The sequence below is a fragment of the Tachyglossus aculeatus genome, chromosome 10 (genome assembly GCF_015852505.1).
Source record: "Tachyglossus aculeatus isolate mTacAcu1 chromosome 10, mTacAcu1.pri, whole genome shotgun sequence".
NCBI classification, from domain to species: domain Eukaryota; kingdom Metazoa; phylum Chordata; class Mammalia; order Monotremata; family Tachyglossidae; genus Tachyglossus; species Tachyglossus aculeatus.
The window spans coordinates 10,883,523-11,027,701 of NC_052075.1; the positions used below are offsets into that span (position 1 = coordinate 10,883,523).

Below are 144,179 nucleotides of genomic sequence, written 5' to 3' on the forward strand. Positions count from 1 at the left end.
AAAAAAACAACACATTTCTGATTCTTGGGAGATTCTCTTATCAATGGATGTTTGTTTTGTTCTGAGCAGGCTCGGTCAATGAACAGAAGGAGTGTGAAGCAGGGAGAAGGGGCAGGACGGGGTCCAGAAGAAAAGAACCCACAGAGCCTTACACGAAAGAACTGAATAATGCAAAGAACAGCCAACTTAAAGTAGCAGCAGCAGAAACTGAACATAAACCGGACACACATTTTTGCCCCTGGACCTTGAACTGTCTTCTCGTAAGTTAACAGTGAGGACCACAAACCGTCTTCCACCCTCAGTCGACACTGTTAAGATTAAGGAAAGTAAATCACTTTACAACTGGTCAACAATATAAAAATAATTTTATTTACTACTGTAAATAAAGTAGTGCAAAGAGAGTAGACTGAACCCAGTATATTGCATTACTGATTAAATTATCCTTCTATGTATCATACAGTATTCACTTTGTTTTCTCTCTCTCTCACAAACACACACACACACCCTCCCTCACACAGTCCTGCACATACACCTTTCAAAACTCAAAATCAAACATGGGGGACTATGTTCTACAAGACTGTTGTCCGCATATTCCATTTTCCTAACTATTCTAATGAGCAATTCAAGGTGAAGCTTACACTTAAATTCTAATCATTTCCTAAATGTTACCTTAAGGTTTACAATGGAAAAAAAAAAAAACCTGTTTCCAACAATATCATTAAATGATTTTTAAACACTAAGAATCCTAGAAAAATATAAGGAGAAAAATGTAAACTGATTTACAATGATATATCCCTTTCCAGATTTCAAACTGCTTCCCACTATAATCAAGGGCTCCTTTTACCACCACCACCACCAGTCTATTGTGCCATTAGAAGCAGGCTTAAAAAAAAAAGAAGAAAAAAAGAGGACTTTTTTGGTCAAAGTCTGCTAAGTGCTGCTTAGTGAGATATGATATACCCTGTTAAGAAACCGCAATTTCACCCTCTTATTGAAAAGAAAATACAAAAGACCAGTCAACCTAAATGACTTTCTGACCTGCGGAAGAGCCGCTAGCTGTTCTTAATATTTCCAGGCTGCTTTCCCCCAAATTTTCCACGTGCGTCATGGTCAGCCAGCCGACGCGAAGTATTTCGGGTCTGAGCATCACAACGTCCGCGTGCCTTGACTTCCTAATGTCTGCTCTGGAATACCAACTGTACCCAGAACTGTCATCATCTGGAACGACGCAGAATCGCTCACCCCCGCTGTTCTACGTTATTAGTCACGGAGGGCTCCTCCAGTTCGGCCGAGTCGGCGTCTGGGTCTGTGGTGGAAGAGGAGGCTTCTGTGGGCAGCTGGGATCCTGCTGCCGGAGAACCACTGTCTACAAACACACAAAAACACAAACTGGATGGAGGAAAACTAAACAAATCCTGGACAGTACCGTAAGCTCGTTGTGGGCGGGGGACATGTCTACCAACTCTGTTTTACTGGACTCAAGACACTAAGCTCGTTATGAGCAGGGAATGTGCCTGTCGTATTGTGGTGTTTGAACTCTCCCAAGCGCTTAGTAGGGTGCTCTGCAAACGGGAAGCGCTCAATAAATACCATTGACTTCTCTCCAGGATTTCTCTTATACAGGGCTCTGCTGGTCCTTCTATATTCACGCAGATTTACCACACATATTCAGATGGCAGTCCTAGGACCAAGGATCCAGTCTGTCTCTGTGTGGAGACTAGTTCTGAATAACCCCAAAAACGTAGGTACCGTCTCTATATGTTGCCAAATTGTGCTTCCCAAGCGCTTAGTACAGTGCTCTGCACACAGTAAGCGCTCAATAAATACGACTGAATGAATAACCAGTATCTGAGGTGAAAAATGGAGCAGGCCCGTAGGTACTCATCCTCTTGCTCACAATGATTCGGCTTTTGTTGAGAAAGAAGCAAAAGCATTTAATTCCATTCATTTTCTTTCTGGCTGCCTTCAAGGAAGAGGTCAGGCAGATCCAAAATAAGTGGTAGATTCTGATCCTTTGTTTTGCCTTAAATCAGTAGTCAGCTTAAAATATTTTTCACTAAGTTTATGATTATTTTTTAAAATATTCATTCTTCATGAAATTTCAGCTTAACTTCGTTGATTCCAAATGCAAGAGAAAGGAAAAGTGATCTTTCAATGACTTGAGCTTGGAGTAGGTAATATTTTCATTACAGAAAAACAGGGTGTCTGGGAGAGAGAGTTCTGTGTGTTTTGGATTCGTCTATGAATATGAAACCCAACATAAACTTCCAAGAAAATAAATCCTGAATTTTCACAAGCAGATGTGTTTTCAAAACTGAAGCATCCCTCAGTTTAAAAGTGCAAAAATCCATAATGTCTTGAAAAAAAAAACTGTTCAGAGAGTAAAGACAAGTTTCCTTTTAATCCGTGTCTACGTACTAACCACCTTCAGTTTGTCTAAAATGTTTTGTAAGTCTGACCATGAAATGGGCTGTTTGGGATTCTATTTTACTTTGTCCAGTCTTAATACAGAGATATGAATTTAATAATGTTAAAGTTTACTTTATTATAGGTTTTTAAAACTCAACTGGATTTAGTATTAGTAAATCTTTACCTGAGACAGATTGAAAATACTGCAGGGCCCACGCAATCAACAGCGATGCCAGAAAGGTTCCCAGGAAACAGACCTGCTGAGCATTTGGAAATCCACATTAAATGACTGAGAAACACTAGGCGGAGGTGGCTGAACGACAGACAGAGATAATACGTACCAGAGTAGAATGCAAAATGCTACTCCAGAGCATTCTTAAGTAAAAATAAAACAGGGCTAATGAGCAGGGGCTGAATGATTCTTCATTACTGTGACTCCAGCATCTACAAATGCAAGCAAAATAGGTTTTTTGTTCACTTTCCTTCATCCAGTGGCGAAGGCGACGCCCCTAAATTCTACCATGGCTTATGCATCTGCACAATCACCCAATAAAAGTGCATTAATGACGAACCTCGCCCCCAGATCCAGAATTCACGATCATTTGGACGGGTCCTCCTTACCCTCTGCTTCCATGCTTTTGGATTTTGGATCTAATTAGGGCAGTTTTTCTTCTACAAGGTGTTAAACAAAGCTGCCAACTCTGAGAGGTATCGGGTGGAGGAGGAAGAGATATCTTTGACAGAGGAGGAAGTGGAAATATAAGGTGAGGGAGACAGGGAAGTACCGTTGGGGGGAAAGGCACAGAACACTTCCTGAAACTCCAGTTGCTCTAGAGAAACCAAGGAGTCAGATCAGAAGAAAGAAGAAGAGCAGGGAAACACAATCACTCTATACCTACATGAAGGCATCCACCTACAGTGACGTAATAGAAGTTCACTTTTGAAAAAATCACTTCTACGATTCAACATTTGCCTTCATTCAGGCTGGCCTCCCCAACTCTCCTTGCTGTCTCAGTCAAATCAGAGCAAGGTTGTTTTTTTTTTTTAATGTATTGTAAATGGTACTTGCTAAGTGCTTCTTATGTGTCAAGCACTGTTCTAAGCATTGTGGCGACACTACTTAATTAGGCCAAATACAATCCCTGCCCCACATAGGGCTCACATTCTATGTAGGAGGGACAGCAGATATTGCACCCCCATTTTGCAGCTGAGGAAACTGAGGCATGGAAAAGTTAATTGACTTGCCACGGTCACATTACATCCAAGTGGAGCAGAGCCATGACTAGAACACAGGTCCTCTGGCCCCCAGACCCATGCTTTATCCACTAGGCCATGCTCAATTTGTACTTCCCAAGCGCTTAGTACAGTGCTCTGCACATAGTAAGCGCTCAATAAATACGATTGATGATGCTGCCTCCCACGCTGTCCTGTCTTTCTGGGCAGGTGAGCAGTTTCGCCATAGGGGAGCAAAGACTCACAGTAAGTTTTAAACTAAAGCCAACAAAAAGAGCATTTTAATGCCCAAAACAGATGACAGAACCTCACCAACGACTAGCACGGAGGGAAGAGATGAATGGCCTCATCTTCTGTACTATTCTTTCTTGTGGGTAAGAATCCTTAGTAGAAAGACTTTATTCAGCAATGTGACTTACAATGGGGACCTCTCCATCTTGGCTTTTTGTCATTATTGTTAATAGTAAAAAAAAATCCATAACAATAATGATAACAATAATAATAATACTATTTATTAAGCACTTACTCTGTATCAAACAGTGGGCTAAGTTTTGGGGTAGATACAATAGACTCAGATCAGAAAGGCCTTTTTCCACATGGGGCTCAAAGCCTAAGGTGAGTGGGGTGGGTCGGAGGGGGGGAGAAGAGTTAATTCCCATTTTAAAGGGGAAGAAACTGAGGCACAGAGAAGTTATGTGACTTTCCCAAGGTCACACAGCAGGCAACTGGCAGTCAGAACTAGAACCCAGATCTCCTGGCTCCTAGACTTGTGCTCTTTCCATTATTCATTCATTCATTCAATCATTCAATCATATTTATTGAGCGCCGTGTGCAGAGCACTGTACTAAGCGCTTGGGATGTACAAGTTGGCAACATATAGAGACAGTCCCTACCCATCAACAGGCTCACAGTCTAGAAGGGGGAGACAGACAACAAAACAAAACGTGTAGACAGGTGAAAGCACTATGCCTTGCTACTTTCTCTTGTTCAAGCAAGTAGTTGTCAGGCTGGTTCCAGTCTGGGATTGAAGCCCAAGATGTCATTGGCTTGTCATTGTGCGAAGCAGTGTGGCTCATTGGACAGAGCATGGGCTTTGGAGTCAGAGGTCATGGGTTCGAATCCCGGCTCCGCCACATGTCTGCTGTTGGGCAAATCACTTAACTTCTCTGGGCCTCAGTTAACTCATCTGTAAAATGGGGATGAAGACTGTGAGCCCCACGTGGGACAACCTGATCACCTTGTATCCCCCCAGTGCTTAGAACAGTGCTTTGCACATAGTAAGCGCTTAACCAATGCCATCATTATTATTATTATTATTGGCTGGCCCTTTTGTTACCTCCTTGTTGTAAGTCTGCCAAGGGAATGGGAACATTTTGCCCATAGACAAAATCCAATCAGCCCATAAATCAAGAGGGTAGCAGTCAACTCACCTTTCATAAAGTTCCTGAAGGATGGAAGTGTTACTGGAGTGGAGGGTCCGGTCGATTTCCAAATAATCCAAAATGTGGGGAGGGATTGATGTCCCCTCCTCAATGAGAAGGGCCAGGTTAAAAAATCCCTAAAAATCCAAACACAAAAACCATCAAATCCTGCCACCTATCACTGACCCATGCTTAGAAGGCTCCTCAGAATATACAGTTTTTCACCCTCCCGTATACTGGGTTTATTTTTTTTTTTAGCTCCTGGACCAGATGTTTTCATCATCTCCACTGATGAATGGCTTCCCTAAACAAATACAGCTGAGAAATGGATTTGCAACAGGACCGGTAGGCTTTTGTATGGAGGCTGAGCTCCATCTGCTCCAAAACTAGACAACCGGAGGGTTAGTCCCATTCGTTCACAGAACTGGCTGGAAGATGTGACCCCCGGAACAGCAGGCAACAGAGAGACGGAAGCAATGGCAAAATACCTTCTTCACAAATTCTTCTTCAAAAAGCCACGAGAAGGCTGGAATTCCCTGTGGTAATGTGCTTCACCTCCCCTCCTTGATGTTTAAAAGTCTAAAAAAGTTCTCTCAGATTTAATAATTACGGTATTTGTTAAGCACTTTTTTAGGATATTTGCTAAGCGCTATGTGCCAAGCACTGTTCTAAATGCTGGGGGTACATACAACTTGCCAACTTGTACTTCCCAAGCGCTTAGTACAGTGCTCTGCACACAGTAAGCGCTCAATAAATATGATGGATTGATTGATATAAGGCAATCAGGTTGTCCTGCATGAGGCTCACAGTCTTAATCCCTGTTTTACAGATGAGGTAATTGAGGCACAGAGCAGTGAAGTGACTCGCCCAAAGTCACACAGCACACAAGTGGCAAAGCCAGAATTAGAACCCATGACCTTCTGGCTCCCAAGCCCTTGCTCCACTACGCCAAGCTGCTTCCTGAGAGTCGACCCATGGACTATGGAAAAATTCTCATCCTGAATCTCAGGGAGGCCTTAAGCTTTATTTGCCTCCTGGGTCTATGTAAACGTGAGGATCGGAGGGGGAAATTTGGAACGTCACTAATCTGCTACACGGTTTAAGGTGAAGGGCTGGACAGATTTACAAATTTAATTAGGTTGCAGCTAATGGCATTGTTTCTTGGGGTGAACCTGGAAGCAAGAACCCCAGACCTCTCACCTGGGATAGAATACAGGATCCTCTCTTCCCCTCACTCCCAAGGCATAGCCATATCTGCCCACAATAACTTAGGGCAGTTAAACAAATTTTGCGGAGCAGAACTGGCAACGTCACCACAATAATCCTCTTGATGCACATCACAGACAGAAGAAACAATTGTAATAATAGTGGTATTTGTTAGGTTCGAATTCTGTGCCAAGCACTGTACTAAGCACTGGGGTGGATATAATATAACCAGGTTGGACATAGTCCCTGCCTCTTAGTACAGTGCTAAGCGCTTAGTACAGTGCTCTGCACCCAGTAAGCTCTCAATAAATACGATTGAATGAATGAAGTAGGAGGGAGAACAGGCACTGAATTCCCATTTTACTGATGAGGCCCAGAGAAGTTAAATGACTTGCGCAAAGTCCCACAGCAGGCAGGTGGTAGAGCCAGGATTAGAACCCCAGTCCTCTGATTCTCAGGTCCAAGCTCTTACTAGGCCATGAAACACCCCAGTTCCGGGTAGGGACTGTCTCTATATGTTGCCAACTTGTACTTCCCAAGCGCTTAGTACAGTGCTCTGCACTCAGTAAGCACTCAATAAATACGATTGATGATGATGATGATGGTATTGACACAGACGTCCAGCTCCATTGGAGTCTGTAAATGCTGCGGGGACTAGTCCCAAATGATCATTTTGGAAATGGATCCTTAAGGCAGAAAGTTCGATACCTGTGAGTCTCCATCCACAGCGGCTTGGGCGTACATCTGCACTGACAACTCAAGGTCTTTGGACTGGTTCTGGTGGCCATAGTAGTAAAGGTCTCCCATCTTCAAATAAGCTTGGGGGCAAGAAAGAGTTTTGTGTTCTCAAATGTATGCATTTCAAACAGACCTAGGAGTTCCTGATGTATTTATTCTGTTAATGACGACAGATTTGCTGTTTCCTCAGAGTACTGGAGTGCCTGCTTCTTCACTCTTTACATGTGCTTGCTGTAAGAACCAGATCATGAGAGTGTTGCTCCTCTGACCCTCACTGCATTAGCACTGAGCCACTACCCAAAACCCTCAGGTTGATTTGGGGTGTGCAGTTTGTTGCCTCAGACTAGAAATCTTGCCACTTTGGCTGTTTTTTAAAACCATGCTTTTTTCATACTGCTTAGCTACTCTTTTCTCCTCCTAGAGAAGATTTCAGGCCAAGAGTTTAACAAAAAAAAAAAAAATGACATAATAACCTACATCCTTTAAAGTCTACTCTGATACCAGTGATGGGTCTTTAGAAATAGAAGACTTTCCTGTGCTGATAATAATAATAATGATGGCATTTATTAAGTGCTTACTATGTGCAAAGCACTGTTCTAAGCACTGGGGAGATTACAAGGTGATCAGGTTGTCCCACGTGGGGCTCACAGTCTTAATCCCCACTTTACAGATGAGGTAATTGAGGCGCAGAGAAGTTAAGTGACTTGCCCAAAGTCACACAGCTGACAACTGGCGGAGCCAGAACTTGAACCCATGACCACTGACTCCAAAGCCCGTGTTCTTTCCACTAAGCCACGCTGCTTCTGCTGATGAGAGCAGACTTGTAATCCAGTGTTTTACTTGCATAGAACTTGCTCTCTTTCCTAACTTGTTTATTAAAAATATTGCATCTTAAATGAAGCTGATGCATTTTCACTGTTTCCCTGCTAATGTCTTCATTTAGCCACAGGTTTCCTATACATACCAAACGAGGGAGCATTGATTTGAAAGACTGAGAAATTATAGTATCTCCAAACACAATTAATCCCCAGGAATCTTCTAGCCAGCTCCTAAGGATTAAAAAAAAAAAAGTCAGTCCATTTTATATCCCTGCCAAATTAATTTCAGAATAGTGAGTGATGTACTCTCAAGTTCAACTTCACGATATACTAGGAATCATTTTACTTACTGGTCTCTCTTCACAGATATGTGCTATATTGGTCTGCGATACTTCAATTCCAGTTTCTGCTGCTAAAACATAATACAGCAGAGCTTCATGCCTAAAAACAGGGGATTAATAATCAATTTAATATGGTGTGATTTCCTAATTTTCCAGAGAACCTGATAATCAAACACAAAAAGCACCAAACAAGCGGCATAAAATGAAAACCGAAGCTGTTTTTTTGAATAGATATGGTAGTTAAAAATGATCTGATTTATTTTCCTTCTAAGAGGGCTGAGCTTCGAGATACGATTTAAAGAGCTACTTTATGCAATAGCTTCCTCTACTGGCTAAATACAAAAATGTGAGGCAATGCTGACAACGGGGTTCTATTTATGAAGCCTTTTTACGTTCTCTTTCAGAGAGAAGGAACTAATCATAAGAGCCTGGAGAAATTACTGAAAATGCTAGAATTTTCCACTGTTTGCAAGAGGTGCTATCGAGCTTAGACTACCGCACAAAGTTCTAAGATGCAGCCATTGAACACCCTCCGAAGCAATAATAAATGCAGCATAATGATAGAACCCGCATAGGTAAAAGAAAGACAAAACTGACCCCAAATGCACTAAAATTTCTCCATGATAGCGGATCTAAGCGTTAGCCCACCTGGGAAAGAACCCACATCTTCCCAGGGTCCACATCCAAGAGCGAAATCCAGGTTTTGATAAACTGCACATCCCAGACAACGTGAGCTCTGGGGGGCCGCTGATTGGATTAGCGGCCCCCCTAATTATTACAAATTGAAATTACACTTCATTAAAAATGAGGCAGAAGCGCAGAGGACCGAGCAGTGCCAACAACTCAGATCTACTCTCAGCCCTACTCTTAAAGATATGTTTTCTAGCCTCAGCTGAAAACCACCTTTGGTTACTTGGCTCCCCAGAAGAGCCTCATGGCCCAGGGGAAAAAAAAGCACCCAAGGCGATGCAGTTGACTAGAAATGCTGTTTCCAGACTGTAAGCCCTCTAGACTGCCAGCTTGTTATGGACAGGGAATGTGTCTGCTAATTCTGTTGAATTGTAATCAGTCAATTGTATTTATTGAGCGCTTACTCTGTGCAGAGCACTGTACTAAGCGCTTGGGAGAGCTCAATATAGCAGTATAACAGACACATTCCCTGTCCACAGTGAGCTTACAGTTTAGAGGGGGAGACAGACATTAATATAAATATAAAATTACAGAGAAGTACGTAAGTGCTGTGGGACTGGGATGGGGATGAATAAAGGGAGCAAGTCAGGGTGACACAGAAAGAGTGGGAAAAGAGGAAAGAAGGGTTTAGGAAAGACGTCTTGGAAGAGACGTGCCTTCAGTAAAGCTTTGAAGACGGGAGTGTAATTGTCTGTTGGATCTGAGGAGGGATGGTATTCCATGCCAGAGGCAGGACACGCGCGAGAGGTCGGCGGCAAGACAGATGCGATCGAGGTGCAGTGAGAAGGTTAGCATTAATGATAATAATAATAATGGCATTTTATTAAGTACTATGTGCAAAGCAATGTTCTAAGCGCTGGGGAGGCTACAAGATGATCAAGTTGTCCCACATGGGGCTCACAGTCCTAATCCCCATTTTACAGATGAAGTAAATTAGAGGAGCGTAGTGTGCGGGCTGGGTTGGAGTTGGACAGTAGTGAGCTTGTAGTCTCCCAAACGCTTATTATAGTGATCTACACATAGTAAGTGCTCAATAAATACCAATGATTGTTTCAAAGAAGTGGACTTTAGATACCCAGGAACAAGATTACCACACCAAAGGCCTTGGCTGTCCATATTTTCATAACTGCAGTGATATCACAATTACATGGAAATGCTGCTTATAATATACCTGCCTTTCAAGACCAGCTCAAAGGTTTCACCCCCCAGACAGCATGTTCTGCCATTACAGATGCAGAGTTTGCCCCACGTCAGTACTAAAACAATCATTTCCTCCAGGTAAGAGATAAACTAGGACAGTTGCTACAATCTTGGCTCCTGGGAATGAGCAAGGGTTCAAAATGCATCACGGGAAAAGTATGAAACAGGGTGACGAACTTTATTTTCCTTTCGACCCAAACTGAAAGAGCCAGGAAACAGCCCTATAAAGTTAAACTGCACTTGGTTTCCCCGAGAAATAAGAGCAAAATTAGATATAGAGAAGCAGCGTGGCTCAGTGGAAAGAGCACGGGCTTTGGAGTCAGAGGTCATGGGTTCAAATCCCAGCTCCGCCACCTGTCAGCTGTGTGAGTTTGGGCAAGTCACTTAACTTCTCTGTGCCTCAGTTACTTCATCTGTAAAATGGGGATTAAAACTGTGAGCCCTCCGTGGGACAACCTGATCTCCTTGTAACCTCCCCAGCACTTAGAACAGTGATTTGCACATAGTAAGCGCTTAATAAATCCCATTATTATTATTATTATATAGAGCTGAATTCCAAAGAACAATTTAGATAAATAAAGGCTTCAGTTATTCAAATTCATTTATGGATTTTAAAAAAAGGCACTGCCTGGGCAGCAGCAACTTATTTTGAAAGACATGAAGGACATGACAAAGAAGACCAGAAAGAAGTTAGGATCCACAGATGTATTGGGAGGACTGTTTTTTTTAAAGTGTCAGATCATGGAAAAGTCTTTAGGTATGTTTGGTAGCAACCCCGACCGCCAAACTGAATTTCCCCAGATGGAAGTGAAGGTGCAGGATTTAGTAATAGTGATAATCACTTTAAGATGGAATTGTTTATGTCTGATTCCTTACCATTCTACATTAGCCAGTACACTGTAATAATAATTATGGCTTTTGTTCAATGCTTACATGCACCAGGCACTGTTCTAAGCGCTGGGGTTGATACAAGCTAATCGGATTGGACACAGTCCCTGTCCCACATGGGGCTCACAGACTTAATCCCCATTTTACAGACGAGGGAACTGAGGCCCAGAGAAGTGAAGTGACTTGCCCAAGGTCACGTAGCAGACAAATGGTGGAGCCAGAATTAGAACCCATGACCTTCTGACTCCCAATCCCGTGCTCTATCTACTACGGCATGCTGCCTCTCAATACATCAATACTTAAGCTGTGAGTCTTGTGTGGGACAGGCAAATTACACTGTACCCACTCCAGCACATAACACAACACTCAGCACATAGTAAATTCTTATTAAATGTCCTAACCAACCAAGTTCAAGAAAGAGATCACACCGGGACTGCACTGTGGCAGAATTAGAAGTCACAGCCTTGAGTTTCCAGACTACCAGGCGACCAAAGACAACACTGTATCTCTAGAAAAGCAACAGCCCTCTAAGAGTATTTGTAATAATAATATTAATATTTGTTAACCACTTCCTATGTGCTAAGCAAAGAACTAAGCACTAAGGGAAGATACAAGATAATCAGTTTGGACACAACTGCTTTCCCACATGGAGCTCCCAGTCTAACGGTGAGGGAAAAAAAATATTTAATTCCCATTTTATAAATGAGGAAGCTGAGGCACAGAGAAGCTAAACAACTTGCCCAAGGATACACAGCAGGCAAGTGGCAGTGGTTGCCTAGACTTTGAGCCCACTGTTGGGTAGGAACCATCTTTATATGTTGCCAACTTGTACTTCCCAAGCGCTTAGTACAGTGCTCTGCACACAGTAAGTGCTCAATACGATTGATTGATTGATTACCACTGCATCAAACAGAAACTCCTTACCATCAGCTTTAAAGTACTCAATCATCTTGCCCCCTTCTCCCTCAACTTGCTGCTTGGCACCCTTCACTCCTCTAATGCCAACCTACTCACTGTATCTCAGTTTCATCTATCTCAGCGCAGACCACCGACCTCTCACCCACATCCTGCCTCTAACCCAGAACGTCCTCCCTCTTTATATCGGAAGATCACTCTCCCCATCCTCAAAACACAATTCCTCCAAAAGGCCTTCGCTAATCCCTCATTTCCTCCTCTCCCAGTCCTTTCTGCATTGCCCCTGAGTTTGGATTTGCACTCTTTATTCACCTCTCCCTCAGCCCCAAAGCACTTATGTTCATTTCTGTAATTTCTTTATATTAATGACTATCTCCCTTTCTAGACCATAAGCTCACTGTGGGCTGGGAATGTGTCTTTCTACCAACTCTGGCCTCTGTGATTAGTACAATGCTTTGCACAAAGTCATCGCTCAATACATATGACTGATTGAAGAAGCAGAACTGAGATTAGAGCCACAATCTAACTCCAAGGCCTGTGCTCTTTTTAAGCTTTTCAGAAGGAGCTGTTTAACAATTTAAGCTCTTTTTTGGTACTTAGCATTCTGACTTACCTGTGAATAGTACTTGGAGAGAAACCATGTGAAGCTGATCATTAAGTATTGATATTTCAGGATGTCACATACCATAACTGGTTAACATCCCCCCCCAACCTTGAATTTCCTTATCGTGCAGGAAAAACAGATGAAGACCCAAGCCTTTTTTCCACTGGGTTGAAAACACTTTTGAAACCGTGAACATTTTCACATGATGTAAACTGCTCAGCAGGAGTGTGGGAGGAGGGGTGGGAGAGGAAAAAAGAGTAAACAGACATCACTTGTTCCTTCAGAATGAGAATAACAGCAGCCCCATTTTCTAGCCAGGGAATAAAACAGGTGTGATTTTTGTTGCAATTTCAGCCAAGATTACTAGGCCTATGTGTTGCGGGGATCATGGAAGGTCATGTGTGCAATTCCTATAAATCAATCATTTTTACCAAGTCCTTACTGTGTGCAGAGGATTGTATGAAGCACTTTGGAGAGTACAATATAACAGAGTTGGTGGACACGTTCCTCGCTCACAATGTAGAGGAGCTCCTGTCAGGTGTGTCAGCCAATCCCACTGACGCCTGCTCCCAATCCCGTGATTCCCACCTTATCCTAAAGCTAGCAGGCTGAGACTTTGGAAGTTGCTTTGAGGCCAACCAGGGCAGCAGCAGGTGAAGGGCCAGGGTTTGGGGTGAAAATTCCTAGCGCTGGCTCGGATGAATGAACCATCAGAAGGGTTTCTAGGGTGAGCTTGGAGAAAGGTTTGCTCTGTCTACACATCTCAACAGCATGTTGAAGCAGGTGTTTCACATTAGGCTTTCTGATACAGAGTTGGAGCAGAAACAGTATTCTTCACTCCAAAATTTTCCCTTAAAAATGCTCAGCCTGTAAATATAAGGCCAAGACTAGTCAACATGTACACCAAGTTCCGTTCAAAAGGGTCAAGGAAAAAAATTGCTTTTTCCTAAATTATTTGTCTGCTCTCCTTATGCCACAGAAAACACATCAAAAGAAGTTTTAAGACAGCATCACACATGCCATTTGGAACCTATTCAGGAAGATGGGATTTTTCAACACAATGGTGCTTAAAAAATACCTGGATTATTCTTTGCTTTCCTCACTGCTGACCCTGGAATAGCTCTGACTTGCAATGTAACGTGCTGGCAAGAAAGAAATGCAATTCCCTTCCCCAGATCCTGCCCCACTGCTGGGCCAGACCAAGAGTATATCTCTTCTAACTGGAGCTCTGGGAATGTGTTTGTCTTGCCTGGGACCCATAATAAATCTGGCAGCCTCTATGGTTAAGGGCTTTACAAATGTTTAAGTCAAAGGAAAATAGATGAAATAGGAAGAAGGAAGGAAGAGTGAAATGAGACATGACAGTTTGACTGGTGGCTGCCTCTCAGATGATTTCTCGTGATGTTCGAGGATGACCTCAGGCACTACAGCACTGTCTTCAATACGCCACGGCAGCATAAAGTTCATGCTTCAACCACACTCCCTCTCCAAGCAATCCCAAATAAATCTTGGAGTGACCCAGAAAAGTACCAGCTCATTCATCTGACACACACAACTTCAAAATAATGCCAGAATAAATCCATTATTGCCAAAAGAAAAAAAAAATCAAAGATTTTGTTCTATGTGACCAATGCTTCTTGTATTCAAAATGCTAACTGAAGAAATGCCCTTAAATAATAAAAAATATAAAACATTTTCTATTTTGTGTACAGGTGAAAAATTTGGGGATCAGGGTGAGAGGCAGTATGGGCAGAGAATGTGACTACCAAATGCTTTGTACCGAGCGCTGCACACATGAAGCACTCAATAAATGACACTGCTTGACTGACTGATTACTAACCTAAACCCCCCAAAAAAATTTTCATGGTAAACGTTTCCCAGTGAGATGGATGCAACATAATATTTTCTTCATTTTTGCAAAGGGATTCTTAACCAGATTGAAGCAGATTTTAAACTGCCCAATGGGTCATGGCAAAATGCACTTGAGTATCAGAAAATTATAAGTGCTGTCAGATCACTCGAGGATGGATCATCTTATTAATGTCAATCTATATAGCAGAGACTCAGAAACAGATAACTGAATTCCACATAATAGCACTTCAACTAAAAAACTGAAGGAAATCTCTGCTATTGAGAAAATGTGAGTTTTATCTTTGGAGGCAAAAACAAGAAACATCCCCTTGCATGACCTAGGGGATAGAATGCAGGCTTGGGAGTCAGAAGGACTTGGATATTAATCCCAGCTCTGCCATTTCCCTGCTGTGTGACCTTAAATCACTTAAGTCACTTAACTTCTCTGTGCCTCAGTTGCCTTGATTATTAAATGGTGTTCAAGACTGTGAGCGCCATGTGGGACAGGGACTGTGTCCAACCTGATTGGCTTGTATTCACCTCAGTGCTTAATACAGTGCCTGGCACATAGTATGTGTTTAATGAATATCACAATTATTATTATTATTATAGTATGGATGGTGGAAAGTGGACTATCCAAATAATAATAATGATGGCATTTTTTAAGCGCTTACTATGTGCAAAGCACTGTTCTAAGCATTGGGGAGGTTACAAGGTGATCAGGTTGTCCCACGGGGGGCTCACAGTCTTAACCCCCATTTTACAGATGAGGTAACTGAGGCCCAGAGAAGTCAAGTGACTTGCCCAAAGTCACACAGCTGACAACTGGCGGAGTAGGGATTTGAACCCATGACCTCTGACTCCAAAGTCCGTGCTCTTTCCACTGAGCCACGCTGCTTCTCAAAATAGAAATCAAAATCAAATAGAAATGAGGCTGATTCATATACAGTCTTTTAGACTGTGAGCCCACTGTTGGGTAGGGACTGTCTCTATATGTTGCCAACTTGTACTTCCCAAGTGCTTAGTACAGTGCTCTGCACACAGTAAGCACTCAATAAATACGATTGATGGATTGATTGATACATGATAGTTCAGATAACTGAAGACAATGAGGTTTGGCTCTCTTGACAGTTTCTTGCCCAGTTAGGTTTGCCATGAGACATTTTTTTTTTTTGGGTGAGCCAGATTTTATTATACAGTTAGAGATTTGGGTAGCCAGGTTTCTAAGGGTGTGTGCTGTAGAGTAATCAAAAGGGTGAAATGTCTTGCAGGTCAATTCATGAAAATCTAATAGCCTGGATTGGTTTTCACTTGTCCTTCCTCTCTATCAGTGCCAAACTGAAAAAAAAAAACCCAACAGAATACCAGTGTTTTTAGTTCCTACTGTCAATCTGCATTAAAATTCTCCTTGGCCTAAAACTTGGAAATATATCTAGATCCTTTCCTGGTTCCAACCAACTCATGGCAAGCAAACCACTGGCTTTTATAAATACTGCGTCATTGGCAAGGGAGCTAACCCTCTGTTGCTAAAGGAGACCGGCAGGATGATGCTGAAAGGAAGCTAAACTGGAAAAAAAGGAGCAGACTCAGTTTGAGCCCTCTGGGATGGCCGTTATCTCACATGGAGGAAGCATGGGCTGGGTGGACCTTTCTGGGGACAAGATCCAGCTGGGCAAGGCTTCAGCTATTCAGGGCTTGAGGCCAGTCCATCGGTCTGCCTGGCCCCTGTCCAAAATGCAGAGGTTTCCTGCCTCTGTTTCCATCCTGCTGCTAGGGTTATGCCTTGGTATTTGTGGAGCACGCCTGGAGCATTTTTGAGCCTGCTGTTTCCTGCTCAGTGATGGCCTGCTGTGGGGAGAGAGGAGGAAGGACTTGTGTCCCTGCAGCTAGCGGCACAAGATGCCCCCCCCTACTCCCGAAGGGTATGGCCCTTGCTGCTCTCTGAAGAGCCCCGGCAATGGGACTCTGCAAAGGCTGAACTTGAGTCAAATGAGGTTCCCAACAACCAGCATTTCACCTTACCCTGCAGCCCTTGTCTAGCAAGATTCAGGAACAGGGTTGAAAAGCTTATACCATGTGAAACTGTAACTGACTGGGGGGGTTTTCAGACCAAGATGGAAATTTCCCTCGGTGAAACAATTCTCCTGAATGAAAATCGGGAAATTTTACTGCTGTAAATCACCAGATCATCAGCTTTTGAAAACTGGAATTCCAAGGAAAATTTGTCTTCCTTTTTTGCTGATTTACTTTGCATTTCTTTTATGTCAAACTGTATGTCTTTGAAAACCACAGGGGCTATTTTTTGAAGAGTACCCAGAGAGAGCATATAGATTGTTGATCAAGCTTACCATGACATCTCCAGGTATGCGTTGAGAGCCTTTCTAATGACATGCCCCAAATAGCCATTCTTCTCTGCCACATGCTTTGCCCAACTGAAATAGATGGAAAGGAAATGTCAAAATCACCGGGATCAAGCCAAGTGACACAAATCATGCCTTTTCCATCTTAGAGGGTTCTGTGGTGCCTGGGGAGCTTCAACCTCACTAGATTGTCTGTGGAAGGGGAGAGGAGGAAGAAGGGAGTGGAGAGGAAAAAGAAGGGGATGGGGAGGATGAAAAAGTGGGGAAGAAGAGGGCTGAGAAGAGGAAGAAGGGGGGTGGGATGAGGAAGAAATGGGGGGAAGAAGAGGGGTGAGAGGAGGAGAAGAAGGGGGATTGGAGGGGGGTAAAGAAGGCAGTAGGGGGGAAAGGGATGGTAAGAGAAGAAACTGGAGAGGAGGAAGAAGCGGTTAGAGAAGGAAGAAAGGGGCAGAGAAGGAAGAAAGAGGGCGGGGAGAGTGCAACAGAGCCCATATCCAAGTTCTCAAATTCAAGTTCCCCCTGGAGATTTTTTCCCACAGGGTGGTGGTTCCACGGAGAACCTCTTAAAGGATTAACATGAAATTGGGAATAAGCTAGTTTCTTCCTCAACCACCTATCCAGAGGGGATGGAGTGCCAATCACCACAGTCTGGGTAACTGCTGAGCAGGGGTTTAGTTCTATGAATCCCACTGGGATGAGGGACTATTTTGCTCACCAGGCTTTTTATATAATAAGCTACAACTAAATGGTAATAGGAAAAAACAAGGTAAAGAGAGCTTTGCATCAATTTCCTTTCCTACAGGTGCAACACACAATCACAAGACATATGACAGCATGGCCACATGAACTCCACAGAAATTCCTCTACCCTAATTTTCTCCCATTGTTTCAACCCCCTCTTCACACACAGCAAAATGGATTCATTTGGATTTCAACTGTTTTCTCTTTCCCATATCACCCTCTGAGGCAGTCAGCGAACAGTGATCTGTAAAAAAATTCAGCAAATGTCTGGCTAGTCTATCAACGGCTCTCCTGCCTCAGACTAATCAAGAGTTGAGTGCACTCAAATGGAACAAGCTTCATTGAAAAACAGTAGTTTCTTCAGAAGAAATTGAAAACAAAATTTAAGAATCCCCAAAACACATTTTTCACTCTCCCAGTCACCGGGGTTTTAATAAATCAATTTCTACTAGAAGTAACTTTTCATTGTTTCTTACAGGACGGCCTTCTCTGGATCCCGGGGAAAAGTTTCCAAATTGCCTGTGATATAGTACAGAGAACACCATAATGTTCCTTCTATGTGTCCACCTTGAGCAGCTTTATGGAAGTATTCCCCAGCTAATGTCTGTAAAGAAACAGATGAAAATGTCAGCCAGGCTACAACAGTGCTTTCTCTCAGCTTCTTAGAGGGTTGAATCGGGCTAGATAGTAAAGGATCACACAGCTGGTCCTCTCACAGCCTCCTAATACCTTTTCTTCTTCTTTTTTTTTTAATGGTAGTTGTTAAGCACTTATTATGTGCCAGAGAGTGTACTAAGTGCTGGTGTAGATACATGATAGCTGGCTGGACACAGTCACTGTCCCACCTAGGGCTCACAGCCTTCAATCCCCAATTTTACAGATGAGGTAACTGAGGCACAGAGAAATGAAGTGACTTGTCCATGGTTACACAGCAGACAAGTGGTGGAGCTGGGATTGAAACCCCGGTCTTCTGATTCCCAGACCCTTGCTCCAACCACTAGGCCAGGCTGCTTCTCACAAAACCAACACAGCAGTCCCAGAAAAATACACATACTATCAGAAGGAAGGGCTCTGAAATATGGTACTAGACCTAAATGTAATCCCAAAGCAAGATGATGTAAACACAAAACACTCTGTAGTCCTGATGGATGAATATTCACCCCCAGAGGTGCTCTCCAACATGCACAGAAAAGGATTTCATTTCCATCTCCGTTGACATCTTCTATTTTAACACATCAAGGATATTAGTCATTTAGCAGTCCCACCCACACACACTTTGGGAGTTTCTAATCAATCACTGTCTATTCTGCTAAAGGCCAAAGCCAGTCTAGCCTTCCAGGAGGAAGGCTAGATTCATCCAGCCTGGTGGAATCAGGTCCTTGGAGCTGGATGAATCTTCCTGGCTCATGTAAATCTCCCCCAAATCACCTCCCTAAAACCACTTTCAGCCCTCCACCTCCCTACCGCTAACCACAGTCCTCCATACTTCTCCCAAATAATGGGGTTTATTAAGTGTTTTTTGAAAGCGAAGTTCTGAACTTAATCCTTAGGAAAACACAACAGAAGCCCAAAATGCTTCCCCTAACCATAAGGACTCTAATCAGTTAATAGTAAATAAAAATAAAATAGTTAATTTTGTGACATGCTTATTATGTGCCAGGCACTATATTAAGTGCTGGGGTACGTATGAAACAGTGAGATCAGACACAGTCTCTGTCCCATAAAGAGCTCACAGTTTACATAGGAGGAAGAACAGGTAATGAATTCCCAGTGTTCGGATGAGGAAACTGAGGCACAGAGGAGTTAGCCGACTTGTCCAAAGTCACATAGCAGGAAGGTGGCAGAACTGGGATCAGAATCCAGATTATCTGGCTTGTAGGCCCATGCTCTTTCCACTAGACCACACTACTCAGAATTTATTGAGTGCTTACAATGAAATGGAGGACACAACTTACAAAATACTTATAAATGATAATATAATAATGGTACTAGTAAGCGCTTACTATCATGCACTGTTAGAAGCGCTGAGGGAGATGCAAGTTAACTAGGTTGGATAGAGTCTGTGTCCCACACAGGGCTCACACTCTTAATCCCCATTTTACAGATGAGGTAAATGGGGCCCAGAGAAGTTAAGTGACTTGCCCAAGGTCACGCAGCAGACATGTGGCAGAGCCAGGATTAGAATCCACTCCAGGTCCTTCTGATTCCCAGGTCCATGCTCTCTCCGCTAAGCCACGAAGAACAGGGATCATAGGGATTATTCAAAAACCCAATTCAATACCTTTATTAAAGCCCCAAGCATTTAAATGGAGATATTTTACTTAAACACGCAGAAATTAAAAGAAAACACCAACAGTTTGGAAGACAAGAATAAAACTCAAAGTAACCTAGACAAGTAGAAAAAAATTAGGAGCTGCACAAACATGAGGCACATCAGTAGGAGCACCACACAGAGTGGGAGTCAGCAATGTCATTTAAATGTCATTTAAAAAGCCAATAGAGTCCTGAGATGCAATAACAAGAATCTGATGTGTAAATTAGGAAATAATCCTCCCCATTCTACACTGGACAAAACACCAAGAGAACTGATTTAGAGTATTGAGTGCAATTTTGATCACAATTTTTAAAAAGATGGAGAAACTGGAGGAAGTTCAAAGGACAACACAAAAATGATTACGGGGCTAGAAAACACATTCTGTAAAGGAAGTGGGATTGTTTAGTCTGGAGAAGAGATGGTTCAGGGCTGATTTAATAAACTGACTTCTTGAATAAGGTGAGATTTTTATGGAAAGGGAACTACCCAATTGTTCTTCATGTCCACAGAGGATCATTCAATTAAATTATGGCAGGAGAGGTTTTGGTTGGACATAAGTAAGAATCCCTTAACTAGGAGAGCGCAAAACATGAAATGGACTATCAGTGAAGGTTATGGAGTCTTCAACTCCAGTGAACTTTAAGAAAATTATTGACAAGCACCATTTTTTTCCATATAGCATTTGTTAAGTGCTGTGTGCCAGGCACTGTACTAAGTGCTGGGGTAGATAAAAAAACTATTGAAGTTGGACACAGTCCCAGACCCACGTGGGACTCACAGTTTTAATCCACATTTTACAGATGAGGTAACTGAGGCACAGAGAAGTGAAGTGGTCAAACGGCAGACAAGTGACGGATTCGGGATTAGAACCCAAGTCTTTCTGACTCCACCTGTCCTGGACAGTTCAATCTTTCTCCTTCCAGGTTCTAATATCTGATTCTATATAAATTTAACAAATGGCAGGAAAAGGGTGAAGTAAAAGGAGAAAAATGTATTTTCTTTAATGTAGACCTATAAAAACGCAAACATATTTGGAACACACCCTTTTAGAGGAGGAAGATAAGAAAGGCAAACAGGAGTTTCAGTTCAGGATATATCTAACAATCATTACCACGCTTCCAATTTGGGCCAATGAGAGTTTTGTCAGAATAACAATTAGAGAATTCAGCGGCATGAAATCACACTGCTTTAGACATTTACTCACTTGGTTTCTTCCAGGGACACCTGGATAAATCCCATCTAAATAGAGGACTCCAAGATTGTAGGATGCATCAGGATTTCCCATTTCTTCTGCTCTAAGCCAGTATTTTGCTGCTTTGACATAGTTTCTACGAAATTTATGGTAATACCACCCAAGGCCATTCACTGCCTGATGTAATCCCTGTGGTTTAAAACAACAAAAACATTTATTTTTTATTAAAAAAGGGCAAATAACACTGCTTTGAATAATGTGATGTATTCAAACATCCACTTCACTACCCAATTCATTCATTCATTCAATTGTATTTATTGAGCGCTTACGATGTGCAGAGCACTGTACTAAGAGCTTGGGAAGTACAAGTTGGCAACATATAGAGATGGTCCCTACCCAACAACGGGCTCACAGTCTAGAAGAGGGAGACAGACAACAGAACAAAACATGTGGACAGGTGTCAAGTCACCAGAATAAATAGAAGTAAAGCTAGATGCACAAGAAATACTTGCAGATGATAATGATGTTGATGATGAAATCGATAATAATTTAATATATGTCTAGTTTTTTTGGAAACTTTCTTCTCAAATTGGATAGCCATGAAAGAAGATCTTTGTCTCCTGAATCCTGCCTGACTCGTAGAGTCTCTCAGAATCAGTCACCCAAACTCATCGTTTACTTTGTAGGGGTCAGTGTTCACTGTTCCTGTTTCTAAAATTGCGGGGAGGATTTAGAGAAGGCGATTGTGCTTTCTTAACTGCAGAATTGGAACGTCCTGGCTGCCAGAGAAAAGTGCTGTCTGAGTCCATGTAAGGAGGGGTTTCCAACAGATCTATTTTCTCAGCTCCTGAAAATGTTCTCTTTTGGATTAAACCAACACCAGAGGAACTCGCCAAACTGCCTATTGGTGAGCAAAGGCTGTCTGTGGTGGCCGAGTATATAACCTGCTCTTACAATTACTTTTAGGCTGCCAGGGCATTTATTTGGATCTATAGGTTGCTTAGATTATTGTGGACCATACAACTCCCCGGGAAGAGAGGATGTGATGGGTTTAAAGCACAGAACTCCTGCTGCTTCCACCTGTGGTGGTTTGTAACTGGATCCAAGTAGATCTCAGTCACAGCCTGTGGGCCAATTAATGCTGTGGTCTGTAGACAGAACATCTCTAGAGGTTGCTTCCTGCATCCAAAGCCACTTGCAGATAGGTAGAAGCCCTCTGTGGGCAGAAGATGTAGGCTTGGAGTTCGGCAGGATCTGGCCCTCTTTTTAACAGGCAGTATACTCATTTCTGACAAGATAATCAAGTTAGATACAGTCCATGTTCCACAAGGGGCTCACAGTCTTAATCCCCATTTTACAGATGGGGTAACTGAGGAACAGAGAAGTTAACCGACTTGTCCAAGGTGTCACAGTGGACAAGTGGCACAGCCAGGAATAGAACGCCGGTCCTCTGACTCTTTCCACTAAGCCACTTAGAGAAGCAGCGTGGCTCAGTGGAAAGAGCACGGACTTTGGAGTCAGAGGGCACGGGTTCAAATCCCAGCTCCGCCAATTGTCAGCTGTGTGACTTTGGGCAAGTCACTTCACTTCTCTGGGCCTCAGTTACCTCATCTGTAAAATGGGGATTAAGACTGTGAGCCCCCTGTGGGACAACCTGATCACCTTGTAACCTTCCCAGTGCTTAGAACAGTGCTTTGCACATAGTAAACATTTAATAAATGCCATTATTATTATTATTATTATTATTATTATTATTACTATTATTATGCCACACTGCTTTTCTGGCCAAATGGCCATATGTTGCTAATCTCTATTTAAACCTCTGTGGGGATGGAATGCAGAAGATAAGAGGGACCCCAACGGACTAAATCCAAACAAAAAAAGGGACAAGGTAAGAGGGGGGGCTGATATGAACTTGACTAGGCCAATATATTCCAATTAATTCTAGATTCAATCCCTGAGGCGTATTGTCTTCTTTCTGTTCTCCATCTTCTCCACTAGCTTCTCCACACTCCTCACTATTCCTGCTGACACTTCCCAAAAGAATATTTTAGATTTTAAAGCCACCGGTTTAAGACATGCTTCTACAGCGATCCTGCTACAGGACCACATCCTAACCAGTTAAGCACCAAGACAAGTTCACCTGCCTGGACAGAATGCTTGTCCTCATTTCCTGCCAGACTGAAAATCCAAGTGGAGTGGAAATATATGTTTCAGGGAAAGTCAGCCTCATCTGGATCCAGGCTAAGTGTTCAAGGAGATTTCTATCGTTTTCCTAATGAGGTTAGCTCATTAACACATAGAGACAAATCAGAATCAGAGTACGGATTAGACAACGCCACCCCAGAATCTCCAGTCTATTCAGCTTGGTAAGGTTCATTGCCAAAATCTCACAAGATCTAAGGAATTCATTCATTCAATCAATCGAATTTATGTGAGCCCACTGTTGGGTAGGGACTGTCTCTATATGTTGCCAACTTGTACTTCCCAAGCGCTTAGTACAGTGTTCTGCACACAGTAAGCACTCAATAAATACAATTGATTGATTGATTGATTGCAGAGCACTGTACCAAGCGCTTGGGAAGTACATATCAGCAACATATAGAGATGGTCCCTACCCAACAACGGGCTCACAGTCTGTGAAATTATCTTAGAATTATGTTAAGCATTCCTTTAATTGTCCATGTTGTCATCTACACCAGAACCACAGAAGACCCATTTTAAAACCCTGACAAAGTCATTTTGTAACAGGCAACAACAAAAATATTAAAGCACCTGTATTTCAATCAATCATGTTTATTGAGCACTTGTGTAAAGCTTACTGTGTGCAGAACACTGTTCTAAGCAGTTGGGAGAGTACAATACAACAGAGCTGGTAGACACATTCCTGGCCCACAAGGAATTTAAAGTCTAGAAGGTTGACTGGCATTGAAATAAATTACTGATATACACCTAAGTGCTGTGGGGCTGAGGGTGGGATGAATACCAACTGCTTAAAGGGTGCAGATTGAAGTGAGGCGACACAGAAGTGACAAGGTGTAGGGGAAATGAGGGCTTAGTGGGGAAGGCTGCCGAGAGGTTATGTGATTCTAATAAGGATTTGAAGGTGGGGAGAGTGGTGGTTCTTGCTAGCAACAATTTAATTAATGCTCCATTTCAGAGCCTTCTTAATGCCTCTTTAGTGTCATACTTATCTGGTCAACCACAACCCAGAATGATCAGAGTTTTTTTTTTTTTTAAAAGTTTGGCAACTAGGCTTTTATTTGTGTCAATCTTCAAAGTGCATCAAAATTCCACAAAGGTGGTTTTATTGTGAATGGTAATTACACTGGAGGGAATGTACACTGACGTAAGCTCGTTGCGGGCAGGGAATGTGTCTGTTTATTGGTGCACTGTACTCTCCCAAGCGCTTAGTACAGTGCGTACAATGTACGCACTCAATAAATACAACTGAATAAGCAAACGGTTTGCGGGTAAAAAAGCAACCAGTTCACGACGGTGGCAGATATGCTTTCAATCCATTTATCAATAGTGTTTGTTGAGTATCTGTGTGCAGAGCTTTGGCGAGCACAAAAGAGTTAGCAAAAATAATCCCTGCCCTGAAGGAGTTTAAAATCTACCAGAGGAGACAGACAATAAAATCATTTACTGACAGGAAAAAGGAAGAAAATAGGGGATATGTGTAAGAGCTAGGGCTTAAGTAATAGGATATGTAAATTATGTACAGAAATGGTACTGAAATCTGAAAATCTATTTTATTTCTAAATTCAATGGAGTATAGAAACTACGCCTTGGGAGACTGAATCCACTTTCTACAAAGTGTTTTAATTAGATTGGACAGTTTGATCTCAGTCTTGAAAACTCTACTGAGAGAAAAGCAGAATAAATCTGTTCAAGGAATAACCAGGCCACCTTCTTGAAGTGTAGGCCTACAAAAACAGGGTTTTTCATTTGAGTCCAATTCAAAAGGACCAGGGATTAGTTTCCTTTGTTTTTAGACTCCAGTGTTATTTTCACTAATTCAAACACTGAAAGAGACAAACTACTTATAACCTAGGCAATAATGATTAAGTTTTTAATTCAGATTACATGGACTCAGTTATTGAATTGTACCACCTCTAGTGTGACAAGTTTCTCTAGACGATGAAACAGTGACTAACTGCAGCTAATTTTTTTCCCTCAGAGTTTTTACGAGTGGGCACATCATTTACATGTTAATGTGTCAGTGTACATGGTGGAAATGCTTCATTACAATAATAAACCTATAAATTACCTTAGAAGCCGCTTTTTTCATCAGTTCTAAAGCAAGCTTTCTGTTCTTTTTCACCCCTTGACCCTAGAAAATAACAACAATAATTTAGTGAGTATTCACAAATCAACTACAGACATTCAATGGTAGGCATTAGAGCCGCTTTGGGGGTAAAATGCATAATCACTTTAGAGAAAATTTGATCCTGCATTGTTATTTTATTTTTGATCTTATACAACCTCATGACACATGCTTCATTCATCCGAAGGACTAATCCAACTTCAACAATCCTGAGCCAGTGTGACCAGAAGGAATGTTTTAAGTCAATGGAGATGAAAAGCCCTGGGTGTGTGCCTTTGAAGGCATCCGGTTTGTGGTCGCTAAAACACGATAGCATTCATAGTCTCCCTACAGGCAAATATATAGTAATCCCATTCCTTAAATCTTAATGTATGTGAAGAAGCTGCTGAGGGCAGTGTTGTTAACAATATGTGCGAATGAGTCTGAAAATCAGCAACCGATGCCCGCTACATTCTAAGGAAGATAGCCCTTTGGGTGGCAGAGGCATTTTCCAGGACAGCTTTTACACCACTCACACTAGATCCTAAAAAGGATCTTGGAGAACTTGTGGAAGACTCAGGTGAGGGCCATAAGATGGTTAAAGATTCTTCCAGAAGCAAAGGTTGGAGGTTATTGAGCCTAGGGAACAGCAGATTGCGAGGCCATTTAATATTGATGCTTATCAACTCTATCAAGGGCTCACCTGGAGTGACTGCAGAAATTCAATTGGATCTCAGATCACCCTTTTGGTGATCGGGAGTGTGGAGAGAGGAAATGAAAACAATTCTGTTTTCTCCCACCTTTTGCTGAATAAGATTTGGGCTAATTCCTATAAACCATCCCCCTTAAAAGTCAGTAACCAATAAATTACCGGTGCTTTTAATGTAGCTCTCACTAGTGGTCGGAACAGTGAAACTGGGTGCTTATATAAAGGAGGGACCGAGGTCTCCAAAGTTGCCGCTGCAGGAGGTATCTCAAAAGTTAACCCTGATGGTTGCAGAGGTTCTCAAGAAGGGGGAGACATGGTGAAAGCAGCTCTGTTGTTGCTTAATGTTAACTCTGCCTTCAATAGGAGCTTGAATATTGCCCCATCCAGGCTCGGCTAAAGAATCCCACACCCCACCACAACACCCCTTGAACGAGAATAGCCAATGGCTGGGGAAGGTGTCTCTCCCTGGACACCTGGCTCCTACAGGGGCTTAACATCTACGGGCTTATACAGCGTGGCTTAGTGGATGGGCAAATCACTTCACTGGGCCTCAATTACCTCACCTGTAAAGTGGGGATTAAGAGTGTGAGCCCCATGTGGGACAGGACTGCATCTAACCCGATTAACTTGTACCTACCCTCACACTTAGAACAGTGCTTGGCACAGAGTGCACTTAAAAAGTACCATAATTATTACTACTATGAGTATTGCCACTTCGGAATAGACCAGCGGTCCATCTAGCCCAGAATTCTGACATTACAGTGGCACCAAAGGATACTTGCCAGGGGTTGGTGACCTGTGGAATAATCATCCTCATAACACTGTGAGCCCTATGTGGGACAGGGACTGTATCCAACCCGATTACCCTGTATTTACCCCAGGGCTTAAAACAGTGCCTGGCACATAGTAAGCGCTTAACAAATATCAAAAAAAAAGTTCTTTTACCTAGGTGCTGTCTTTCACAGTCTAAATCTAATGTAAGTCTAAAAAACTCACCGAAGGCACAGGACTGAGAACTTGAGTCCAAGATCTCTACCGAGACACAGGCCTAATACATACCCAACAGATGCACTGCACACACCTTACTTTGATAAGAGTTTTGCCAGGTACCTTTTTTTTTTTCTCATGATGGTATTTTTTAAGTGCTTACTTGGTGCCGGATACTGTACTTGACACACAGTAAGTGCTTAACAAATACCATCATTATTATTATTATTACTAAGCACTGGGATAGAAACAAGATAATCAGGTTGCATGCAGTCCATATCCTCCCCTTTTAGACTGTGAGCCCACTGTTGGGTAGGGACTGTCTCTATGTGTTGCCAATTTGTACTTCCCAAGCACTTAGTACAGTGCTCTGCACATAGTAAGCACTCAATAAATACGATTGATGATGATGATGATCCTACAAAGGGCTCACGGTCTTAATCTCTGTTTTAAACATGAGGTAACAGAGGCACGGAAAATAATAATAATAATAATGATAGTGATGGCATTTGTTAAGCCCTTACTATGTGTGAGGCACTGTTCTAAGTGCTTGGGGGGGAATACAAGGTGATCAGGTTGTCCCACGTGGGGCTCAGTCTTAATCCCCATTTTACAGATGAGGTAACTGAGGCCCAGAGAAATTAAGTGACTTGTCCAAAGTCACACAGCTGACAAGTGGCGGAGCCGGGATTAGAACCCATGACCTCTGGCTCCCAAGCCAGTGCTCCTTCCACTGAGCAACACTGCTTCGTGAAGTGACTTGCCCAAGATCATCCAGCAGACCGGTGGCGGAGCTGGGATTAGAACACAGGTCCTCTGATTCCCAGGCTCCTGCTCTTTCCACTAGACCACGTTGCTTCTCAGTATTAGCTGGCGGTATTAACTTCCAAGGTGGGGTATAGACTGTAATACTGGCTTCCACACACCTCTTCAGGAATTTCTGAGATTGCCTCAAGCATCAAACATTTAGAAACAGGCAACCTGACAAGCAGTAAGAAGGAGGAGGATTCTGCCTCCAGCTTTGATCAAATATCATGTCCCGGTGTCAGTGACAGAAGCACATACAAAATTCTCTCCAACGTGTATTCCCTGTTTGCACATACGCCTACAGAAAACTGTTCTGCAAGTCTGATGAGCTGAAAATTTTCAGCACGTCTTACCTTGAATAGGACGATGGCATAATCATAAATTAATGCCGGATCCTCCGTTTCCAGGGCCCCTTTTGCATACCACTCTACTGCTGCTTCTGGGTTCTTCGCCACTCCTTGCTGCCCCCAAAAGAGCATCTGGGCCAACCGTTGCTTAAATCAAATCAAAGTAAAGATGGTCAGAAACTGGATTGGACTGCAGACTTTATGAAATCTCCATTCAAACCAGTGCTTTTTGGTGCCTGTAGACAACACCTTGTCAGACATACTGTCCAGTTGGTGACTCCCTCCGTCAAATGGATTGAACCATTAGAAAGCAAGAAATGCCTCGTGGCCTGAAGAAAGCATAGAGAGAGTGGTATACATACTCCCTCATCTGAAACCAAGCTCACGGTCACTGAGCACGTTTAAAGGCCCTATCTTGCTAAAACCACAGTACCACAGCCCCATTTTTTTTTCCATTCAACAGAAAAACCATACCTGAAATAACTTTTTTTGCTGGAACCTCTGGTTATTTGAGAAGCCTACCATTCTGCCATGCACAGAACTACTGGGGTCTGCAGGAAACAGTTCCAAAACTTCACAACAGTCAACCAACAGTAATAGTATGGATTAAAAATCCATACAAATCCGCTGAGCTGTGTGCTAGAAAGACTCCATGGAGAGTTTCAGACAGGGGGCTCACAATCGAGAGGGAGTGGGAGGACAGGCATCCGGAGAAAGGGAAAGGGTTTAGGACTGCTTCATTAGGAGCATGGGCTTTGGAGTCAGAGGTCATGGGTTCAAATCCCAGTTCGGCCAATTGTCAGCTGTGTGACTTTGGGCAAGTCACTTAACTTCTCTATGCCTCAGGTACCTCATTTGTCAAATGGGGATGAAGACTGTGAGCCCCACCGTGGGACAACCTGATCACCCTGTAACCTCCCCAGCGCTTAGAACAGTGCTTTGCACGTAGTAAGTGCTTAATATTTATTATTAAAGGCTTCCTCCTCTTGCTACGGGCGATGCCAGGCTTCTGAAAATCCCCTACCTTCCCCCAGCAAACAGGCTCAGCAAGTTTTCCACTAGGAGGTGCTTTCCAACAGGAACTAAAAAAGAAGAGCTTTGGGAAGGTTCCCAGGTCTTCATTCATTATCTGCACTTCCTAGCAGTCAATCAATGGCATTTATTGAGTGCTGTGTCCAAAGCACTGTACTAAGCACTTGGGAGAATACGCTACAACAGAATTAGCAGGCACGTTCCCTTCCCAGAACGAGTTTACAGTCTTACCCTCCCGCCAGTCAGGCTGAAATGCCCACAAATACACAAGGATGCAGGGCTGTACCCACTAAGCATTTAATATTCCCCAAACCCTCTAAGCACTTGATATTAACCTGTATATATGTATATCACCTGTATATATGTATATATGTTTGTACATATTTTTTTTACTCTATGTATTTATTTATTTAATTTATTTGTACATATCTATTCTATTTATTTTATTTTGTTAGTATGTTTGGTTTTGTTCTCTGTCTCCCCCTTTTAGACTGTGAGCCCACTGTTGGGTAGGGACTGTCTCTATGTGTTGCCAACTTGTACTTCCCAAGCGCTTAGTACAGTGCTCTGCACATAGTAAGCGCTCAATAAATACGATTGATGATGATGATGATGATGAACCCGACTCTCAGCCGCACAGCCCTTTGTACACTGCCATTTCTCCCAACTGAAATTTACTTTCACGTCTATCCCTGCATCTAGGCTCAAAATTCTTCGTGAGCAGAGATCGTGGGTACCAACCTACTGCATTTTACCCTCTCAATCGCTTCGTACCATGCGCTGTACAGAATAAGCACTCCATAAATACCACTGATTGCTTGTCCGAGCTTTTCCTTCCCCGCTGCCCAAAGCAGCCACCTTACCAGTGACTCCATTCCCAGGTAGCCGGGGACTAATCAATTCTGAGGCAATCCCCTTTGTCAGCCAGTAATGCAGGGCAGCATCCATTGCCACCACCTTGAGCCGGGGAAGGGGCTGGAGCCTGTATGCTGGAATTGGTTTGGGAGCCAACGGGATCCGCCGCCCCTACCACCCCACCCAAAACAGAGAAGCAGCATGGCTCAGTGGAAAGAGCCCGGGCTTTGGAATCAAAGGTCATGGGTTCGAATCCTGGCTCCGCCACATGTCAGCTGTGTGACCTTGGGCAAGTCACTTAACTTCTCTGAGCCTCAGTTCCCTCATCTGTAAAATGGGGATTAAGACTGTGAGCCCCGCGTGGGACGACCTGATCACCTTGTATCCCCCAGCGCTTAGAACAGTGCTTTGCACATAGTAAGCGCTTAACAAATACCGTCATTATTAAAACCTTGAGAGTGGCGATAGTGGAACAGTTTGTTCTATTTTGGTGCCCTGCTGCTTTCATCTTCCTGGCCAGCCTCCCACTTCCGCACTTCGCCCACCCCTTGGGCCAATTCTGGACGTATTCTCATACATGTCTTCATCGCCACCTTCAAAGCCTTATTGAAGGCACATCTCCTCCAAGAGGCCTTCCCTGACTAACCCCTCCTTTCCTTTGTCCTCCCACTCATCATCATCAATCGTATTTATTGAGCGCTCACTGTGTGCAGAGCACTGTACTAAGCGCTTGGGAAGTACAAGTTGGCAACATATAGAGACAGTCCCTAACCAACAGTGGGCTCACACTCCCTTCTGTATCACCCTGACTTGCTCCCTTCATTCATCCCCCCTCCCAGCCCCACAGCATTTCCTCCCTTCAGATTATGAGCCTCATGTGGGACAGCGATTGTGTCCAAACTGACCTAAGCAAGTGCCTAGTACAGTGCTTGGCGCAGAGCAGGCGCTTAATAAACGCCATAAACCAGCTTGTCCCTGCTGTGTCCACTCTATTCTATTCTTCTAGACTGTGAGCCCACTGTTGTGTAGGGACCGTCTCTACATGTTGCCAACTTGTACTTCCCAAGCGCTTAGTACAGTGCTCTGCAAACAGTAAGTGCTCAATAAATACGATTCAATGAATGAATTCCACCCCCAAATCACAGTGAAGGCAAATCTCAGTTCTTCCAACCGCAGCCCAATGTTGAATAGAGCAACCAAAAATAGTCTTTTAGACTGTGAGCCCATTGTTGGGTAGGGACCGTCTCTATATGTTGCCAACTTGTTCTTCCCAAGCGCTTAGTACAGTGCTCTGCACACAGTAAGTGCTCAATAAATACGAATGAATGAATGAATGAATAATGGTATTTATTAAGCACTTACTATGTGCCGAGCACTTATGTACGTATCTCTAATTTTATTTATTTCTATTAATGTCTGTCTCCCCCTCTAGACTGCAAGCTCATTGTGAGCAGGGAGTGTGTTTATTGTATCGCACCCTCCCAAGCGCTTAGTACAGTGCTCTGCACACAGTAAGTGCTCAATAAATATATCTGACTGACCTACTACAGGCAGCATAACCTAGTAGGAAGAGCATGGCACTGGGAGTCAGGAGACCTGGGTTCTAACCTCAGCTTCATCCCAGCGCTTAGTACAGTGCTCTGCACACGGTAAGCGCTCAATACGATTGATTGATTGATTGATTCCTTGTGGTGGGGCCTTGGGCAAATCACATAATGTCTCTGTACCTCAGTTTCCTCATTGGTAAAATAGGGATAAAATACCTATTCTTCCTCCCTTCAGATTACGAGCCTCATGTGGGACAGGGATTGTGTCCAAACTGACCTAAGCAAGTGCTTAGTACAGTGCTTGGAGCAGAGTAGGTGCTTAATAAATGCCATAAACCACCTTGTCCCTGCTGTGTTCACTCTATTCCAGCCCCAAATTGCAGTGAAAGCAAATCTCAGTTCTTCCAACTACAGCCCAATGTTGAATAGAGCAAACAAAAATAACCCGCCTTTCTCTACCTGAGCCGCCGCATTTCCTCTTGTTGCTTCATGCTTCAGCCACATAAAAACATCGCCATTTTCTTTGGTTTGGACCTTGAGCATTTCATCATCCTTTAGCCTTATTGTTTCTACATATGCCTAAAATGAGAGAGAAGAATGCAGACTGGTAAAAATGGCATTTGAGGGAGCATGGTCTAGTGGAAAGAGAACAGGACCAGGAGTCAAGAGACTTGGGTTCTACTCCTGGCTCTGTTACTTCTTTGCTCTGTGACCTTAGGCAAGTCACTTAATCTCACTGTGCCCATTTTCTCATTTATAAATGGAAATAAAATGCTTATTCTCCCTCCCTCTTAGACTGTGAGCCCCATGTGGGACAGAGTCTGTGTCCAATTTTATTATCTGGTATCCACCCCAGGGCATAACACAAGTGCTTTAGCATTTGGCACAGAAGAAAACCTTAATAAATATCATTATTTTTATTACTGGATGGTGTTCACTCTCAGACCACCAGCGAACCTGCTTATATCTTGCTGCTCACATTAGTGCTTGTAAAATCAGTTTTCTAGTTCCTTTCTTTCTTGAAAATCAGGATTAATGAATAATTAAATCTATTTCATGCTTAGAGGTCATTTTCTCTGTAACTTCCTGCATTTTTTCCCCTTATTTGCTTTACAGCTGTACCACTGCAGAGTCAGAACACCTTGATCAGGATTTAAAAAGGAAGATTTCTTGGGCTCTCAGAGCTGTTCCGGCTCCTTCTCCATCCTCCAACCGAGAAACAAGGAAATGTGACATTGACTGGGATGTAAGGACATAAGGTTCCATTTTCTACTTCAAAACCCTGACTCCAGTTTATAAAAGAAGAAGTTTACACTCCAAGAGCTCTGTTTCTTGAGGGCAATTGAAGGCTTCATCCTATAGTGAAGGACAGGCCCAATTTGGTAAAACTACTAAAACATTAAAAAACAAAAATCAACCAAAAAAAAACCAAAAACCAGTTGAAAAAGCTCCTGAACAGCCAAGGGAAGGGAGGCCTGAGAGAGCAACAAGATCCATGTAATCAGTGAGAAACAAGAGCAAGACAAGAGAAACTGGAGTAGATACAGATCAAAGAATCTAATAAATGCAGAAATAAGGGGGAACCTGGCCCTGTGGTGGAGAAATGATCCCTGGGCACAAATCTCTGGCAAAATCATCGTAGCTTTCCAGGAGACATGACAAAAGACATACCACATTAGCCAGGCTCTTGGCACTGTGCTGAATTAACCTCTCAATCACTCAATCAATCATATTTATTGAGTGCTTTCTGTGTGCAGAGCACTGTACTAAGTGTTGGGAGAGTACAATATAACAGAGTTGGTAGACATGTTCCCTGCCCACAACAAGCTTCCAGTCTAGGGGGCTCAACCACTGGGCCCATGATAACTCAGGCCTAAGCTGACACGGGCCTCAAGACCAAAAGCAGTGCCATTGCTGGGCCAGACCAGTGACCAACCAGCCTAACATTCAGTCTCCAACAGATTATCCCACTGTTGGGTAGGGACTGTCTCTATATGTTGCCAATTTGTACTTCCCAAGCGCTTAGTACAGTGCTCTGCACATAGTAAGCGCTCAATAAATACGATTGATGATGATTATCCAAACCCGTCCTCAACTTTCTGGTATTTTTTACGGGCACAATGTCCTGCGGGAATGAATTCCATTTTCTTCTGCCCGGAACTCAGTGGAAAAGTGTTTCTTTGCATTCGTTTTGTACCTGCTACCTCCAGGCTTCGATGCGTGCCTTGTCTTGAATTGACGAACACTGATCCCGACTCGCCCTCTCCACGCCCTTCCTGATTTTGCCAGCTGGGCACAGGGCCACTTCACCCTCAACCTTCCTCTTCCCCATAATCTGATCATCTTATAGGAAGGTGAAGAGGATGAGTGAGGGCCTGCAAAAGGGAACCTAGATCCGACAACTCCCCCACTTGGGGTCAGGGGCATTAATAGAAGCCCCATTAAGTCTGTGAATCTACCAGTTCAACCCACCTCCCGTCCCTTAAATTAGAGAGCAACAATTTTTCTGCGTGGGCATGTGCACTGGGTGCAATCTGGCACCCTGATCTGCTCTGTAGAGAATCTGAGATCATCATCATCATCATCAATCGTATTTATTGAGTGCTTACTGTGTGCAGAGCACTGTACTAAGCGCTTGGGAAGTACAAATTGGCAACATATAGAGACAGTCCCCACCCAACAGTGGGCTCACAATCTAAAAAGGGGAGACAGAGAACAAAACCAAACATACTAACAAAATTGACACTGGCACAGTGGATAGAGCAGAGGCCCGTGAGTCGGAAGGTCATGGGTTCTAATCCCGCTCTGTCACTTGTCTGACCTTGGGCAAGTCACCTCACTTCTCTGGGCCTGAGGTACCTCATCTGTAAAATGGGGATTGAGATGGTGAGCCCCCTGTGGAACAGGGACTGTGTCCAACCCGATTTGCTTGTCTCCACCCCAGTGCTTAGTACACTGCCTGGCACACAATAAGCACTTAACAAATACCACACCTGGGCTCCAATCAATCAATAAGGTTTATTGAGCACTTCTCGTGCGCAGAGTAGTGCTCAAGTGCTTGAGAAAATACAACAGAATAGTTCCAAGTGTGCTTCGTTTGCGAAAGGGGAAAACCTGAGGTGCCTGTTCCCACCACCCTGGTGTTCAAAGTCCGTGTGGGATGGATAGAAAGGATTCGGGACAATGTGATAAATGACAACAAGTCACCCCTCCGAGGCACGTTGCTCCCCCGTTAAATGCCACACACTAAACATCCTTTTTTAGACTGTGAGCCCACTGTTGGGTAGGGACTGTCTCTATGCCAATTTGTACTTCCCAAGCGCTTAGTACAGTGCTCTGCACATAGTAAGCGCTCAATAAATACGATTGATTGATTGATTGATCCTTCACGGTCGGTTTGCTTCTGACACATCCTCTCCATTTAGACCCTCAGCTCTGATGTGGGCAGGAATTTGCTATCAACTCTGTTGTACTATACTCTCCCAAGCGCTTAAGTGCAGCATTCTTGCACAGAGTAAGCGCTCAGTAAATACCACGGATTCATCGATTGTTTGATGTTGCCTGACCAGACTGCTCAGGATAAATGCTCCAGAAGACAAGCCCTCTTGACTAGTTTAGTATCAGAAGAAACAGCCTGTGAAAAAATGGGCTTCCGGCAAGCTCTGGGCGAGCCCCATATCCCAGTTTGCATCTGCATTTGCTCCTGAGTCTTTGGGCCAGCACTTCCCCAGAACTTGGAAGATTCATAGCAAGAGACAATTATATACTAATTACACACTAATGCTTCACCAATCTCCTTCAGGCCTGCCAGGGTTTCCCACCAGAAAAACCAGTTGAAGGACAGCCGTAAAATTTTTCTCCCACTCAAATGTGTGTATTTTTGTTGACTGAAATTTACCCTTTACATATTTTTAAAGACACGAGCAAATACTTGCTAAAAATTGGGGGAGGAAAGAGGTGGTTTATTTTATTTTGGTTCCAGGAGAACCTTTGGATGGCATTTTTAAACGAAATATAGGGTAGAATTTTAAGGAGGCTGAATTTGAAGTCTAATATTGTAAAATATTAGTTCTACTGCTATCGAGGTCCAAGCAACCTCATTTATTCAGGCATTAAATTTCTTTCCACAAGAATTATCTCTCTATATACTTAAACACATTCATCGTACACTATTAATGCATTCCCAATGAATACAATATGCCTTGAGGAACATTTACTATTCTGTCAGTGCCAAGTAGAAATACACAAAGTTTAGCTGCATCTTGATAGGATTAATCTCACTTTTAAATGACAGGACAATGGGGGATGTTTTTAAAAGCTGTAAGCTCAGAAAATAAAAATTGCCAAGATACCCACAAAAAATGTTGCAGTTTGGCTTACAATTAAACCACAGAAATCTATGTGTGTACAGTGATGAGACGATTGAAGGCTTAAAAGGAACAAAATTAAATGAACCTGAATTTACATTCATGTACGACACAGAAAAAAAGAATCGGGAAATGACTTACTGTACCAATATTTGTTCTGTTAATTGTCTCCTAATTTGTGGTGGGCTTCATAGATTTTTAAACGGGGCATTTAAATCAAGATACTAGTACTACAGACACTTAAAAACTCGAGTCAACAATGCTTTTCAAGAAGCCTATATTCTGAAATGAACCTCCTTGAAGGCTCATATGTCAATTTAATTCTTGATTATTGTTTTCTACAGCAAAAGCATTTTAATTTTTTTCTGCGGAATTGATCGCACAGAAAGCAACGAGGTACACTATATAATGTGTCTCCTTGTCGAACGGTGCAGCATTTTAAGCAAAATCTTCTGTAAGGACGTTGGTAGTTCCCTCCCTCTTGGACTGGGAGTCCCATGTACGATGGGGGATTGGGTCCGATTTGATTATCTTGTATCTAACCCAGAATTTAGCACAAAACTCTGCACCTACTAAGTGCTTAATAAGTACCACAATTATTGTCAAGGGAATTCATCTACTTTGTTCCATTTTTCCAAACATACTCTGACCGAGAATACTTGGAGTGAAGCACGTTACCTTTGGGCTGTGAAAACCCAACTCCGAGTAGAAAACATTCAATCCCCTTTCCCTATATCTACTTATTGAATTTCAGGTATTCCCAGTTTACCAGTTTAACTTGCTCTCAGCAAAGGTGCTACAATCATTCAAATTCATCTTTTCTCCATTCCACTGATCTCTATAATTACCTGCATTCTCAGTCCTTACAAAAGCACAGTTATAACACGGAATTCATATTGTAATGTATCTGTTATTCCTAATTGCCTGGCCTCAGGGCCCTTTGGAAATCGATGTCAATTTTTGTTTTTAAATAGACATTTAAAAATGTCTCTGTTACAAGCTCTCTGGGAAATAAAATTAAATAGGTCCTATTTGTCTTGTCATATACCCACCATTGTCCATGCTCTTTTCCAAAGATCCAGATAATGTGCAAAGTCAAAGTTCCAGATTACCTGGGTAACACCTTTTGCAGCAAATTTTGGTGGGGAGAGGGTAAAGAAGGTTTCCTCTCTGTTTGGAGAGGCATACTGAAGGAATTAAGGGGAGTTTTTAAAGCCTTATCCCAGAGATGGGTAAAGTCTAGCTATCATACCTGATCTCCTTGTAGAGTGTGTTGATCAAGGGGTGTCTTTGTAGCGATATTGCTGTAATACGCATATGACAGTTCCCAATCTACTGGGTAATTATCAATGCCCTGGTAATGTTTGTAGCCCATATTCATCACAGAAAGTCTCTCACTCCCTTGAGCACCAACCAGACTGTATAGCATCCCCTGTTAAAAAAAAAATCAAACTACAATCAAAGAAGATAGTGGTCCACAATTTTCTCTAAAAGCCCTCAAATATATATTTTTAAAAATATCTCTTGGTAAGGCATCCAGTTAGGCAATATTTCCTCAAGTCTCTCCTGCTTAAATTCTTGTTTTTCCCTCTGGCCCTGTTGTCAGTAGAAATACTAAACACCTGCTCATCATTACCCAAGCAATTGACTTTATAATAATAATAATGGTATTTGTTAAGCGCTTACTATGTGTGAAGGGCTGTTCTAAGCACTGGGGGGATACAAGGTGATCAGGTTGTCCCACATGGGGCTCACAATCTTAACCCCCACTTTACAGATGAGGTAACTGAGGCACAGTGAAGTTAAGTGACTTGCCCAATGTCACACAGCTGACCAGTGGTGGAGTCGGGATTAGAACCCATAACCTTTGACTCCCAAGCCCGTGCTCTTTCCACTGAGCCACGCTGCTTCTCAGATGAAGCTTCTCATTTATACAAATGAAGGGCGCTCTTAAGTCACCCTCTCATTCGCAGCCTCCCCTCCTGTAGATCTCTAAATCTCTTTAGTCATTCAATCAATCACTGGTATTTCTTGAGTGCTTCTAGTGTACAAATTACTATTCTAAGCACTTGTGAAAGGACAAAAGAGTTGGTAGACATAATCCCTGCCCACAAGAAGCTTACGGTCTACAGGAGGATAATAGCTGCACTTGTTAAGGACCTACTATCTGCCAAGCACTGTTCTAAGCACTGGGGTAGAGAGAAGTTAATCTGGTTGGATACAGTCCCTGTCCCATATGGGGCTCAAACTCATAATCCAAATTTTACAGATGAGGCAACTGAGGCCCAGAGAAGTTAAATGACTTGCCCAAGGTCACACAGCAGAGTTGTGGCAGAGCCGGATCTTACAGTTAACAGAGGGTCTCTTTTTTCAAGTCTTTAATTACATCTCCTCTGGATGCGTAGGGTGGCTCAGTGGCAAGAGCTCGGGCTTTGGAGTCAGAGGTCATGGGTTCAAATCCCAGCTCCGCCGCCTCTCAGCTGTGTGACTTTGGGTAAGCTACTTCACTTCTCTGAGCCTCAGTTACCTCACCTGTAAAATGGGGATTAAGATTGTGAGTCCCACATGGGACAACGTGATCACCTTGTATCCTCCCCGGCGCTTAGAGCAGTGTTTTGCACATAGTAAGTGCTTCACAAATACCAAAATTATTATTACTCACCAAATCTTGTTTGGTGGGTAGAGTCCCACAGTGGACCATCAAAGGCTTCAGACAAGCTTTTTGATGACCACTGCCGGTGGGTCAGACTTATTTTTAATGAGTTAGTTTTGAAGTAATTCTTGGTCCTGAATCTCATAATCAGAAAACTGACTGGGTGCAGCAAAATGCCACAGGGACAATAAAAATATCATTTCCCAGAAGCTCAGAATAGTGACTGTGCTGTGGACCGTCACAAGGCGGGTAAGGTCGTGTCCAATTGCCATCACAGTTATTCATGCTCAGTAGAGGAAATCATGGTATGGATTGCACTGAACCAAAGATAAGTAAACAGAATCTGCAAATCAGACCCCCAATTGACAGATTGAGCCCCCTTTGGAGAATGAAAACAATTTAATTAAAACATTTAAATAAGCTGCCTAAAACGTGCATCGACAAAAATGCGGTTATTCAGAGAGGCTGCCCAGTACCAGGGAAGCCGAGTGCCGTTGCTTATCTTCTAAAGGGAAAACCTCAACAGCTGCACTAGTGTTTAGGACTGTGGCAACGAACTGTCAAAAATCAAACTAATGACCCAGAATTGAAACGTAGATTATTGATGATGTGAGCCCGTTGTTGGGTAGGGACTGCATATGTTGCTGACTTGTACTTCCCAAGCGCTTAGTACAGTGCTCTGCACACAGTAAGTGCTCAATAAATACGACTGCATGAATGAATGAATGATGTCAAAAATGGAAATACCCTCATGGACCAAATCAAGTCCAGAAAAACCACTTTGGGTTAAGGTGAGGGTGAAAGTTAGACTAAGGGTTAGGTGTAGGCTTCGGTGACTGATTCAGGTTGATGTTGGGTCTGTGACTATTTCATATCTGATGTCTGACCCAGTCGAGGCTTTAACAAGTTACTTGACTGTTGATGAGCAGCTGTACTGCAGTACTGATGAAAATGACTTGAGGACAGGAATGGTCTCTCAGCATTTACTCCAAGCGCCCGGTACAATGCCAATCTACTGTGGATGCCCCAGTTCTGACTCCCCTGTACTCATGTTACCCCAAGGAATGCCAATTTATTACCTGCCAAGAAACAGAACACAATCTCTCTTTTCATTCTTGTGTGCGGATAATGACATTATAATTCTGGGCTCATCTATATCCCTGGGACATCGTTCCTTTTCTATATACAGATTTCAAAACATCGCAGGGAGCTGGGATGGAGGGGGGTCATGTCTACCAGCTGGCACACACGCCTTAACTACTCTCTTCCCAAATGATGCCATATATCTCGTAAATTACCGCTACGGAAAACATAAAGGAGATTATTGACGTAAGCAGAAATCCATTAACTACTCTACCTGCTTTTGATCTATTGGCATGTTTAGTCCCGTTTCATAAAAGACTGCAAGGAAGTAAGAGGCTTTGTGGTATCCACAGCAGCTGGAATCCATCAGGGAGGGAATAATGGAGCTAATTTGATGAAGACCATCAATACTGGAGAGTCTCTTTATGGCTTTCTCAAATATCCTCCCACCGACTTCCAACATTGAATCATTTTGGTTTTCTGGCACACACAGACACACATACACACACAAAAAAAAACATAATGCAGGGACATAAAATTAATTACCACAGGATGATAAGGATTTTAAGGATTCTGAAAAAAAGAAAAAAAAAAACAGTAAATATCACAGTTATAACTGCTCCTATAGTGAATCTGAGTGAATTACACACTGATACCCGGATCACCTTGAAACGTTGCTTGGCACACATCTCTCCAGTCCTCAAAATCCTCTCTTGGCTTTATATGTTCCTCCTCTTTGAACAAAAACTCTCCATAATTGTCTTCAGAGCCCCATGGACTTCAGGGTGGAACAAGGAGTGTGTCCAATGTGATTATCTGCTTTGCATAAATGCCTAATGCCATTATTATTATTATCTACCCCAACACTTAGCACATTAAGGATTTAACAAATGCCATAATTATTAATTATGCCTATTCAAATCTCTCCACCCACTCAGCCCTGTTCTCTTCACTAGGTACTCCCTAAACTGACTCTCTTTCTAGCCCAAGCAAATGAACCTTGTTCTCAATACTCCCGCCTCCATGCCCTGGCTCACACTGCTCCTCTGATTTGACACATCCCTCTCCCAAGCCTTACAGACCACACATCTCGTATTTAAAAACCTCTGAAAATTCTCCTTCCTCCAGCAAGCCTTCCCTGATTAATTCCTAGCACCCCAATTAGGTCAAACCCATCAGCCATTCCACGAGGCAAACTGCTTCTTTCGCTCTTACCACAAAATCTAACCCATTGTAACTTTTACAGAACCTTCTTTTATCAGAAGTAAGAATGGTGAATTTTTCCTCTTAAGGTCTTCCTTAAGTTTCTCCTCAAACAGTTTCGTAAAAGAACCCAGCGAATGAATTTATTTTTTCACTTTTTCCCACTAAGCTCCTCCCTGTGATCTCCAGAGTTAGAAGTATCTAGCCTTCTTCCAAACAAAGTAGTTTGTGCCTGCACCACATTTTTCAGAGCTGGATTCCTCAAATGCCTTCCAAAACCTTCCCATTCACTTGAACCTCTGAATTTATCATCACGGGCACCCAAATCGGACATATTTTACTCCACTGTTCCACTATTCTTCCACTATTATTATAATTATAATATCTGTTAAGCACTTCCTATGTGTCGAGCACTGTTCTAAGCACTGGGGTAGATACAAATTAACAATAATAATAATGATAATGTTGGTATTTGTTAAGTGCTTACTATGTGCCAAACCCTGTTTTAAGTGCTGGGGTAGACACAAGATAATCATGCTGTCCCACGTGGGGCTCACAGTCTTCATCCCCATTGTACAGATGAGGTAACTGAGGCACACAGAATTTAAGCGATTTGCCCAAGGTCACACAGATGACAAGCGGCAGAGCCAGGATTAGAACCCATGACATCCGACTTCCAAGCCCGTGTTCTTACCACTAAGCCACACTAATCAGGTAGGGCACAATCCCTATCCCACAAGGGGCACGCAATGTGAGAACAGGTGTGAAATCCTCATTTTATAGTTGAGAAAATGGAGGCAAAGAGAGGCCAAGTGACCTGATCAAGGTAACACAGCTGGCAAGTGGCAGAGCGGGGATCAGAATCCAGGTCATCTGTGTCTCCGGCCTGTACTATTTCCACGAGGCCATTCAGCCTTGGAAACACTACTAGGTTTTTCACGACAATTATGAACGATATTATGCACAGACGATTACTCTTTAAAGAGACATTGCCAACTTGCTTAACCCCAGAATCTGATCTGTGTTGTTGCCTTTTTTTTTTAATGGTACGTGTGGACTACTTACTATGTGTCAAACACTGTTCTAAGTGCTGGGGTAGATACACATTAATCAGGTGGAACATAAACCCTGTCCCGCATGGGGCTCAGCGTCTAAGTAGGAGGGAGAACAGGAGAACTGAGGCAGAGAGAAGTTAAGTGACTTGCCTAATGCCACACAGCAAGCAACTGGCAGAGCCAGGATTAGAACCCAGGACCTCTGACTCCCAGGTTCAGGCTCTTTCCACTAGGCCATGCTGCTTTTCTGATTGAAAACTGCTATGTTTAACAAGGACTAGCCCCTTGTACTCACAATTTTTGAAGTTTTCACTTGGAGGGTCTGCTCTCTGGAAAGCAACACTACAAATCTTGTTTCGGAGAGTCAGTCAGTGAATTGTATTTATACAACACTTACTGTGTGCAGAGCGCTGTACTGAGCACTTGGGAGAGTACAATACAATACAATAAACAGACACAATCCCTGCCCACAAAAATCTGACAGCCTAGAGGGGGAGACGGACATTGAATAAACTACAGATATGCAAATAAATTACAGATATATAATTACAGGATCTCATTTCCCCTTAAAATTACACAAGATTAGATTCTGCTCGGCTGTATCGTAGTATGTGTCTTGGATGACATTTTAAAGTTCTTATCATACATTTAAAAAAAAATACACCCATATTTGACGCTTCTTGGGCACATCACCGTCAGGGAGCACTGCATTATTCACAACTTTTCAGAAGCACCCTACCTAGCCATCCAAAGCTTCTACAAAACCACACACTTTACCTGACTCTAGTCTTAATTAAATCCCTTACCCATGAGCTTTGAGTTTATTCATGAGTTACAGTCTCTCTAGACTGTAAGGTCACTGTGAGTGGTGTATGTGTCTGTTTATTGTTGTACCGTACTTCCCCAAGTGCTTAATACAGTGCTCTGCACCCAGTAAGCGCTCAAGAAATATGACTGAAAGAAGGAATGAAATTTTAAAACCCATTAGTCAAAAAGTTCTCCGGGTTGAGAACTGCCCCAAAATGCGTGGAAGGCAATCACTTCGGTCAACCTTCAGGTCACTGCAGGCTCCAGAACAGTTGGGTCCTAGTTCTAAAGAATTGTTTCAAAATGGTTAAAATTCTTATGCTTCTATGAATATGTGAACCGGAGTATCTTTCCTCTGGTAAAAACTCAACATGCTCCTCCTGAAGGCAATTTAATAATTAAAATTCCAAGGTCAAACTGCTGCCATACACAATCTTTGAGATCTACATTCCCACTATGGCACAAAACCAAAGTCATAACTATTCTGGTAGCATTGTGAAACCAACAATTTTAAAATTAATTTAATGAAAGTTAATTTCATCCATCTGGTTTAGCATATGCACTTAGACCGGCTGGCCTGCTTCTAACAAAATGGCTTGTTTGTGTAGATGGATGACAAGGTGTACGAAACCAACGCCATCTCATGAGATAAACCACCCTCGCTGTTCAAGCAGATGCAGAAAAACCCATCTCTAAACGAAAGAGTCAGAGGGGTAGACCCACACTCAAGATATGGAAAATTCATCATAGAGCACTGAACGAAATCACTGTTGTTGTTGGGAGGGGAAGACCGATAAGAAAGTTGACTGCACCTTTAAGCCACCCAGAATGTACTGCAGATATTGAAGAGATGGAAAAAAAATGACAAAATCAAAGTACTAGGGAGTGCCACTTGAACCACGGCATAAAGAGCAGCTCATGGTTAAACCAAACCAACCGTCTCTGTTGATACATGCTCACAAGTTAAAAGAGACTTAGGAAATCAACATGCTGAAATGGATGACGTGTCTGGGGTTACTAAGACTTGGAATGTTTTTCATTTTGCTTTCAGAAATCATCCATGAGCCACTCAACTAGCACCCAACCACGGCTGTGACAGTTGTGAGAGATGGCCCGTTTCCCAATACCACACACTCCACAACAGAATGGAAAAAGAACTGGGGCCCATCCAACACTGTCAGTGACTGACCACATCAGGGCAGTTACAGTGCTTTGGTTTCTGAGATCCCGAAAATCAAACCTACGCTTAGATGGGAGAACCGGGGAAAGAAACAGGAGAAGCTGGTGAATCAGCTGCATTGCTCTCACCTCCCCTCTCCGGTCCATACTTCACTCTGCTGCCTGGATAATTTTTCTAAAAAAAAAAAACCATTATTCGGGGCAGGTCTCCCCACTCCTCCAAAACCTGCAATGGTTGCTCATCCTTCTCTGCATGAAAAATAAACTTCTCCCTATCGCCTTTAAGGCAGTCAATTAGCACTCTCCCTCCTACATATCCTCGCTTCTTTCCCTCACAATCCAGCCTGCACACACTACCCCCCTAAACGCCAACCTGCTCGCTGTACCTCGATCTCATCTCCATCACCACCAACCCCTTGCTCACGCCTTCCCTCTGGCCTGGAGCTCCCTCGCCCTTCATATTCGACAGCCCACCACTCTCCCCATCTTCCAAGTCCTACTAAAATCACAGTGATGGTGATAAGGGGGAGGTCTAGATAATTCTCCCAAAGAAGGGAATTCATCCTTTGAAAGTAATCAACAACCCACAAGGGAAAGTCAGGGGAATTTTTCTAATCTTGGGCTTCCCCCCTAGACCATAAGCTCTTCGTGGGTAGGGAACATGTCTATCAACTCTATTACACTGTCCTCACCCCCAAGCTCTTCGAACAGTGCTCTGCACATCATAAGTGCTCAATAAATACAACTGATTGACCAACTGACACCAGCAAGCCCCAAACAGCCTTCAGGCTACAGGAAAGAGCTGAGAAAATGAGAGAAGACAGCCCCGCTTAGGACTGATGTAGTGAATCGGAACATCAGCTGCTCAGGAGTGTCAGACGGCTTCAATCCACAGATGGGGGAAGGGGGAGAAGCCTGCCTGACTGATCTGGAGAAGGTTGCTATTCCTCTTTCAGCAGAAATAGGCTGGGAAGCAGAAACAGACAGCGTCTTTAAGAGGAACTGGCAATTATGTACAAACGTACCACACGATGTGTTCCTTGAAATGTAGACTTCCCTGTTATAAATCAGGATCCGTTCCAGAAACAACCCCAAAATTCTGGTCAGCCTATTAAGGTAATTACTGTACCGTGCTTCCAGACCTCCGCTGATCTCTCCTGCCAAAACTGCCCCTGGCCTGGGTGGGAAAAGTGGGAAAGGGTGAAGGTGGCAGAGGCCAGAGCAGTGGTGGCCACTTCTCTGTTTAAAACTCAAGTTTAAAAATAGAAAAAAAAGGCAGGCTAGTTACGACTGGTTGGCAAAGAGGGGCAGTGGGGCCACTCTAAGTGCTTTTAATTTTTTTAAAAACTATGGGGAAGAGGAGACAAGTGAAACGAACATGGGGATACAAGGAAGTGGGACAGGGGCTTTATGTCCAGCCTGATTAATTTTGTGTCTACCCCCGTGCTTAGTACAGTGCTTGGCACATAGTAACCATTTAACAAATGCCATTATTATTATTACGGTTTACCTACTTATGTACGTAGACATACATTGTCTGATGGTTTACCCCAAGGTAACTCATATCTCCAGGGAGGTTGTTCTGAAGGGTGATTGTAACCCAGAGTATATCTGTTGTTGTAAGGGTCCCGCCTTCAAAACTTCCTAGGGGCCAAATTTTAACAGTCAGAATGACTAGTTTGAGAAAGAGAAGGAATGAAAAGGGGACCAGGAAGCAAGACAATTAGCTCCACAGAACCACCTGAACTTAACACTTGGCCACATAATAACAATAATAACAAAATTATTATTAGCATTATGGTACTTGTCAAGCACTTTCTATGTGCCAAGCACTGTTTTAAGCACTGGGGAAAAGATACAGGTGAATCAGTTTGGACACCATCCCTGTCCCATATGCTCATGGTCTAAGTAGGAAGGCATAGGATTTAATCCCCATTTTACAGATGAGGTAACTGGGGCACAGAGAAGTTAAGTGACCCATCCGAGGTCACACAGCAGACACAAGACAGAACCAGGATTAGAACCCAGGTCCTCTGACTTCAAGGGCCAAGCTCTTTCCACTAGACAACGCTGCTTCTCAGGCCATGCTGCTTTTCACTTCTATCCCAATAGAGATTTGTTGGCCTCTCTGGGAAAGAGCCAGTGGAAAGAGTTTGGAGGCTTTGGCGTCAGAGGTCATGGGTTCAAATCCCACTCCACGTGACTTTGGGCAAGTCACTTAACTTCTCTGTGCCTTAGTTACCTCATCTATAAAATGGGGATTAAGACTGTGAGCCCCTTGTGGGACACCCTGATCACCTTGTAACTTCCCCAGCACTTAGAACAGTGCTTGGCACATAGTAGGCACTTAATAAATGCCATTATTATTATTATTATCTTTGCTGCATGAGAACATCGAGTCTGAGGCTTTTTTCTATCAACTAATCAACGGCATTTCTTGAGTGCTTACTGTGTGCAGGGCACTCTACGAAGCGCTTGGCAAAGTACAACAGAACAGAATTGGTAGACATGATTGCATCCCACAAGGAGTTTACCACTGGAACCAAACTGAGTGGGAAAGAGAAATCCAATCAAGAGCATGTGTTTCGTAGGGACATGCAGAAGGATAAAGACCACTAGGTTCTTAATTCCTGTTCACAATTTGGCTGATTCTTCAAGAGCTAAAGGGACAGGATGGATCGATTTCACGTCAACATTAGGTCAATGATTGCTGCCCTGCCCTAGTAACCAGCATCTCCCAAAGCAGCCAAAAGGCGTAAGCTCTCACTGGGTGATTCCCCAGTTTTGAGGAAAAACTGGGGTGCTCTCTGACTTCAATGGACTGGCTGAGAAGTCCTGCTTTCTTGTCCCATGTCCTTCCAGTTTGCTAGGGAAGCTGTAGTTGAACTCCATCATGGCCTCCTTTCATCACTCATCAGAAATGTGATGTTGCCTCATTAAAGTAAAGACAAATGATCCTTACTTACATCACTCAACATGGGATAAAGACACTCTACTGTTAGAGATCAGGTCAGTCCTAAAGAGCAGCTGCCAAGAAAAACATGACAAATCTCTATGCAAAACCAGAAAAGCAGAAACAAGGCTCTCAATAAATTGTCTTCTCTAGCTCCCTGCTAACAGAAATACTACCTTTATATATCTATCCTGCTCTTTTGGTGCCCCAGAGAAAATTTTAGGAAAAAATATCTATCGTCACTGAGTTTCTCTTTAAGAGTAACACGAATCCTCCTTGAAGCAATTTCAACTGGTTGTGTTTTCTCCTCCTTGAAAAAATCAAATTTACAGAATACAAATGGAAGCCTGAATTTCTTATTTGCCAATCCTCTGGAGCTCTCTCATGAATGATTGTTAAAACAAGGACTAAAAATTAAGCGCTGAACTAATGAAGTTGATTTCCTACTAAGGATTCCCAAGGAAAAGGTAAGGAATAGTCCAGCTATGGTGTGCTCCGGCTCCTGACACCCAGAGGGTATCGTCACTTTATTCTGGAAAGTTTCAAAGCGCCGGCTTGACAGCTGCTTAGGAATAATGAGGGTGAAATGAGGGAGCACGTGTGGGGTTGAGAACACAGCCAGACTGATTTAATCCTCCTTTCTATAGGAAATCAGATTCAAATATGCCTTAAGCCTAAATTTTCCACAATCTACAAAATCTAATTATCTTGCCTTCTATTCACCTGGGTCAAGGACCCGGGCACCCCTCGACTCCACCAACTGAATCTCAGAGAGTTGTCAGAGGCCTGGGCAATCCTACGCAAATATAAAGTGCCAGAGAGTGTGATTAATACTAATAGTGAGGAGTAGCTGACTCCTTTCTGTCATGTAGCGTCTCGTTCTCCAAGCAAGGGGAAAGCTGAAGCTGGGAAGGTGAGTGGGATGGAAAGCAGGGGGCCGGCCTGTGAGTACAACCTCTCTGTCCCAACGAACGCTCTTTCATCCTCGCCCATGCCTCCTCCCAGCCCTGAAGAAAGGACCAGAGAGGGAAAGGTTGTTCGTAGAGCGGGAGGGAGCAGGAGGGAGGCTCGTGTGGAGGAGGGAGAGATCTGCCACTGCAGCATCTCCTTAGTAAGGCTGCGGCTCTGTCTCTCAATTCACCGATACGAGCAGAGAAAGCTTTGAGAGACATGACAGGCAGGGGAGACCCAAGGAGAAGGGGGTTGAGGCCACCCCTCATTAGGTTATCACCTGACAGAATCAATCAATCAATCGCATTTATTGAGCGCTTACTGTGTGCAGAGCACTGTACTAAGTGCTTGGGAAGTACAAGTTGGAAACATATAGAGACAGTCCCTACCCAACAGTGGGCTCACAGTCTAAAACCCCTGACAAGTACGGGAAGTCCGCTAATATTCCATGGAAGCTGTCAATTGGTTGGAATGATTTGAGGATGCATGCTCAGCTAGGAGGAATTACCTTTTGGGGGTGGGAAGAGTCAAGCATAACAACTCTAAGAGTATCCCCTCCTCTATCAAGCTCTGAAGCAGGGAAAAAGCCTCTGTCGGTCACCATCCTGGATCCCCTCAATGAGGCCTGCTTGGAGGAGGAGAGGACCGTTCTTCCTGTTCCGGCAGCCTCTGCCGGAAGCAGGGACTGTGCACCAGCCAAAAGCAGCACAAAAAGACATGTACCAGGGGAAACACAGCTGCAGCCGGGTCATAACCCAGAGGCCGCTGAACACGGCAACCACTGGCTCCGTCCCAAGCCCGTCCCCTTCAGCCAAATTGTGCTTAGTCTGAGCAGGAATGCTGAGGCCTCGGCTCAGAGGGCACCCATGGGTGCCAATGCCACGATCTGAGCCACGACAAGATTTGCTTACACTGAGCCGAGAACTTTTACCTACAATTGATTTCAAGTTCTTACCCTCAGGCACTAGGAAACTGATGTGATGTGTAAGTTCGAGACACACAGGGGGAGATTTTAAGTTTGGAGCGAAGCCCTTTTCTCACTGGCTTTCAGCTTTCTAAGCCTTTTCAGAGTTTTCTGTGAGGAAGTTCCTATTTTCTTCGCAAAACTTGACTAATCACCCTAATTTTATTCAAATGTGGTTGAAAGCCTAATACGCCCAAAGAGCCAAGTCATTATAGAAATGAACAGAGGCAGATTCTTTGCAGAAAGTGTGCTTGCAAGGTTCCTAGACTGGTCCTGAAGCCTTAAAATACACTGATTAGGCAATTTCCAAGTCTAGAATCCAGTTTCCAGCCTTCGGGTGTGTGCACGGCATTTCTATTAGTTTCACCGAATACTGTGAGAATCCAAGGGCAGTATTTAAATCTGTGGGAAAATTTCCCAGTGCACAATAGTTGAAGTGATTTAGGAGCACAAAACCACTTAAGTGGTACTACAAAATAACAAAGTAAGGAGTCTTCCAGACAAGCATCAAAAAGCTAAAACCAAAGCAAAATTACCAGCCGATAAATCCATCTCTTGCAGAACATGGAACAAGTTGTGATATTTATCCTTTAATTCTTTCCCCCACGGAAAGGCATTGCACATCAACAGTCCTCCATACTTGGTCTGGAGATACAAATAGTAGTTCTCATGGATACCTGGAGAGAATGAGAAAGACACCACACATCACTCGGAAGACGAAATTTCGCACATCTAAAAGACTTTGACGGTAAAATCCTTCTGCCTAAGACAGAAATGAAATCTGCAAATAAGAAATGAAGTTGGAGCCTATGTTAACATAGTTTTCTGTCTCCCTCTACGCATTAACAGATCATCCATGATACAATTCAGTGGCGCCTGGTTTTCTGGCCAATTCTCCCCCTAATCTAACAGGGAGCATCAGGAGAACACAGCCTAGATTAGTTCCTTAATAATTACGGTATTCGTTCAGTGCCCGCTATGTGCGAAGCACTGTTCTAAGCGCTGCAGTAGATACAGAGTAATCAGGTGGTCCCACGTGAGGCTCACAGTGTTAATCCCCATTTTTACAGATGAGGTAACAGAGGCACAGAGAAGTGAAGTGGTTTGCCCAAGGATTAGGAATCCCAAGCCTGTGCTGTTTCCATTAAGCCACACTGCTTTTCTACTATCTCTTCTCTTACTACCAGGTTTTCAGTCATCAATAAATACGATTGATTGATTGATCCATCCTGCCTCTTTTCTTCTCAAGTTCTTTCCAGCTGTCCTTCCCGCCGCATCTCCTGTCAACCCAGTCAGGGCTTCCCCTTTCCCACCATTACCACTCCATCACTTGACTGATATGGCTGATATAGAGAGAAGCAGAGTGGCCTAATGGGTAGAGCAAAGGCCTGGGAATCAGAAGGATGTGACTTCTAATCCTGGCTCTCCCACTTGTCTGCTGTGAGGCCTTGGTTATGTTACTGACTTCTCTGTGCCCGACCTCATCTGTAAAATAGGATTAAGAGTGTGAGTCCCATAGGGGATATGGACTGTGTTCAACTTCATTAGCTTGTATGTAGCTCAGTGCTTGGCATGTAGTAAGTGCTTAAGAAAAACAATAAAAATACATATGAATAATTGTCCTTAGTGTTTAAAGATGATGTTACTGCCAATGTTTTTTATCTCTCTGACAGAGAGTAGCTGAAGACAGAGACACAGCCAGCAGCTCCTACTACCCAATCAATCAATCCATCATATTTACTGAACGCTTACTTTGTGCAGAGCACTGTACTAAATGCTTGGAGGGGTACAATATAGCAGTATATCAGACTCACTGCAAATATCAAGTCTGTCCTCTGCTGGGCTCATGTATTTGCTAGCTTGAGGTTCGACTGCTGGACTTTGCTTCTTGCTTTCCCGATCTCTGCTAAAAGAGCCATCTCATTTCTGATTTCTGGGTTGCGTACTCCTGTCTAGACCCAGATGCTAGGCTTCAATCCCCAAGATTGTCTTTCACTCTGTCCTTAAAATGCCTCTTCTCCCACACCCGGTTTTACCACCCTTCCATTCAGCATATAGACAGCAACTTCTTGGGCAGCCCGCTTCATCCATTCTCCTCCCCTTCACCACCCTGCAGAATTGGGTTAAAACAATCACTGGTCACAGGACTTTGTTGTTTATGAGTCTCTCTCTCTTGCCACATGACACTTCCAACACACAGGGGTGTTAGACAGACAGTTCAAGAACCTGGATATCATGTCTGTGGAGGGCCCAGCTGCTGCAGTCACATAGAAAGCTGGACTCTAAGACCATCCCCTGGACTTTTTTTTTCGTCTCAGGCTTGATGCTATTCTTGGGCCCTTTTCTGCCTGTCCGAAGTCAGAAATCAGATGCTTTAAGAGAAAGCTAATGGGACAAGCTAGACCATGACTCTGTAGCCACACAAAAGGGAAATGATCCAAAGTAGCAGAAAGTGAGAAGCCTTCTGGAAAGACCAGTAAAAGAAATTGCTGAACTCAGTCTGGTTCCTTGGAGGCCCTGCTAGACTATAAGCTCCTTGAAGGGACATATCACATCTACTAACTTTACTGTACTTTCCCAAGCATGTTGTACAGTCCTCTGTACAAAGCAATCAATCCATCAACTGGGTTCATTAAACTGTACTGTGTGCAGAGCACTGTACTAAGCACTTGGGAGCATGTAATAAATAAATTCATTCATTCATTCAATTGTATTTATTCAGCGCTTACTGTGTGCAGAGCACTGTACTAAGTGCTTGGGAAGTACAAGTTGGCAACATATAGAGACGGTCCCTACCCAACTGCGGGCTCACAGTCTAGAAGGGGGAGACAGACAACAAAACAAAACATATTAACAAAATAAAATAAATAGAATAGTAAATATGTACAAGTAAAATAAATAGAGTAATAAATCTGTACAAACATATATACAGGTGCTGTGGGGAGGGGAAGGAGGAAGGGCAGGGGGGATGGGGAGGGGGAGAGGAAGGAGGGGGCTCAGTCTGGGAAGGCCTCCTGGAGGAGGTGAGCTCTCAGTAAGGCTTTGAAATAAATAGTACTGATGGCATTTATTAAGCGCTTACTATGTGCAAAGCACTGTTCTAAGCACTGGGGAGGTTACAAGGTGATCAGGTTGTCCCACAGGGGGCTCACAGTCTTGATCCCCATTTTACAGATGAGGTAACTGAGGCACAGAGAAGTGCAGTGACTTGCCCAAAGTCACACAGCTGACAATTGGCAGAGCCGGGATTTGAACCCATGACCTCTGACTCCAAAGCCCGTGCTCTGTCCACTAAGCCACACTGCTGGTAGACCTGTTCCCTGCCCACAACAAGCTCATGGGCTAGAGAACTCAATAAATACTATTAACTGAAATGCTGGGTGGGGGTGAGGGGTGTCCCTTGTTGGCCTTTGCTAAGGAACAAAGCATTAGGTAAGCCAAGGTGATGTATGAGACTGGAAGGTGAGGCAGAAGCAGCTGGAAACTTGTCCTGTCATTTCGCTCCCTGTAAATGTGCCGTAGAAATGGATTAAGAGATGGAGCTTGCCATTCATACTTATGCAGAGAGCTCTTCCTGAAATCGCATCAACCACTGAAACCCATTTATTTTCCATTTAGAATCTTGCCGCTTTCTATTGCCCTTTTATCTGCAGTGTCGTGTCTGACCCATTCAGCTGGGAAAGACCTGAGCGTCCCAGCCAGAAGGCCCCTGAAATCTGCTACATTAACACCTCTGCCTGTTTTATTTCTGAATATTCTCCAGGGAACAACCTTGGAGGCCTCAGATAGTTATTATTACCATTATTATCAATAATAATAATAATAATGGCATTCATTAGGTGCTTACTTTGTGCCAGGCAATGCTAAGTGCTGGTCTAGATACAGGCTAACCAGGTTGGACAGAGTCCCTATCCCACATGGAGCTCCCAGTCTTTATCCCCATTTTACAGATGAGATAACTGTGGCACAGAGAAATTAAGTAACTTGCCCAAGGTCACACAGCAGACAGGTGGTAGGGCCGGGATTAGAACCCAGGTCCTTCAGATTCCCAGGCCCATGCTCTATCCACTAGGCCATGCTTCTCAAGTCCATAGGCCAGGTTGAGCTAAAGTTAAAATTGGCCAGGTTCATGTCTCGGCACGGGTGTTGGCATTACCTTCACTTAAGGCATTATGGGATGTTCATTCATTCATTCACTCAATCGTATTGAGCGCTTACTGCGTGCAGAGCACTGTACTAAGCGCTTGGGAAGTACAAGTTGGCAACATATAGAGACGGTCCCTGCCCAACAGTGGGCTCACAGTCTAGAAGATGGAAGGCTCAGCAGCATTCATTCATTCATTCATTCAATCGTATTTATTGAGCTCTGTGTGCAGAGCACTGTACTAAGCGCTTGGGAAGTACAAGTTGGCAATATATAGAGACGGTCCCTACCCAACAGTGGGCTCACAGTCTAGAAGATGGAAGGCTCAGCAGCAGGCGAATGGGATGGATTAACCGGGATTCCATCATATGTATGGAAACATGGGTAAGCAATCCAGGCCCGTTTCTAGACTGTGAGCCCATTGTTGGATATGGATTGACTCTAACTGTTGCCTAATTGTACTTTCCAAGCACTTTGCACAGTGCTCTGCACACAGTAAGCGCTCAATAAATATGACTGACTGAATGAATGAATGTCTGCTTTGGTTGGAATGGGTCTACCAACTCTGTTATATTGTACTGTACTCTCCCTAGACCTTAGTATGGTGCTCCGCCCAAAGTTAGCACTCAATAGATATCACTGATTGATCGATTCTGGTTCGTGCCCAGATGGGATGGAATTGCTGTGTTCCTGGTTTTCAGCTTGAGCTATTGTGGCCAAGTGTTGGGAATGATTTGTGTGTGTGGGGGGGGGGTTAAACTCTTCCTTTTCCAGGCTACAATTTCCAAACCAAGCTGCAACAAAGCTACGGAAAGTGTTGGCAGGTGCCATCTGGGATGACTAAGGGTGTCCCTCCCCGACCTCCAAGAAGGTAGTGCAAGGTGATATTCAGATGATCATCAACAATAGTAAGCGCTTAATAAATGCCACTGTTATTATTATTATTATTAATTAGCATCCTCCTCCTCTTACTGCAGCACTGAGTACACTTACCTCCCAAATGGGCTAGCCAAGCCTTTACTACATTGATGGAACTACTTTTTACATAAGTATCCCTTCGAGTGCTGAGCATAAGGCTGGACAAAGAGGTTAAAAACAGTACCTGGGATGAGGAGACAAAGTATACAACTCACAAACACTAAAATTGTCTCCTTGAATAATATTTATAGAGCACTTGCTAAATGCAGATACGGTATTAAGCACTTTCGAGAGAAAAACATAGCTTTAATTCTATTGTTCTGACGATTTTGACACCTGTCTACATGTTTTGTTTTGTTGTCTGTCTCCCCGTTCTAGACTGTGAGCCCATTGTTGGGTAGGGACCATCTCTATATGTTACCTATTTGTACTTCCCAAGCGCTTAGTACAGTGCTCTGCACACAGTAAGCACCCAATAAAGACAATTGAATGAATGGATACAAGATATGTTCCCTGTTTTCAAGGAGATATTCTCTAAATATATATATATATATATATATATATATATATATGTGTATATATATATACATACATATATATTTATCCAACAGCTTTTTGATTTTTCTTATAGCAAGGCAGAGCTGGTCCCAAAGAATTGTGCATTATTTAAATATGTAGAATAACAAGTTAAAAAATGGTCCAAAAATGAAGGTGCATATATAAGGTGTATATATTTTAAAAAATACATATGTATATACCTTCATTTTGGGACCTTATATGAACTCCTTATTCAAAATATGTAAATAATACACAATGCCTCGGGATCATCTCTGCTTTGTTATCAAAAAAATGATCAAAAGGCTTTCTGAATTCCATATTATGTTGGAATTACATAGAGTTAGAGCTCTATATCATTTTTCTGTTCCACTTCCCCTGCATTTTTTCTCCTATGGGTCTACATCCTGAAGAATGCCTACTGCTACTACCAAAGTTTTATAAAGGCGTCAAGATTTTGAAAGCCAAATTCACTTTTTTACAGTCTGGAAAACGTGTTGGAGCACTTAGCCACTAATACGCAAGGAAGCGGGTTGGTAGGACCGTAGTTTATGGTTAATTTTTGGTGAGAGCTGTTCAAAACATCCAAATGTTCCTGTTCAAAGTCGTTGGGTAGCAGGGAAGGAACGGAAAGGAATGGAGGGGGAGGGAAGGAGGGAGAGAAGAAGGGAAAAGGAAAAGGAAAGGCTACACTTGCCAGGAAACAAAAGGGACTAGTCATGGCCTCTTTGTTAATGTGTGGTCCTGGGCAGAGTCAAGCCCCTGAGTTCCCTTGATAAGGGGAGAAAGATCTGGAGCTGCTTATGTTTGCTCTCTGACACTGATCCGTAAGGAGCCTCTTCAGAGCTGGCTCCTCATAGGTAAACCCATATCCCTTAATTACGCTGACGGAAAGGGAGGCCAGAGAAATGGGAGCTGATGATCTATTCTGGAGTTTTTCTGGTGTAAATCTTAGTTTGAAATTACTTTCACACACGCTTTTCAGTTGTATCACCTATTACAATATCATTTCTTAGCAGACACAAGTAATCAGAGGTTTACAGTTCTTCCAAGTATTCAGGCAGAGTCCCCTTTTGGATTCTGGCCAGATCCCAGGTCTCTTTTATTCCTTTTGAATACCTCATGTGGAAGAGGACTAAAGCTTCTCATTTTAGGTATTTTAACAAGGAGCCGCCTGTCTGACGGAGGTAAGAGCAGGTAGCTTCAATTCGATATCACAAAATTCAGTACTTACAAACATTTTGATCTGAGTGGCCTTGTTGAACTGTGTGTTTGTACACAGACACTATTTCTTGAATCTCAGCACACCTCTCATAGTACGACTCAATTTGTTCAGCAAGTTGTTTTTCAAAGAGAGGGTTAAAAATCTAGAAAAAAACAAAGGTAATTTCATCCAAAGGCACATCTAAGATACTGGGCCTGTTGCCATTTCTTCTCCGTATCTTCCTTATCTTCTCCTTATACATCTTCTGCATGCAAAGTTTCTGTTTTCAGTTTTTCTGAACAAAGACGTCATGCAAATCCTAGGTATTTTTTTAATGATAATAACTTCAAAAGGAACGCTGCGTGCGATGCAGATTTTCAACTGCACTAGGCAAAAGCAGTACAGTCAATTCTATTACATGAGGGCTACGTTCTTGTTCTTGTTCTCATGTTAAAGAAAACTTATTGTATATGGGCCTGCACTTTCAGATGCCGCATACATGGACGGCCATTTCTTTGGACGTCAAATACGTTGCCTGAATAATGTTCTCCAACTATCCCACAAAAGCACAGTGAACACACACATTACTTGGCCTTTAACTCTGCCCAGACCAATGGAAAACTTGAAGAACATAAGCCGAATACAGGGATCCAGATTTCGGGCACTTACTGCCCGGAATTTAATTTCAAAGTTTGAGGTCTTGTGTTAGCTAAGGTGGTAAATAGCCTCATTAACATGGACCATGCTAGCATATCAGATGACCAGGGTTTCAACGTAAATAATAACATGTGCAATGGATGTCACTTCTACTCAGACCAGTGGTCCACCCAGCCCTGTCTTCAGTCTCTGACTCAAGTAACAGGATGGTTTTAGGCATAGTGCCTTTTTTAACAATGTGTTTCAGCACTTTACTGAATTTCAGTGTCGTCTGTTCTCCCATAACGCAATTGCATAACACAATTTCATCCCTGTGATAACAGAAAACTGACTGCACGTGTTAACTAATTTCAGGGACGTGAATACCCACACAGTTGAGACCTAATTCTCAACCTCAGCTGAAAAAATGTCCACTACTCTGTTAATAAACGGAGTCTTCATTTACTAGCTTGCAGTTCTTGCCCATGATGCTGGGATCTGTGAGTTGGACTTGCTGGGTGGCCACGCAACAACGAGGAGAGGTACTGCTTTCAGAAACTGTGGTGTCTTGGGCCGTAAGACGGATGCCCATTGGAGGAAAGGGCCCTGAGGCTGGAATTGCCTGTTCTGGCAGGATGCTCTCACCCATCTTTTCCCTTCGAGAATTTCCCAGGCTGATTCTGCTACTCTCCCTCCTTCATCTAATAGCACTGGGAGTCAGGTGAAGCCGTGGAGGGGTATGACAAAGGAACAGAGAAAAGGCTTTCTGAAGGAAACAGAAGTCAACACAAGGATGCCCGCTCCATCTAGTTCCCATCCGATAATGGGTGGGAGCCACAGCTCAGAGTATCTGAGAGCTGGCCCAGAGTCTTCCAAGACTTGATACCCAATGGCTCCTCCTCTAGACTGCAAGCTCATTGCGGTCAGGGAATGTGTCTATCATTATATTGGACTCTCCAAGTGCTTAGTTCAGTGCTCTGCACACAGTAAGCATTCAATTAATATGTATGACTGACTGACTGGATTGCAATTACTCTGCAATGAGGAGGACTTCAGGAAGGGTTAACTCCAATGATTGCCACATCATCACCAAGTCAATAAGGCGTGGTCCTGGTTGACAAGATTTCTGAAGAAGACGATGCACTGAACAAATAAATTTAATACACTAAAGCATCCATTCTTAATACCTTAAATAGTCCCTCATAAAGGCAGATTGCTGAATAACTAAGATTCTCTGCTTTCATTGGCTTAATCGCTCAATAGGCAACATCTTGAAAAAAATCCCACTCTATAATTAAGCTAGAAGTTATTAAAACACAGAGAGTAAATGGTTTCCATTTTATATGAACTAAATGAACCTTATCTTAAAAGAAATTCATTATCACACTTGCTGAAAATTCTCAAATTTAATTTTACTTGATGACTGAGTTATTACTCTATTTGGCTTCAGCAAATCTCTTATTTACTTTGTATTATACTATGCATGAATAATCACAAATCTGCTACTTATCATCTGCACATACCTGCTCCGTCTCCAGAATGCTGAGACGATAGTATTTCGCGGGTCCAAAGAATCCTTCAATTCCAGACGCATATCGACTGCCTCCAAGAATAAAGTACCCAGCTGTATCATTATAATAGAAATCTTCCCTAAAACTAGAAAATAAGACAGATGATTAAATGTGCTCTGTGCTGGATACAGCTCAAGAACAAGAAGCTGGCATCCCTTCATTGGTCCTCCTAAGATTCCCCGCAAGATTTTTTCTGAGCCTTTCATTCCAGCCCATCTAGCAGAAAAAAAAAAATACTGGCAGGAAGTCTTTGCACCACAACATGCTGTATGATCAAGAGCAAATTAATCAGTCAATGGCATTTATTGAGCTCTTACTGTGTGCAGGGTTCTGCACTAAGCGTTTGAGAGTCTAATACAAGAATTGGTAGATATGTTCCCTGAACACTTTATCTTTTCATTCTTATGTTTATCAGCAAAACAAAACCGTCTCAGTTCCTCTCAGCACAAATGAGAGGAAAAACTAATAAATGAATGTAAATACTAATGCAACGATGAGCTTAGGTCCTACGCTGCATACAGTAAGTGCTCAATAAATACCATTGATGATGATGCAAGTGATAATAATCGTGGTATTTGTTAAGCACTTACTATGTGCTACACATTAACAGTAATAGTATTACTGAGTCCCTACTGAATGTGAAGCACTGCATTACTTGCTTTGGAAATGTAGCGAAAATAATCACAAGCTGTGAAATCAGAAAGAATAAAATTAAATGTTCAGTTGAATACATCTAAATGCTGAGGATGGGCATACGGACAAGAGGCAGCTGAAGGGTTGATAAGATTCGGAATACAGATCATTAGTCAGGGAATGTGAGTTTTAAAGTCGTACTTATCTACATCTTTGCCACTACCTGTAATTTATTCTAGTGTCTCTTCTCTCCTGCTAGATTGTAGGCACCTTCAGGGCACAGTTAAGGCCTCTACTGTACTCACCCATACACTTTTTACAGTGCTTTGCACAGAGTAAACAAATAGTAATAATAATAATAGTGATATTTGTTACATACTTACTATGTGCCGGCGCTATACTAAGTGCTGAGGGGCTGGGGGGTACAGGGAGATGAATAAAGGGAGCAAGTCAGGGCAATGCAGAAGGGAGTGGGAGAAGAGGAAAGGAGGGCTTAGTCAAGGAAAGCCTCTTGGAGGAGATGTGCTACAGATCTGAAGGGGTTGTACTGTACCCTCCCAAGCACTCGGTAAAGTGCTCCATGCTCAATGATTTTCATTGATGATTGATCTCTCTAAGAGCCTAGTACAGTGCTCGACATTCAGTAGGCATTCTTCAGTGCTCTGTATCCAGGAGGGACCCAGTAAATACTAGTGTGAGATCATTATGGGCAGGGAACCTGTCCACATGTTTTGTTTTGTTGTCTATCTCCCCCTTCTAGACTGTGAGCCTGTTGTTGGGTAGGAAACCGTCTCTATATGTTGCCAACTTGTACTTCCCAAGCGCTTAGTACAGTGCTCTGCACACAGTAAGCGCTCAATAAATATGATTGAATGAATGAATGAATGAATAAATACAATTGAATGAATGAATACCAATTGTGTTGTATTATACTCTCCCGAGCGCTCAATACAGTGCTCTTCTTTTAGTAAGCGCTCAATAAATACCATTAATTGACTGAATTCTGTTTTCAATTCACTGCCTCTTGGTCTTTTCTCACTGGAAATGAAAATCATCTGGTCACCACTGTTCACAGTCTTCAGGATGGCCATTAAGCCTCCACTCAGCCATCTCTTCTCTAAATTAAGTAATCGCTTTAGTCTTTCTACTCCCTAAATACCCCCATGAAAATAAGCATCAAGTCACACGTTCAGAGTCTGAAAGAAATCAGGATGGGCTTAATGAAAAACAGGCAATGGGCCCAAGGAGAAAACTGGGCCATTTGCCCAAAAGCACCTTTACATAATCAGCCTCTCGTTTCAATACTCTTGAATTGGATTTTTAAAGATGGGCATTTGCTAGAGAACTGTGATTATACTTGCTGCAGGCAGATGTTGGTATTCACTTAGAAGAGTGATTTTTTGCTATATAAGACATATTTGCTTAAACCTTTGGTAGGACATGCTTTTCCAACAAAATGATTTATAAATTACCCCCAAAAAGAGACCTTATGAGAAGATTTAGGGGAAAAACAAATCTGACTGTTCTTTAGAGGAAGTGTAAGTGAAATTCATGGGTACAATCAATAAACAGAACTAGGAATTTTGTCATTTGGTCAGCAAGGAGGTTAGAAAGGGTGAAGAAAGAGTTATGGGAGTGAGGAAAAAGATGAATCAAACTACATTTGGGTACCAAGACAGAACTGTGGGCAGATTTCTCAAGTGTTACACCATTTTTGTGCATAAAGTAGAAAGCTGAACTTACATAATAGACTGATCATGATGGCTCTTCAAATCCTGTCCACTACTGGTTATCATAATCTAAAAGGAAGGAGACACAAATATCGACTTTGATTAATTAAAATCTAATGAATTGATTCATACCTGTTGGGTATTAGTTGGAATTCACCTTTTATTCTACCTCTCCATAGCAGAGTCTTGAAAACGCTCGTTAACAGCTCATGCACATTTCTTTAATGGGAACTGGCCAATATTTTAACCTTTCCCTAATGATCTAATATGCCAGTCAGCTTTCTCTTGGGGGAGTTAGAGCCTTTGAAATGTCACTCTCCAGATGAACTGAAGACCTTTCTCCTTTATGCTTAAAGAGCAGTGGTTCCAGTTACTGACAAGAAGAAGAAGGTGTAAGAAATTAAGGGGACGCTGTGCCAAAAGGCCTTTAAAACAAAAAGCTTTGAATCACTACTGCAAAGCCTCAATAGCATCTCTAGAAGTAGCATTGCCATACATTGCCACTGGCTTTAATCAATCAATCAGTTGTATTTACTAAGCACTTACTGTGTGCAGAGAATGGTACTAAGTGCTTGGGAGAGTACAATAAAACAGAATTGGTAGAGACGTTCCCTGACCACCATGAATTTACAGTCTAGAGGGGGAAACAGACATTAATATAAATTATGGATCTGGACATGACTGCTGTGGGGCTGAGGCTGTGGGAGCAAATCGAGGCAACACAGAAGGGAGCGGGAAATGAGGGCTTAAATTTTACTAGCTCACTGTGGAGAGGGAATGTGTTTTCATATTGTTATATCGGACTCTCCCAAGAGCTTAGTACAGTGCTCTCCACACAGTAAGCCCTCAATAAATGGGATTGACTGACCAACTGACTCCTGCTGAGCACAAAGTGGTCATCCCACATATGAAAAACAGCACAACAATCCCCAATGTAGAGACATGCCTTTCTGTCAACTAACATTGGTGACAGGATCAAAATTCCTCATTGAAATTTGATGGGAATATGCCAGAAATGCAGCAAATACTAACTCTGCTGCTTCATTCACAAGCTATAGCCAAATTCTCCCAGTGAATTTATACCCTACTATTTCCCCTCTCCATAATTTATTTTAATGTCTGTTTTCCCCTGTAGACTATAAGCTTCTTGTGGGCAGGGATTGCATCTACCAACTTTGTTGTAGTATACCTTTCCAAGAGCTTAGTACAATGCTCTGCACACAGTATGTGTGCAAATACCATTCATTAATTGAAAATCAGGTAACCATAATGATAGCATTTATAAAGGGATTACACTGTGCCAAGCACATTCAGGATAAGCAGATCAGATGTGGCCCCCGTCCCTCATGGGGCTCACAATCTAAGAGGGAGGGGCAGAAGGTAACATGCAATAACCCATAAAAATAGTGAAAATGTGCATCCAGTTTTACTATAATAATAATATTAATAATAACAATATTAATAATTGGGGTATTGGTTAAGCGCTTACTATGTGCCAGGCACTGTACTAAGTGTTAGGGTGGATACACGCAAATCGGGTCAGATACCGTCCCTCTCCCGCATGGGGCTCACAGTCTTAATCCCCATTTTACAGATGAGGTAACTGAGGCACAGAGAAGTGATTTGCTCAAGGCCACCCGGCAGGTAACTGGTGGAGCCGGGATTAGAACCCATGACCTTCTGACTCCCAGGTGGTCTATCCGCTATGCCATGAATAAGACCTCCCAGAAAAGTGCTAAATATTGACCTGGTATGACCTAAGCAGGGCAGTGAGAGTCACAATTCACTATGCCAGTAACAGATTTGACATGGCAATGATAATTTGAAGCTGTGATTTGAAGTGATTCACAGTAATAAATAGAGGCTGAAGAATCTTTTTCTTTTGCTTTCTAGATTAGGAACATATGTCATCTCACCCGCTGCATACTACAAAGACGGGTAAACAATTAATTAATTCATCTCTCTGCTCACCCTCCCCTGAAACCCAGATTTTTGGGTGAAGCTATATAAATATGTGAAGGAGAATCCCTGGCATGTCCTGTTAACTTTAGCTGCCCAATAACTTGTCAAAATTACTCTCCAAAATGAGCAGGTAAATGAGTTCCAAAAATCCGTTTAATTCTGCATCTAGGTTTTGAAAGTTTTTTTTAACTTGCTACGATCCTATCTTCTACCACCCGCCTGATTTGTTTTCAGATTTTGGTTCTGTCTGAAAGATGACTACTCAACTAGTCTTCTGATTTGTTGGCAAGAGGTGGAGTCTGGGCTGCTGATGGACTATACCTGTCCTCCGTTAAAAGAGACATCGAGTCGAAACCATTCCTTCAGAGGAAGGATGAAATTAGTCTTCACAGCAAGGTCGTCTCCTTTGACAAGGTGCATTTGAATATGAAGATGGCCTAACGAAAGAAAGAAAGAAAGAACACTCAAAGATCACCGCACTACTGCTACCATTATATTGTCAAGTTGATTTCAAGAATTACAAGACACTGAATGGTATTTTTTCTTCGGCAAGGACATTCAAAGTGTTTTCACATTTTTTGAGAGCACTGGTCCAACTTCAGTTGGGAAACAATAATTCTTACCAAAAGATTCTATTAATACACCTACCTTATGAGAAGCTACAAAAGAAATCTAATAATAAATCATATGCTTCCATAAAGAAAAAGAAAATCACCTCTGAAGGTCTTGTTTTCTACTTACCCTCTTCAGTTAGAAATAGAGATGGCGTACCATACATCTCATTGGAATCAACAAAGTACAATATTCCACACAGATTTGTTTTGCAATATTGGAGTAAATAAAGCCATATTGAAACAGTAAACCTGAAAAAGGAAAAAATAAATCCTGCAGATTTTGATCACATAAGAAGGCATTACAATCATCAGCTACGGCATCCTAATGACTTCATCCTAATGAAGGCTTGAATTTACCTCCACATACACACTGGGAGATCAGCTGCTGTGCCTGATTTCCCAACACAAGACAGTTACATTAACTTCGACTCCTGACAGCAGCCAGACTTCGGCATACAAATTCAGCCTTCTAAGTAAAAAGAGCTGTTTTGTGTCTCTGAAACAATTGTCATTTCAGTCTTAAGTTATAAGGTTCAAGAATGTGAAGTATCAACTTTGATATTAATTAGAGGTTCCCATTTTGGGGCGACTGTAAATCACACACACACACATTTAGGCTTTTAAAACCTTTTTCTTCCTTTTCAAAAGCATAGTGAGTCTAAAAGCATTCACTGTCCAATACCTGATACCACATATTGCTTTCCATTATTTTCAAAGATCTGTTTTATTTTATCTCTATTGGATTTAGGCCACTTTGAGAGAAGTAGTTTCCTATATGCTCTAATGGTTGTTTGACACCAACAGCATGGGGTTGAAAACAGCAGAGCCCAAGGAGCAAATCCATTATGTGTTCAACCCAGAAAATGTAATAACTGATGGAAAGAGAGTAAAAACTTATTTCAATTCTCTCATCCTAATTATGAAGGAAGTCAAACCCACAGAGTCAAAGGGAAAATAACGGCAGGTTGATTTTCCTCCCTTCATTACAACCACAAATTCGCAGTTCGGGTTAGAGACGTGATTACCATCCCAGGTGATTTAGGGGGAATGACAAATCCTTGCGATAGCCATACGTTCAGTGCTTCAGATTCTGGGCTCAAAATCAGTGGTGAGATAATCAACCAGATGGAGCGAACAGTTCCCTCTGGCAATCCAGCTGAGAGAGCTCATAAATATAAGTTACTACAAGGAATCTTAGCAATAACATACGCTCACTCAACGAATTCAAGCTCTGCCTTTAACTCACAGCACGGGAAGACAAATCACCACTAAACCCATCCTCTGTTATGAGCCAAACCTTTTTAGGGATCCCTCAACCTTTAGGCATGTGGGATTCAGCGCAATGGGTTTTCTTAAAAAAAAAAAACCAGATTGTACAATTGTGAGGAAGTAATAAATAGTCTGGGCTGTTAGATGGTCACAATCTAAACCAGGACAGCTCCTATTATCAAGTCACTACCCACAGGCGTAGACTACATAGTCCTACCAAAGCAGGTTTCCTTGAGGAATTTGAGAGATACACACATTATATTACCTAGGCTGGGTAGCATCCTTCATGGCCATTAAAAAAAAATGCACTTTCAAATAAGCTTGTTTGAAACCAAGCAACACTACACAGATTATGACTGCCAGAGGGAGCATAATTAGCTTCAGGTTTTTGGCTTGTTTGCTTACATTGGGTAATCAATACGCTGGCGTCTGGTTGCCTCCAGCTCTCTGTTCTGAAATCTCTTGAACTTTTTCACAATTCCTGTGTTTTCTCCACTGGAGGCATAGGGAAAGCTGAGGATGTCGACCACATCTGTAAACAGCCAAAATTCTCATTCAGTAATCATTCTCATTCCCATCAGGACCTTCTCCCTAGTTGTCCCACCCCCGACCCTTCACTTCAAGAGCTTCACTGGAGCATTTTAGAGGGTAGTTTAAAACGTGCATAAAGTCCTTTCCAAATGATAGCATTGTAACATTTTCGCAGATTCATTACAGGTCTTATTTCTGAAGAGCTTAAATAAGCTCAATTAAATTCCACATATCTTTAACAATTCGGTAAAATGGGGGAAGCATGGGTTCTGGCAGTCAATCAGTTGTAAGTAAGAGCTCAATAAATACGACTGAACGAATGAATGAAAGAGTGCTTACTTAGTGTGTGCAGAGCACTGTACTAAGCACTTGGGAGAATACAATAGATTTGGTAGACACATCCCCTGTCCACAAGAAGCTTACAGTCTAAAGGGACTCTATATCTAATCCTCCCTTTAGAAGTGGAGCGGAAGTTTCACAGATTAGTTCCACACACAATAAAAATGCATTTCCCCAAAAATGTACCGAAGTTGACTTCAATCAACATTTCTAGGGACAAACTTTTTTTTTTTTTTACTATGATAAAAGATTCTTCCTTGGACGGAGAAAAAAGCAAGGAGTCTAGCACTCAGTCAAGTGCAATGTACCCCATAGGTATGGTGACCACCAATGGCTCTCACAGACACTGGACAAGGAGTCATACATGATGCCACATGAACTACATGAGAAACAACTGGTCGGCCTACATGCGGATCCTCAATAAATATTAGCTACTGCTGCTAAATGTGCATATTCATTCTCTCTCCTTTTCCAGGACATTCTCTACTATAATTGCATTTGTTAAGCACTTATTATGTGGCGAGCACTGTTCTAAGCAATGGAATAGATAGAAGTTAATCAGGCTGGACACACTCCCAAATGGGGCTTCCAGTCTAAGTAGGAGAGGCAGCGGATAATGTCTCCATTTTACTGATGAGGAAACTAAGGCACAGAGAAGTTAAGTGATTTGGCCATGGTCACACAGTAGGCAAATGGTGGAGCCAGGATTAGAACCCAGATCCTCTGACTCTCGGGCCACGCTGCTTCTGCACAGCAGAATCTCTCAACCTGTGGGACGTGCACACTCGGGAGTTTCTGCGGTGATCGTTGAGGCCCCCCTGAATCTGTCTCCTTTCCCATGGCCCAGACCTTTCCCTCCAAAAATAACACAGGGATCAAACCTTCTCAGCTTTTTTGGGTGTGTGTGGGAAATGGAACCCCAAATCTTCAAGAGTGCTATGGCCTTGAGTCACCTGTGATCCCTGCTCTATAGTTTGTAAGATGTGGAGAGTAATAATAATAATACCAATAATAATTTTGAGCCCGTTGTTGGGTAGGGACCATCTCTATATGTTGCCAACTTGGACTTCCCAAGCGCTTAGTACAGTGCTCTGCACACAGTAAGCGCTCAATAAATACGATTGAATGAATGAATGAACTGTATTTGTGAAAAATTTATTCTGTGCCAGGCACTGTACTAAGTGCTGGGGTAGCTACAAGCTAATCAGATTGGACAGACTCTCTGTCCTACGTGGGGCTCATGGTCTTAATCCTCATTTTGCTAATGAGGTAGCTGAGACCCAAAGAAGCTGAATGACTTGCCCAAGGTCACACAGCTGACAAGTAGTGGAGCTGGGATTACTACTCAAGTACTTTTGATTGCTAGGCCCATGCACTATCCACTAGACAATGCTGTTTCCCATTTATGAGATGCCTACTGTGTGCCAAGCGTTATGCTAAGCCCTGAGGTATATACCAGAGAACAAGATTGGACACAGTTCCTGTCCCACACGGTTTTCACAGGCTAGGAGGAAGGGGTAACAGGCATTTCATCCCCATTTTACAGATGAGAGAACTGAGGTCCAGAGAAGCAAAGTGACTTGCCCGAAGTCAAACAGCAGGCAAGTGGCAGAGCCAGGACTTGAATCCACATCTCTGGATTCATCCTCCACTAGGCCAACCTGTCTTCCAGCTTGGGAGTCTTTCATTGAATGCTGAATGCCAGGGTTCACAACTAGCCACAGAGCATCCTCGGTTGGTGGGATCCTGGTAGCATTTGCACACAAATACCAAGAATGTTCGATTATAAAAATTGATGAACCTATCACCCGTTGTTACTTAAAAATCCCACTAACACATTACAAAAAAATAATGTGCCCTGGTAATATACGGTGAATAAACCACAGTTTCTTGCCACTCTCTGCAAGCCAGGTATCAGTGACCACATGTCCATCCATTTAGGAGTGCAGAAGCACATCTATATGTAAAATATGAATTGTTACCATCCGGCTACCAACTCTGAGCACTTTGGCTTAGAGTTAATCCTAGGCAATGATTGACTGGAAGGGCTGGGCTTCCTGCGAAACAGGACACTTGGGTTCTAGCCACAGCACTGCAAGTAGGACAATGCCTCCTGGAGCTCTACCATCAGTGGTTCGGTGGTAAAGGCTTCTTTTGGAAGAACCACCCAGGGTATTCCGCGAGGTCGACAGGCCCGGCAAAAATCCAGGAAAATAGCTGGCCAATTTTGGCAGGGGGGAGGGGGATCAGTGGCAACCAAGGCAAACGCCCCGCCGGGTTCTGGCACAAAGGTGCAGAACTGGCACTAAGCTGTGATCACTTCAGCCGTGAATGGGTCCTGCATATAAAAAAAAAAAAGCATGCACTTTGCAACGTACTAGTCGACTCGCTCGTGGCACTCTGCATCCCAAACGAAACACCACTGGCACTAACCACTATCAATAATCCATTTCTTCAAACAGGTTCTCAATCCAAGTTCAGGACTAAGGCTCACCTATCACACCTGATGGGGTCTCCGCCCATCCATAATTCAACAGGGAAACACCAATCATAATTTTTCAGTTTGCATGCTGACGAAAATATATACACCCCGGACTGACCGATTTTTGTACTCAAGTGCACAGAAATGTTTGGAAATTCAGTAAGTGTATTTACAGAAGCCAGTTCAAAAATTCACTCATAAGGTCCAAGGCAGCCCAACCTTTGTTTGGCTTTGATGGAATTACTACATAGAACACAGGACAGACAGATGGCTAAATTGGCCCCTTCGGAAACCTTCTGTTAGCAATAGCTGTTGACTTATCTGGTCCACAGTAGGACCATTTATCATGCAGGAACAGGATTTTATTGTTGACCAACCTGATTCCTACATCACAGGCTCAACAAAAGAGTTTTCCACAGGAAGAAAAGAATCTGGGACAAAAGTAATGGATGAGGCTCTCCTTTCTTTTTGAAAAAAAAAAATACTCCATTTTGGACAAGCAAAATCCGTAAAAAAGATTCTGAAGGAAAAAGCATTAGACCTGAGTATCTAAATGATTTTTAAAAAATCAAGGTTGTAAGAGCTTCAGCTAGCTTTCTCTTCAGTTATATAATTTGGAAACACGACAGATGATACATAATATTATTTCTCTTCTTTTGCTGCTTATTTCTAACTGGATTTAGAAGCAATTAGTAAACTTTCTCCTTTACTGGTTGACCAAGCCAAATTGCTGCTCTTGGTTCAGATTCCTCTCCCAAATTCAATTTTTCAGGAAGCGCTTCAATATGATATTTTATGAGTCATTGATTTATTCATGTAGTAGCATTTATGGAGTGTGGGCTGCGTACAGAACACCAAACGAAGCGGAAGGGAATTGCAAAGGAGAAAAAAAGCCCCAGTTCTTGTCCTCAGAAAGCTTTCAGGAACCTCACCAAAAAATGAGGCAGTTGAGCGGGACGAATTATCACACTGCATTATCCCTGTGGTCCAAAACACAGAATATCAAAGCAAATGCTCACCCTCTGAAAGATCTGTCCATATTCACCTGGTGTTTGATGACTAACATGCTTGGTTTCTTTCATAGAAACAGCACAGAGTATGAACTGCAGGTACTCAATGATAGGAAACACCGAGGATAACCTATATTAGATTTATTTCAATGTAATGCATTGGCTGAGAAAGAACAGGCTAGCACTGGCCAGTAGGCAGGGCAAATTACTCAACTCCGGTTTCCCGGGCGGAGATTTCCAGGACTTGGGGTGGAAACAATGAATGAATGAATAAATGAATGAATGGCTACTGGTGTGCAGGCTACCCCCAGGACATTGGGCAGGAATTCTAATACCCTCCAAGGCAAAAGTTGTGTTGCCTAATGGATAGAACACGGTCCGAGGGCCTGGTTTCAGATTCCAGCTCCGCCACTTCTCCGCTGGCTGGCCATGGGCAAGTCACTTCTGTGCCTCCGATACCTCACCCGTAAAATGGGGAGTGTGAGCCCCACGGGAAACATGGATTGGATCCAACCTGATTAGCTTGTATCTACCCCAGAGCTTAGTATAGTACCTGGCACATAGTAAGCACTTAATGCCCTAAAAAGAAAAAACAGAACGGTAGGCCCAACCTGCCTTCTACTGCAAGAGGCTTTTAGTAATGGTAACGGTATTTACTGGATGGCTACTGAATGCCCAGTTGGAGACAATAATAGAAGCACAAGGAACATTGTCTGCCCAGAAGAATCTATCACTACAATGGGAGAGAAAGAAATAATCACCAATAGAAGAATCAGAATGAATACAAATTGAGCAATCAAATATCCATCCAAAAGGGTTGAGACAAGGCCCCAGACTAAACCTAGGTGTAGGAGAATGTTTTATGATCGTGTGCATTCTGGGGCTCCTAATTATTAAGGGGATGGGAGAAATGAAAGTGCATCCAAACAAGAAAAAGGATTCAAAGCAATGAGAAAAGGTGAAACAATACAGGATTGTGTTGAAGAATAATGTTCTTTCTGGACTAACAGAATGCCAATCGAGGGGAAGTTGTGTGGCCTAGTGGAAAAAGCATGAGCCTGAGAGTCAGAGGACTTGGGTTCTAATCCTGAATCCATCACTGATTTTATGGTATTGGTTCAGTACTTGCATTGCTTGTATTGCAATTCAAGCAGTACTTGAATTAAATACGATTGATTGAATGATTGCTCTAAGAGCTGGGGTAGATGCAAGTTTGTCAGGTTGGACCTCTGTGACCTTAAGCAAGTTAACATCTCTGTGCCTCAGTTTCCTGAACTTTAAAATGGAGACTCAACACCTGGGCTCCCTCCTTTCGGATCGTGAGCCCCATGTGGGAAAGGGACTGTGTCCAACCTGGTTAACTTCTATCTACACCTATGCTTATAACTGTGAGCCCGTTGTTGGGTAATAATAATAATAATTATAATAATGGCATTTATTAAGCGCTTACTATGTGCAAAGCACTGTTCTAAGCGCTGGGTAGGGATCGTCTCTATTTGTTGCCAAATTGTACTTTCCAAGCGCTTAGTACAGTGTTCTGCACACAGTAAGCACTCAATAAATACGACAATGATTGAATGAACAGTGCTTGACACCGATGCCATCGTAACAAAAAAAATAATCCTAGCTTATTGGTTCTGAGCTTCTGGGTGTTTAATCCCACAGACGTCCACTTCTAGCTGACTGCACAGGGGAAATCCCCTGCCCATCAAGGTGCTAGGGAAAGGGCTTCCATCAGCGCTTAGTACAGTGCCTGGCACATAGTAAGCACTTAATACCCTAATTATTATCCAATCTAGTGAACCAGAAGAGTACTTGCCTGTCCACTGGGCTGGAGCTGTGCCTGGCCTACCAGACTGACAAATGCCCATCTGAGAAAATAACCTCAATTTCAGTCACTTTCTCTGGTACCTCCAGGAGGAATTTCATTACTATTATAATGATCAGAAGCAGTGTGGCCTAGTGGATAAAGCAAGAACCTAGGAGCCAGAGGACTTGGGTTCTAATGCCGGCTCCACTACTTGCCTGCCGGCTGATTTTCGGCAAGCCACTGCACTTAGCTGCACTTGCAGTTTTCTCAACTGCAAAACGGAGATTGAATAGGTGTTCTCCCTCCTACTCAGACCCAAATGGACAAGGACTGTCTCTATATGTTGCCAACTTGTACTTCCCAAGCGTTTAGTACAGTGCTCTGCACACAGTAAGCACTCAATAAATATGATTGATTGTCTCTCACCTGACTTGTATCTACCCCAACACTTAGACCCGTGCTTGACCTATAGTATGTGCTTAGCAAATATCATAAAAAATATCATTATCATTATTTTGAGATATTAAGTACTCACTATGTGTCACACGCTCTTTTAAGCACTGGGCTTAAAAGATACAAGCTAATCAGATCGGACATAGACCCTTTCCTATATAGAGCTCACAGTTCAAGTAAGAAGGAAACCAGATACTGAATCCCCATTTTAAAGATGAGGAAAAAAGAAGTGAAGAAATGACTTGCCCAAACGGCAGAGCCGGCATTAGAACCTAGGTACTCTGATTCCCAGGCCCATGCTCCTTCCACTAGACTACACTGCTCCTCAACTGCATCTGTGTGAGGGCCACTAGCACTTTAGGACTTGGCTGTGGTTACAGACAGGTCGACCCAATTCAGTTGGGCTCATCTTTGTCCTCCTCAACTTGGTAGAGCATTGAGTTGAACAGCTGACATTAATTAATCAACAATCCTCTGTATATGATAGTTTATCATAGTGGAGGAAGGCAGTGGCATCCCTTGGGGGATGTGGGGCCCTCTCTGTAGTTGCGGGGTTGGGGTTCAAAAAGAATATTTTCTTCCTGGACATCACTCTCCCATCCCTTCCAGAGAGGGAGTCTACTGACAGATGCTCCAGGGAAGAGCGGGGCTGGAGGGGAAGGGGGTGATCGATTAAGTTATGCAGCCAACCCCCGCCTTCCCCCAAGTCCTCTGGCAGACTGGGAGTCTGGGAATGATATCGACACATCCGGGACCAACTAAGTCGCGGCGAACCCTAGCCGAGAAACCAACAATTTGCCCAGATGTGAGAAAAGTAGAGAGTTGTGCGTCAGATGAACAGAAAAGCAGAGATGGAGACAGAAACACCCAATATCACTCACACACTCAAAGATTCCTACACTTTCTGACACAGACGTCCACGATGGGGGGCAACCCTGCAGGGGTTGCAAGAAAAAGGAAGTGAGATCGCAGCTGGGTCAACTCTGGTGGCCATTATGACCATCAGAGAGGTGGGCTAGCTGGAATCCCAGAAGGGGAACGTGGAGAGACTGGCAGAGGTGGAAAATCCGGGCAGTCAAAGGCAGAAGCCACATCTGACTATAGTTTTACTTGTCCCCTTTGGCTGCTGTTCTGCCCCAAACTGACAGTATAGGACTCCGTGTGTATGTCAGAGCACATGCGTGGGGGCCCCTGTTCCAAGATATTTATGCACCTGTACAAGTTGGTCTGCAACCATCTGTGGGTTTCTGTCATAGTGCACTAGTGCACTCAAGACTCAGTGGTTCCTGGTTGGGGGATAGGGTGTGTGTGTGTACACGCATACATATAGGTGTGGTACATATGTGTCATGGCAGTGATGACTGTACTAGACAGGGAAACCTGAGGACTGGACCTCCTCTCTCCCCGGCCAGGGGGTTGAGAGGTGGAGTTGCAGTGGCAGCTGGCAAGCGGGTGGGAGAGGGAAATGATAGGCCATTTTTGTAGCTGTCCTGCTCCTCAAAGCCAGGCAGGAGGGAGTTATGTGAGCACACACTTCCAATTTTACATCTCTATATACAGAGAAATGTAGATAGATGCATATATATATAGAGAGAGAGAGATAAAATGCATGATCTAGCCGAGTCCCTGAAATGCACAAATAAAAGAGTCATGTGCATGTAAATTACCTACTGAATTATAACAGCGAGTCACAAGTACAATGTGTGGGCAGTGCAGCTCTCTGGGCAGGCCGAACCAATCCGAATACACAAAACCCTCTGACAAAGGGCACATCCCCAGAACCCGTGTCAGCCTGTTATCGGGTTGTGACAGTCATTGGGTTTGAAAGGCGCCCCACTGACTGGGAACAATTTATTAGTCTTCTGTCTCCTTTATACTGGCGCATTGTTTTGGGCTGCCAACTGCTGGAGAACAGCCAATCGAGGGGGTCCACGCAGCGAGTGTGGCCACAGTCATTTTCCCGCTGCTTCGAGGGGAACCCAGACTGTGGCGTTATGAGACGGAATGTTTCCCATTCACCTTCTGGGGCCCTGGGTGGAAACGATCCTTTCAAATTCTGGATAAATAAACTGCCGGCATCACTGTACCGGTGCATCAATGCAGGCTGAGAGGCTATTCTAGGTCCCTCTCCTCAGATGCTTCTAAGGCAACCGAGTCCGATCCCTGCATTAAGAGACTGGGCATCATCAGGCCTCAAAGAGAGACGGTGGGGAGAGGCAGGGTGGTGAGCGGAACAGGCAGCTGTTGCCCAGGGAGTGATGCTCCACTTGAAATGGGCACGTCCTCACCCTCTTCAAATGGCAGAGAAGGGAGGAGGTGGCTTCCTCTCCTGCGGCTCCTGAGAGAACATCCCCTCTCCCCGGGGAGCCACGGATGAGAGACTAGAGCTCGTTAACTTTATAAAAAAGTTTCCCTCTGACATCTGATTTGTTATATTGGCTCTCATCCCAAAGGTGATACTTTGAAGAAAGCCAAAATAAAACCCCACTGAGCTATTTCTGAACTTTCTTCTTAATTCCGCCCCTAAATCTCTCGGTACGATTTAAGACCATTTCCTCTCGCTCCGGCCTCAGTGGAGATGGGGACGGCGGGCTCACCGTCCACCACGCGATGAACTTTCACATACAGTGGAATGTCGATTAACTGAGCACCGGCTGATCTCCAGAAAAAAAGACGTTTCCCATTTAGAAAGGGTGCTCCGATGTTCTGAGACTTCAACGAGTTCAGAAATGACTTCATTTGAACCTTCCAGCTCGGGGTGCGTACATTCTTCAGTGACAAATTTATGACTTTCTGGAAACAAAAAGGAATCCTAAACCTTAACAAAGTGGGAGGAGAGCGAGAGTCTCGTACTGCAGAAAGGCAGGGTTTCATTTTCCTTAACAAATGAGGTGCCCTCCGTGTACGGCATTTCAGACAGATGCTGGGGCGAGGGGCTGTCTATCTGGAAGCGCACATATTGATCACCAAAATAAATGCCGCTCTATGTATTTCAGACATTTAATTATACACTCTGGAAGGAAATGAGATTTCTTCTCATCGGCACCCACATATTTACAGCCTTGAAAATGTGCGAAGTCTTAGAAAAACTCCAACAAGGAGCTTAAATACGTTTACCTTGCAGGGCACAGAAATGACAAAACACCATGTCAACAGGGGATACTGCGCACTATTTTGCTGGGACATTTGGACTCTGACCATCCATCTAAGAAGATAGCCTGGACCTTTTAATTGTTAATAATGCAAATGGCAGCGTTTTGGCACCACAAAGAAATGACTGGAGGAAAGGTTCTGAGTGGGGGAAGGGGAGAGACAAACGACTCACCACCTGCATGAGGTTTCTCAAAAATGAGTGACAAGAAAACGAGGTCACCGTGGCCAGGTTCCCAAGTCACCGCATAGTGGGAGCCACCACGCAGAGGAAATCCCTCAAGTGCGGGGGGCCTGGAGAACTCCCCCCGCCTTTCCCACCTCCCCACTGGAGGCAAGGTGGGACAGGAAGACTGAGCTCCTGCTCTGGAATGCCTCAACCACTGTGATAGGGATGTGCTCCAGTTGGAAAGCCTCTAAACCGTAAGCTCACTGCGGGCAGGGAACGTGACTACCAACTCTGTCGTGTCGTACTCTCCCAACCGCTTAGTACGGTGCTCTGTGCACGGTAAGCGCTCAATAAATACCACTTGTGACGATGCTACTGAGATCCACTGAGACACAGCGGTCCAGAGGCACGTTGCGAAGGGTCGCTTGACCCTCGTGGGGCTCAGGCCGGCTGCTGGAGCGACACCCTGGATTCCTGCTGCTTCTCCCCCAGTTCGGGGTGCGCGAGCAGGATTCGGTTTCTCCCCACACACCAAGGATCAGGAAACTGCCGAGCCCGCACATGGAAAGCCTCCGGAGGCACAGGAATCTCAGTCGGAACTGGCTGTCTGGGAACAGAGCCGCAGCTAGAACCCAGCTGGGTATCCTGGGTACCCTGATGGGATTCCCTGAGCTGGCTAGAGGGAACATTTACCAAAAGACAGACTTCACCCCTTTCCCCACCAACCTAGATGGTGAGCTCCCTGCGGGCAGGGAATGTGTCTGCCAACTCTGTCACGTTGAACTCTACCAGTGCTTAGCACAGTGGTCGGCACACAGTAATACCGCTGATCGATTAATTGATTACATTGCACTCTACAAGCACTCAGTCCAGTGCTTGGCACACGGTAAGCCCTCAATAAATACCATTGATCATCCCTACCATTTTCCAGAGCACACTGTGGAATCCGATTGGCCTGTAAATTCCAGGTGTAATCCATGTTCCACTCGAGACAAACTTGGTGATCCTTGAAAGGGCGTTCGAAAGGAGGGACCGTCTTCAACAAAGCATAGTTCTTCGCTACGGCATGAAAGAAGCTTTCTTCCCACTTCACATTCAAGTTGCCATCGTGCCCATGAGTAATCCAGGCATGGAGTATCACAGCAGATACAGCTATGGAGTGCCTGATGAAATAATCATCTCTGTAAACCATTATGCTTGGAAATTTCACATGCACCGTCCGTGTTCTGCTGATGTGCAGATGTTTCTCGTTCTTCCATCGTTTCTTGTACACTGGAATGCTACTCCTGAATTCTGATGAAACGACTGCTTCAAAATTGACGATGCAAGGCTGGGAGCATAGATACTGAACGGCAACTTCAGAAACGTTACGAACGTTCCCTTCTAAAATGATAAAATGAATAAAATCTTTGAAAGGCAGGTTAATCTCAGCTTCCGGGATCAGCGAAGTCGTCAGGAGTGTCTGCCTACCCAAAGACGGCACGAAGTTCTAGGGGAGGGAGAAAAAGAAAATATTCAGGATGCACAAGCATATACACTCTCCGAAGAAAATTCTTATAAATCCTATATTGTCATCATCTATTTTCCCTTGAGTGTTTTTTTTTAAGCTGGTATTTGTCCTACCTTAGGGAGTTGTTAAAAATCTCACTGAGTTAAAATTTGAGAGACTAGGCTAGTTTGGGTATTTTAACACGCTATTAGAAATAGAACCTGCCAAAAAATGGCTAGCTGAGACTATTCTTTTTGCCCTCCTTGGTCCTGCAGTTTAACTTCCACAAAATGCACTCTCTAAGCCACGTACACAAGAACACGTGCTCCTGATGGGTAAAAAGAGGCATGAGGGCAGAACAGAGAACTAGCAGCTAATGAAACTGCAGTTGCAGTTTCCCTTGCTCTCGTGTCGGCATCCTTACTTCAGAAAATGGCCAGCAGTTACTAAATAAAATTGGCATAGGATGCCAAGTGCCTCCCGGGGTTGAAATGACAAGACTGCCAAAATAGCCTCGGCTCCACTCTCTACCTGCCGGGCGAGGACAAGGTAGAATAAAAGGGGAGGCATTTGCTGTTGGCAAAATCAAACCCAGGCAAACTCAGCCCAAGAACAATATCTACCTGTTCTTTGACGAAAAAGGACACAGGTGCCAAGACATACTGCAGTTGGGCATGTTTGGTTTTGATTCCATAAACTGATGAGGCTTATATACACATGTAACTCGCTGTTGCCTTCGAGCTTTTTGGCAAGGATCCTTGGAGACTCAAGATTCTGAGTGACCCTGGTGTCTATTTGGGGAGAAATAGAGGTGGTCGTATTACAGGACATGATGTCTGTTTTGAGCAAGGAGGTTTCTTTGGATCTCCTCAATTAAAAAAAAACCCATTTAAATTCCCCTAGCCGGTTCCTGGGAGAGTAGGGTTTTTATTTTGTTGGGGGTTTTTTATGGTATTTATTAAGCACTTACCATATGCCAGACACTGTACTAAGCCGCTGGTAGATATAAGCTAATCAGGTTGGATGTAGTCCCTATCCCACATGGGGCTCACAGTCCTAATCCCCATTTTACACATGTGGTAAGAGGCAGAGAAGCTAAGTGACTCTCCTGAGGTCAAACAGCAGACGCGGCCTTAGAAACCAGGTCCTTCTGATTCCCAGGCCCGTGCTCTAGCTACTGGGCCATGCTGCTGAATCCCTTCCTTCCTCAATAAAAACAAGCATCTGAGGAAAGGATGGGCAGAATTAATACATCACAGCAAACCTCTGACATCACACCACTAACACTTCAGCATGGATTTATCAGGTCACATTAAATCTGCCGCTATTCACCCACCCTCAAACTTCATGCAGTTTCTCCATTTTTTTGTTTATGCTTTCGTTCTGATTTTTGACACTGATGATGGAAAGCACCGATCCATACTTGACTGTTGGTTTGAATTTTGACAATGCGTCAATAGGTGAATCAATCTCTCAGCTGTCTCCCCCTTTTAGACTGTGAGCCCACTGTTGGGTAGGGACTGTCTCTATATGTTGCCAATTTGTACTTCCCAAGCGCTTAGTACAGTGCTCTGCACATAGTAAGCGCTCAATAAATACGATTGATGATGATGATGATGATTAAGCCCTTACTGTGCGCAAAGCACTATACTAAGTGCTTGGGAGAGTACAATGCCACAGAGTCGGTAAACTCAAAGGACACAGCATGGCTAACTACTCACTGGTGGAAGGGAAATTTGGAGTCCCAAAGAACCTCACCCAAAAAGTCAGAGAAAGTCTGTGAGAGAACGATCGTTGGGGTGCTAAGAAAAAGTGGCTGCTGGTAACTCTAAATGCTCATTCTCCCTGTGTGTAATTGTGATTGTCTTATCTGATCGCCTTCTATCTACCCCAGAGCTTAGGACAATGCTTGGCACATAATAAGTGCTTAACAAATACAACAATTATTCATTACACATTCAACATAAATGGAGTTATTTTAAATTGTCAGTTGATTTTAAAAGAGGAATTGTTTCACTTTCGTCTCACAAATTTGGTACTTCATCTTCCTCTGACGACTTTTCAGCACAGTTAACAAGCCTGACGACTGCATTCATCTTGCAGGAGATACAGAGATACTCTCCACTGAACCCAAATGCAGAGCAAACTGCTAAAACTACAAGTTCGGTTTGCCCCGAACCAGGGATTATCAAGCGTTGGACCCTAACTCCATTTGTGCATCACTTTCTCAGCTCAAGAGTCCCATTCAGTGGGCAAAAGAGTCTATTTAGTATTTAGTAAAACAATAGCACTCTCTCAAGTTTCACATGACAGTACATGATGTTCTAATCAGAGTTCCTTAAAATCTTTTCCCCATTCTTTTCATCTAAATGCTTCAAAATTCTTCCCCGGGGCAGTTTGAATAATGAATGAATGAATAATTATTTGGCCCCTTAATGCCTAATGCTTTGCTGATTTACTCCAATCACAAAGGCAGGGTTTAACACAGTGCTTAGCACATAGTCTAATAGTGCTTAGCAAATACCACTAATTATTATCATTAATATAATTAAATATTCCGGGAGCTTAATGAAGGAAATGGTCAGAAAAAGAGCACAGGTGAATAGTGAGACAGAGGTTGTTCAAGGTGAAACCCTTTTAGACCGTGAATTCCATACAGGACAAAGACTACGTCCAATCTGATCACCCTGCGCCTTCCCCCGGCACCTAGCATAATGCTTGGCGCATAGTAAATACTTAATAAATACCACTATTATTATTATTGCTATTATTATAGAGTTTAAACTGGCCAGAAATCAGGAGTTGCCTGGTCAACCTCCCCAGTCAGTCTCAGTCCAGGGATTGATTTGGGGCATTTGGAAATTCCTCCCGTGCCCAACAGCGCGCTAATTATCGCCTGGACGACCCCTCTCCCCCAACCCCCTGGGCTGAAACTCCTGAAAAGGGGGATTATGGCCCTAGGGGTGGGGGTGGGTGTGAAGTCTGCCTGAACCCGACTGGCCTGGTCTGCCCGCACAACCTCAGGAGTTTTCAAGCCCAGCCCTTTGACAAGTGGGGAAGTGCTCACAGATGGGAGAACGAAGACTCCACTGGGAAATTCCAACAAAGTTTTTGCACTGGGATGAAATAAATCTCAAAGGAAGGCACAGGGGTCAGTGAGTTGGTAGGGTGGACGGAAGGGATAGCAGTATGATAGTAGACTTTGAAGTCCAGGATGAGCGGTTTGTAACATTAGCACGCGGCTCTGACAAAATCGGATTTTGGGTCGATGTCACAGAAAGACTGGATTTCAATCATTTTTTTATAGTATTTGTTGTACACTTTCTATGTGCCAACAAATATAGATTGATCTATGTGATAGATGAATCAATCAATCGCATTTATTGAGCGCTTACTGTGTGCAGAGCACTGTACTAAGCGCTTGGGAAGTACAAGTTGGCAACATATAGAGACGATCCCTACCCAAGAGTGGGCTCACAGTCTAGAAGGAGTAGATACAAGATCATCAAGGTTGGACAGGGTTCATGTCCCACATGAGGCTCACAGTCTTAATCCCCATTTTACAGATGAGGTGACAGAATCACAGAGAAATAAAGTGACTTGTCCACGGTCACCCAGCAGACAAGTGGTTGAGCTGGGACCCAGGTCCTTCTGACTACCAGAATCAGTAGTGCTATATATCCCCTAGGCCACGCTGCTTCTCTATTTATTGAGCATATGTTATTTGCAGAGCACTGTACTAAGCGCTTGGGAGTGTACAACATAACAGAGTTGGTAAACACATTCCTTGACCACAACAAACTTACAACTGCAATCTTTTGGGGGCTTCTACAGCACTGTTCTTGGCATCAGGCCTGATGGTTTGCAACAACGAGAGTCACTGTTACCTGAAGTACGTATATCGACTTACACCTATTGGCAGCACATCGCACTCTAAATATTGATTAAGCTAAGCTGATTTCCTGACTTAAGTCAAGCATGCACTTCCTGCTAGAAAAATAAATTCAGCTGACTGAAGAGTTTTAATTATAGTGATGACGTGTATAATCTTCCTAAGGTATAATCACTTGCGCTGGAATAAGGTAAAATGTCCCAAATAATCGTTTTCCTGGAGAAAAATAAGAACAGGCATCCGAATCAGCCTTTTATAAAAGCTCAGCACATAAACTATTCTGTTGCTCAACTGCACTCAGAAATGCTGCCCCATTTTTATATTCCCAAGTTTATCATTAATGCTCCAGCTTTCTCTCCTTTGACATGAAGGTTTTGTATCCTTATGCCACTTCCAACTCCATCCTGCCAATCAAATCCCTCCAAAACTCCCTTAGCCCCCCATCTCCTCCCAAAGCTACTAAGGAAGCTTGAGAGTCACATGGCCCCAAGCAGGCAGGGCTTGTAATAAAGATGGGCCCTAGTCTAGATGATCCCTATCTAGTTCCAGAACTGCAATTTCTTGACTGCTTAGTATGGTAGGACTACTTTATGAGTGACATTCATTGGGACCGACAGATAATCTGCTGGACAGACGGCCGTAAGAGGAGGCCAATCAAGGTGTTTACATATGCCCCAATTTTCTTTGTGAAATCCCGCCTCTCCCTCAAGAACCCGATGATAGGAAAGAGGTTAATTCAGACTCCCTACCACTTCCTTTCATTCTGCTCTTTTAAAAGCACTGAGAAGCTGCCTTGAAGGTGCCAGTGCTGGCTCCCTAAGTCTTTACAAATCAGAAATTGTTTCAGAGTTTAAGCCCCTTCAAGGCAGGGCCCCTGTCTTTATTTCTACTGCATTCTGGACACGGCAGACACGCAAATGCTAGGGATGACAATGGTAACAACTTCATTTCACACTTCCCTCTCTCCTGGGAAAAGTTTGCTCTGCCAAGGCTGAGAGAAATATCTCTGAGGTGAGGTGTCTTCTGCTAATATGCACAGCTGCTCTTTCGAGTCAAAAATTATGCTCCAGCCTAAAGTACGTCTGATGCAGATGGCTTGTGCAGTGGACCCAACTCTCCTTTCTCGCTGGAGATGCTGGGTAACTGGCCACAAACAAAGTGGCACAGCTGCTGGGGGTCAGGACAGCCCCGAAAATCCCAGCTCTGACACTTGTCTGCTGTGTGACCTTGGGCAAGTCACTTAAGTGATCTGTGCCTCAGTTACCTCACCTGTAAAATGGGGATTAAGCCTCAAGTGGGACATGGACTGTGTCCAACCTTGTATCTACCCCGGTGCCTGCCACATAGTAAGGCCTTAAAAAAAACCAGAAGCCCGAAGGGCTCGGGTCTCAGTGATCTTTTAGGGCCTCCTTTTATCCACTCTTCCCAAACCCACCACAGAAGTTCCACTCCTGCCATACTCGGGGCACAGACAGAAGGGAAAGTAGACCTCAGCCCACCGTAGTCATAGTATTTATTAGATGCCTCCTGTGTGCAGAGCACTGTACTAAGAGAACACGGGTGGGAATTTAGACTCCATCCCCGTTCTTCGGGAGCTCACAATCCTTGCTTTTCCCTTTAGATCCTCTTTCTAGCAGAATTTGATCACGGCAAAGTGGGCCAGCAAGGAGGAGGAGAAGGAAGGCCGATCCTTGATTACCCAATTTATGGATTAGCCATGCCGCTGACTCTCCCTCCACTTTACTTGCATTTGGCAAATGGTTGCTCTGTTGTTGTTTTTTTAAAAAAAGTCGGGAGTGAGAGGGGGTGGAGGAGGTTGGAACTATTAGCTAAAATAAAATCTTTGGATTATCTATGGCTTTCAATTTCCCATACTTTTCCTGTCCCTTAATCATCATGGATAGAAGAGTTTTCCTTCTTTCTGTTTTCATGACTCAGATATACTGCAGTCTACGGGCCAATGATGGGAGAATTTTCCAGGAGAGCTCTAACATCAGCTAATCTCTCAAACACTCTTACTTCTTAAGTAAATACCTCTGTGGACGGTTAGAATGTCCACACCAATTGTTTCAGCTTTTCAACTTCCTTTACTATTAGTGATCATGAGATCTTAAGAAAACAAAACCCAACACATTCAAGGCCACCAGTGAGAATGCACTCCCACAGCCCCAGCATCCCAGATGGTTCAGGAACTGATTCGGGAGGTTTGGCTAAATTGGGGGAATAAGACTACAGGCGATTTAACGAGTTTGAGCTCCAACTGTCGAAGACTTCGGTGATCCCCTTGGGTCCGGTTTCCATGTTACAACGGGGCCCTTTCTGGTGAACTCTCTCTCTCTCCCAGGGATTTCTATCCCCTTGGCCCCAAGTCCTCAACCTGGATGGCTCTTTGGTCCTCGAGAGGTCCTGGATGCTCAGGGCGCAGCTGTGACCAGGAATATCTTTTTGAAAAGCCTTTTGATGTGACTGCTGTGGCTTCTCTTTCAGATCTCATCACGATTATTCATGCTTGTGGCAGTATCCTAGTTACAGTCACAGTGCTCCACTTGGGGCTAACTCTGATGGCTACTCAGCTCCAGCTGATGTTTATTGCAGCAATCCACCTTGTAGGAGCCCTGGTTATTTAGGGCCCACTCACCAGGCAGACAGGGTGTGTTCTTCCTGGAATCTGGGATCACACAGACCCTTTCCCAGCTGAAGATTGGACACCCCCTCCCAGCTGACATGGAGAAGAGGATCCACTCCATTCGGGCTTTCTCTCTATCATCCAAAACCCCACTTCTGGGTTGAAATGATCTAGGGCTTGGGTCACTAGAGGTGAGTCGTCTTCAAATGAGGAATTAGAGCATCTAAGAATCATTTATGGATATATTCATATTCTTTGAAATATGCGAGGACTGTAATATTCCATTGAGGGCTCCCTTTCTTGGAGTAATCATCTCCATTTGCTAGCCTTCAGGATAGAGATAAGTTCTTTTTAAGTCAGATGTTTTGCCTGTTTGGTTTGAAGCATTTTCAATTAGGTTGGGAAATGGGAGGTTTGCTTACCAGAGGAATCCTTTTTTTCTTTAGTTTTCTCTTGAAGGAGGCCAGAAATCACACTCCCAACCTAACCTCCCCTATGCCTCCAACCTCTTTAAAATATTATTTTTCTCCCGTAGAGCTCTACGCCGCCCTGCTCCCTGACTCTACGCCCAGATTTCCCTCCTATGACCCATAAAAGCTTTTATTCTCCCCAAACGCTTTTCTTTCTCTAAACTAGATTCTTGCGAATTCCTGGAATGGCATAAACCGGGGGCCTGTCCTTTTATCCCTCTCAGGTCTGGAAAACTTGGCTGTTTCCTCCCAATTTCCTCCACCCACTTTGTTTGCTTTGCATTTTTCTGTTGCACTTACACCATCGTGCATGCCTTTAGACTAAAACACCTCAGGGAAAGAATTAATTTGTTTGCGAAAGGGCTCTGTCATTTGTTATGGCATAACTTTATTTATGGAATGGCACTCCATCCTTCTACGGCATAAATATTAAATAAGAGCAGATCTTATGCCCAAGAGCTATTAAAAATGACACTTTTGGAAATCACATAGAGATAATACCCTGCCTTGGGCTAATATCGGCTAATTGAAAAACTGAGCACAGGTTGATACTCGGCTAACTGAGAAATGGTTCAACCTGACAAATCAACTCCACTGGTAAATTCCCCGATAGACTAAAAAGATTGTTTTACATCACTCTACCTTTAAAAAAAAATTCAGGGAAAGGAAAGTATTTTGAAGAATCCTTAAAAAGTAAGGATTCTAAAAAGAAAAGCGTACACCAGTTTGGGTGGCAAATCCTATTCATCACTACAATCCCTATTCCGTCGATATTTCCCTAGGGTTCCTAACCAGTGCACCACAAAACCCTAAAGATCGGACCACGTTAAAAAAGAACAAATACGGGGGGCAATATTAAAATGTGAGCCCCACGTGGGTGCTCTGCACACAGTAAGCACTCAATAAATACGATTGAATGAATGAATGAACAACCTGATTACCTTGTATCTCTCCCAGTGCTTAGAAGAGTGCTTGGCACATAGTAAGCGCTTAACATGTGCCATCATTATTATTATTTAAAAAATTATAATATGGGGGGGCAACATTAAAGATATATATAGATGGGGGAGCATTAAATATAAATACATATAGACGGGGCAACATTAACAAAATACACAGGGGCAACATTAAATATAAATATATATAGACAGGGCAACATTAAATATATATAGACGGGGCAACATTAAAAAAATACACAGGGGCAACATTAAATAGAAATATACATAGCTGGGGGCAACATTAAATGGAAATATATATAGGCGGGGCAACATTAAAAAAATACACAGAGGCAACATTAAATACACATATAAATATATGTATATATATAAACATATAAATATACATAGGAGGCAACATTCATTCATTCAATCGTATTTATTGAGTGCTTACTGTGTGCAGAGCACTGTACTGAGTGCTTGGGAAGTCCAAGTTGGCAACATATAGAGACGGCCCCTACCCAACAGTGGGCTCACAGTCTATTAGGGGGAGACTGACAACAAAACATATAAGCAGCGTAGCTCAGTGGAAAGGGCCCGGGCTTTGGAGTCAGAGGTCATGGGTTCAAATCCCAGCTCCGCCAAATATCAGCTGTGTGACTTTGGGCAAGTCACTTAACTTCTCTGGGCCTCAGTTCCCTCATCTGGAAAATGGGGATTAAGACTGTGAGCCCCACGTGGGACAAACTAACCACCTTGTAATCTCCCCAGTGCTTAGAACAGTGTTTTGCACATAGTAAGCGCTTAATAAATGCTACTATAATTATTATTATAGAAACCAAATAAAATAAATAGATGTACAAGTTAGAGTAATATATACAAACATATATACAGGTGCTGTGGGGGGGAGGAGGTAAGGAGGGCAGATGGGGAGGAGGGGGAGGCAACATTAAAAATACATATACACTGTTCCAGCGCTTAGAACAGTGCTTTGCATATAGTAAGCGCTTAATAAATGCCATCATTATTATATATGGGGGCAACTTTGAAAATCGTGCGTCTACATTTCTTTTAGTAGTCGGTAAATGTCCTGTTGGATCAGTTTGATGATTCGGCAGTTTCCCTTTCAATGACTGCCGATAGTAAAAGGGTGAGACGAGCCGGGACCCTGCAGGGGGAAGGAAGGAAAGGAAGGAAGGAAGGAAAGGAAAGGAAAAGAAGGAAAGGAAAGGAAAGGAAGGAAGGACAGCCCGTCGTGCCCGGCTCAGGAGACTCGGCAAGATCGTCCCCTTCGGGCCCGAAAAGTCGTTCCCTTGCCCGCCAAAAAATACACAGGGGCAACATGAAATAGAAACAGCGTGGCTCAGTGGAAAGAGCCCGGGCTTTGGAGCCGGAGGTCATGGGTTCAAATCCCGGCTCCACCAACTGTCAGCTGTGTGACTTTGGGCAAGTCACTTCCCTTCTCTGGGCCTCCGTTGCCTCATCTGGAAAATGGGCATTAAAACCGTGAGCCCCCCGTGGGACAGCCTGATCACCTTGTAACCTCCCCAGCGCTAGAACAGTGCTTTGCACATAGTAAGCGCTCAATAAATGCCATTATTATTATTATTATTATTATTGAATGATTATTATTGAATGAATGAATCACTGAATGAATGAATGTTATAGAACTATACATAGACGGGGGCTTAGAACAGTGCTTTGCACATAGTAAGCGCTTAATAAATGCCATCATCATTATTATTATTGTTATAATAATTGATTGATTATTATTGAATGAATGAATCATTGAATGAATGAATGAATATTATAGAACTATACATAGACGGGGCTTAGGACAGTGCTTTGCACATAGTAAGCGCTTAGTAAATGTCATCATTATTATTATTGTTATGATTGCTTATTATTGAATGAATCACTGAATGAATAAATGAATATTATAGAAGTATACATAGACGGGCTTAGAACAGTGCTTTGCACATAGTAAGCGCTTAATAAATGTCATCATTATCATTATTGTTATAAAGATTGATTATTATTGAATGAATGAATCACTGAATGAATGAATATTATAGAAGTATACATAGACGGGGGCCTAGAACAGTGCTTTGCACATAGTAAGCGCTTAATAAATGTCATCATTATTATTATTGTTATAATGATTGTTTACTATTGAATGAATGAATGAATCACTGAATGAATGAATATTATAGAACTGTACATAGACGGGGGCTTAGAACAGTGCTTTGCACATAGTAAGCGCTTAATAAATGTCATCATTATTACTATTGTTAAAATGATTGTTTATTATTGAATGAATGAATGAATGAATATTATAGAAGTATACATAGACGGGGGCTTAGAACAGTGCTTTGCACATAGTAAGCGCTTAATAAATGTCATCATTATTACTATTGTTAAAATGATTGCTTATTACTGAATGAATGAATGAATCACTGAATGAATGAATAAATATTATAGAAGTATACATAGACGGGGGCTTAGAACAGTGCTTTGCACATAGTAAGCGCTTAATAAATGTCATCATTATTATTAGTTATAATGATTGATTATTATTGAATGAATGAATCACTGAATGAATGAATATTATAGAAGTATACATAGACGGGGGCTTAGAACAGTGCTTTGCACATAGTAAGCGCTTAATAAATGTCATCATTATTATCATTGTTATAATGATTGTTTATTATTGAATGAATGAATGAATGAATATTATAGAAGTATACATAGACGGGGGCTTAGAACAGTGCTTTGCACATAGTAAGCGCTTAATAAATGTCATCATTATTATTATTGTTATAATGATTGTTTATTATTGAATGAATGAATGAATGAATATTATAGAAGTATAGATAGACGGGGGCTTAGAACAGTGCTTTGCACATAGTAAGCGCTTAATAAATGCCACAGGAGGCCTTCCCAGGCTGAGCCCCCTCCTCCTTCCCCTCCTCCTCATCTCTTTCCCCTCCCCACAGCGCCTGGATATATGTATATATGTTTGCACATATTTATTACTCTATTCATTTTACTTGGACACATCTATTCTATTTATTTTATTTTGTTGATATGTTTGACTTTGTTGTCCGTCTCCCCCTCCCAGCCCGTGAGCCCGCCGTCGGGTAGGGACCGTCTCTATACGTTGCCAACTCGGACTTCCCAAGCGCTTAGTCCAGGGCTCTCTGCGCACAGTAAGCGCTCAATAAAGACGACGGAACGAATGAATGAACGTTCATTCATTCGTTCAACCGTCTTTATTGAGCCGGCAACATCCAGAGACGGTCCCTCCCCAACGGCGGGCTCGCGGGCTAGAAGGGGGAGACGGGCAACGGAATCAAACATATTAATCGTATTTATTGAGCGCCTACTGTGTGCAGAGCACTGTGCTAAGCGCTTGGGGAGTCCAAGTTGGCAACATCTAGAGACGGTCCCTCCCCAACAGTGGGCTCCCAGAGAAGAGAAATAGAATAAATGTGTACAAGTCGGATTGTAGAACAGGGTCGGGGGTGGAGGGAGGGCTGACCCCAAGTTGGGCGGGCAGAGGGAGGGGACGCCCGGGGCTCCGGGGGGCATCACCATCATCATCATCATCAATCGTATTTCTTGAGCGCTTACTGCGCGCAGAGCACCGGACTAAGCGCTTGGGAATCAATCAATCAATCAATCGTATGTATTGAGCGCTTACTATGTGCAGAGCACTGGACTAAGCGCTCGGGAAGTCCAAATTGGCAACACCTAGAGACAGTCCCTACCCAACAATCAATCAATCAATCAATCAATCGTATTTATTGAGCGCTTACTATGTGCAGAGCCCTGGACTAAGCGCTTGGGAAGTCCAAATTGGCATCACATAGAGACAGTCCCTACCCGACAGTGGGCTCCCAGTCTAAAAGGGGGAGACAGAGAACGGAACCAAACATACCAACAAAATAAAATAAGTAGGATAGAAATGTACAAGTAAAATAAATAAATGAATAAATAAATAGAGTCATAAATATGTACAACCATATATCCATCTATACAGGTGCTGTGGGGAAGGGAAGGGGGTAAGACGGGGGGAAGGAGAGGGGGAGTGGGCTCCCAGTCTAAAAGGGGGAGACGGAGAACCGAACCAAACGTACTAACGGAATAAAATAAATAGAATAGATACGGACAGGTAAAATAAATACATAGTGATAAATATGTACAAGCATGTGGGGCGGGGCAGGCAGAAGGGGTGGGTGGGTGGGTGGGTGGCGGGCGGGCGGAGGGTCCCGGGTCGGAGGGCCCCCCCCCCCCCCACGGGCACGGACTCACCAGGCAGCAGAGGAGGAGCAGCGCGGCGGGCCGGTTTGGGGGCCGGGGCCGGTTTGGGGGCCGGTTTGGGGGCTGGGGCCGGGGGCTCCCGCTCCCCCAGCCCCGCCGGGGGGCCATGGCCGCTCCGTCCGTTTGTCCGTCCGCCCGCTCGGCTCCCACCGCCTCCGCTGGCACCGGGAGGGAGGGAGGGAGGGACGGGCGGACGGAGGGAGGGTCCCCCCTCCCCTCGCCTCCCCTCCCCTCCCCTCCCCCGCCCCCCGCCGGCAGCCGGATCCGGGCCCGGACCAGGGTCACCTGGTGCCCGCTCCCCCGCCCGGACACCTGCTTCGCCCCGCCCCCCGATCCTTCCTCACGCTCCCCCTTCATCACTTCGCCCCGCCCATCGGACCCCAGGCCCCGCCCCTTCGTCGTGACCCGCGCCCAGGCCCCGCCCCCCAAAGCCCTTCGCCCCGCCCATCCGCTCCCCCAGGCCACGCCCCCAGTTCCTTCCTCACGTTCCCCCTTCATCGTGGCCCCGCCCACAGGCACCGCCCCCTGTCCCTTAGCCCCGCCCGCCCGAACACAGGCTCCGCCCCCCTGCCCATCGGCCTCCGGGCCACGCCCCCAGTTTCTTCCTCACGCCCCCCTTCATCACGGCCCCGTACATAGGCCCTGCCCCTGACCCTTAGCCCCGCCCACCCACCCCCAGGCCACGCCCCCTTCGTCGTGGCCCGCGCACAGGCCCCGCCCCCCAAAGCCCTCCGCCCCGCCCATCCGCTCCCCCAGGCCACGCCCCCAGTTCCTTCCTCACGTTCCCCCTTCATCGTGGCCCCGCCCACCCGCACACAGGCACCGCCCCCTGTCCCTTAGCCCCGCCCACCCGAACACAAGCTCCGCCCCCTGCCCATCGGCCTCCGGGCCACGCCCCCACTTTCTTCCTCACGCCCCCCTTCATCACGGCCCCGTACATAGGCCCCGCCCCTGGCCCTTAGCCCCGCCCACCCACCCCCAGGCCACGCCCCCTCCGTCGTGGCCCGCGCACAGGCCCCGCCCCCCAAAGCCCTTCGCCCCGTCCATCCGCCCCCCAGGCCACGCCCCCAGTTCCTTCCCCACGTTCCCCCTTCATCGTGGCCCCGCCCACCCGAACACAGGCACCGCCCCCTGCCCCTTAGCCCCGCCCATCCGGCCCCCGATCCTTCCTCACGCCCCCCTTCATCATTGCCCCGCCCACCCGCACACGGGCCCCGCCCCCGAAAGCCCATCGCCCCGCCCATCCGTCCCCAGGCCCCGCCCCAAAAGCCTTTCGCCCCGCCCATCCTCCCCCAGGCCATGCACCCTGGCCCTTCGCCCCGCCCACAGGCCCCGCCCCCAAAGCCCTTCTCCCCGCCCATCCGCCCCCAGGCCACGCCCCCAGCTCCTTCCTCACGCCCCCTTTATCGTGGCCCCGCCCCCCAAAGCCCTTCGCCCCGCCCATCCGCCCCCAGGACACGCCCCCAGCTCCTTCCTCACGCCCCCTTCATCGTGGCCCCGCCCGCCCAAGCCCTTCGCCCCGCCCATCCGCCCCCATCCTTCCTCACGTTCCCCCTTCATCGTGGCCCCGCCCACCCGGACCCCGGCCCCGCCCCCCAAGGCCCTTCGCCCCGCCCATCGGCCCCCAGACCAGGCCCCCAGCTCCTTCCTCACGCTCCCCCTTCATCGTGGCCCCGCCCACCCGCACACAGGCCCCGCCCCCAAAGCCCTTCGCCCCGCCCATCCTCCCCCAGGCCAGGCCCCCAGTTCCTTCCTCACGGTCCGCCTTCATTCTGGCCCCGCCCACCAGAACACAGGCCCCGCCCACCCGCCCCCATCCTTCCTCACGTTCCCCTTCAACATGGCCCCGCCCCCAAGCCCTTCGCCCCGCCCATCGGCCTCCGGGCCACGCCCCCAGTTCCTTCCTCACGCCCCCCTTCAGCACGGCCCCGCACATAGGCCCCGCCCCTGGCCCTTAGCCACGCCCGCCCACCCACAGGCCCCGCCCCAAGAGCCCTTCGCCCCGCCCATCCGGCCCCCGATCCTTCCTCACGTCCCTCCTTCATCATGGCCCCGCCCACCCGCACACAGGTCCCGCCCCCGAAAGCCTTCGCCCCGCCCACCTACCCCCAGGCCACGCCCCCTGTTCCTTCCTCACGCCTCCTTCATCATGGCCCCGCCCCCTGGCCCTTCGCCCCGCCCACCCTCACACAGGCCCCGCCCCCCAAGCTGTTCGCCCCGCCCATCCGCCCCCAGGCCACGCCCCCAGTTCCTTCCTCACGGTCGGCCTTTCATTCATTCATTCATTCATTCATTCATTCAATTGTATTTATTGAGCGCCTACTGTGTGCAAAGCACTGTACTAAGCACTTGGGAAGTCCAAGTTGGCAACATATAGAGACGGTCCCTACCCAACAGTGGGCTCACAGTCTCCGCCTTCATTCTGTCCAGGCCTCCCCATCCTTCCTCACGTTCCCCCTTCATCACTTTCCCGCCCCCGGGGCCCTTCCTCCCATTCTAGACTGTGATCTCCCTGTTGGGTAGGGACCGTCTCTATGTGTTGCCAACTTGGACTTCCCAAGCGCTTAGTACAGTGCTCTGCACACAGTAAGCGCTCAATAAATACGATTGATTAGATTCCCCCCGGGCCCTTCCTCACGTCCCGCCCCGTCCCGCAGCCCCTCGCTCCAACATCCTTCCCCCTCAACCTCAAGGATTTAGAGATCATTAAACAAGCCAGTGCGCTAGAAGTAGTAGACATAGTATTTGTTGAGGGCTCGCTTTATGCAGAGCCCTGTGTGAAGCCCACTGTTAGACTGTGAGCCCACTGTTGGGTAGGGACTGTCTGTATATGTTGCCAATTTGTACTTCCCAAGCGCTTAGTACAGTGCTCTGCACATAGTAAGCGCTCAATAAATACGATTGATGATGATTGATGATGAAGCCCTGGGGAAAAGAATCCTGCAATTCTAGCCAAGACTCGATGCCATGCCTGTGGCCCTGGCATTCCAGAAATGTATCCCAGGCTTTGAAACAGATCTCTTCTTCCCGGGCACCAGTTGACGTTATGCGGTCCCTGGAAATGCCTGGACTGCCCTCATTACAGAACCGCGGAAAGCTCGAAGAGTTCTCGGGCCAGGACGCAGTGGTTTCCCATATTCCCTGACTCGTCTCAACTAAGGCGGGGAAAACATTTAAAGCCCCTAGATTTGTCTAATAATTGCAAGTTGACCTGTAACTGCTCTAGAATCTGCCCCTTCCTTCCCATCCAAATGACCACTAAGTTGGCCTAACCAATCAATCAATCAATGAATCGCATTTATTGAGTGCTTACTGTGTGCAGAGCACTGTACTAAGCGCTTGGGAAGTACAAGTCGGCAACACTTAGAGACAGTCCCTACCCAACAGTGGGCTCACAGTCTAGAAGGGGGAGACAGAGAACAAAACCAAACATACTAACAAAATAAAATAAATAGAATAGATATGTACAAGTAAAATAAATAAATAAATAAATGGAGTAATAAATATGTACAGACATATATACATATATACAGGTGCTGTGGGGAAGGGAAGGAGGTAAGATGAGGGGGATGGAGAGGGGGACGAGGGGGAGCTCCACAACATCCTCAACCTCCACACTAGTCTCCCTCCCTCAGGTCTCCCTCCTCTCCAATCCATGCGTCACTCGGCTGCTCGAATCGATTTTCTAAAATGTCATTCCATCTTCATCTCTCTACTCCTCAGAAATCTCCATTACTTTTCCATTCCTCTCTGCGACAAGTAGCAATTCTTAACCACTGGCTTCAGGGCACTCAGTCAACTCCAGCGCTTAGAACAGTGCTTTGCACATAGTAAGCGCTTAATACCGTCATCATCAACTCACTCTCTTCTACTACCCTCCAGTCTGCACTGGGTGCTAGAGTGAGTTCCTCCTTCCTTCCACGGTGTAGGGAAGGGAAGGGGAAAGTGGAGCCTGTGCATTGAACACCACTGGGAGCAATTTAAACTCCCAATATGTATCTGGACTGTAAACTCGTTATGGGCAGGGAACGTGTCTGCTAATTCCGGTGTACTCTCCCAGGAGCTTAATGATAGTGATGGTATTTGTAAGCACTATTCTAATCGCTGGGGTCGATACAAGGTGATCAGGTTGTCCCACATGGGATTCACGGTCTTAATCCCCATTTTACAGATGAGGTAACTGAGGCCCAGAGAAGTTAAGTGACTTGCCCAAAGTCACACAGCTGACAAGTGGCTGAGGCGGGATTAGAACCCATGACCTCTGACTCCCAAGCCTGTGCTCTTTCCACTAAGCCACGCTGCTTTGAGTGCTCTGCACATAGTTAGCACTCAATAAATACCACTGATCGATTGACTGATTTGCTTCAATCTGCACATCTTATTATTAAAAATAAGAATTGTATTTGTTATTATGTGACAGGCACTGTATTAAGCGCTGGGGAAGATATAAGGTAATCAGGTTGGACACGGTCCATATCCCACGTGGGACTCACAGTCTTTATTCCCATTTTAGAGAGGAGGCAACTGAGACACAGAGAAGTTAAGCAAGGTCACACAGCAAAATGGTGGAGCCAGGATTAGAACCCAGGTCCTTCTGACCCCAAGCCCGTGCTCTATCCACTAGGCCACACTGCTTCTTAAAGCCTGGGAACTCTGGCACTTGTGTGCTCACACATATCATCCTTAGCATTCTTGCCTAGCGGTTGGCTTTATTTGCATATTTTTGACCTCTGTAGTTGTAAATCGTTTCTCAAGTTTGTCTCCCATATTAAAATGTAATATCCTCATAACCAGGGACTTAATCATCCCGTATTTCTCAAGTGCCTAGAGCAGTGGGCCGCATCTAGTACTCCTGCTGCTGCTGCTGCTGCTGCTACTATCAATCAATCAATCAATCATATTTATTGAGCACTTACTATGTGCAGAGCACTGTACTAAGCGCTTGGGAAGTACAAATTGGCAACATATAGAGACAGTCCCTACCCAACAGTGGGCTCACAGTCTAAAAGGGGGAGACAGAGAACAAAACCAAACATACTAACAAAATAAAATAAATAGAATAGATATGTACAAGTAAAATAAATAAATAAATAAATAGAGTAATAAATATGTACAAGCATATATACATATATACAGGTGCTGTGGGGAAGGGAAGGAGGTAAGATGGGGGGGATGGAGAGGGGGACGAGGGGGAGAGGAAGGAAGGGGCTCAGTCTGGAGCTACTACAACTATTACTATCTATCCTTCGTGCAAAGGGGCTTATTTTGCGTCCGGTGGGGAGGGCGAGTGGGGGGAATAGATTCCCCAGCCATTTGACTCACATTAAACTTCCTCAAATCTGGATGTGGAAATGGCAGTTCCTTCCCTTAGAGTGGTCCTGCAGGTGCCTGAAAATGATCAGTTGACAATACGTAGTGAGGGCTCGCAGCTTCCAGAGCCCTGGAAAAGCCACTACATCTCCATCGTGGTTGGGTAGAGGTCATGGGGGCTCTTCCTGAGCACCTGCGGCTCCAATATAAAACTTTGCAAGCAGCCACATGTGGAGCCTGTGCCTCCCAGGCAATTTCAGTAAATGTTTTTTATGTCTCCCTCCTCCCGTGTTACATCAGCTTTTCGCTGTATTAAAACATTTATTAGGGTGCTTTGTGTGATGGATTCTGCCAGCACCTTTGTTCCTTCCCCGAGTTAAAATGAGTTTTCTTAGATTGCTCCTATGCCGGTTCCCTCACTGTCCTTGAGAATTTAAAGAAGTATCTTTTGGACTATAGAGAAACTATTTTATGATGATTCCTTGGAGGGTTAAAGGTTTTGTGATTTTCTTTCCCCTCAAAATAATGTTCATATGTTTTTTTTTTAAAGGAACACAGAAAAATGTTCCCTGCCCATAGTGTGGGGAGAATGCCTTAATGATACTCAACATCTTTCTATGCTTTTGACTCTGCAACTCTACTGGAAACCTTCCTCCCTTTCATTTTGACTCCTACTCAAGCTGTCCCTTCTCCTCGGATGTTCAAAATTTTCTTTTTCAAGTTGTTTTTAGTTAGCATTCACAGATTCTTTAGCGTCCTCGTGGGTTTTGCATGTTTGAATGCCATTAAATGCTCTGTTAGAATGAAACTTGAGGTCTTGCTCCTGACTCAAATGTGATAATCCCAACACCCCAAGTCACATCAACTCAGCAGCCACCCCTAGCATACATATTTACATAACTTACATATTTATGTTCATCTTCATCATTTGTATATGTACATACATATGTATATATACATACAATTATACATTATGCTATTATGCATTCAACTGTCTATTCTGATATTTCACCCTGGCATATTCTTTCTATTCCCTATCTGATCCCTGTTCTTCATACTGCTCTCATTATATTTTTTGTCTATTCCCCCAACACCGTGGAAGATCCTTGGAGTAGGGAATGGGTCTTTTGCTTCCATCGTACTTTCTCAAGCACTTAGTACAGTACTTAATAATTACCACTATCACTACTACCTGTTTGTTTTAATGGCATTTATTAAGTACTCACTATGTGCAAAGCACTGTTCTAAGCACCGGGGAGGTTACAAGGTGATCAGGTTGTCCCACCGGGGGCTCACAGTCTTAATTCTCATTTTGCAGATGGGGTAACTGAGGCACAGAGAAGTTAAGTGACTTGCCCAAGGTCACACAGCTGACAATTGGTGGAGCCGGGACTTGAACCCATGACCTCTGACTCCAAAGCCCGTGCTCTTTCCACCGAGCCACGCCAGTGGGATTCCACTTGGTCTCCTACAACACCCAAATTTTATGAACACCGTCTCTTGTTTTTAGCAGGGTTTCTCTGGATTTTGATTCAGGAGACATGACACCCACTTTTGGACCTGGCCTACTGCCCTGAATGGAAGAGGGAAGACCAGGAGGAAAGATGTGGCCTGAGAGGCAGGAAAATATTTCAGAGACCTGGATGACGGTGCCCCTGGTGCACTATTCTGGGTACAATAGGCTGTCAATAAATAGGATTGATTGATAGGTACAGGTTATCTGAAAGAAATAGGAGTTATCCTGTGGTGAGAAAATTTGTCCTGGCATGGATAGTCTGCCCTCTCATGAGGAAATTGTGGGTCTCTGGACAAGGAGGATGAGGACAGAGAGACTCTCTCTTTACCCCTATCCTCCCTTTTCCCTATCTTTATTTCCACTCCTCTTGCTCACTCTCAGAGTTGCTCCCTATCTCCTTCCAGTCAATCAGTCAAGTAAGCAATGGGATTTATTGAGTGCTTATTGATTTCAGAATATTTACTAAGTGTATGGGAGGGTACAGTATAATAATAATAATAATAATGGCATTTATTAAGCACTTACTATGTGCAAAGCACTGTTCTAAGCCCTGGGAAGGTTACAAGGTGATCAGCTTGTCCCACGGGGGTGCTCACAGTCTTAATCCCCATTTTCCGGATGAAGGAACTGAGGCACAGAGAAGTTAACTGACTTGCCCAAAGTCACACAGCTGACAATTGGCGGAACCGGAATTTGAACCCATGATCTTTGACTCCGAAGCCCGGGCTCCTTTCCACTGAGCCACACTGCTTCTCTAATAGATGACAATAGAGTTGGTAGAGATCATCCCTGCCAACAAGGAGCTAATGTCTTGTCCTATGCTGTCGAATCGTCTCCGACCCATAGCGATGCCGAGGACACGTCTCTCTCAGAAAGCCCCACCTCCACCTGCAATCATTCTGGTAGTATATCCATAGAGTTTTCTTGGTAAAAATACGGAAATGGTTTACCACTGCATCCTTCCGTGCAGTAAACTTGAGTCTCCGCCCTTGACTCTCTCCCCCACTGCTACTACCCAGCACAGGTGGGTTTTGATACAGTAAAATTATTTAGAGAAGCACAAGACTGGGAGTCAGAAGGTCATGGGTTTTAAGCCCTGCTCTGCCACTTGTCTGCTGTGCGACGTTGGCCACGGCACTTAACTTCTCTATGCATCAGTTACCTCATCTGTAAGCTGGGAGCTTAGACTGTGGGCCCCAATGGGACATAGAAGTTGTCCAACCTGATTAGCTTTTATCTCATCCAGAGCTTAGTACAATGCCTGGCACATAGTAAACACGTAACAGATGCCAAAAAAACATTGAAGATTGGGGAAATGGCAGAGTGTAAGGATAGGGACATAAGTGCTGTGGGACTGGAGGTGGGCTAAATATGAAGTATTTAAGGGGCTCAGACTCAAATGCAAAGGCAATGCAGAAGGGAAAGAAAATAAGGGAAGTGAGAGCTCAGTCAGGAAAGGCCTCCCGGAGGAAATGCAATTTTAAGACAGCTTTTCTGGAGGTCACCTAACTTCCACTCAGCCTTCTCAGCTCACTCCAGTCTCTGGAATTGAGTGGTTCTTTTTTGTTCTTTCCTTTCCACACACTTAATTCTTCAGGTACCAAAGGTACATGAAACACAACATTTGTTGTAAGTTTGTAATGGGCAAGGACCGTCTCTACCAACTGCATAGTCTTGCTCTCTCCCAAGCCTTTAGTACAGTGCTCTGCACACAGTAAGCGCTCAATAAAAACCATTGTTGATGGATTGATTGATTGATTTGCCATTTAGAGAGCAAGGCTCTTAGTGGAGAGTAGTAGGCCTATCATCCATAGCCTTCTCTTAGATTTTGCAGATCTGTTTTCATTTTTTATCTTTTAAATTTTTTCCATTGTCCCTAGCCTTTACCTTTCCAATATCCCTAATCTCTATTTTTTTCCCACTCCACCTCAAATCACTCCAGCTATTAATCATTCTCCAGAGTACATTCTGTCAGGGCCTGTGTCCAACCGCTTATCTCCACCCCCTCCTCTCAATCATCAACATCAGTGGCATTTTTCGAGTGCTTATGATATGCAGAACACTATACTACACTAAGCACTTGGGAAAGTACAACAGAGTTGGTGGACACGTTCCCTGCCCACAACGAGCTTACAGTGTAGGGGAATCTTCTAGAGGAATTGTCAGTAATCACCTTACAACATCTAAATTCTGTCAAAGTACCCTTTGGGAAACACAGTAGAAAAGCAGTGAATTGTGTTTTTTCTGGTGTTAAAAGCTCGTAGAGGGATTTTTTTTATAGCTTTACAGGAATTGTGAAGGTTTCTGATTCACTTGGTGTGAAGCCCTAACATGTTCTAAAGTGAGATCTATTTCTGGGAATGTCGAATACAATGTTGTGGCTTCTAGTTATTTTTGGATTTCTTTCTGTTTCTGAATAGGTGCATAATAAGAACCAAATATGTGCCATTCGTGTTGAGAAAATGAGGTTAGGGTAAAGGTTTTGAGGGATAAGGTAAAGTGTGCATAGACATTATACATACATTAACATTTTAAGGAGCATGCCAGGAGTAATTGGAAGAAAACTGGTGAGGAGATTGAGTGAGGGTGTATGGGCAGACTGTGAGACAGAGAGAGAAACGAGAAAGCAACTCTGAGGAGAAGCAGGTGTAAATAATTGAAGAGAGTGAGCTGAGGGAGAAAGGGATTTGTACATTCTACAGACCCACTCCTGACTCTATTTTAACTGTATTCTTCATTTGAAATTGGGACCACGACTCTGGTTAGCAGAAGTAACTGTGGGCAGAGGGACAATACATTCAGAAATTCAGAAATACAAGCCAGTAAAATAGAAGCCAGGGCCAGAGGCAGGACTTGGCGTGGCATAAGGGGAGGCAAAGAGAGAGAGCCCAAGTAAATTTCCCCTGCCTCCGTGCAAACTCTGCCACTATCTGTGGCTCCAAAGAAAGTCCTCTATCCCCTCATAAATCCCACAGCATCGGCATGTGGGCACCCAGTGAAACTCGAAAGTGGTAGGTTTAAAACAAAAGGAAGCAGTGCTTCACACCGTGAGTGCTAAGCTTATGGAATGAATTCCTGCAGGGATTAATGAGGGCAGAAAAAAGGTCAGTGGGGTTCAGATGGATTTGGATCGATTCATGGTCCATAATGGGTCACTACTGGAAAAGCTGGGATTTTAGAAGGAGAAGTTAGTGATGTTAGATTCACTAAACATTAGGATAAAGTCAAGAAGAACAACCATCATCCCATCATACAGTTTCTTCAAGCATCCTATTGCACTGTCATAGACAGAATATTGGACCGATTGGGCAATTGGCCTTATCAAGGATGTTCTCATGTCCTAACTGTTGGCTGATAAAGTCTGGGAAAGAGTGGAGGTGAGGCAGAGAGCAGTGAGTGGGGTAATAATAAAAATAATAATGATAATAATAATTATTAGTAGTAGTATGGTACTTGTTAAATGTTTACTATGTGCCAAGCACTGTTCTATATGCTGGGGTTGATAAAAGTTAATCAGGTTAGACACATATTTTGTTGCTGAAAACTTACTGTAAGCAGAATGCTGCTTCTCTTCCCAGAATTCCTCCGCCCGCAGAATCAAATAAGTGGAAAAGACCTTGAAAAGTTTTTTTTAATGGTACTAATTAGTGCTTACTATGTGCCAGGCACTGTACTAAGCACTGGGGTAGATACATGCTAATCACATTGGACACAGTCCCTGGCCCTCATGGGGCTCACAGTCTTAATCCCCATTTTCCAAATGAGGTAACTGAGGCAAGGAGAAGTTAAGTGACTTGCCCCAGGTCCTACAGCAGACAACGGTGGAGCCAGGATTAGAACTCAGGTCCTTCGGTCTCCCAGGTCCTTGCTCTAACCACTAGACAACAGTGCTTCTCAAAGCTTCTCAAAGTCCTCAGAGCCCACCCCTCGCTTTAGGGAGCAACACAAACCAAACGGCCCCACAAATGGAATTTTATACTGTTTTTCAAAGCTATCATAGACATGCACGATCTCTCTTGATAGCCAGTTACAATGTTTGGCGGTCATCAGGTTGATAACTCACCCAAATCCTTCCTACTGTAGGCCAACCTTCTTGCCCTATTCATGTCCTGTTGCTTCTGTTCTACCCTTAATTGGAGCTGTGCTTTCTACCTCATCCCGTCCTCAATCAAAAGTGGCCTCAGGGTCATGAGCATCTAAAGTTAACAGGTTTAAAAAAAATGTGGAAAATGATTGAAATAGCAGCCAGCAATTCAGTTCCTATCAGCAGAATCCCAAAGCAGACAAGAGTCAGAATTAAATATAGTGATTCCTGACCCAACCGAAATCCACTCTCTTCCCTGGTCTGGCCTCCAAAGGGTGGCAGACGGAAGGAAAGGAAAAATAACTCTTGCCTCCTTACTTCTAATGAAAGCCCCGAGAGGGAGCGACATTCTTTGGGGTATTGTGAACTGGATTTAGTAGATTTTTTTTGTAGAGAAGCAGCGTGGCTCAATCAGAGGTCATGGGTTCAAATCTCGACTCCGCCAATTGTCAGCTGTGTGACTTTGGGCAGGTCACTTCACTTCTCTGTGCCTCAGTTACCTCGTCTGTAAAATGGGGATGAAGACTGTGAGCCCCCCGTGGGACAACCTGATCACCTTGTAACCTCCCCAGCGCTTAGAACAGTGCTTTGCACATAGTAAGCACTTAATTAATGCCACTATTTTTATTATTATTATCATTATTTAATAATCATTGACTGATTAGACGACTTCGACGAGAAGCAGCGTGGCCTAGAGGAAAGAGCATGGGCTTGGGAGTCAGAGGACCTGGGTTCTAATCCCGGCTCCTACGCTTGCCTGCTTTGTGACCCTGGGCAGGTCACTTCCCTGCAACCCAGTTTCTTCCTCTTTAAAATAAGGATTCAACTCTTGCTCTCCCTCATACTTAATAACAATAATAATGACGATGACATTTATTAAGCGCTTACTATGTGCAAAGCACTGTTCTAAGCACTGGGGAGGTTACAAGGTGATCAGGTTGCCCCCCAGGGGGCTCACAGTCTTCATCCCCATTTTACAGATGAGGGGACTGAGGCCCAGAGAAGTTAAATGACTTGCCCAAAGTCACTGCTACTTAGAATGTGAACCCTGGTTGGGGTAGGGACTGTGTCTGACCTGAATACCTTGTATCTACTCCAGCACTTAGTTTGATGCTTGGCACATAGTAAGCACTTAACAAATACCACAGTTATTATGACTTCAGGGATTTCAGGAACAGGGAGAAGACAAGCTTCATAAAAGATAACGGACCAGAAAGCCTCCGTTTGAGATCTTTTTGATTATAGATTCTCGGGTCTTATCAGAGACCTGGGATGAGCAAGTCGGGAGTCCAGTTTACAGAGCTTCGAAGGTTGCTTCTGTGGAGGGGCAGCTCTATTGTTCACACATTAAGCTTGGTCCTCCTCTGATTGGAAGCATGGATCCATCCAGAAACAGAGCATTTTAGGGGGGCAGAATGGAAACAGGGGCAATTTGTGTGTGTTTACAGCAACCTTGCCCCACACGACTCCAAAAAGCTGAATTGATCCAACCTTCAAAATAAGTGAGATGCCAGCTCCCTGCTGCTTGCCCCAAGACGGGGTCTTTAAGCTCCAATATCGCTGAATGATTCAGAAATACATCCACTTTAGGTCTCGCTTAGCCCCAGGGTTTTCAAACATGTTGCTAGAAAATCCAAGGCAGCACAGTAATTCCAATCCCGGTAAGCCGAAGAAAAGAGTCTCTTCAGCACTTTTTACTTTTTTTGGCATAACAGAGAGTGCCTCTACATTTCAGTAGTGCACTCAGGATAAATGGCTCTTGAGTTGGATTAAAACTCACAATTTCACTCCAGTTATTAATTGATAAGAGCAGCTCATTCTATTTCTTAGGATACAAAGCAAGATTACATTTTAAATAGAGTGAGCCATGGTTTAAAGGAATGGAGGCAAAGTGTTCTGGTAATTCTCCTTAACCTCCTGTAAAAAAAAAAAAAAACCCAGAATTTGGGGATCACTGCTCAAAGACCAAGGAATTAAATCATTCTTCAAGCACCAAATGGAATCATTCCATTGTTCCCTGTGCTATTTTAATCAGCTGGCTCACCACAGTGACTCTCTACAGTTGCAGTTGCCTTTGCAATCACTTTGGCTTTTGTACAAAGAGGAGTTGGTGGTTTTCATTTACAGTTCAATTTCAATTTATTAATTTTTAAATTGTATCTCTGGCCAAAATACCTCTTATTTTCTCGAAGGAGCATGCACTACATAGGTAAAGGGAGCAGGCAGAGGGAGGATCCCAACAGGAGTCTCACTGATGACTGACAACAACACACAGTTTTCTTTTATGTGTCCCTCTGCCTTTCCTCTTCCAATCCTGTGCTGCCAACTTGGTGGGGTGGATTGATTGATTGATTGATTGGAGGGAGCGAGGTCAATGACCTCTCCATTCCCCCCAAGTTTGGAGCAAAGCCGTTTATTGACTGCCGCCCTCCAGCTTTTTGGTCAAAATGGCCAGTTGGGATATGTTTCCCCTTTCTTGTCTCAGCCTCCTTGTTTCTGGCTGGGAGTGGGAGGTGGGGGATGAGAAGTGGAGCAGTTCCCAGCCCCCCCAGTCTCCCCCACCCCCCACCAACCCATTCCCCATCTGGTAGAAGTCCAGCTTGTCCCAGCCCAGGCTGGAATGTGGAGGGACCTCATTTGCTCCAAAATCGGCCCAGGCCTATCCCACTTCCTGTAGACCGTAAGCTTGTTGTAGGTAGGGAATAATGCTGCCAACTCTGTTGTATTATACTCTTTCAGGAGCTTAATACATTGCTCTGCACATAGTAAGCACTCAATAAATACCACTGATTGACTGATTGATCCATAGCCAAAGAGCAGCTGAGCCTGTCTCTTTCTTTAGCTCTGTCTCCGCCCCTGCTTCTGCCTGTCTCTGGCCTCATTCTTCATCATCATCCACACTATATACGGATGAGCACCTTCCAAGTGCTGCCCTGAGGGCCTACCGTGGGCAGAGCACTATATTAAATGCTTAGGGTGGGCAGGGCACTATACTTAGCAGCTCTAGTGCACAGAGCACAGCGCTGTTCTAAACATCTCCGGGATGCAGATCACCGACTTGGACGTTGGAGGAAATACAAAAGAAGTCAAGGACATGGTCTCTGTTCTGTAGGAGCTCAGTTTATCTCTCTGTGTCTGCATTTATCTCCAGAACTGTTTTTTTTTTCTGTCTCTTCCCCTGCTCTCCTCTAGACTTGCCTCTGGCTGTACCTCTGGGACTCTTTCCTAACCTTTTTTAACCCTATCTCCAACAATCCCCGACTAACCCATCCAAGCCCCTCTCCCTCCCTCCCTCCGTTCAGTCTCCACATTGAAAATGAAGCACTGACAGGCATCAATAATTGCAGTCCATCAGAAACACTATCTAATTAGTAACCTCATTCTATAGTTCTTAACAAGCTCAAAACCCCCGTTGAAGGCAAGGGAGGTTTTACGTGGAAAAGGTTTGAAGGGGCCACTTGCAACCATTTGGATTTCATTTGTATTGCGCTCCACACTCCGCTAGACATTAATGGGACCAGCAGAAGTGAAAAGGAATGAAACAGGAGGAAATTAGAAGAGGAAAAAAGGAAGAAAGGGCCACAAAGGAAAAAAACCAAGCAAGATTGTAACATGAAAATATCTCATTAGGAAAATGGGGCGGTTAAGGGAAGAACTCATCAAGTAATCTGCTTAAACTTTAATTAATTATTCATTTATTTATATTTATGTTGGCACTCTTCCCCTAAGGAGTCCGACGTGCTTCACAAGCATATTAAATAATTAACTCTGTCAGATCTGTGTGTGGTGGATAGGCAGCAAATTGATGGTATTATGGTCCACATCCTCTTGAAGAGAGGGAGCCGAAATCATTTGCTTTGGGGAGAGGCTGTCAGTCTTCTGGGTCCCTACAGCCCACCTCAAAAATGACTTCTCCCTGAGCATTAACAAGCTGTGAAAAAGCAACACGGCCAATTGGAAAGAGCACGCGTCTGGGAGTCAGAGGACCTGGGTTCTAATACTGACTCTACCACTTGTGTGTTCTGTGACCTTGGACCACTCACTTAACATCTCTGGGACTCAGTTACTTCACCTGTAAAATAGAAATTAAGACCATGAACCTCATGTGGGACATGGACTGTGTCCAATCTCATTACCTTGAATCTACCGAAGTACTTAGTACAGTGATTGGCCCATAGTAAGTGCTTAACAAGTATCATCATTATTATTATTATCCCTATTAACAAATACCATAAAAAACTGTCCACCATTCAGACCAGTCTCACCAGCCACGATTTTTTGCAATAAGCCTCTTTTCCCCTGAAAAAACATCAAAGTAGATTATACTTATTAATAATAATAATTGTAGTATTTGTTAAGCACATACTATGGGCCAGGCATTGTAATAAGGGCTGGGATGGATACAAGCAAATCAGGTTGGACACAGTCCCTATCCCACGTGGGGCTCATGGTCTCAATCCTCATTTTATAGGTGAGGGAACTGAGGCCCAGAGAAATAAAATGACTTGCCCAATGTCACATAGCAGACAAGCGGCAGAGCTGGGATTAGAACCCATGTCCTTCTGACTTGCAGGCCTGTGCTGTATCCACTACGCCATGCTTCAAAGTCCCCCAAACTGTACTTTGAGATGGAAAGAAGGCAAAAAAAAGTCATCAGCACCTTCTTTCAAGGGTATGGAACTAAGGGAATGAGATTATTGATTTATAAAGACGAAGCACCTTCTAGTAAACACTGACAAGCCACATACTGCGTTCAAAGGGATTTTAAGATTCTAAATTGTGTGTCCTCATCTCTTTGGTGACCCAACACAATTCATTTATTTTCAAGAGATCCATCAAATGCCTTTAAAAAACTCCCCCAGGAAGTTAAAGAGAGAGAAAGCTTCTTACAAAAGCCGGATACGGTCTGAAAAATCAAATGAAGAGAATCAAGTAGAAAAACAGAAAAAGAAAACCCAGATGACTTCTGCTAAAGAAAAAAGGCCCAAAAAGAAGAGGAAGCGGAACAGGGAAATAAAGTTGAGTTAATCATAAAAGTGACCAGAAGGTTTCAGAACAGGACATTGCACAGAATGCTTTGTCAATGACAAGAACAGCTACTGATCCTTGAAAACAAGAAATTGGGCCGAAGCAGAAAGAGTTCAGTGGATTTCTTTAAGAAAGCAGATATAACACTTATGTTAGATAACTGATTTAAAATACAGACTATTTAGGCGTTATATTAGAAATCTAAAAATAATTTACAATATCAATTAAATAGCAGTGCAGGTACTAAATATTCATATGCCGGGCCAGGTTTTTATAACTCTGGGGTATTCTCATAAAGTTACCTGATATAAAAATGTAACTACCTCAAAAGGGTAGTCAGACACCATCACTAAGAGAATAAATAATGTCAAAGAAGACAAATAACCTCAAAGATAATTAATAACATCCAAGTGTACAGGAAAACATTAAAATCAACCTATATCGCTAGCTCATCGATGCTTCAAGCACCTTGGCCTGAGAAGAACTATAAACTTTAGTGGTTTCTCAGGATTTTAGTACAGTGCTCTTTACACAGTATGCACACAATAAATACCACTGATGGACTGATACGTGGAAGATCCCAATGGAAAGAAATAGAAATGCTAATCTCTGCTCCAGCCGGCCATTTGAGCTGTTCCCTGCTTCCTGTTCTCCTTCTAACCCATGCCAGCTTGGGTGAAAGTTTGCAAAGCTTTAGTATTTCCTCTGGAACATGCTGAGACATCTTAACTAGTCATCGTCCATTTTTTAAAAAATTCACCAAAGCTCAGGTGCATGGGAAGCCTAGGTGGATCAAGACACAGTGAAACTTGCAAAATAGGTATTTAGGGTCACCAAGGGGAACAATTCATTTCCTTTCCGTTTCTCAGCAAACTAAAAATGACAAAACTGACTTTGCATTTCAATTTAAATGAAAAAAATATACTTCCTGAAACCCACCTCGGTTTACTCCTTGAATAGAAAGTGGAGGTGAAACTGTAATCGTTATATGCAGATATAAAAAGCCCTGCTACGCCAAGTCATTTACGTATTTAGGCACTCTGACTAGTAGTCTGAATTTACATCTGATTTAGCCCCAAGGCATCCCTTACCTATATTTCACCAAAAAGCCAGTTCACTGGACTGTTCCTTCCTCTCTAACGAACTGATATGGTTTCATATAAACCATTATATTGCCTCATTTTTAGAGGATTTCATCATCCCACTTTGGGAAGCCTATTTGAAGATGTGTTTGTGGACTTTTAGGTTTCAACTGGCATGTCTGCAACGCAAGGTGAATGGCCCTGCTCACGGTCCAGTGGAGTTTTGCCAGGGAAGACGCCTCCCTCAGAGAAAAAAGCGCTGATTCATTCGGATGCGGATGTTGGTTTCTCAGCAGTGAAACGGGATCATCCCAGGAAGGCGTTTCAGTAAACCCTACCTACTGTTCATTCATTCGGTTGAATTTATTAAGTGCTTACTGTGTGCAGAGCACTGTATTAAGCGCTTGGGAAAGTACAATACAACAGTAAACAGTGACAATCCCTGCCCACAACGAGTTCACAGTCCAGGTGGGGGGAAGACAGACATCAGTACAAATAGACAGACATCAATGCAAATCAATAAAATTACAAATATATACGTAAGTGCCGTGGGACTGTGGGGCGCGAGGTGGGGAAGGGCAAAGGGAACAAGTCAGGGAGATGCAGAGGGGAATGGGAGATGAGGAAATGTGGGGCTTAGTCTGGGAAGGTCCCTTGGAAGAGTTGTGTCTTCAATAAGCCTTTGAAGAGGGGAGAGTAACTGTCTGGCGGATTTGAGGAGGGAGGGCATTCCGGGCCAGAGGCAGAACGTGGGCCAGGGGTCAGCGACGAGAAGCAATCTGTGCCCAATCAAGGGATGAAAGTTTCCATCTCAAAATGGGTGCTAGAATGTGGTGAACACAATTGAAATTGTCTAACGGTGCACAACTGCTTTGAATATGATTGATCTGCCAGGTGGCCAAGCTGCTGACTGTCCCTAGAACATATGAAACTGAGCCAGACGACTGAATGTAGACTGCTGGAAGACCCCAGAGATATGAAATATGGATTACCCTGGGGCCAGAGGGTTTCTGAGGAGCTCATTGTTAAAGCCCCCTGGCTCAGAGCTTCAGAAGCTTCTACAGCTCACTACCCTGCTGCCGATGACCAAATGCCTTTCTGAGTTCAAGTTCAAAAAGTCCTTGAAATCAGAAATCAAATGCTGAAGCTTGAAGGGGCTGAAAAATGATCTAGGTAGTGAGATAACTACACCCACGTAACCCTGTTTTTGAGCTCCCTCTGTTTTGTGGTGAGAAAGGACAAGATGGTCACAGTTAGAACTCCAGCCAACTGGAGATTACCTGTGAGTCACTGCAATGGTAAATCTGTTCCCATGTCAGAAACCTTATGTCTAATTCCGTGCTTATTTTTCTTCCTCTTCTCTCCTCTGCTTCCACTGCTACTACAGGTGAACTATTTACATACAACCGATTGTGTTTGCTTTCAGATGATTTATTTTCCTCTTTGAGGTTAACCTTGCTTCTCCTGTTACAAGCTGAACAAGACACAAGAGGCCAATGCCTCTTGCATGTGATTCAGAGAGAAGATCATTTCTTAGTACGAAAACAGGCTGCAGTCAACAGGATGAAAATGACAGCTATGCTAAGAATTCTCTAAATACACAAGATGCGGTGCCTTCCCATAGCCCAGGCTGAAATGAAAACTGTAAGAGTTCTATTCAAGAGATGTCTTTATAAAAAACAAGACTGGGGAAAAAGCAAAACAGTGACTATATGTATATAATATGTATGTTAACATGAATACTATGTTTCTTCAGATAATATATGCATTGAGAGAAATTTATTTCTGAACCTATGAGGCACAGGTTTGACTTTTATGTTCTGTTCCCAAATATGGTGTCCCTGGTGATTGCTCATTAAGTTATTCAGGACTTTCTGGTATAAGAAAGAATGCAATTGAAATCACATTGGGTCAGATTCTCACTGCGCATAGACTTCTCCTTGGGGATAAGAAAGGTCCTCTAAAAGGATATGTTAACAATTTTAGGCTGCACTAATTAACTGGGTTAAGGCAAATCTGTAAATCAATGGTATTGATAGAGCATTTACACTGTGCAGAGCCCTGTACTAAGCACTTGGGAGAGGACAATACAATAGAGCTGCTAGACCAGTGAATCGATCAGTCATATTTATTGAGCAATTACTGCGCATAGAGCACTGTATTAAGCACATGGGAGAGTAGAGTATAGCAGAGTTGCTAGGCACGTTCCCTGCCCACATTGAGCCAACAGTCTAAAGGGCAAGAAAGACACTAGTATAAATAAATAAATGAGGGATATTTACATTGTAGGGCTGTGGGAGGGGTGAATAAAGTGTGCAAATCCAAGTGCAAGAGGGATGCAGAAGGGAGTGGGAAAAGAGGAAATGAGGGCTTAGTTGGGCAAGGTCTCTTGGAGGGGATGTGCTTTTAATAAAGCTTTGAAAGAGGAAAGAGTGATCATCTGTCAGATATGAAAAGGAGGGCATTCCAGGCCTGAGACAGGATGTGGGCAAGAGGTCAGCGGCAAGATGGAAGATATCGAGATACAATGAGTAGGTTGGGATTAGAGGAGGTAAGCGTGTGCATTGGACTGTAGCAGGAAATCACAGAGGTGAAGTAAGAGGGGTCAAGGTGATTGAGTGCTTTAATGCCTATGATAAGGAATTTCTGTCTGATGCAGAGGTGGATAAGCAACCACTAGAGGTTCTTGAAGACTGGGGAAATGTAGACTGAACGGTTTTGTAGAAAAATGATCCGGGCAGCAGAGTGAAGTATAGACTGAAGTGGGGAGAGACAGAAGGCAGGGAGGTCAGCAATGAGTCGGATAATAACAATAATAATAGCATTTATTAAGCACTTATGTGCAAAGCACTGTTCTAAGCACTGGGGAGGTTATAAGGTGATCAGGTTGTCCCACGGGGGGCTCACAGTCTTCATCCCCATTTTACAGATGAGGGAATTGAGGCAGAGAGAAGTTAAATGACTTGCTCAAAGTCACACAGCTGACAATTGGCAGAGCCAGAATTTGAACCCATGAACTCTGACTCCAAAGCCTGGGCTCTTTTCCACTGAGCCACACTACTTCAATAATGCATAATCAATGATGCAATAATCAAGAAAGGATTGGATAAATGCTGGGATTAATGCGGCAGCGGTTTGGATGGAGTGGGAAGGGTGGGTTTTAGTGATGTTGAGGAGGTTGAACCAACAGGATTTGGTGGCAGAATGAATATGTGGGTAGAATGAGAGTAGTGAGTTGAGGACAATGCCAAAGTCATGAGCTTGTGAGACAGAGAGGATGGTGATGCTGTCTACAGTGATGGGAAAGTCAGGTTTGGGTGTGAGGATGAAGAGTTCCGTTTTAGACATGTTAAGTTTGAAATCATGGCAGGATATTCAAGTAGAGATTTCCTGAAGGCAGGAGGAAATGCGAGACTGCAGAGAAGGGGAGAGATCAGAGCTAGAGTTTTAGATTTGGGAATCATCCATATTGAGATGGTAGTTGAAGCCATGGGATCGAATGAGTTCTTTGAGGGAGTGATTATAGATGGAGAATAGGAGGGGACCCAGAACTCAGCCTAGATAAGTAGGGCCACTGTTTCCTTTGTGGATTTGTGCAGGGAGAATTTATTTCCCTATTTCTCCCTGAAGAAAGACAGAGAGAGAGAGAAAGAGAGAGAGAGGGAGGTAGGGAGAGAGAGAGAGTAACAGAGAAGGGCATGTATATTTATGTCCATGTCCTTATACTCTGCCATTTCCCCTACTATAAGCCCCTTGTGTGCAGAGATTGCATCTACTGACTCTACTATATTGTTCTTTCCCAAGCACAAAGTATAGTGTTCTGCCCACAGCAAATGCCCAATAAATACTATCACTTGATTGATTGATTGATTGAGAATGCCAATGCCACGAGATCATTGATTCACACAGGGAGGGGAAGGGGAAGTTGCAGGGGTGGGCCTGGAGACTAAAAGCTTTCTCAGGTTCCTCTACTGGGTCATCTCTCTCCATACATTTTTCCCTCTGTGTTCCCACTCCTGGTGTGCATAATAATAATAACATTAATAATAATAATAACATAATATTTAAGAGCTTACTATGTGTCAAGCACTGTTCTAAGCACTGCATTAGGAACAACTGAATCAAGTTGGACAAAGCCCCTCTCCTACATGGGGCTCACAGTCTCAATCCTCATTTTACAGATGAGGTAACTGAGGAACAGAGCAGTTAAGAGACTTGCCCAAGGTCACAGAGCAGAAAAGTCGCAGAGTCGTCATTAGAACTCAGGTCCTTCTGATTCCCAGACCCATGCTCTATCCACTAGGCCATGCTACTTCTCATGAAGGTGGAGGGGGCAAGTCACGTTGGGCCAACCTGGACCCGAAGCCTGTTCAGAGGAGGGACCCCCCCAACTCTAATAATAATATTGATAATAAAGATGGTATTTGTAGAGCACTTACTATGTGCAAAGCACTGTTCTAAGCACTGAGGGGATACAAGGTGATCAGGTTGTCCCTCGTGGGGCTCACAATCTTAATCACCGTTTTACAGATGGGGTAACTGAGGCATAGAGAAGTGAAGCGACTTGCCCAAAGCCACCCAGCTGACAAGTGGCAGAGCCAGGATTAGAACCCATGACCTCTGACACCCAAGCCTGGGCTCTTTCCACCGAGCCGTGCTGCTTCTCACTGTAGATGGTGGTTGATTCTGTGCCTCCAGCTGGAGAAGCTAGGGGGAAAGGAAGGCTTCTTCCAACCTCAGCCGTAGCATTTATTAAATGCTTGCCAAGCGACAAGTGCTGGGGTAGTCCCTGCCCAAGATAGGACTCACCGTTAAAGAGGAAGAGAGAGCAGGTGTCTTATCCCCATTTTATAGATGAGGAAACAGAGCCCAGAAAGGCAAAGTAACTCAACCAAGGCCACGAATCAGACCAGTGGCAGAGGGCCTTGCCTCCCACCCTTTTGTTCTTTCCCCTAACCACACTGTCTCCCTCCTTCAATCAATCAATCAATCAATCAATCAATCGTATTTATTGAGCGCTTACTGTGTGCAGAGCACTGTACTAAGTGCTTGGGAAGTACAAGCTGGCAACATATAGAGACAGTCCCTACCCAAGAGTGGGCTCACAGTCTAGAAGCGGGAGACAGAGAACAAACCCAAACATACTACCAAAATAAAATAAATAGAATAGATAGGTACAAGTAAAATAAATAAATAAATAAATAGAGTAATAAATATGTACAAACATATATACATATATACAGGTGCTGTGGGGAAGGGAAGGAGGGAGGGATCGGGGGTTGGGGGGACATGGGGAAAGGGTTGAGCCCCCTATAACTAGAGCCCTGGGACCCCAAGGGGAAAAACAAGCGGATCCTCTGCCGCTTGTAAATAACAGATGGTGGCAAAATCCAGCCACAGAGATTTCAGCCCTGAATTGGATTTCCTGGTTGTAAGCAGTCTGACTTTCCCTCCTGATGACGACTAGGCAATTCTAACATTTTGGGAAACAGACGCTAGAACAAGAACAAGCTCAAAATAGTCTGCTCCTCTCAGGAAACGCAGACCTTAGTTGACATTGCCTTCCAACAGAAATGTTTTGTGGTTGACTACCCGGTGCTCTTTCACAGCTGCTGGGCTGCAGACCAGAAATGGCTGCATTTCAATGAGGTGGAAAGGGATTTCTTCCTTACTGGGAGAACGGTGAAGCTTAATTATTTAGAGCCAAATCCACAGCTTGGTCTGCACCCCCTCAGAGTCCCCCAGGAAGCCTGTGAGTTGCGGGTAAGAGGAAAATCCCCATGCTGGCAAATTACCTGGGGATCTGCAGGGAAAGGCTACCATGCCAGTGTACTGTATCACTCTTTATTTTTGATATATGAACAAGCTCACCTCTATGCCTTGACTAGCACAGATTTTAGTACGGCCCAAATCCTATTTCCTTTACTGTCTGCTTGATTCTAAGTTTCAGATGTCCTGTACCCAACGTTTTGGTCATATTTCCATTTAGGCTGAAGCCTCACTCAAGCAGTCTGATGATACCTTGTCCCATTCAGCTTTTATTTAGTAGCTCTCTCGCTCTCTCTTTCTCTCTCTCAAGCCTAGAGTGCTTTATATTGCTAAATGACTATTAGGCTATTTTTATTCTACTGCCACTGGGAGAGGAAAAGAAAAGCCAATGAAGAAAGCTGCTATATTTTAGGTGGTATCAAATGATGGAAAACATCTTCCACCTTTGTTCGACCCAGACGGTCTCCTCCTCTTGCATCCCTCCTGAAGCAGAAAGGTCAGCTGGGTGAAGAAGATACCTCTCTTCGGCTTCCATGCCTGACACTTCCTTTCTGCATCAGGTCTATTCAGCAAAACAAAGCAGTGTAGCCTAGTGGAAGGATCCCAGGCCTGGAAGTAAGAAGACCTGGATTCTAATCCCAGCACCACTGGTCTGCTGTGTGACCCTGGGCAAGTCATTTAACTTCTCTGTGCCTCAGTTACCTCATCTGTCAAATGGAGATTAAAGCTGTGAGCCCCAAGTGGAACAGGAACTGTGTTCAACCTGATTATCTCTTATTTAACTCAGCACTGTATACAATGCCTGGCACATGGTGAGCACCTAACAGATACCATGAAAAAAAGGAGTAACACAAAGCAAAATCAAAAGGCTGCTCCCATCCTTAAGAATTTGTGAGGACGTTGTTGGTATGTTGTGTCTTCAATATCTGCGGTTCCGTCTTGGAATGTAACATCTAGACTGTAAACTCTTTGATGGCAGGGATCATGTCTACCAACTCTATTGCATTGTTCTCTCCCAAGTGTTCAGTAGAATACTCTTCACACAATCAAAGTTCAACAAATCCCATTGATTGATTGATTGAAGCGGCAGGAACCATGTTATGTGTTCAGTACTCTTCACATAGTAAGTGCTCAATAAATACCACTGATAGGTTGACTGATTAAGAAGACATGAACCCTAACGTATTTATTTTGCACAATGTTTAACTGGCATAATGTGGGACAAAAGGAATGTAAATATTAACTACAGTTGAATTGTCTTTCGGTAAAGCAGTGCTCGTTGTTCCACCATTTTACCTCTGAACCATGTGCTCTCAGCGCACATTAATTATTCTTTTCATAAATCTTTAAGACAAAGGGCTGTGTACTGGGGTACAATTGCTTGTTAAAAATATGCAGAACTGATTAATCAAAGCTACAGTCATAATAGGATCGCTAAAGGGAACCGAATTATTGAGATGGAAAATAGAATTAGTGCCTTCAGATTTACATTTCTTATTTTGACAGTGTAGATAATTTCTGATCCACCTTCCATCTACTGAGCAATTAATAAATCGCAGGAATCCACGTTCCACAAAGGAGGCTTAATAGTTAGTCAAGTAGTTTGCAGCCAAGTATCAGAACAATAAACAATATCAAAATTAGATTTTTGGATGCGAACCAAAAGAGAAAGGATTTCTTGATGAAGCGCATTATGGAGCATTAATCTGGGAGCTTTTAAAGAAGAGATTCATGCTAATGGAGGAATGTTTAAAGCCAAGTCTCAAAAGAATAAGGGGACTTGGATCTTAGATTCCTAACCAGGAACTTTCCCAGGTTGTTGGAGGGCAGGTATGGTGCAGGGCTAAAGATATGGGGTTGGTCACTGGGGGAGAAGATAATTGTATGGCTGGTTTCTTGTTTGTGGGAGAACAGATTGGAAAACATTGTCAAAACACAAGCTTCTCAAAGGAAAACTTGGCAGGCATTCCTGGTTCCATACCCATGGGCTCACTAGTATACCATGAGTCCTCGTTTATCTTAATTATAGTTTATCATTCGCTCAGTAGCATTTATTGAGCTCCCACTGTGTGACAAGCTGTATACTAGATGCTTGGGGGAGTATAATAAATATGGAAGACGTGGTCTGTGTTCTCCAATGGGTAAGACAGGCAGACACTGTTGACAACTGAAGTTAATTTATTGCCTCCAAAAGCAGGAGGACCTGTTGAAAATGTAGTAGTAGTAGTAATAATAATAATAACGATGGCATTCATTAAGCGCTTACTATGTGCAAAGCACTGTTCTAAGCGCTGGGGTGTTACAAGGTGATCAGTTTGTCCCATGTGGGGCTCACAGTCTTAATCCCCATTTTACAGATGAGGGAACTGAGGCCCTCATCAAAGTCACACAGCTGACAACCGGCGGAGCCGGGATTTGAACCCCTGACCTCTGACTCCAAAGCCCAGGGCTCCTTCCACTGAGCCATGCAGTAGTAGTAGTAGTAGTAGTAGTAGTAGTAGTAGTAGTAGTAGTAGTAGTAGTAGTAGTAGTAGTAGTAGTAGTAGTAGTAGTAGTAGTAGTAGTAATAGTTTTCCTTATATAACATTTGTTGAGCACCAGGTAAGTGCAATAAACTGTGCTAAGCTTTTGAGAAAGTACAACAGAGGCAGAAGACATGTTCTCTGTCCACAAAGTCAATCAATCAATAGTATTTATTTTGTATCCTGTGTGCATAGGAAAGGGAGGCACCTTGTTACCTCCCAAGCATTTAGAACAGTGCTTTGCACATAGTAAGCACTTAATAAGTGCCATTATTATTATTATTATTATAACAGTGTAACAAGTGCTTAGTGGAGTACAATAGATATACAGAGCACAGGCCTGGGAGCCAGAAGACGTGGGTTCTAATCCGGGCTCCACTACTTGTCTGCTGTGTGACCTTGGACAAGTCACTTAACTTCCCTGTGCCTCAATTCCTCATCTGTAAAATGGGGATTAAGACTGACTCCTATGTGGGACAGGGATTATGCCCAACCTGATTGTCTTGTATCTATCCTGGAATTTAGTAAAGTACCCCACCTCTAGACTGTAAACTCGTTGTGGGCAGGGAATGTTACTGTTTATTGTTGTGTTGTACTTTCCCAAGCACTTAATACAATGCTCTGCACACAATAAGCATTCAATAAATATGATTGAAAGAATGAATGAATGAATGAATGAATGAATGTCTGGCACATAGCAAGCACTTAACAGGTCTGATCTTTGCCCAGAAGGAGTTTACAATCTAACAGAAGAGACAGACAGGAAATAATTTAAAGATAAGAGGAAGAAGTGCTTAAGTAAATTGACAAACACATCTGTTCTGAGGTGCTGCCAGAGTCCTGAGAAGATAGTTGGGAGGCTAGAACCCTGAAAGGAAAAAAAATATCAGAAAAACTTTGAAGATAGGGGGAGACGGACATCAACCAATTAACAATATTTATTGAGTGCTTACTGCATTTAGAGCACTGTACTAAACACTTGGGAGACTGAAATGCAATAGAATCAGTAGACACAATTCCTGCACTCAAAGAATTTATAATCTAGTGGAGCATAATAATAATAATGACATTTATTAAGTGCTTACTATGTGCAAAGCACTGTTCTAAGCACTGGGGAGATTACAAGGTGGTCAGTTTGTCCCACGGGGGGCTCACAGTCTTAATCCCCATTTTCCAGATGAGGAAACTGAGGCACAGAGAAGTTTAGTGATGCCCAAAGTCACACAGCTGACAATTGGCGGAGCCAGGATTTGAACCCATGACCTCTGACTCCAAAGCCAGGGCTCTTTCCACTGAGCGGCACTGCTTCTGTCAATCAATGATATTTATTGAGCACTTACTATGTGAAGAGCACTGTACTAAGTGCTTGGGAGAGCACTCTATTTATTTATTTGTTACTCTATTTATTTATTTATTACTCTATTTATTTATTTATTTATTCATTTATTTATTTATTTATTTATTTATTTATTTTACCTGTACATATCTATTCTATTTATTTTATTTTCTTGTATGTTTGGTTTTGTTCTCTGTCTCCCCCTTTTAGACTGTGAGCCCACTGTTGGGTAGGGACTGTCTCCATATGTTGCCAACTTGTACTTCCCAAGTGCTTAGTACAGTGCTCTGCACACAGTAAGCGCTCAATAAATACGATTGATTGATTGATGATTGATTCTGGTGGTAGGAGAGATGAGAAGGAAGCAGAGTGAGAAGGTGAACTTGGTTCGAATGGATATTGTGAGCTGGCATGTGAGCCCGTTGTTGGGTAGGGACCGTCTCTATGTGTTGCCAACTTGTACTTCCCAAGCGCTTAGTACAGTGCTCTACACACAGTAAGCGCTCCATAAATACAATTGAATGAAAATGAATGAACTTGCAGGCAAGAGGGAGTGAGGTTGCAGATGGGGAAAGAGGTTGGAGCCAGCAAGATAGATTTAGGAGCTCTTGTGTAGAGGCGGTATTGGTGGCAGAGGGCTCCTTCTCTTCCCCACAGCACCTGTATATATGTATATATGTTTGTACATATTTATTACTCTATTTATTTATTTATTTATTTATTTATTTTACTTGTACATATCTATTCTATTTATTTTATTTTGTGAGTATGTGTGGTTTTGTTCTCTGTCTCCCCCTTTTAGACTGTGAGCCCACTGTTGGGTAGGGACTGTCTCTAGATGTTGCCAACTTGTACTTCCCAAGCGCTTAGTACAGTGCTCTGCACACAGTAAGTGCTCAATAAATACGATCGATTGATTGATTGATTGATTGAGAGCTAAAAACTCCTCAGAAGCTCCCAGTTCAATGGGGGAGGCACCACCAGACGTGAACTCCGGATTTCCTGTTCACCGGCCCAACCAAACCGCGGCACACGAATGGAGATCCTGCCACAGGTTTACACATAGAATCAGCAACCAAAGAAGGGGAGGTGCTGCGGTCACAAGTTCCGCGAGCACACGTTGCGGTACTGCTTTAAAATCTCCAAATTTTTCTCTACGGCCGGTGATACTGCAGTGTCAGTACTGCAGCCGGATCATCAAGGTTTCCCGGCTCTCTGACCTTAGCTCCACTCGGCTGAATTGGCAACATTCCCCCCCGTCTGCCCCAAACCAGACACAGGAGAAATGGCCCTGCTCCAAATAAGCCTCCTTCTCGGGGAGAAAACCTTGAACAGTGATTAATTTAGCTCTGATTCTGGTATTTCGCTACTGTCTTTTCAGAAGGATGCCCCTCTAGTAATAATAATGATAATGATGGTATTTGTTAAGCGCTTACTATGTGCAAAGCACTGTTCTAAGCGCTGGGGAGGTTACAAGGTGATCAGGTTGTCCCCCAGGGGGCTCGCAGTTTTAATCCCCATTTTCACTCATTCATTCAATCGTATTTACTGAGCGCTTAATGTGTACAGGGCTATAGGAGAGGGATGTTTCTGTAGGGCGCCAAGGTTTTAGAAATCTCCCATTGAATAACAGTGTGGATGTTCCCTGGAGTTCCAGCACAGATCCAGGAATCAGAAGGACCTGGTTTCTAATGCTGGCTCTGCCATCTGTCTACTGTATGACCTTGGGCCAGTCACTTAATTGTAATAATATTTGTTAAGCGCTTACTATGTGCCAAGCGCTGGAGCACTGTTCGAAGCGCTGGAGCTTAACTTCTCTGTGCTTCAGTTCCCTCGTCTGTAAAATGGGGATCGAGACCGTCAGCCCCATGTAGGACAGGGACTACGTCCAACCCGATTAGCTTGCAACTACACTAGCGCTTAGTACAGTGCCTGGTACACAGTAAGCACTTAACAAATACCACAATTATTATTAGTTTGTATCTACCTCAGTGGTTAATACAGTGCCTGGAACATAGGTGCTTAATAAATGCCATAAAAATAAGAATTCCCCACTGTTCAGGTATTCCTCATCCTTAGTGTGGAGGTATGGTCTCTAGACGTAGAAAGCACAACCCACGCTTGAACAATAGTTCAGCTCAGTGGGAAAACTGATGGAGAATCCGCTTTAACACAGGAGTCCATTGAGGAAACCCAAATAGTAAACTAGTCCACTTCCAGCTCCCCTGCTTTCTGATCGCGTTGAAGATTTCTAGCAACATGAGTTCTCCAGAAAGCATTAGCAAGGCATGTGAAATAGCTTTCATGGAGAAATTAATAATTAGCTCACTGGGGCAAGTTCAACTTACTGCAGCCTCTAACTGTAGGAACAGAGAAATATTGTGACGCCGCGGTAAGATAAATATTGTGAAAGGATAAATTAGAACATTTCAGTGAACAGTTGAAATGCCTGTGGAGATAGCTCCACTTTGAGTGTAATTGATAAATTAACAGGAAGTGGATACGGTAGCTGCTGAGCAGTTGAATGGAACCTGAAAGAAGCAACATCCTTCCCTTCCTTAATGCTATCACTAACTTGTGTAAATGCCTGTTGGGTGAACACCTAGATTCGTTAATTCGATCGTATTTATGGAGCGCTTACTGTGTGCAGAGCACTGTACTAAGCGCTTGGGAAGTACAAGTTGGCAACATAGAGAGACAGTCCCTACCCAACAGTGGGCTCACAGTCTAGAAGGGGGAGATAGAGAATGAAACAAGACATATTAACAAAATAAAATAAACAGATGTTATTCTCATTGGAATAGTAATGAATTACTCTGGGCCAGTAATGTGCCTGGCAAACCATTCCATGCTTAGATGGAACTATTATTAAATCCTTTTAACCTATTTAAAGTAGCATTTTGCAACAATGGGGAAAGGTGGGAAGATTTTTCTACTGAGAATTTGGGAGGGATGGATGATGATTCAGCCGGGGAGGAAAAGCTAAAAGTTAGTTGGGAGCCCAGAGAAGCAGTATGGCCTAGTGAAAGAGCACAATCAGAGGCTCTGGGTTCTAATCCCTTCTCTGGCGGGTGACCATGGGTAAGTAACTTCACTTCTCTGTACCTCCGTTACCACCTGTGTAAAATGGGGATTAAGACCGTGACCAATATTGCACTGTACAGTACTCAATAAACGATTGATTGATGTGAGACATAGATTGTGTCCAATCTGATTAGCTTGTACCTATTGCAGAGCTTAGCACAGTTCCTGACTCATAGTAGGAGCTTAACAAATAATACAGTGCTCTGCACACAGTAAGCGTTCAATAAATACGATTGGATGAATGAATGAACAAATACCATAATAATTGTATTCATAATACAATATGAATTGGACTGTGAGCCCACTGTTGGGTAGGGACTGTCTCTATATGTTGCCAACTTGTACTTGGCTCTGCACACAGTAAGCGCTCAATAAATACGATTGATTGAGCACCTGTATATATGTATATATGTTTGTACGTATTTATTACTCTATTTATTTATTTATTTATTTATTTTACTTGTACATATCTATTCTATTTATTTTATTTTGTTAGTATGTTTGGTTTTGTTCTCTGTCTCCCCCTTTTAGACTGTGAGCCCACTGTTGGGTAGGGACTGTCTCTAGATGTTGCCAACTTGTACTTCCCAAGCGCTTAGTACAGTGCTCTGCACATAGTAAGCGCTCAATAAATACGATTGATGATGATGATGATTGATTGATTGATAGAACGAACTCTGAAGTGTCGAGGGCATAGTTATGACATCTCTGCCTCCTGAGGGTGGGGCTTGGAGTGTGAGGATGAGGAAAATGAGAGGCTGGGGGTGTGGAGGTAGATAACTTCAGCTTGTATAGTTCCCCTCCTGTTGAATTCACAGGGCTAAAAATGTAGCTGAAGCAGAGGAGAGGAAAGGGGCTGATATTTCATCGCCCTGCTGTGTTTAGGAACAAGGGGAGAGCTCTGGGAGAGTGCTAAAAACAGCCCCGAGGCAGAGGCGGGACAGGTCATCTTCTGGGCTGTGATCCAGGGACAAGGGTAATGCTCAGCCTCCCCTGGAGCTGAGACTAGTCCTCTCCAGCTCTGTTTGCTCACTTGGATGCACAAGGTTTTTCTGGGGTGGGAAGGGTGTCCCACCTTCCCTGAAACACCGGGATTGTATACAATCCAAGGAGTAGCCAGTTGGAAGGTGAGCAGGCCCCGTTCTGTGACAGAGAGGTGCTCTCCGGGCTGGGTTATCTCTTGGGAAGGTCGCTTCCAGGCCCAGCTTGGCTCCAGTCTCTGCTGTCTGTTTGAGGAAATACAAAGACAACTTTATTTTAAAAAGCGATTCAACACAGAACGACTTAGGTGGAATTAGGCTCCCCGGAGTTTAACTGGGCAGCTGGAAATTCCCCCCCTGCCCCTCCTTTCCCACACCCCAGCCTTTTCCCCTGTGCCACAGACGGGCCGAGGGGAGGGCCAACGGGAGAGGCTCGTGAGGACGGGCTTCCAGGGAGTCGGATGGCCGATCTCTAGTCAAGCAGCTGGGAGGCATCTGGGGGCTGGGCCAGGTGTTTGCTGCTGAATCCCAGGCAGGATCGCGTGACTGGAGGACGTGGCCACTGCGGCCACAGCGCCACGTCACCAAATTCCCGGATCCCCGCTGCCTCAACCCTGGGTGGGAGGGAACCCTTTCCTGAAGCTGAGGCTATAGGAATCCCCGATGGGATCCTCTTGCCTGCCCTCTCTCCATTCCACACAGATCCAGGCCGCGCTCCCTAAGGACTCCGGGGGGATGCTTTCTCCCTCAGCTAGTGCTCTGCACATAGTAAGCGCTCAATAAATGCAACTGATGATGATGATGATGGGAGAAGCAGGAAAAGATTCCAGGACCGGGAGCCAGGAGATGCAGGCTCTAATCCCAGCTCTGCCACGTACCTGCTGCGTGACCTTAGACGAGCCACGTCAACTCTAATGCTGCTGATTCTTTTTTTTCTAAGTGATATTTGTTAAGTGCTTACTGTGTGCCGGGTACTGTACTAAGCTCTGGGGTAGATACAAACTAACCATGTTGGACACAGTCCGTGTCCCGCAGAGGGCTAACAGTCTTAATCCCCTTTTTACAGGTGAGGCACAGAGAAGTCAAGTCTCTTGCCCAAGGTCACACAGCAGACAAGTGGCAGAGCTAAGAGTAGAACCCAGGTCCTCTGACTTTCATTCATTCATTCATTCATTCAATCATATTTATTGAGCGCTTACTGTGCGCAGAGCACTGTACTAAGCGCTTGGGAAGTCCAAGTTGGCAACATATAGAGACAGTCCCTACCCAACAGTGGGCTCACAGTCCAGGCGTGTGCTCTAGCCACTGGGCCAGGCCACTTGCCTTATTTCCTTATTTGAAAAATGAGGATGATCTTCCTTAAAGAAGACATGTGGCCTAGTGGAAAGAGCCCGGGCCTAGGATTCAGAGGACCTGGGTTCTAATCCTGGCTCCGGCACTTGTCAGCTGTGTGACCTTGGGCAAATTCATTCATTCAATCATATTTATTGAGTGCTTACTATGTGCAAAGCACTCTACTAAACACTCTACTAACATAAATACAATATATATATATCTGTATATTGTGTATATGTATGTATATATAGGCAATTTATTTATTTATCTATTTATTTATATTAATGCCTTTCTCCCCTTCTAGACTGCAAGCTTGTTGTGGGGAGGAATGCGTCTGTTTGTTGTTGTAGTGTACTCTCCCAAGCGCTTAGTGCAGTGCTTTGCACACAGTAAGCGCTCAATCAATACGATTGAATGGATGAATGAACTAAGTGCTTGGGAGAGTATAATTCATTTAATTCATTCAATTGGAGTCAGAGGTCATGGGTTCGAATTCCGGCTCTGCCACATGTCTGCTGTGTGACCTTGGGCAAGTCACTTCGCTTCTCTGAGTCTCAGTTACCTCATCTGTAAAATGGGGATGATGACTGTGAGCCCCCCGTGGGACAAGCTGATCACCCTGTATCCCCCCTAGCGCTTAGAACAGTACTTTGCACATAGTAAGCGCTTAACAAATGCCATCATTATTATTATTATTATTACAAGTCAGCAACATATAGAGACGGTCCCTACCCAACAACCGGGCTCACAGTCTAGAAGACACAATATAACAGTAAACAGACACAAGTCACTTAACTTCTCTGTGCCTCAGTTTCCTCATCTGTAAAATGTGGATTAAGATGATGAGCCCTATGTGGGACAGGGGCTCTGTCCAATCTGATTATCTTGTATCTACCCCAGTGCTTAGTACAGTACCTGGCACATAGTAAGCACTTAACAAATACCACAATTATTATTATTATTATACTGTGAGCCTCACCCTGGAGACACTGTAGGATGGGATGGGGCTGCTGAAAGAGATCCCAGTTGGTAGAACTCCCTAATCAATCTGTCAATCACCTGTCATCCGGCAGTTACCAGTCACTTACTGTGTGCGGACCACAGTGCTACCTGCAACGTTGTGCACAGCCTCAACTTCGCTACCAAGGAAAGGGAAGTAGCTGCCTCTTCTGGGTGGATAATGACTCCATGGGGGCTCTGAGGTGAGGGGGCTACTAGCTTTTTTGAAGGTCTGGAACACGTTTGGGGGATGGTTATGGGGAAGAATGGGAGTTGGAAAGTGGCGATGCCATTTCCCAGCATGCCCAGTGAGGGACAGGCAGGGATAATAATAATAATAATAATAATAATAGTAAAAATAATGATAATAATAATAATAATGGCACTTATTACGCTCTTACTATGTGCAAAGCACTGTTCTAAGCGCTGGGGAGGTTACAAGGTGATCAGGTTGTCCCACGGCGGGCTCACAGTCTTAATCCCCATTTTACAGATGAGGTAACTGAGGCACAGAGAAGTTAAGTGACTTGCCCAAAGTCACACAGCTGACAAGTGGCAGAGCCGGGATGCCGGGTTATCCCCAAGAAATCAAGGATGTAACACAACAGCTTCCCAGCCCCCTGCCCCCGAGTCCACTACACCCAGCAAATGCTCAACAAATACGACTGACTGCCTGATTATTCATTTATTTCTGACTACTGCTCAGTGCTTACTACGAGCACAGCACTGTACCAAACACTGAAGCAAAGATTCAGGATAGGGATTGGGCTCCCAACTGCTAAGGGGGCTTCCCATCTAAATGGGGGCGAGAGGATAGGCCAACAGGGAAAGAAATGTCTAGGTAAATTCAAGAAAAAAGCAAACAAGGAAGGAAAGGAGTAGTATAGCGCTTCTCGGAGGGAAGAGTCCTTTAGCTTCTCCTCGTTCCCGGCAGAGCTAGTCTGACCTTCCCAACTTTTCTCAGACTTGGCCGGAGTTTCTGCCTGCCTGGGCCCCAGAGTCAGAGCCTCTGCTACTCTTTGTGCACAAATCAATCAATCAATCAGTCGTATTTATTGAGCGCTTTCCGCGTGACTGAAAAACCAGGGTCCGAGACCTGCAGCTTCTCATATTATTATTTTCCGCTCTTCTAGACTGTCAGCCCTTCCTCTAGTCTGTAAACTACTGGTGGGCAGGGAACATGTCTACCAAATCAGGTACACTGCACTCTCCCAAGTGCTTAGTACAGTGCTCTGCACACAGAAAGCCCTCGACAGATCCCACTGATTGACCGTTTGATTGATTTGGCACCACGAGTTTTAACTGCAGTCTTGAATATTTCCAGAAAACTGAATGCCTCATAGCCCCAGTTTAATTTCCCAGGAGGAAAGATTTGAAATCTCCATCAACGCTAAGTTTTTTTGCCGATCTAAGCTGACTTGGAGATATCTTTCTCGGAGGGAAGGTAGTCATCTCCTACATACAATAAACATTTTCTTGCAGTTTACTTTTCTGGACAATTTGTTTGCATAGAGCTTGGTCTAAGTTACATCTCTGTAGCAGCCTGAGGGGTTCCATGTCCGTGTTCAGAGGGCTGGGAGAAATCTGATCCCGAGGTGTGGAACTTGGGAAAAATTCAGAGAACTGTGCCTTCCTGGAAATAGCGGAGAAGCTGTCAGTCTGGAGGCAGACGTGTGAGGAAATCGTGACCTGCTGTTTGCAGGGATTCATCCAGAGCAGGCTTGCCCGCCCACCCTAAGTTTAGAGGCCAGGAAAAGTTATGAAAGCCCACGCTTACAGCAATCCATTGACCTCTCAAAAAAAAAAAAAGAAATAAAAAACTAGACCTTGGGGTGATCGTCACAGACATTACACTGGCAATTAGAGAAATGTGATGATATCAGGCGGGCGCTGTTTGGTGGAGAATGAGCATAGCCTAGCAAAAAGAGCCCGGGCTTGGGAGTCAGAGGATCCAAGTTCTAATCCTTGCCCCAGCACTTGGGTGCTGTGTGACCTTGGGTAAGTCACTTCACTTCGCCGTGCCTCAGTCACCTGGTGTCAGATGGGGATTAAGACGAAGAGCCCCGCGTGGGACATGGTCTGCGTCCGACCTGATTAGCTTGTATCATCATCATCATCATCATCAATCGTATTTATTGAGCGCTTACTATGTGCAGAGCACTGTACTAAGCGCTTGGGAAGTACAAATTGGCAACATATAGAGACAGTCCCTACCCAACAGTGGGCTCACAGTCTAAAAGGGGGAGACAGAGAACAAAACCAAACATACTAACAAAATAAAATAAATGGAATAGATATGTACAAATAAAATAGAGTAATAAGTCTTGTATCTATCCCAGTGCTTAGTACAGTGCTTGGCGCGTAGTAAGTGCTTAACAAATGCTATTTAAAAAAAAAAGTTGGATTCCAGCCGGTTTACTTGAACAGAGGGATTTCTCCAGGGTGTCCTGACACTTCCGTGCTCGGGAATCTATGGTGTTCCCTTCCCAGATCTGGGAACTTGGTTGATGCATCCGAGCTGGGAAACTCAGTAGCAGGAGCCGTGGCAGAGGGCAGTTTAGCATTAATAAGCTTATTTACATTCCCTTAAGCATTCAGGCATATAGGTTGGCTTGATAGATTACTTGGCTTAGTGGGAAGAGCTCAGGCTTGAGAGTCAGAGGACCTGGGTTCTAATCTGCTTCTAGTACTTGCTCGCTGTATGACCCGAGCCAAGTCACTTAACTTCTCTATGCCTCAGTTTCCTCATATGTAAATTGGGGATTCAATACCTCTCCTTCCTCCCCCTTAGGTTGTGAGCCCCATGTAGGAGAGGGTCTGTGACCTGATTATCCTGTATCTACCCCAGCCCCTAGTACAGTGCTCAGCCCCTAATAAGTGCTTAACGGATACCACGATTATTTTTTTAACCTCTTTGGTTCTAAATCTTGTTTATGTTTGCCTCCCTCTTTAAAATGAAATCAATCAATCAATCATATTTATTGAGTGCTTACTGTGTGCAGAGCACTGTACTAAGCGCTGGGGAAGTACAAGTTGGTAACATATAGAGACAGACCCTACCCAACAGTGGGCTCACAGTCTAAAAAAACGAAAGCTCCTTGTAAGCAGAGAATAGCATCACTTCATTACTCGGTATTTCCCAAGTCCGGCGCACTGCATCAGATGGACACAAAATAATCAATCAATAGTATTTATTGAGGCAGATCACTGTCCAAGTGCTTGGGAGAGTACAATATAAATACCATTACTGCCACTGCTACCACCGTATAATTTCACAGCCCCATTCAGCTTTCATTTTCATAAATGAAAGTTCTGTGCTCTGTTACCCTGGGGTCCTCCCCCGAGCCTAAGAACTCCTTTCCCCTCCGAATATACCGGACCACCACCCTCTCCACCTTCCAAGCATTACTAGCGTCACACCTCCTCCAAGAGGCCTTCCTCGTTTAAACCCTCTCTTTCCCCAGCTCACTCTTTTCCAGTTTCCTATGCACTTCAATCTGTGACCTCTGGACCCTTGATATTCACCACCCCCCCCCCCCCCCCCAACCCCAGAGCACTTAAGTACATGTCTTTAAATTATATATTATAAATTACTTATTTATTCATATTAATGTCTATCTCCCCCGCTAGACTGCCAGCACTTTTTTGGGCAGGAAACCCGTCTGCTAATTCTGTTGTACCGTGTTCTCCCGAGTGCTTAGTACAGTGCTCTGAAAATAGTAAGCACTCAGTAATTATGATTGATTGCTTGATGGGGACAGTCCCAGGAAACACCAATTTCCCTCTCCAAGTGTCAGGCTGAATCCTGCCAGGGATGATAAGCGGCCGGGGGGCTCCAAGTCTCGGCTGTCTGCCAGCAGTCTTGACTCTACCCTAAGAGGAGAAAATCGCCGTGGTCGGCCAGACTGGTTTTCACTCCTTTTTTTACTGTTCAGTTGGCCGTGTCCTGATCTCCCGGTATCCGCCCTTTCGGCGCCACTATTTTCCCAACTTTCCCAAGGACAGGTGCTACTGCTTCTTTCTATGGGCACCATGGGGCCTGGAATCCTTCCAAACCACGGGCAGTTGGGCTCAGTTTACAGTTCTGAGAAAGGGCAAGGCGGGGGCAGGGAGATGGAGGACAAGGGGGAGAGGAAAAGGAGGGAGAGGGACGGAGTGGGGAGAGGGCACAGAGGATGGCCAGGGAGAGGTGAGATTTTCTCTTGTTTTGTTTTGGCGTTTGTTGAGCGCTTACTGTGTACTAAGTGCTGGGATAAGATACAAGATAATGAGGTTGGAGACAGTCCCTGTCCCACATGGGGCTCACCGTCTAAGTAGGAGAGAAGATTGAATGCCCATTTTTACAAATGGAGGCACGGAGAAGTTAAACGACTTGCCTAAGGCCACACAGCACACAAGTGGCAGAAGTGGAGTTAGAAACCAGGTCCTTCTCACTCCTAGGATTATGCTCTATCCAATAATAATAATAATAATAATAATAAATAGTATTTGTTAAGCCCTTCTTATCTGTCAGACACTGGGAAAGATACAAGGCAATCAGTTCAGACTCAATCCTTGTTCCACACAGAGCTCACAAGAAGGAGGGGAACAGGTAAAATATGCAATATGTTTGGAATCCCCATTTTGCAGGTGAGGTCATTTAGGCACAGAGAATTTAAGTGGCTTGCCCAGAGTCACACAGCAGACAAGGAGCAGAGCTGGGATTCGAACCGAGGTCCTCCGACTCCTACACCTGTGCCCTTTCCACTGAGCCTCACTGCTTCTCCTGAGTTATATGCTGCTACTGACTTCATTTGAGAGGAATCAGCGGCATCGACTACTGTCTTCTCTCCCTTTCTGCCTTCCTTCCCCATCCCCCCTGCCCTACCTCCTTCCCCTCCCCACAGCACCTGTATATATGTTTGCACAGATTTACTACTCTATTTATTTTACTTGTACGTATTTACTATTCTATTTTGTTGATGGTGTGCATCTAGCTTTACTTCTACTTATTCTGATGATTTGACACCTGTCCACATGTTTTGTTTTGTTGTCTGTCTCCCCCTTCTAGACTGTGAGTCCGCTGTTGGGTAGGGACCGTCTCTATATGTACCTGTCACCTGCATATATATATGTTTGTACATATTACTCCATTTATTTATTTATTTATTTTACTTGTACATATTTATTCTATTTATTTTATTTTGTTAATATGTTTGGTTTTGTTGTCTGTCTCTGTGAGCCCGCTGTTGGGTAGGGACCATCTCTAGATGTTGCCAACTTGGACTTCCCAAGGGTTTAGTCCAGTGCTGTGCACGCAGTAAGCGCTCAATAAATACGACTGAATGAATGAATCTATTGTTGGGTAGGAATCGTCTCTCTAGGTTGACAAGTTGGGCTCCCCAAGTGCTCAGTCCAGTGCTCTGCACACAGTGAGCGCTCAATAAATACGATTGAATGAATGAACTTGGACTCCCCAAGCGCTTAGTCCAGTGCTCTGCCTTGGACTAAAATAAACTAACTAACTAAATTTATTTATTTTATTTGTACATATTTATTCTATTTATTTTATTTTGTTAATATGTTTTGTTTTGTTGTCTGTCTCCCCCTTCTAGACTGTGAGCCCACTGTTGGGTAGGGACCGTCTCTAGATGTTGCCAACTTGGACTTCTCAAGCACTTAGCCCAGTGCTCTGCACACAGTAAGCGCTCAATACATACGATTGAATGAATGAAAGTAAGCGCTTAATTAATACGATTGAATGAATGAAAGTAAGCGCTCAATCAATATGATTGAATGAATGAATGAAAGCGCTCAATCAATGCGATTGAATGAGTGAATGAAAGTAAGCACTCAATCAATACGATTGAATGAATGAATGAATGAAAGTGCTCAATCAATGTGATTGAGTGAATGGATGAAAGCACTCAATCAATACGATTGAATGAATGAAAGCGCTGAATCAATACGATTGAGTGAATGAATGAATGAAAGCGTTCAGTCAATACGATTGAATGAATGAATGAATGAATGAATGAAAGTAAGCGCTCAATCAATAAGATTGAATGAATGAATGAAAGTAAGCACTCAATCAATCAATACGATTGAATGAATGAGTGAAAGTAAGCAAGCGCTCAATCAATACGATTGAATGAATGAAAGTAAGCGCTCAATCAATACGATTGAATGAATGAAAGTAAGCGCTCAATCAATACAGTTGAATGAATGAAAGTAAGTGCTTAATAAATACGATTGAATGAATGAAGGAAAGTAAGCGCTCAATCCATACGATTGAATGAATGAATGAATGAATGAGTGAAAGTAAGCACTCAATCAATACGATTGAATGAATGAGTGAAAGTAAGCGCTCAATCAATACGATTGAATGAAGGAAAGTAAGTACTCAATCAATACAATTGAATGAATGAAAGTGCTCAATAAATACGATTGAATGAATGAAGGAAAGTAAGCGCTCAATCCATACGATTGAATGAATGAATGAATGAATGAGTGAAAGTAAGCACTCAATCGATACGATTGAATGAATGAATCATCATCATCAATCGCATTTATTGAGCGCTTACTGTGTGCAGAGCACTGTACTAAGCGCTTGGGAAGTACAAGTTGGCAACATATAGAGACAGTCCCTACCCAACAGTGGGCTCACAGTCTAAAAGCATGAAAGTAGGCGCTCAATCAATACGATTGAATGAATGAAGGAAAGTAAGCGCTCAATCAATACGATTGAATGAATGAAGGAAAGTAAGCGCTCAATCAATACGATTGAATGAAGGAAAGTAAGCGCTCAATCAATACGATTGAATGAAGGAAAGTAAGCGCTCAATCAATACGATTGAATGAAGGAAAGTAAGCGCTTAATCAATACGATTGAATGAACGAATGAAAGTAAGCATTCAATCAATACGATTGAATGAATGAATGAGTGAAAGTAAGCGCTCAATCAATACACGATTGAGAGAACGAATGAATGAAAGTGAGCGCTCAATCCATACGATCGAATGAATGACTGAAAGTAAGCGCTCAATCCATACGATTGAATGAATGAAAGTAAGCGCTCAATCAATACGATTGAATGAATGAAGGAAAGTAAGCGCTCAATCAATACGATTGAATGAATGAAGGAAAGTAAGCGCTCAATACGATTGAATGAACGAAGGAAAGTAAGCGCTCAATCAATACGATTGAATGAAGGAAAGTAAGCGCTCAATCAATACGATTGAATGAAGGAAAGTAAGCGCTTAATACGAACGAATGAAAGTAAGCATTCAATCAATACGATTGAATGAATGAATGAGTGAAAGTAAGCGCTCAATCAATACACGATTGAAAGAACGAACGAATGAAAGTGAGCGCTCAATCAATACGATTGAATGAATGAATGACTGAAAGTAAGCGCTCAATCCGCACGATTGAATGAATGAAAGTAAGCGCTCAATCAATACGATTGAATGAATGAAGGAAAGTAAGCGCTCAATCAATACGATTGAATGAATGAATGAAGGAAAGTAAGCGCTCAATACGATTGAATGAACAAAGGAAAGTAAGCACTCAATCAATACGATTGAATGAAGGAAAGTAAGCGCTCAATCAATACGATTGAATGAAGGAAAGTAAGCGCTTAATCAATACAATTGAATGAACGAATGAAAGTAAGCATTCAATCAATACGATTGAATGAATGAATGAGTGAAAGTAAGCGCTCAATCAATACACGATTGAAAGAACGAACGAATGAAAGTGAGCGCTCAATCAATACGATTGAATGAATGAATGACTGAAAGTAAGCGCTCAATCCGTACGATTGAATGAATGAAAGTAAGCGCTCAATCAATACGATTGAATGAATGAAGGAAAGTAAGCGCTCAATCAATACGATTGAATGAAGGAAAGTAAGCGCTCAATCAATACGATTGAATGAAGGAAAGTAAGCGCTCAATCAATACGAATGAAGGAAAGTAAGCGCTTAATCAATACGATTGAATGAACGAATGAAAGTAAGCATTCAATCAATACGATTGAATGAATGAATGAGTGAAAGTAAGCGCTCAATCAATACACGATTGAAAGAACGAACGAATGAAAGTGAGCGCTCAATCAATACGATTGAATGAATGAATGACTGAAAGTAAGCGCTCAATCCGCACGATTGAATGAATGAAAGTAAGCGCTCAATCAATACGATTGAATGAATGAAGGAAAGTAAGCGCTCAATCAATACGATTGAATGAATGAAGGAAAGTAAGCGTTCAATACGATTGAATGAACGAAGGAAAGTAAGCGCTCAATCAATACGATTGAATGAAGGAAAGTAAGCGCTCAATCAATACGATTGAATGAAGGAAAGTAAGCGCTTAATCAATACGAACGAATGAAAGTAAGCATTCAATCAATACGATTGAATGAATGAATGAGTGAAAGTAAGCGCTCAATCAATACACGATTGAAAGAACGAACGAATGAAAGTGAGCGCTCAATCAATACGATTGAATGAATGAATGACTGAAAGTAAGCGCTCAATCCGTACGATTGAATGAATGAAAGTAAGCGCTCAATCAATACGATTGAATGAATGAAGGAAAGTAAGCGCTCAATCAATACGATTGAATGAAGGAAAGTAAGCGCTCAATCAATACGATTGAATGAAGGAAAGTAAGCGCTCAATCAATACGATTGAATGAAGGAAAGTAAGCGCTCAATCAATACGATTGAATGAAGGAAAGTAAGCGCTTAATCAATACGAACGAATGAAAGTAAGCATTCAATCAATACGATTGAATGAATGAATGAGTGAAAGTAAGCGCTCAATCAATACACGATTGAAAGAACGAACGAATGAAAGTGAGCGCTCAATCCATACGATTGAATGAATGAATGACTGAAAGTAAGCGCTCAATCCGTACGATTGAATGAATGAGTGAAAGTAAGCACTCAATCAATACGATTGAATGAATGAATGACTGAAAGCGAGCGCTCAATCAATACACGATTGAATGAATGAGACGACGGAAAGGCGTTTCCCTTCTGCGGCCCCCCCCCCCCCCGGAAGTCCTCCCCGGGGAAAGGGGGCGCGCGCGCGCGGTGGTTCTACTTCCGGCGCGCGCGGCCCCCCCCACTTCCGGGGCGCGCGGCCTTCTCTTCCGGTGGGGCGGGCGGCCGGCCGGCGGTCCGTCAGTCGGGCCGTGGTTTCGGTGGCCATGCCTGCCCGGCGGCTGCGGACGGCGCTGATCTTCGGCGGGTTCGTGTCCGCCGTGGGGGCCGCCTTTTACCCCATCTACTTCCGGCCGTTGGGCCGGCTCGAACACTACCGTGAGTGACCCCGGGGCACCGGCCCCACCGGCCCAGTCAGTCAGTCAGTCAGGCAGTCAGTCAGTCAGTCAGTCGTCTGCAGTGAGCGCCCACCCTGTGCAGAGCACTGCGCTCAGCGCTTGGCAAGTCCAAGTCGCCCACATTAATAATAATAACGATGGCATTTATTAAGCGCTTACTACGTGCCAAGCACTGTTCTAAGCGCTGGGGAGGTTACAAGGTGATCAGGTTGTCCCCCCTGGGGCTGACAGTCTTAATCCCCATTTTCCAGATGAGGTAACAGAGGCACAGAGAAGAGAAGCGACTTGCCCAAGGTCACACAGCTGACGGTTAGTGGAGCCGGGATTCGAACCCATGACCTCTGACCCCGAAGCCCGGGCTCACTCCACTGAGCCACGCCATCATCATCAGTCGTATTTATTGAGCGCTTACTGTGTGCACAGTAATGCCCTCTCCATCCCCCCCATCTTACCTCCTTCCCTTCCCCACAGCACCTGTATATATGTAGATATGTTTGTACATGTTTATTACTCTATTTATTTATTTATTTATTTATTTTACTTGTACATATCTATTCTGTTTATTTTATTTCGTTAGCATGTTTGGTCTTGTTCTCTGTCTCCCCCTTTTAGACTGGGAGCCCACTGTTGGGTAGGGACTGTCTCTAGATGTTGCCAATTTGTATTTCCCAAGCGCTTAGTCCAGTGCTCTGCACGCAGTAAGCGCTCAATAAATACGATTGATGATGTTGATGCAGAGCACTGGACTAAGCGCTTGGGAAGGCCAAGTTGGCAACATCTAGAGACGGCCCCTACCCAACGGCGGGCTCACAGGCTAGGAGGGGGAGACGGACAACAGAACAAAACATTTTAATATAATGAAATAAATACACTAAATACGTACAAGTAAAATAGAGTAATAAATACGTACAAACATATATTCAGTCGTATGTATTGAGCGCTTACTGCGTGCAGAGAGAGCACTGTACTCAGCGCTTGGGAAGTCCAAATTGGCCACATCTAGAGGCAGTCCCTAACCAACGGCGGGCTTACAGGCTAGAAGGGGGAGACAGACAACGAAACAACATATTAATAAAATAAATAGAATAAATACGTACGAATAAAGTGAATGAATAGAGTGGTAAATACGTACAAACATATATTCAGTCGTATGTATTTAGCACTTACTGTGTGCAGAGCAGTGCACTAAGCACTTGGGAAGTCCAAGTTGGCTACATCTAGAGGCGGTCCCTACCCGACAGCGGGCTCACAGGCTAGAAGGGGGAGACAGACAACAACACAAAACATATTAACACAATAAAATAAATAGGCTAAATACGTACAAGTAAAATAAATAGAGTAATAAATATGTACAAACATATTCAGTCGTATGTATTGAGCACTTACTGCGTGCAGAGCACTGCACTAAGCGCTTGGGAAGTCCAAGTTGGCAATATATAGAGGCGGTCCCTACCCAACAGCGGGCTCACAGTCTAGGAGACAGACACCAAAACGAAACATAGTAACAAAATAAAATAAATAGGCTAAATATGTTCAAGTAAAATAAATACAGTAATAAATACATACAAGCGTATATTCAGTCGTATGTATTGAGTGCTTACTGCGTGCAGAGCACTGGACTAAACGCTTGGGAAGCCCAAGTTGGCCACATCTAGAGACGGTCCCTACCCAACAGCGGGCTCACAGGCTAGAAGGGGGAGACAGACAACAAAACAACATGCTAACAAAGTAAAATGAGTAGAATAAATGTCTACGAATAAAATGAATAGAGTAATAAATACATACAAACATATATTCAATCATATGTATTGAGCACTTACTGCATGCAGAGCACTGGACTAAGCGCTTGGGAAGCCCAAGTTGGCAACATCTAGAGACAGTCCCTACCCAACAGCGGGCTCACAGGCTAGAAGGGGGAGACAGACAACAAAACAAAACATATTAACAAAATAGAATAAATATGTACAAATAAAATAAATAAATAAAGAGTAATGAATCCATACAAACATATATACATATATACAGGTGCTATAGGGAGGGGAAGAAGGTACGGCGGGGGTGATGGGATGTACAAGTAAAATAAATAGGGTAATAAATACATACAAACATATATTTAATCGTATGTATTGAGCGCTTACTGTGTGCTTGGGAAGTACAAGTTGGCAACATCTAGAGACGGTCCCTACCCAACAGCGGGCTCACAGTCTAGAAGGGGGAAACAGACAACAAAACAAAACATATTAACACAATAAAATAGACTAAATACATACAAGTAAAATAAGTAGAGTAATAAATACGTACAAACATATAGTCAATCGTATGTATTGAGCGCTTACTGCGTGCAGAGCACTGGACTGAGCGCTTGGGAAGTCCAAGTTGGCCACATCTAGAGATGGTCCCTACCCAACAGCGGGCTCACAGGCTAGAAGAGGGAGACAGACAACAAAACAAAACATATTAACAAAATAAAATAAATAAATACGTACAAGTAAAATAAATGGAGTAATTAATACGTACAAACGTACATTCAATCGTATGTATTGAGCACTTACTGCGTGCAGAGCACTGGACTAATCACTTGGGAAGCCCAAGTTGGCAACATCTAAAGACAGTCCCTACCCAACAGCGTGCTCACAGTCTAGAAGGGGGAGACAGACAACAAAACACATATTAACAAAATAGAATAAATATGTACAAATAAAATAAATAAAGAGTAATAAATCCGTACAAACATATATACATATATACAGGTGCTGTGGGGAGGGGAAGGAGGTAAGACGGGGGATGGAGTGTACAAGTAAAATAGAGTAATAAATACATACAAACATATATTCAATCGTATGTATTGAGCGCTCACTGTGTGCAGAGCACTGGACTAAGCACTTGGGAAGTGTAAGTTGGCAACATCTAGAGACGGTCCCTACCCAACAGCGGGTTCACGGTCTAGAGGGGGAGACAGACAACAAAACAAAACATATTGACACAATAAAATAAACATGTACAAATAAAATGTAAATATGTACAAGTAAGTAGAGTAATAAATATGTACAAATATGTACAAATAAAATAAGTAGAGTAATAAATACGTACAAACATATGTACATATATACAGGTGCTGTGGGGAGGGGGAGGAGGTAAGGCAGGAGGGATGGGGGGAGGAAAAAAATAATGGCATTTATTAAGCGCTTACTATGTGCAAAGCACTGTCCTAAGCGCTGGGGAGGTTACAGGGTGATGTGGCTCAGTGGAAAAAGCCCGTGCTTTGGAGTCAGAGGTCATGGGTTCAAATCCCGGCTCCGCCACTTGTCAGCTGGCTGACTTTGGGCAAGTCACTTCACTTCTCTGGACCTCAGTTTACCTCATCTGTAAAAAGGGGATTAAGACTGTGAGCCCCCGCCATTGGACAACCTGATCACCTTGTAACCTCCCCAGCGCTTAGAACAGTGCTTTGCACATAGTAAGCGCTAATAAATGCCATCATTGTTATTATTATTATCAGGCTGTCCCATGGTGGGGCTCACAGTCTTCATCCCCGTTTTACGGATAAGGTAACTGAGGCACAGAGAAGTTAAGTGACTTGCCCAAAGTCACACAGCTGACAACTGGGGGAGCTGGGACTTGAACCCATGACCTCTGACTCCAAAGCCCGGGCTCTTTCCACCGAGCCACGCTGCTTCTCTAAGGGGCCCCGCACCTATGTCCTTGGTCAGTCCCGTTAATGATCAGAGCCGAAGCACAGGCTGCTTTTGAATGCTCTCATACCTACCTTATCATATGTTTTTATTATCAGCAATCGTATTTATTGAGCGCTTACTATGTGCAGAGCTTACCTCGTGCTTTGGCCAGATCTTTGTAAGGGAATTAAGGAACATAAGTAAGGAACATTCATCGATCGACTGAACCTCTTTGGATGCCGTGAGCCATGGCATTGGAAGAAATGATCGGTGCACGTGTGTGTGGTTTCCACGCTTACATGGGTTTCCCTTAATGTGGAGTTTTGCAAGAATACTGGATGTATTCTGTCTGGCAGCAACAGTTACGGTGTTTAGAGGAACAGTATCACGTTTGTCATCGTTAACAGCCCGTCGTAGAGCGGGAACTGTCAGAAATGGGGTCAGAACAAAATAGTAATAATAGTAGTACTTATTAAACACTTTGTGGCAAGCTCTGTTCTAAGCACTGGGGTAGATACAAGCTAATCCCTGTACTACAGGGGGCTCAAAATCTTAGTCCCCATTTTGCATTTGCGGTTACAGGCACAGAGAAGTTAAGTGACTTGCCCGAGGTCACACAGCAGACAGGTGGCGGAGCTGGAATTTGAATCCAGGGTCTATAACTCCCGGGCTCCTGCTCGATCCTCTAGGCCATGCTGTTTTTCCAAATGCCTGCTTTTGTCACAATATCAAATCACGGCTTGCCTACATCTGGAATACTGTGTGCCAGACATTCAAGAGCGCAGGCTTTGGAGTCAGAGGTCGTGGGTTCAAATCCCGGCTCTGCCAATTGTCAGCTGTGTGACTTTGGGCAAGTCACTTCACTTCTCTGAGCCTCAGTTACCTCATCTGTAAAATGGGGATTAGGACTGTGAGCCCCCCGTGGGACAACCGGATCACTTTGTATCCTCCCCAGCGCTTAGAACAGTGCTTTGCACATAGTAAGCGCTTAATAAATGCCATCATTATTATTATTATTATTATTCAGCTGGAGAAGAAACAAAGAAGGACAACAACTAAGATGATCAGGAGAATGGAACCGTTTTTTTCTGCAAAGCAGAAGGGGCTTAGACTCCTCAGTCTGGAAAAGGGCAGGCTGAAAGGAAACACAATTGAAGTCTACAAAGTCGCGTAGGGTGAGGACAGAACTGATGTGGAATTGTTCGCCGAAGTCCCCGAGGCCACAACCGGGGAAGGCTGAAGGTGGCAAGGTTTGAAACAAAACGGGAGGACCTTATTCAGCTTGCACGCTTGGCATTCATTTCCACCTGAAGAGTAACCGAAGATTCGAGAGAGAGGGGGGTTGAACAAGTTACAAGACAAATCGCCCTTGACAAGTTACCGAGGGAGAAGTTTGAGATGTAAAGGGGATAAATCAGCCATGTTAGATGGTGTGTCAGTGTTCATTAGGATGAATGCCAAGGGGAGCCACCATCACTTCCTCCAAGCCTCCTGTTGCTTCTTGAACACAGAACATTGGGCCCGGTGGATAGAACCAGGGCCTCGGAGTCCGAGGGACCTGGGTTCTAATTCCGGCCCTGCCACTTACCTACTGTGCGACCTCGGGCAAATCACTTCACTTCTCTGTGCCTCATTTTCCTCATCTGTAAAATAGGGATTAATCATAATAATAAGACTGTGAGCCCACTGTTGGGTAGGGACTGTCTCTATATGTTGCCAATTTGTACTTCCCAAGCGCTTAGTACAGTGCTCTGCACATAGTAAGCGCTCAATAAATACGATTGATGATGATGATGATGATTTATTAAGCGCTTACTATGTGCAAAGCACTGTTCTGAGCGCTGGGGAGGTTACAAGGTGATCAGGTTGTCCCACGTGGGGCTCACAGTCTTAATCCCCATTTTACAGGTGAGGGAACTGAGGCACAGAGAAGTTAAGAGACTTGCCCAAAGTCACACAGCTGACAGCGGAGCCGGGATTTGAACCCCTGACCTCTGACTCCAAAGCCCAGGCTCTTTCCACTGAGCCACGCTGATTAAGACTGTGAGCCTCATGTGGGACCGGGACGGTATCCAACCCAATCACCTTGTATCTACCCCAGTGCTTATTACAGTGCCTGATGCATAGTAAGCGCTTAGCAAATATCACAATTATGATGACGATGATAAGTTCGTACAGTAGATGCAGCGTGGCTCAGTGGAAAGAGCCCGGGCTTGGGAGTCAGAGGGCGTGGGTTCTAATCCCGACTCCGCCACTTATCAGCTGTGTGACTTTGGGCATGTCACTTAACTTCTCTGTGCCTCAGTTACTGGAAAATGGGGATTAAGACTGTGAGCCCCATGTGGGACAACCTGATTACCCAGCGCTTAGATCAGTGCTTGGCACATAGTAAGCGCTTGAGAAATACCAAAATTATTATTGGATGGGTCCTTCTGTCATTCATTTAATCATATTTATCATTTATCATATTTATCATTTGTCATATTTATTGAGCACTTACTGTGTGCAAAGCAAAACGTCTCGAGGCCCCCGACTTTACCTTTAATAACCTCTCGGGAATATCTCTGGCACCTATTTATCCAATCTCCCCTTGCATTCCACTTGCATAGTAAGAACAAATTGTAGTGTTTCAGGATATGTGGATATTTGTTTGAGTAGGATGTAACCCTCATCTGTCTCCTGTCACAAGATTCTCTGTCACAAGATTCTGTGCCGAAGTCCTGAATTTCATGTTGGCACAGGTCATTGTCATCTTGGGTTATTCGATTATCAGAGCTGTAAAACCTTAGGGGGAAGCCCTGTCTTGTATTGTGAGGTAACAAAAGTACAAGAGTGCAAATGTGTAACCATTTTCTCCCTGGAGAGAGACCCTAACCTCTGCGCCTTGCATCCAGGCACAACCTTAGCTGCAAAGGCTTTTCCTCTCAGCTCTGATGTTCTCATTCAACTTCCACCTCTCTTGGGACCAAACCTTGATCCTAAACAGGATTTTTCCGTAAAATCTCCTCCCGGGTTGTGGAGGGGGCTGCTTTTGTTAGAAGACTTTTAGGGAGTCCCATGTGGTCAGTGGAAATTGCAAACAGAACGAGGCCGATGTAGATCATTTTCCGGGCTCCCGGTTTTTCTTTTAATCATCCCTGTGCTGAAGCAGATGGTGAGGAATAGTTGCAGGAAAGTTTTCGGGGGTAGCATTTAATTTGGCTGCACAGAAGAAGCAGATTCTGTGTCGTTCCCGTTTGTAATTTGCCATGTAGCGTCCTCTTTTAATTCCACCCTAGAAAATGACTCCGCATCCCTGGAATCGTTGCCACAGTTGGCATATAGAGAAGCAGCGTGGCTCGGTGGAAAAAGCACGGGCTTTGGAGTTAAGAGGTCATGGGTTCAAATTCCAGCTCCGCCACTTGTCAACTGTGTGACTTTGGGCAAGTCACTTCTCCGGGCCTCAGTTACCTCATCTGTAAAATGGGGATTAAGACTGTGAGCCCCCCGTGGGACAACCTGATCACCTTGTAACCTCCCCAGCGCTTAGAACAGTGCTTTGCACATAGTAAGCGCTTTAATAAATGCCATTATTACTATATTGCGATTCCAGGGATTCAGAGTCATTTCTGCTCAGAACAGAGGATAAGCATGGATATGTTACTGCCTGTGAATATTTGATAAATATTGATTAACTCCCTCCCCATCTCTGCCCTCAATGCATTCCCTACCAGTGGGGCTAGGGTGGGGGTGGCAGTGCCCAAGTATGTGCTGGGCATCCGTGTTTTGGCATTTGGCCTAGTTTTCTAAGTCCCACCTGCCCACTGGACCGTGGCTACCACCTCCCACCACCCTCCTCAGTCAACCCTTCCTCCCTTGCCCCTTAGCAGCCCTTAGGGCAGGCCGGGAGGCAAGGTTGAATTTACGCACCTCATGTCTCGGTACTCGCTCACATTTGGGTGGCAAGTGGCATTAGGCCTGCCCCACGGGGAAACCTAGCCAAGGCAGTGTTTTCCATGGAACATTTCCCTCGTTTTAAGAGGTAATAGGCCAGGTCTCCTGATGGTCGTTAATTAGCCACAGAGTTAACCGATCCAGATGTTCCGGTCGTGTTCCAGAAATAGCTGACGATAGCCTACCCGTACCCTGTATGGCGGGCGGGGTGCGGTGCAGCCTGTTGGTCTTCAGTCGATATCTGTTGGTGGGAAACCAGACATAGATGGCTCTCTTGCCAGGCAGGTCTCCAGGCACACAATTCATTGATCTCAAGATATGGAAAGGACACAGAGTTGCTCCACTGTGACTAGTAAGGACATAAAAAAAAAACCCAACAAAAAACCAAACCGTGGAGTATTCCTCTGCAGCTCTAGGGAGGCCATGGAGCCTGTCCGCAGCAGCATTTATTGAGCTGCTACTGTGTGCAGAACACTTACAAAGCATAAACAGACTCTCCCTATAATTAAACTGAGTCTTGTGTTCCAGGTTCCCGAGGAATTAAAACTACAAATCAGGCTATTATTGCCTGTCCACAAGGGGGCCAAGTTGAGATAACAATAATAATAATAATAATAATAATAATAATAATAATAATAATAATAATAATAATAATAATAACAGTAGCATTTATTAAGTGCTTACTATGTGCAAAGCACTGTTCTAAGTGCTGGGTACATGTGAGGTGATTAATCAGTGGCATTTAGTGAACCCTCAGTGTGTGTTCTGCACTGTACCGAGCACAGCTAAACTGTCTGCTTGTCATGCCTGATGTTGGCTTTTCTTAAAATGCGAAGCACTGTACTAAGTGCTTAGCACTGTAGACTTCAGTAGACTGATTCTTATCTGTTCCAATCTCCAAGTCCAGACTTTTTACTCCCTTTGTCTTCCTAGTATTGGAGCAAAAGTAGATTCCACAGATTCCTGTTGCGGGGATTTCACATTCCCAAAAGGCAAAAGTGTCTTAGACAGTGCTTGGCACATAATAAGCGCTTAACAAATGCCATTATTATTATTATTAATAAAATAATAATAATAAAGAAAAGGGATATGTACCTGAGTTTATGCTTCAATAATAGGGGGTGTAAGATATGCACTTAACAATAATAATGATACTGGAAGTAAGCACTTGCCATGTGCCAAGCGCTGTGATAAGTGCTGGGGTAGTTACAACATAATCAGATTGGACACAGTCTGTGCCGTATAGGAGCTCACAGACCAAGAGGGAGGGAGAGCAGGCATCTAATGCTCATTTTATGGATGAGGAAATTGAGGCACAGAGTGAGTTGCCCGAGGTCACCCAGCAGGCAGGATTAGAATGGGCTTCTGACCCCCAGTTCCATGCCCTTTCCTCCAGGGCACACTGCCGTAAGTATTTCGACGAGTATGTTTAGGACCTGAAGATCTACTGAGGAAGGAGAGGTTGGGTTCATCTTGTCGTCCCTTTCCCAATCTCTTTTGTCCTTGGTTTCCTCACCCTCCCGCCCCACAGCCCCTTGACCTTTATTTCTGACAGCGGGGTGCTGCTTCTGGGCACAGTGGGCGGGGAAATACCCAGACGCCATCATCTCTTGGTGCCCCGCACCCTGACTTTGGGCAGCTGGAGGAATTAGCTCGGAGCGGGAGTCGAGCCCCAGGGCAAAGGGGCGTTCAGACTCCCCGTTTAGGGAAGCACATCAGTCCGCAGCAGCTCATTGGGTGGGCAGCGGGAGGGCCCGGCCGCCTCAGCCTGGCCCGCGGCTACCAGATATTAATAACGTGTTTCAGAGCTCTGCGTAGTCACCTCATTTAACTCCTGGCCCTGCAGACCTCTAGAACTCAGAGGGACCCAATGGCCAAAGCTGGCGACCCTCCTGGGTTACAAGGGACCCCAGGCTGCAATTTGGGGGAAAGAGGGGGGGCACGGGGACCTGACGTTGTGTCGCGGGGCGGGGGGCGAGGGGATTGAAACCACACCTAGGGGGCTTGAGAGTCTAGCCCCTGATGGCATCAGCGGAAAGAGCTTGGGCTTTGGAGTCAGGTCATGGGTTCAAATCCCGGCTCCACCAGTTGTCAGCTTTGTGACTTTGGGCAAGTCACTTAACTTCTCTGGGCCTCAGTCACCTCATCTTTAAAATGGGGATTAAGACTGTGAGCCCCCCTGTTGGACAACCTGATCACCTTGTAACCTCCCCAGCGCTTAGAACAGTGCTTTGCACATAGTAAGCGCTTAATAAATAAATCCTGTATATATGTTTGTACATATTTATTACTCTATTTATTTTACTTGTACACATCTATTCTATTTTATTTTGTTAGTATGTTTGGTTTTGTTCTCTGTCTCCCCCTTTTAGACTGTGAGCCCACTGTTGGGTAGGGACTGTCTCTATATGTTGCCAATTTGTACTTCCCAAGTGCTTAGTACAGTGCTCTGCACATAGTAAGCGCTCAATAAATACAATTGATGATGATGATGATTGATGATAATAAATGCCTTTGTTGTCATTATTATCAGAGCTGGATGCCATAGCCCCCCTTTAGCACGCCTCTTCAAGTCAGAAGAGTTCCCTCCAGGCCTTATTGTTCCCGTCCCTTGTCCTGATCTTGGATCTGTCCCAACTCTTGGCACAGTGTTTGGCACATAGTAAGCACTTCATAAGCACCAACATCATCATAATAGGCCAACTGAAACTTTGCAGGAGCCGTCTCATATTCAAGGTTGCTAATCCTTGCCGCTGAAAATGCGCCTGACTCTTCGTGTGCCTTTTCTCTGCCCTTTCCCCATATTAATCTCCCTCCAAGTTCAGTTTAAATTTGGCTTGTCAAACCACATCTCATCAAGGCAAAAGTGAGCTGGATCTTGGCAAATTTCAAGTCTCTGAAGTCCCACTACGTGAGCTTTTGTGGTTCACTCCTGGGCAAAAACTATTTTCACCCTCACTTATCTCTCTCCCTTTCTTCCTTATTATCAGAGATCGGTCCTTTGAATTCAGATCTGGAAACACACATCCCTTGATTCTAGATAAAATCAAATATACTAAGCTGTTTCAGAGTTACCCCTTTCTCTTGAGGTGCTTCAAAGTGATCCTTCTTAAAGGCTTCTGTGTTCCCAGAGCGATGGGCTGTAGCCCAGCAGTAGGTATAAAGAGGCCAAGCCCAGTACTAAACACTGGGTTAGATGCAAGACAGTCCAGTTGGGCACAGTCTCCGTCCCACATGGGGCTCATCATCATCATCAATCGTATTTATTGAGCGCTTACTGTGTGCAGAGCACTGTACTAAGAGCTCAGGAAGTACAAATTGGCAACATATAGAGACAGTCCCTACCCAACAGTGGGCTCACAGTCTAAAACGGGGAGACAGAGAACAAAACCAAACATACTAACAAAATAAAATAAATAGAATAGATATGTACAAGTAAAGTAAGTAGAGTAATAAATATGTACAAACATATATACCTGTATATATGTATATATCCCTCACAGTCTAAGGAGGAGGGAGAACAGGAATTGACTCCAGTATACAGAGGCACAGAAGCTGGGTGACTTGCCCAAGGTCACATCAGCCTTGGAGAAGCGGCGTGGCTCAGTGGAAAGAGCCCGGGCTATGGAGTCAGAGGTCATGGGTTCAAATCCCGGCTCCGCCAATTGTCAGCTGCGTGACTTTGGGCAAGTCACTTCACTTCTCTGGGCCTCGGTTCCCTCATCTGTAAAATGGGGATTAAGACTGTGAGCCCCCTGTGGGACAACCTGATCACCTTGTATCTCCCCCAGCACTTAGAGCAGTGTGTTGCACATAGTAAGTGCTTAATAAATGCCATTATTATTATTATTATTAATAAATGCCATCATTATTATTATTATTATACATCGCAAGCAAGAGGTGGAGTCAGGGTTAGAACCCAACTCTTGTGACAACCAGGCCGTTGCAGTTTCCACCTCTCGGGTCAGGAAGCTCCCAAGCAGTTTCTAGGGCGTGGTAACCAGAACCAGCTCCTCCAAGCCACTATTGACCTTGGAGCAAAAATTCCTCACTCTTGGCTTCAAGGCTGTCCATCCCCTCGCCCCCTCCTACCTCACCTCCCTTCTGTCCTTCTCCAGCCCAGCCCGCACCCTCCGCTCCTCTGCCGCCACTAACCTCCTCACTGGGCCTCGTTCTCACCCGTCCCGCCGTCAGCCCCCGGCCCACGTCCTCCTCCTGGCCTGGAATGCCCTCCCTCCACTCATCCGCCAAGCTAGCTCTCTTCCTCCCAACAAGTTGCCAACTTGTACTTCCCAAGCGCTTAGTACAGTGCTCTGCACACAGTAAGAGCTCAATAAATACGATTGAGTCCTCCCTTCAAAGCTCTACTGAGCACTCACCTCCTCCAGGAGGCCTTCCCAGCCTGCGCCCCCTTTTTCCTCACCTCCTCTCCATCTCCCCTCCCTACCGCCTTCCCCTCCCCACAGCACTTGTATATATTTGTGCAGATTTATTACTCTATTTTACAGGCACGTAGTTACTGTTCTATTAATGATGTGCATATAGCTATAATTCTGTTTATTCTGACGGTTTTGACACCCGTCTCCATGTTTTGTTTTGTTGTCTGTCTCCCCCTTCTAGACTGTGAGCCCGTTGTTGGGTAGGGACCGTCTCTATATGTTGCCGACTTGTACTTCCCAAGCGGTTAGTACAGTGCCCTGCACACAGTAAGCGCTCAGCAAATACGAATGAATGAGCGTGTCTCAGTTCCAGGGCCTAGGATGAAATCCACCTGGCATTTTCTAGAAATATTTCCTACTGTATTTGAACGCTGTGCTAGCCCACCTCATTGGTCTCTCGTGGCTCAGGTTCCTCTGGCTTTGGCCTCCGAGCTCACGTTGGGAATCTCTAAGCTCCCCGGCATGGTGGCTTGAGAGCCGCGGCCGGAGTTGGGGCCGACGCCTGTCGAGGTTTCGCACCCGGCTCCTCACGGCCTCGAGACAGCTCCGCTCCCTTCCCCCTCGCCCCACCGCCACTCGTCTCCTGTGGCCGAAGGCCCGGACACCGGCCTGTTTAGGCAGCAGCCCGCCCGCCTGGATCCTCCCGCTATCCTGGTTGGGTTAGCGTGGTCCGGGACCCATCGTCGATTTCCTCTGCCGAACCAACCTCAGCCTTGTCTTTTATGTCAAGTACGTGGCGAGGAGTCGCCTTTGCCTCCCTATAAAGGGAGAGAGATGAGGTGCTCTAGTGGGGGCACTTTGAGGGAACAGCCACCCTCCCAGCGCTTAGCACGGGGCTCGGCACATAGTAAGCGCTTAACAAGCACCACAGTTATTATTAAAGTACACGTGGCTGACCTTAATTAAGCGGGAGAGCCAAATGGGGGATTGTCATCATCATCATCATCAATCGTATTTATTGAGCGCTTACTATGTGCAGAGCACTGTACTAAGCACTTGGGAAGTACAAACTGGCAACATAGAGAGACAGTCCCTACCCAACAGTGGGCTCACAGTCTAAAAGGGGGAGACAGAGAACAAAACCAAACATACTAACAAAATAAAACGGATTAGGTATAAAATGCACTTACTGTGATTTGGGGGTAACGTCCTTTGGCAGCAAGGCTCTCTTGATCCCCTCCTAATTGTTTGGCAAGGCTCTTAAGTTTTGGTTGACTTTGGATGGGCAGGGATTTAAACCATCCAGGTAGACGTGTCGGGATGCTAGGAGCCCACAGACCCGAAATTCCCTATTTCTCATGCCCTTGGACGTCCCGGTTAGCTGCCGAGAGACTGGCAGTGCCTCTGCATCTGAACTGCCATTACTAATTGGCCCACCACCTGCAATCAATTAGGGAAGCTTCAATTACCCAAACTGAAGCCGCCCACCCAGAGATTAGTTTTCTGCTCGATTTCCTATCAAAAACAGAGCAAATTTAAGTAGCTCTTGTTCTTCCGTGAAGCACAGTTCCACAAAAGTGACATGCCCTTGTATTTGGTCTTTCGCTTCAACAGCCTCTGCCCCTTTGTGTCGCGCCTCTTTTAGTGCTTTCTAAACTGGTCCTTTTAATTTTTTTTTTAACCTTAGCTCTTTCAAAAATGGTGATGACACACTGGACGGTTTATATTAGGAAGCTACCCTAAGAGGAACAGAAGTGCCGGTCCGGTGGTCCAATCCAGCCCTCGCTACGGCAACGGGGGACTTGGAAGAAACCCGTGATGATGGCCACCTGCACATCCATCCTAATGCTTAGGGCTGACATCTCCAACTTTTACCTCTGCACCCATAACTAGGGGCCTGTTCCAGACCGTTCGTCTGGGAACTTTCCCGACCTCCTCATGAGCCGTTGCCCAACTCGGTTTGAGGAGATGCATTTCCCACACAGAGCATCTGGGAAGAAGGGTTTCCTTTGGCAAGTCTTGATGTAGCTAGATACTAGTTGTGGTCGGGGAATGTGTCTTCCAATTCTGTGGTATTGTGCTGTCCCAAGCACGTCGTACAGCACTCTGCACACAGTGAGCACTGAATAAATAACACTGGTGGTAGATGTTGAAGGCAGATAGTCCAGACAAGCAGTTT

General features: G+C 44.2%; 3 protein-coding genes across 4 annotated transcripts in view; 2 read left to right on the forward strand and 1 right to left on the reverse strand.

The window, feature by feature from the left end:
- Positions 1–346: 346 nt before the first annotated feature.
- On the reverse strand, positions 347–87,680 carry SEL1L3 (SEL1L family member 3). 2 transcript variants are annotated; one of them, XM_038752236.1, is made up of 24 exons: positions 87,635–87,680; positions 74,830–75,397; positions 64,370–64,496; positions 62,823–62,944; positions 62,403–62,518; positions 60,133–60,188; positions 57,709–57,841; positions 55,580–55,712; positions 49,265–49,405; positions 39,891–40,096; positions 37,133–37,312; positions 31,973–32,092; positions 28,086–28,226; positions 25,194–25,256; positions 20,933–21,109; positions 17,891–18,018; positions 16,663–16,746; positions 8,176–8,266; positions 7,972–8,056; positions 6,978–7,087; positions 5,073–5,200; positions 2,751–2,853; positions 2,594–2,666; positions 347–1,366 (listed from the first exon to the last, which is right to left on the reverse strand). In XM_038752236.1, the coding sequence occupies exons 2-24, from the start codon at positions 75,098–75,100 to the stop codon at positions 1,239–1,241; spliced, it is 2,916 nt and encodes a 971-aa protein (XP_038608164.1). In that variant the 5' UTR covers positions 75,101–75,397; positions 87,635–87,680; the 3' UTR covers positions 347–1,238. The 2 variants fall into 2 exon arrangements, with proteins under 2 accessions (XP_038608164.1, XP_038608163.1); XM_038752235.1 differs by having other exon boundaries at positions 2,594–2,669.
- A 69-nt stretch (positions 87,681–87,749) lies between these two features.
- Positions 87,750–90,788, forward strand: LOC119932804 (basic proline-rich protein-like). The gene is made up of 6 exons (XM_038751945.1): positions 87,750–87,760; positions 87,902–88,274; positions 88,323–88,972; positions 89,015–89,621; positions 89,714–89,904; positions 90,635–90,788. The coding sequence occupies exons 1-6, from the start codon at positions 87,750–87,752 to the stop codon at positions 90,786–90,788; spliced, it is 1,986 nt and encodes a 661-aa protein (XP_038607873.1).
- A 39,048-nt stretch (positions 90,789–129,836) lies between these two features.
- Positions 129,837–144,179, forward strand: part of SMIM20 (small integral membrane protein 20) — a 16,475-nt gene continuing 2,132 nt past the window's right edge. The window contains exon 1 of the mRNA XM_038753219.1: positions 129,837–129,994. Coding sequence (XP_038609147.1) covers positions 129,883–129,994 — 112 coding nt within the window. The 5' untranslated portion in view covers positions 129,837–129,882. The remainder of the gene's footprint in view (positions 129,995–144,179) is intronic.

Bases quoted from the DNA above. Each gene is read 5' to 3' on its own strand.
- LOC119932804 (XM_038751945.1), top strand. The intron at 88,973-89,014 runs GCCCCGCCCCCA...ATCCGCCCCCAG, and splicing joins GCCCTTCGCCCCGCCCACAG to GCCACGCCCCCAGCTCCTTC. The intron at 89,622-89,713 runs GCCCCGCCCCAA...ACCCGCACACAG, and splicing joins CCACGCCCGCCCACCCACAG to GTCCCGCCCCCGAAAGCCTT.
- SEL1L3 (XM_038752235.1), bottom strand. From the start codon at position 75,100: ATGGTTTACAGAGATGATTATTTCATCAGGCACTCCATAGCTGTATCT. The intron at 40,097-49,264 runs GTAATTTTGCTT...TGTGTGTGCCAG, and splicing joins AGAGATGGATTTATCGGCTG to AAAACCAAAATGATTCAATG. The intron at 21,110-25,193 runs GTAATTTATAGG...TTTAAACCACAG, and splicing joins TGAAAAAAGCGGCTTCTAAG to GGATTACATCAGGCAGTGAA.